Below are 144,179 nucleotides of genomic sequence, written 5' to 3'. Positions count from 1 at the left end.
ATATGGGGACTTCCATTTGCCATACTTGTCCTTCCATTTTCTGTCTCTCTACCTACTCTAAGAATCTGTAGCTTCTTAACATTAAAAGGAAGAGGGAGGGCAATGGGAGGAAAGTTTGCTCCTCTGGGTTTTCAACCTTATTTCTTTCATTTGGTCAGTAATAGGGCTTGAACTCTGGGCCTGGGCGCTGTCCCTGTGCTCTTCAGCTCAAAGTGAGCACTCTACCACTTGAGCCACAGCACCACTTCCAGTTTTGTAGTGGTTTATTGGAGATCAGAGTCTCATGGACTTTCCTGCCCAGGCTGGCTTTGAACGGCAATCCTCAGATCTCAGCCTCCTGAGTAGCTAGGATTACAGGCGTCAGCCACTGGCACCCGGCCCAACTTTATTTCCTATTCTGTTTTACTCTCTGAGTTTGGTCCTTTTAATACCTTTAATTATGTGTGTGTGCATGTGTGCCTATGTGCTGGTGTTTGAACTCAGGATATCACACACTCAGCTTCTTTACTTAAGTCTGGTGCTCTACCACCTGAGCTATACTCTACTTCCAGCTTTTGCATGTGTGTGTGTGTGTGTGTGTGTGTGTGTGTGTGTGTGTGTGTGTGTGTGCCTGTCTATCTGTCTGTCTGGGCACTATCGCTGAGCTTCTTTTTGCTCAAGGCTGGGGCTCTTCCAGTTTGAGCCACAGCTCCTCTTTTCTAGCTGTTTTGGTGCTTAATTGGAGATAAGAGTCTCATGAACTGAGATCCTCAGATCTCAGCATGAGCCATTATAGGCATTATAGTGCCCAGCAATTTTTATCTTTCCTGTTGCCTCATCTGTCTGTGCTAGACTTGAAGAATCTTCTCAGCACTGGAGGAAATCTGCAAGCAACCTTACTCCATTAGTTTGCTCCCCTGGTGGTGGGGGGAGGGGGTTGGGGAAGGGAGATCCTTTTTCTAATTTTTTTTTTTTTAAGAATAAGGAACATTTTCCCAGGAGTCCTGGAGTACATGTCCCTTTATATTTCATTGACCAGAACACTCTGTCACATGTTCATTCTGAAATGAATTACTGATAAAAAAAAAAAAAAAACAGGCTTCCTCCTACCCCTTGTAGGCAATTGGACCATTCTCTCCTGGGCCTCATAACCTCTGGATACTGAACAGTAGCACAACTGCTTCTCCACAAAGGAGAAAGACAACTAAGAGTGACACTTCAAAAGTTATTTTCAGGGGAGAAAGTTGCTCAGGTTACACATATGGTGCCCAAGACCCTCAGAAGACCCAACAGCTGCTTCCTCTCAGGCCAGGACTGCTTGCTGTCTGCATGCTTTAGCTCTGCCTCTCCTCTCTCTCTGCAAAGGAAGCAGGTCCTAGCTGAGCTTTTGCTGTGAATCATCAAGGTTAAATGAGGCCTTAGGAATATACAACCATCTGCCAAAAAAAAAAAAAAAAAACCCACTTACGAGTACTGACTCAAGCTCTATGAAGGAAACAAGTTTTTATTTCTCTGCTTGTTTTAGCCTTTCTCTGACATATTATCCTAAAATTTCAGAGCTCCAGAAGCCCTTAGAGTAATAAGAATGGTAATTGCAATGGCGAATTATTTATAATGTTCATTTATTGAGCATTTACTAGATTCTAGGCACTTTGTCCATAGAATCACAAGTAATCCTCAAGCCATCTAGACAAGGTAGGTAGGTATTATGGTGTCTGTCTAATAGGACTGAAAATGGGGCAAAGAGTGAGTTGTTCCAGGTAGATGCTAACACCAGGATTTGAACTGAGGATGTATAAAGATTCCAAAGTGTGTCCTCCCAAAATAACTAATGCCCAACACCTTTCATTCTACCACGGCTTGAATATGAGTCCCCAAAGCTCACATTTGATGTTGGAAACTTAATCTCTCAATTCACTTTAATGGTACTTGCAGGCAGGGCCTTTAGGAAGGAATTGGGATTAGATGAGGTCTTGAGAATCAGGATCTCAGATGGCATTCATTGCTTTATTTAAAAAAAAAAAAAGCAAGAAAGGGTAAAACTGGCACGCATAGCTCCCAGGCTACAGTACATCATGGAGGTCCTCATCAAAAGCCAAGTAGAAGCTGGCAGTGTGCTTTTGGAGCTTGCAACTTCCAGCACTGTGAATTCAATAAAACTCTATTCTTCAGAAATTACTGTGTCTCTGGTATGATGTTATAGTCACAGAAGATAGATTCATAGCAGGAATGACAACACGAGTTGGGGTAAAGTGGCAGGTGAAGTGTATAAGCATCTTCTTAGTTCCATGACAAGAGTCAATTTCCATCCATTAGCGACTCCTTCCCTGTGGTGCAGGAAATCACTCACATTAGCTCTTCTCTTTCCTTCACAGGAAGCAAAGCATTTCAAATTCCCTTACAACTGATACCAGAAAGTCATTTGCCATTTTTTAATCACAGCAATGGATACTTCTCTCCTTGTGACTATTCCCATTTATCCCCCCATCACTGGGGAAGAAAAAACAAATAAACAAGAATAGAAATTATAACACGAAGAATTCTCTATAGTTTATAGAGCACATTCAAGTATCTCTTGTGTGATTCTTGCAACAGCTCTGAGAAACAGAAAATATAATTATCTCACATCAGAGATGAAGAAACCAAGACCCAAAGAGGGTTACATTTTGAGATGCCAAAGGCTATAAAACAAGAGAGACAGAATTAAAACCTGAGGAAGAAGTTTGTTGGTCATGAGAGCCCAACATCCAAGGACAGTGACTATTCCTATGAATTTTAGGCTTCTATTTTCAACTGAAAAAATATATATATATAGTCAGGTGCCAGTGGCTCAGGCCTGTAATCCTAGCTACTCAGAAGCTGAGATCTGAGGATCACAGTTCAAAGCCAGCCGGGGCAGGAAACTCTGTGACACTCTTATTTCCAAAAAAACCACCAGAAAACCAGAAGTGGCGCTGTGTCTTAAGTAGTAGAGTGCTCACCTTAAGCTAAAGAGCTGAGGGACATAACCCAGGCCCAGAGTTCAAGGCCCACAACTGACCAAAAAAAAAAATCTAATATTTTGATGACCCAAGGTTTTGTTTTTATTTGTTTATTCAACTGCGATTTCTTTACTGAGTCAATTCATTTAGGGAGAAATGAAATTCTAATGAAGGTAATAAATCTCAAGTCTTTACATCTTCCATCTTTTATGCCACCAAAGAGAATTTGATAGAGTTTTTTCGTTTGTTTGTTTGTCTGTGTTTGTTACTGAAGAACGTTTTCATGGCCTTTTCTCAGGGGAGGAAGAGGTTCCCCAATCTCTTCCTGAACCCAGGGCCTTGCACATTCTAGATGCATGCTCTACCACAGGGTTAGAACCCCAGCTCAAGCCTTTGAATTTCATGCTGAGTTTATCCCCTTTATAAATTGCCTTTGCAGCTGTGCAAAGTAGAACAAAAACAAAAGGTTCTCTTTTTCCTACTTGGTTTATGTGTCTTATTATTATGATCATTTCTAGTTAGTAGCTTGATACTTGGTGCCCTTGCCTCTGGTTTCTAGGAGCTTTTCTGTTGATTCTCTTCCATTTTCAAGATAGAATGATAGCATCTGCAAATATTTAGAAGAGCAATGTGAAGCCAGCTCTCCTGATTCCCACCATGAATACTCCTTTTAACCACAAGATTGCATTTTTCCCCCTCACAATGCTGCATTTTCCAGATGGCTAAATAATTCCTTTACGAGTGCCATATTTGGAGACGTAGCTGCTTCTGGCTGGGATTCTTAGATATGTAGCCAAGACCTCTGCTTTGTCCTATACAACATCTCCTTCTCCCTACTTTTTCCTCTTCTTCCTCTCCTCCTCCTCCTATTCCTCCTCCTTCTCCCTCTTCTTTTGTGTGCTGATCCTGGGGCTCGAATTCAAGGCCTGGGTGCTATCCTTTAGCGGTTTTGGCTCAAGGCTAGTACTCTGCCACTTGAGCCACAGCTCCACTTTTAACTCTTTTTTTTTTTTGCTGGTTAATTGGAGATAAGAGCCTCACAAAATTTCTTGCTAGTGTTACATGTCAGGGGTGAGCAGAGCCTGGCCATCATCATTATTATTGTTGTTGTTGTTGTTGTTGTTGTTATTGTACTGGGGCTTAAACTGGGCCACATGCTCTTGCTTGGCCTGCTTCTAATACATTCACATTCTTTGCAGAGCTTTGCTTCTGCTACAAATCACACAGATATTGGCACCTAAGAGCTAGCTGCAGACGACGAGCACTTTCTTACCATCCCCCCACCCCTAAATATGTTAAAGTTCTAACCCCTAGACCTCCATATACGCTCTTACCTGGAATTTTGTAGAGGTAATCTAACATGACTAGTGTCATTAAAAAGGGGGAAATAAAATCTCAGCACTCAGTAGGATAAGGCAGGATGACTGAGTTTGAGACCAGCCTGAGCTACGTAGAAAGACCATGTCACAAACAAACGAATGAGTCAAAACGCTAGGGGTGGGGGATGCAAAGGCGCCTGTGGAGAGAGAGAAATGTGAGACACACGGGGGTAGGGTCATGACAAGACAGAGTCTTTATAAGCCAAAAATACCTTGGGCACCAGAAGCGAGGAGAGAAGCAGGAGAACATTTCCTTCTGTCTGTAGTGTCTTTGGAGAGATTACGGCCCTGCTAACACCTTGATCTCAGATTTCTGGCCTCTACAAGATGACAAATTTCTATTGTCAGCTTGTAGTACTTTTTTTTCTTTTCTTTCTTGCTTTTTTTTTTTTTTTTTTTAGCTCTGGGAAACTCATATAGACTCTCGAGAAAATGAGAGCTATTTGGACCGATTTGGGTAAAGAAAACTCTTCTCCCCCTGTTTTCACCTACAATCACAACTTTAACGAGGCGCATGGTGGCCCATGAGATAGTTGCTCGCCTTCCGATGTTTAGAATGATCATGTAATGGAATTTTCACTGATGGAATGAGGTTAGAATGATATACACCATTTCTGCTTCTGGGTTAAAATAGCCAATAAGACTCCTCTACTTCCTTCTCCCTTTCCACTAACTAGAACCAGATGTGAGGGAGGGTAGCCAGCTCTACACAGAAGAAAACATTGCCCTCAGGGAAGAACAAAGGACTAAGGAGCAAAACTTCTTTGTCTTGTTCTATGCTCACTTAGGGGAAAATAGGCCTTTCCATTGTAGCCGCTTTTCTTTTCCTCTAACTGATATGTGGTTCTGAGCTGAGGCTGGAGCAAGGCATCTAGAATCCTTGTTCTCTTCTAGAATGGGAAGTGTCAGCCTCAGATCACAGGGGGTGAATCACCTCTTAAGTCATTGGAGACTTGAGATAAGCTAAAAGCAAAATATTCTGCAGCCTGCAAAAGTGAGTCAAGAGATGTTGACACCAGTATGTTAGCACTTTCCAAAAGACACTGGTATTTGAAAAGCTCATCTCTCTTTTTCTTTTTTCTTTTCCTCTAGACCTTTATTTTCTATTTTTCAAGTAAGGTCTTGTGATCTTGCCTGGGGCTAGCTTTGGATCAGCTTCCCACACAGCTAGGATTATAGTCAAATGCCACCATGCCTGGCTTATTTGTTGAGAAAGGGTCTTAATAAATTTTTTTTTTGTTTTTGTTTTTTGTCAGTCATGGAGCTTGAACTCAGGGCCTGGGCGCTGTCCCTCAGCTCTTCAGCTCAAGGCAAGCGCTCTACCATTTGAGCTACAGCACCACTTCTGGTTTTTTAGTGTTTTATTGGAGATAGGAGTCTCACAGTCTTTCCTGCCCAGGCTGGCTTTGAACCTCGATCCTCAGATCTCAGCCTCCTGAGTAGCTAGGATTACAGGTGTGAGCCACTGGCGCCCGGCCTTTGATAAAGTTTTGTCTGGGCTAACCTCAAATTTCTATCCTTCTGTTCTTCACTGCAACAGTATCTGGGATTATAGACATGAGTCACCATGTCTGGACCTATGGGAATACTTTGTTTTCTTTTGCAATGTTGGAGATGGAAACCAGGGCATTGTACGAACTTTGTATGCAAACATTCTACCACTGATCTATCTTCTCAGTCTTGAGATATTTGCCATTAAGGTAACAGACTGAAGCTCAAGACTTTTCTGCTTGCAAGTAAAAAGTTTTATCACAGACATTAAGATTGCTGACGCCAAACTTAGATCCGAAATGTTGCTGAATTTCGATATCAGCTAGCTACATCACTTAACCAAGCTTCTTTTCTGGATGGATGGCATTATCTGGAGGTTGCCCAGGACTTGAAAACCCCCTACACATTGACTCACCTCAGTGGGCAGGTATTCTATGCACCTGCTCTCCGGAGAAGGAAACTAACACTTTCTCCCGACCCACCCTTCTCCACTGCTTAGCTGCTCACTAGCTCCACCTGGAGGGAGTATATGGTATCACAGCAACCTCCAGTCCTGATGCTCCAGTTGGATTTGCTTTCCCTGCCCACCCATGGCACCCAAAAGCCCATAGGCTTACAGAAAGCTTTTGACCTGGTCACGGTATGTCATATAGCATTGCTTTTTATTAAAGAATTTACTTTACAACATAAGTGGCCTAATGCTCATAGGTGTCATTGTTGGCCTGATGGGTTCCTCCTGTGATCCAGGAACAGCTGGTCTGATAAGAGTAGAATTAGGATGGACATTGATGAGTGAAGTGGTTCAAAGAATATCACACACGTGCACGTGCATGCACACACGTGCACGCACACACACACACACACACATAAACACACACAGAGAACATAGTGAAACACACCAAACGCTGTTTGAAAAAGCTAGTCGGAGGAAGGAGGATATAGGAATATAATACAGAAGTGAACTTGGTCAAAATACACTGTATGCATTTTTGGAATTACCACAGTGAAATTCCCTCATGCCAGAAGCTGGTGGCTCAAGCTTGGTAATCCTAGCTACTCAGAAGGCTGAGATCTGAAGATCATGGTTTGATGCCAGCCCAAGCAGAAAATTCTGTGAGACTCTTATCTCCAGTGAACCACCAAAAAGGAAGAAATAGAGCTACCGCTCAAGTGGTACAGTGCTAGCCTTCAGTGAAAAATCCAAGGCCACAGCACCAAATCTCAGATTTCAAGCCCCAATATTGGCACACAACAACAAACAAAAGACCACCTTGTTCCTGTTCTGTAATAAAAAGCATTAACCTCTCTGGAATTTATCCTGGGATCAAGACTAAGCTAGTGGCTGGGACAGAATGAGGTAAGGGGTGACATTGTCCAAAAAGAAATGCACTATTTACCTGACTTATATAACTGTAACCCCTCTGTATACCACCTTTATAACAACAATTTAAAAAAAAGTGAGCTAGTGGTCAGCCAGGCCACACACCTGTGACTTGGCACTGTTTAACTATGCATACCTGCTGTTAGAAAACTGAGTCATGCAGGTATTAGAATAAAGAAAGCGCAGAAAATGACCTCAGTAGACCAGATCAACTTTAATGGACAGTTAAGGAGAGAATGCCATAGTGACCCGAGGAGAGTCAGGAGACAGGAGATATGGTGTAATGCAGGCTGGGATGGAGGGACTTAAGTAGGGTCATGGGTTGGGGTGGGGGAGAAGGGTCACATGTAGCTGGAGAGTTGCAAGGAATTTGGGGACATGCCTTGAGAGTTGGGGATGTGCTTCGTGGTAATGGCCTGAAATGGCCTACTTCTGGGAGCCTATAGGTTACTAGCTTGGCCAAGTGTAGCCTATACAGAGGACTCGAGTGCCAAACACCTGAGTTGGGGGGAGTGGGATTTCACATTTAGGTTAAGATTCTGGGCTGGAGAATAGGCTGGGGAATTTCAGGAAGGTCCCCCAGGGTGGGGTTGGTGATGGTCAGTGGGCTATGCCAGGGGAACAACATTGAGTTATGGGAATAGAGCAGATTCTCATTGCCTTTCTTACCTTCTGCCCCCAATTCTCTCTATTTAACCTGAAGCCAATGACTGGACCTCTGAAGGCTGGAGGTGTTCATTTGAGCTCATCCAGGCAATTTGGGCTTACTGGAATGCTGTATTCCCACGGCTGCCAGGTAATAAATCTCCTTTCTCTACCTTCACCACACCTCTATGGGGATGAGTAGCTGAACCTAACTTGGGACTCCTGGCCTTTGGGCTTGGGGTCTAAAAACATATCTTCAGTACTCTCTTCTTCTTCTTCTTCTTCTTCTTAATTTACTTTATTATTATAGAGCTGATATTCAGAGGGACTACAATTACATGAGTTAGTTAATGAATATATCCTTTTTTTTCTTTTTTTGCTGGACGTGGGGTCTGAACTCTGGGCCTAGGCATTCTTCATCTCAAGGCTAGCGCTCTACCACTTGAGCCACAGCACCACTTCCAGATTTTTCTGCTTATGTGGTGCTGAGGAATCGAACTCAAGGCCTCATGCATGCAAGGCAAGCACTCTACCACTGAGCCACCTTCCCAGCCCCCCAAACATTTCCTTTTGTATAGTGACTACTGCTCCCTCCTTCTCTCCCAGTCCCTCCCCCCATCTCCACCCACAAGTTGTATAGTTCATTTAATCTGTGTCCAGTGAGCTCCGTTGCTGTACTTTTTCACTCTTTTTCCCTCAAGTTCTGTACCCTTCCCCCAACCTTCCAAGATATTCACTTGACTAAACCATATATAAGGTGAGGAAGACAGAATAAAAAAAAAACACCCTAAAGGGGCTGGGAAGGTGGCTCAGTGGTAGAGTGCTTGCCTTGCATGCATGAGCCCTGGGTTCAATTCCTTAGCACCACATAAGCAGAAAAAGCCAGAAGTGGCACTGTGGCTCAAGTGGTAGAGTGCTAGCCTTGAGCTGAAGAGCTGAGGGACAGCGCCCAGATCGAGTTCAAGCCCAGGACTGGCAAAAAAAACAAAAACAAACAAAAAAAAACAACCCTAAAAACTAAAAAAAAAAGAGAAGTCTCTTGTTCCCATATCTTAGAGTTCATTTCAATATGCATGTTAATTTACACAAATATGAAGAGGCACTTAGGCATTGAGCCTTTGTGTTTCTCTCCTAAGAATATCCTTCTTTTGGTTTCACTAAGTGTGAATATCTAGAATCTTGTACAATTCATCATATCCCAGTGTATTTTAGATCTAATTTCCATATATCAGAGAGAACATGCACTTTGTCTCTTTGACCTTGGCTTAGCTCACTTAACATGATTTGTTCTAATTCCATCTATTTCCCTGTAAATGACTGTGCAAAATTCCATTGTGTATAAGTACCACTTTTTGGATCCACTCATCTTTTGTGGGGCATCTGAGCAGTATCGTTTCTTGGCTATTGTGAATAGTGTGGCAATGAATATGGGTGTGCTGGTGTCTTTATCATAGCCTGGCTCCTGGTGTTCAGGGTATATGCTCAGGAGTGGTATATCTGGTCTATGCTTGTTTTTGTTTTGTTTTGTTTTGGAGAAACCTCCAGACTGCTGTCTAGAGTGGTAGTAGTAGTTTACATTCCCATCAGGATTATTAAGGCCTAATACTCTATTGGGCCTTTACTAAACTGTCCTTGCAAAGTGGCTATCATTTAATGGCATTAGGGGGAAAACTAGCTGTTTTTTGTTCTCGTTGTTTGGGGAAAAACAAGGTCAGGATTCTTGTATGTAAAGGGATATGGAAATATCCCCCCCCCCCCCCATGGAGCTGTTTTGAACAATTAAAGCTGCACAAAGGAAAAGCTGAGCTTGTGGTGTTTGTTAACTGGCTTTTCTTAGAGCTGGAGCTTGGCTGGGCCTGCGGGGGTGGGCTCTTCTTAGGGCCCCTGCCAGAACTGAGGAGACCTCTGAAAAGGCCAGACAAGGATTCTGGCAGTCTTCAGTTCCTCTTTATTACATGCAGTGTCCCCAGCCTCACAAATTTTCCATTGCGATGAACTAATCACATTCTTTTGTATTTAATACTTTTCTGCACATCTGTTCACTTTTAGCAGCAAATGCATTTTCAAAGTGCATTTATATGACTAGGTCAATGTTTTTCAATTGGAAAAAAATCTTTTTAAAAAAAAAATGGAAATCAACACAATTTCCATAAAAAACAAACATAAAGAAAACCTAAGGATGTGATCACATTTTAGCTGGAAAAAGCTGCTCTGGCCTGCTTTGCCTTTGTTGGAAAAGGGGGTTAGGATGGTGTCAGAATTTTCAAAGGCCGATTAGAAACAAAGTCTTTCTTTGATTTAATCAGGAAGAATGAAAGACAACTAAAAATGGAATGATTATCTCATCAGGTGGCTCCATTACTTAAGGCCTTTGTGGGAATCAGCTAAAATTAGCTGCCATTTAAGTGATAATAGCCAAACTTTGAAAGAGTTTAAACAGGATCTGTTCTCCTACTTGTTGGCTGAGCCCTGGGGAAAGGTCCTCAACCACTCTGAGTCTCAGATCTCTACCTGCAAAATGAACTCATTAATAGAAATCTACCACCTAGTTTCGGGTGGGTGCAGTGTATTTACCATGTGCTATGTTTTTTCTTCTTTTTCTTTTTTCTTTCCTTTTTCTTTTTTGGCCAGGCATGGGGCTTGAACTCAGGTCCTGGGCACTGTCCCTGAGCTTCTTTTGCTCAAGGCTAGCTAGCACCATACCACTTGAGCCATAGCACCGCTTCCGGCTTTTAGAACAATTAATATGTTGAAAGAGTTCATGAAATTTCAAAAATGTCAAAATTTTAGCCAGGTCTGGTAACACACATCTGTAATCCCAGCAATGGAAACGTGGAGGCAGGGGGATCATAGGTGTGAGGCACAACCTGAAATACCTAGTAAAGCATCATCTCAAACAAAAACAGAAGAATAGACAGGAGCTGGTGGCTCCCTCCTGTAATCCTATTCAGGAGGCTGAGATTGGAGGATCACAGTTCAAAGCCAAACTGGGCAGAAAAGTCCATGAGACTCTTATCTCTAATCACCAAAAAAAAAAAAAAAAAAAAAAAGCCGGAAGTGGAGCTATGGCTCCAATGGTAGAGTGCTAGCCTTGAGCAAAAAAGCTCAAGGACAGTGCCCAGGCCCTGAATTTAAACTCCAAGATTGCCAAATATGACACTAGGCTATAAATTCGGTGGATGCTGGTGGCTCAAGCCTCCAACTCAGGAGGCTGAGATCTGAGAATCATGGTTGGTTCAAAGCCAGTCTGGGCATAAAAGTCTGTGAGACTGTTACCTCCAATTAACCAGCAGAAAGCCAGATGTGGAGCTATGGTCCAAGTGGTAGAACACCAGTTTTGAGCAAAAAAGCCAAGTGAGAGCAGCAAGGTTCTGAGTGTACTGGCAGGCAGGCAGATATATACACACACAGGCAGACACACACACACACACACACACACACACACACACACACACACACACACATGATCACACAGAAGCAGGATGGGCCCTTAAGTATCCAAATATGCCACACAGGAGAGCCACAGACATAGGGGAAGAGTGGCCATGTGAGATGACAGAGGCAGACACACTAGCCATGTAGCTGCAAGCCATTCCTGCAAGAGGCAGGAATGACAGCTAGGAGAGGCAGACTCAAATGGAGCTTGGTCCTGCTAATAGCCCATTTTGGACTTCCAGCCTGCAGAACCTTGGGAGAACATGGTCCTGTGTTTTCAGGCCACTCAGTTGTGATGCTTTGCCACAACAGCCCTAGGAGAAGAAATCTATAGTCTCTCCTAGCAACAATAAGGAATGCAGCAAAGGCACCCTCTGGGACCAGTTTCTAGCTCTTTCCTCCTGAGGTGCGAATGCTGTCATATGGGTGTCACCTGATGTAATTGCTGAGGGGTGAGAGACTAAGAATTCCTGGGGACTGAACCCTGGGTTGGCTGCTGAGACTTTAGCCAGGAGAGTAGTAGGGGCTAGGAAACTAAAGAAATCCTGTGTGTTGTTAGCAGATACTAATCTGCTAGGACTTTGGAATTGGTAGGAATGCAGGTTTAGCCTTCTTTGTCCTGTAGCAATTATCATTCCTTCACTGGTTGCTGGTCACTCATACCTAATCCTAGCTACTCAGGAGTCTGAAACCTGAGGATTGCCATTCAAAGTCAGCCCAGGCAGGAAAGTCTATGTGTCTCTTAACTCCAATTAAACCACCAGAAAACCTGAAGTGGCACTGTGACTCAAAGTGGTAGAGCACTAGCCTTGAGCAAAAAAGCTGGGGGACAGTGCCCAGGCCCTGAGTTCAAGCCCCACAACCATAGACAAAAAAAAAGAAACAAAAAGAAAAAGAAGAAGAAAGGATCATTCCCTACTTCATGAAAGAGAATAAGTTAACATTTATTATTTCTTGTCTTTGGTAACATTACTAAGAAGCAGGTCCTGTTCTGAGAGCTTATGTTTTATTTAATCCTCTCCACAACCCTAGGAGAAAGCCTCCTTCATGGATGAGAATGCAGAAGTTCAGAAAGCCTATGTGACCTAGCCTTGCAGAAGCAATGTTTATTCATCATTGAGGTGCCAGGCGCTGGGCCTGGCATCAGCAGCATACACTCCACACTCTCACAACACCCTCTGCTGTGGGTACTATATTTATCTCTACCTTGTGCTCCCCATGATTTCAATGAGGAAACTCAGGGGGGCAAGAGGCGAAGTAACCGTTGCCAAGTGAGAAACCGCTAAAGTCAGAGGGTGAATGCAACTCTTGGTAGCTTTCTCTGGATCCAAAGTGTTAGGTTTTTAAAAAGAGGTAGCCGAGTAAGAACAGCACCACGCACGTGGTATTCAGGTAAGGGGTAGGTTTATTCATCGTTCCGGCTGGCACCAGGCCATGTTGGCCCTCCATGTGGCGGGGAAAGGCCTGGGAAAGAGAGCTGGGAGAGCTGGGAAAGAGAGAGAGCTGGGAAAGAGCTAGAAAAGAGCTAGAAAAAGAGCGCATCTGGGCCTGGGCTAGGCCTTATCTAGGGCATGGGCGGAGAAAGGTGTGGCCACATCAAATTCAGATGTGACCTCATCGGATGCAGATGTGACCTCTTCCAGGTGTGTCAGTTGCCTAGGTAACGCAGGTACTGGGTGGAGACTTTGCTGCAAGGAGGGTGGAGTCTGCTTTTCATCCAGGAGCGGACCTTACACAAAGTCCTCACTCTAAAAGAAGTTTGTTGATTACATGGACTTAAAAAATACTTCCATTCACATATTTTGTTGGCGATTGAACTTTGTTTCTGTTGGAGAGTAGAGCCAGGTGCTAGTGGCTCAGGTCTATAATCCTAGCTACTCAGGAGGCTGAGATTTGGAGGACTGTAGCTTGAGGCTGGCCTGAGGAGAAAAGTTTTCTAGATTCCATCTCCAGAATAACCAGAAAAAAAAACCAGGGCTGGTGGCATGACTCAAGTAATAGAGCAACAGCTGAGCAAGCAAGCATGAGGCTCTGAGTTCAAACCTTTGTTTTGAAAAGAGAGGGAGGAGGTGGGGAGGAGAGATGGGGAAGGAGGAGGAAGGAAGGAAAATGGGGGGAGGGAGGAGAAGGAAGAGGGAAGAGATAAGAGGAGAGAAAGAGGGGATAGGGGAAGGAGGAAGAGAGAGGGAGAGAAGAAAGGAGGGAGGGAGGAAGAAAGAGAGGAAGGGATGTAAACAAAGAGGGAGGAATGAAGAGAGAGAGGGAGAGGGGGAGGAAAGGAGAGAGAGAGAGAGAAAGGGAGGGAGGGAGGTAGCTCACATACAGGATAGTAACTAAGAGAATACTGACCCAAGTGCTGTGAGAGAAATAGAGAAATGGACTTAATGAGTTTATGGCTTAGCTTAGGTCTCAGGGTCCTCGTCTATAAAGAAAGGCTTTACGTGCTGATCTAGAAGGTTCCTTTGTGTCAAGTGTCAATAATTCTGTGATCCTCAGACATCACCAATTATTAATGCAACAGTTCAGAAAGCTAGCTTTTTTTGTCAAGATCTTAGCACATGGCAGAGCCAGGATTTGAATCCAAGTCCACCTGACTCCATTGCGTGTCCATGTCCTCCTGAGCTAACCAAGAGGCTGAGGAATCGCTGCTGCCAGCCTGGAGTGCATGTGCAACACGGCTGGGTCCAGCGAACCCAGGCCTAGCTGGCTGGCCAGCAATCCTGCACGAATCGGCTGCCCCCTCTTGTGGAGTGTGTCTGAAATCGTTGTGCCCAAAACGCACTGGACTCTCGGTGTGGATATCAGAAAAGACACAGGAAAAGTGTGAGCCACATGAATGATTTCTCCACAAAGCCGTTACCCTGGGTTCAGTTACCATGAAACGAGGATGTGCTTGCATCATAGTTCATACTTCTAGGAGGTATAAAGCAGCAGCGAACCCACAAGAACTATCATGCTTCTTCTTTTGCTTAGGATGGGGAGATCAGCCCTTCAATCTGAAATAAATTCACAGGCAAGAAGAAATTTGCTTCTTTCGTGCTCTTCTTCTTCATTTTCTCAGCCGTCACTGGAGGGAGGGGAAGGGGAGGGGGAATCTTTGACAAGATCCAGGATTCAGAGAGGAAGACATTTTAAGTATAATAATTCACTAAAATCAGATCTATCTGCCTTCAAGTGTCAATTGTCACCGTACCACAGGCAGCGTATTCTGGATCTTCTAATGTCATTGAAGTCCTGAACTGGACTGAGTCAATGCTGGGACTGAACCTTGCAGGCTGCTTCGTGTGTCTCCTTAGGGAGGCCCTGGCTCTCTGGCAGGGAGAGCCAGAGAGAGGAAAATAGGAAGCTAGGACTACAAAGCAGGAAATGCATGTACGTATTGGCCCAAGTTGCAGTACTGCCAAGCTGCTGAATGGAATCTTACATCTTGAGAAGGCAATAAATCAGGACTCTAAAATCTGACATGTAGTCCAAATTTTGAAAACACACATGAAAATACTGCATGCTCTGGGCAGGTCAGTCCTATCTGGATCCTCTGTTTTCCTGTCTGCATAATGGGAGCCTAGTTATAAAGGCTTCTGTGGTCTCTTCTTGGGTCAGCCAGATATAAAGGCCTGAGCAGAAAAAAAACAGGAAGGGGGACCCCGCTGCTTGGGAGGACAGAAGAAGACAATAGTCCAAGTCCGAAGTTAAGCATTAACCCACGGGGGAAATGCTCTGTCAACTCACGGCCCTATCAGCAGAACAGCACTGGACATCTGGGACCTCAGACATTCCCAGATCTGGCTGCTTTAAAAACATTTTTCTAAACAGATCAAACCATAAAATCTGTCAACAAGTAGCTTGCTGTGAGGTTTTGTGGGAGCAATGTTAGGAGGGGAAGGAAGGGATGGATTCCTCAGGCTGAGGCACTTTGAGCTGGTTTGCTCTGAGATAATCTCTCCACATTCCACAGGGAAAAATGAGGCCCAGGTAGGGGAAGCAACCTAACCAAGTCTCAGCTCTCAGCTCTGGTCTCAGCAGAGTTCATCTCTACCGTCAGTCCTTATGCAGGTTCTCCTTTTCTTTTTGTTTGGTGCTTTATGCAGTTCATCTCCCCTCCCTCCCCCCCCAAACAGGCAACACTTATACCTGGAAACCACATTTACACCTGAAAGTATTAATCAGCACAATTGTTTTTATATTAAATTGCCATTGGAGACTTTTGCAGTAGCTAAAGGATCTGTGAGGTAAACAAAGTCACACAAAGTTTGAAGACATTTTTAGTCTTTTCCACCCCTTTTTTACTTTTGTGTGTGTGTGTTGTGTGTGTGTTGTGTGTGTGTGTGTGTGTGTGTGTGTGTGTGTGTGCTGGTACTGGGGCTTGAACTCAGGATTTCACATTTCTGCTCAAGATGGGAGCTCTACCACTTGAGCCACACCTTTACTTTCAGCTTTTTGCTGATTACTTGGAGATAAGAGTTGCAAGGACAGGGCTGGGAAGTTGGCTCAGTGGTAGAGCGCTTGCCTTGCATGACTGAGGCCCTGGGTTCCATTCCTCAGCACCACATAAGCAAAAAAGAAAAAACCCGGAAGTGGCGCTGTGACTCAAGTGGTAGAGCGCTAGCCTTGAGCTAAAGAGCTGAGGGACAGCACCCAGGCCCAGAGTTCAGGCCCCACAACTGGACCCCCCCCCAAAAAAAAAAGAGTTGTAAGGACGGGCTGGGAAGGTGGCTCAGTGGTAGAGTGCTTGCCTTGCATGCATGAGGCCCTGGGTTCAGTTCCTCAGCACCACATAAGCAAAAAGAAAAAAGCCGGAAGTGGCACTGTGGCTCAAGTGGTAGGGCGCTAGCCTTGAGCTGAAGAGCTGAGGGACAGTACCCAGGCCCAGAGTTCAAGCCCCAGGACGGACAAAAAATAAAAAGGGCTAAATAATACCTCACGGTATACCCAGAACATGTTTTGTTTTTCTGATCATCCAGACATAGATGATCCTATAGGTTGTTTCCACACCTGAGATGTAACCTGCCTAGTCATATACTGTTAAAAACTGAGGCAGGTAGGGTGCTCATCACAACACCTGGCATATACCTGGTATATACTGGTATGGTTAACATACCATTCCTGTGTGCAGAGAAAGAGTGTGGTATTTTATAAAGAGACTATTATCTCTCCCCATACACTCGTACTGAGGGGAAAATTCACTCATGGGAGTGTAGGACTTGTCAGTTGGCAAACCACAGTCCTATCTGTGATCTCATGTCAGTTCCCCTTCCCTCTTTTGAAGGTTCACAGGACAGGTACAGCTGTCTTTATTTCAGAGAGGATAGCTCTCAAAAGCCATCAGTCTCTCCCACTTTTGGGGTATGTTTAAATAGAGACTAGAATACAGTCCACCTATAGCCACCACCCTATGGGAGAATTAACCACTCCCATCTGATCTGTAGGCTGTAAGATCTGCTCCTCAAGCATTAGCTTGAAGACTCAGTGTGTTCAATCAGAGTCCCTTTTCTCTCTACCATGAAGGCTGCCATGATTTAGAGACCGAGAGACAGAGCATGCTCTACGAGCCTGGGTTCTGGAGTAAAGATGACATGGCACAATGAAGCAGATGACACATAGTCAGGGCCGAACAAGAAGCAAATCTCTGTAGTTCATATAAGTGATGGAGGTTTGTGGGGGGAGGGGAGAGGAGGGGTGCATTTATCCTACAGCCAAACCTAGCCTCTACTGATTAATCTATAAATGCAATATCCTATCCTGAGACAGGCAGTTGTAATATTGGACTCAGGATCAATCTGCACTGGTCTATGGCTTTGTGTGAGAGGGTATACGAGTGTGTGTATGTATGCACATGTGTTTGCGGTGGCACAGGAGATATGGGGGGGGGGGGGGTTAGAGGAGGTGGGGGGAGGGAAACAGGACAAAAACAAGCCTAGATTGTTTTGAATGCTAGCCAACCTCTTAAAACAGCCCAGCCTACAGAGACCTATTTCCCATTCTTTCCCTCTTCCCTATTTCTTCCCAATTATTTTTATTGCTCTTCAGAAACCTTTCTGATCTCAGTTGAATTCCATGAGAGTAGATGAAAGCTTTCTTCTTTCCTAGTTTATATGGAGAAACTGCTTCATGAGCTGTTGATTGGCTCTCAGAAATTAATAATAATAATAGCCCCTTCTGTTTCCTGGGTGTTTATTTTCTCCAGGCACCAAGCTAGAGCCTTTCACGTGTTACCTTATGTGAGCTTTGTGACCACTGTGAGAATTGAATGCAGCTACATCCCCATTTTATAGACAAGGAAATGAAGACTTAGGGATCTTCCTCAAGGAACTTACCCCCAACCTCCTAACTACTAAGAGGCAAGGCTGGGCTCCAATCCAACTACAGTGTTGAGTAATTTCTGATTTTGCTGTTTGGGTTCTTCTTAATGTTTGGAATCTGTTTTACCCGCTTGGTCTGCTATTTCTAACATCTATACTTTGCTCACGATGGTAGAGGGGAACTTTTCTTCCCTAATCTTGCTTTCAGTGAGGAAGGAATTTTTTTCTAAACTTTTCATGCTCTACCTCATTTTTGTTCCTGTCTCTGCTTCACTCATTTCCTAACAACATGCATGACTGATCTACTCAGTAAATTGGAGAATACATAGTCTTGCTCACTTCCGCATGGTTCTTTTTTTTTTTTTTAACAGGAAGGGAGCTGCTCCTAGGGCTCTGGTCCCCCTCAGTAAGGGTCCCTGCTCTAAGTCTAAGGTTTATAACTAACTTGTGTCTTTTGGCTACCAGCTCTAAAATTCTTCTCCCATCAGACTATATTAGTAATAAAGGGGACACTCTGACTTCCCTCTGCTTCTTCCTCCTTCAGAACTCAAACAAGGCCAATGTTCTCCCCTAACATTCCCCCACCCCCCTGCCCTGGCTCAGTCACACAGAGGGCACAGAGCAGGGATCCTGAAGGAATTAACTGGTGGGAAACATTTCAAGTCCTGCTGCTCATCCCAGTCCTCATCCTGGTGGCCTAAAGGTTTGACTCCAGCTCCCTGGTTCTAATGCCTGACATCCCTTTAGCAAAAGAAGTACAGTATAGCAGAAATAGCTACCCAATTGTTTGCCCTTTCATTAGTAATAATCCCCCTCCAGGATAAAGACCAAATTTCCCAGTGTCCCTTAAAGTTAGGCATGACCAAGTGATTCATAAATGGGATATGAGCAGAAATGATGTGTATAATTTCTGGGGTCTATACTTAAAGGCCCATGCCGTACACTTCTTTTTCTCCTCTCTCTTGGTAGCAGCTAGATTAAATATTTTGAGCTACGAGATGTGAACATGCGGTTGGGTGGCAATGTAACAACCAAGGCAACTTCAAGCTTGTCTGTCAGCCCTGGGCCATCTACTTATACTTCTATGTGAACATGGAATAAATTCTGTCTCATGAAAGCCATGATCATTTTCAAGTCTCTTAGTTATAACATCTGGACCCATATGGCTTTGGTAATGCAATTAGGAACCCAGGAAATTGCTCCCCAATTTTTTTTTTTTTTTGGCTGGTCATGGGGCTTGAACTCTGGGCTTGGGCACTGTCCCTGCGCTCTTCAGCTCAAGGTGAGTGCTCTACCACTTGAGCCACAACGCTACTTCCGGTTTTCTAGTGCTCATTGGAGATAAGAGTCTCACAGACTTTCCTGCCCGGGCTGGCTTTGAACTGTGATCCTCAGATCTCCTGAGTAGCTAGGGTTACAGGCGTGAGCCACCGGCGCCCAGCTGCTCCCCAATTTAAGGAAGGGAGTCTAGGGCTCTGTCAGGGTCCCAAATGTGTACCTGATTTACATATATGAAAAAAAATCTGTTGAGGAAGGAAAGATAAAGGGTTTGGCTATGTGGAGCACCAGTGGCTCACCCCTGCAATCCTAGCTACTCAGAAGGTTGAGATATGAGAACTGCAGCTCAAAGCCAGCCGGGCAGGAAATCCTGTGAGTCTCTTATCTCCAATTAACCACCAAAAAGGTAGAAGTGCAGCTGGGGCTCAACTGATAGGCACTCTATTCTTGAGTGAAAAAGGTCAGGGCCAGTGCTCAGGCCCTGAGTACAAGCCCCATGTTTTCTCTCAATCCAGGGCTCTTCTAAAACACCATGTGTACATGCGCTCATTCACATCGCTGCCCATGGGACCTGGGCACATGGGAAACAGGCAATTACGATGATGCCCACTCTGCTTGCTATGATGTAAAGAATGAAGTCCTATGTCTCGGAACCAGAAGTCTTTCATCTTCTGCCTGTACAGGAAAACTCCAGCAGGCTCACTTGGCTTGTAAAGAGTGGAAAGTCTCACTTTGACAGCACCTGCCAACTTTTATTGTGAGAGTCACTGTCAATTTAATACTGTTGTGTCACATCACACATGTTTTATCATATACATGATTTATATATCGCATACACACACACACACACACATATAATTTTCTCCTTCTTTGTGGTGAACTCCAGGGCCTCACACAGGCTAGGTAAATCCTCTACCATTAGGCTTTAACCTACCTTTTCAACTAAGCATATGAGGTCAAACAAAGCAATGAAGAAATAAATACTAAAAACTGCAATCCTTACTTACTAAGTAAGTACCTGCCATGGAGTAAGAACATAGTGAAAGGGTAGGGTCTGTTTTTTTCAGCAGATCTGTTTCCATGTGAATCTCTTGAGGTGGTCATTTTTCCACACTGCATGAGACTCTAGACATAAAAGAGACACATTGCTTGTGTGTGTATGTGTGTGTGTGTGTGTGTGTGTGTTTGTGTGTGTGTGTGTTTCCCCTCCATGAAACATGGGCTCTAAATGGAAATCGTTCATGTCTTTGAGTGGTTAGCTAAGCATATGGCCATTAGATCCAACACTGAAGGAAAACAAAGATAATAGTCTCCAGGGTTTTTCCTCAAAAAAGTATCAAGTGTACTTTGTACTTTATGGGACTTTGCTGTTTGTTAGGGGACAACTTTAGATTGTCACTCCCTCATAAATCCCACCAGCTTGTGTTTGGAAGTGTTAGTATCTAAGTGTATGAGGATGTAAGGCACTGTTTTTAATGGACACGTTTTTTCTTTTTAACTTTTATTAGCATATGTTAGCTATACAAAAGAGGATTCATTGTGATATTTCCACATATGTATTAATATATTCCAATAAGTTTCCCCCTCTGTCACTCTCCTCTATCCCCCTTCCTAATAAAATTAAAGATGTTTCATTGTTCTATTCTCATTCTTACTGACAATCTATTTCAACAGTATCTCTCATTCCACTTTAGATTAGCCAGGCTTCTTCTTCCCAGAATGTACTCATGCCATTTCTTTTATGACTGAATATAGTAGTTGAATATAATAGTTGTATCCACATGTAAGTGTACTAGAACACTTCTCGAGTAATAGTTTGTCTCTAATCATTTGCTCTTACAGTGTTCCAATTAATATTGTGTGTTTACCTCTCCACATAGAAACAGTTTTTTTTTTAAGTTAGCTAGAAATGTTGACAGGTGTTTAGCACCTAATGTATGCTCCTTAATTATGCTGCAATTGGTGACACAGTTTCTCAACTTAAAAAATTCTGAGGCTTGTTTTAATAATTATTTCTGCTCTCAGTAATTGCATTACTTAGGATGTGTCCAGCACTCTGCATTCATATTTCCTTTCAAACCTGCCCCAAAATGATGTCTTCGGTGGTAATTTGGGATGTACATTGAAGTTGGCTGTGGTGCTGTAAGTGCAAATAAGAGAGAAAGGATCAGAGTAGTGTTTAGGAATGTGACTCAAGTCACAATTGGTCAGATTCAAGTCCCAGAACCGCCAACTTCCATGGCTTTAGACTTGGATGACACTCTGTTTTTCCATTAATGAAATAGGTAACAGTGATGTCTTCATAATGATATTGAAAGGACTATATAAGAAAATATACATGGATTGCTCTTGGCACCTAATAAAAATTATCCAATCAACACTAGTAACAAGGAAAGGTTTCAAGTCAAGTAACAACTGGATACATAATAACTTTCTAGCCCATCTTAAATTCATACTGAATGAGTAACGGCAATTGGCTCACAGCTCTTACCTCCCTCCTTCCTCCTCCTTCTTCCTCTCTTTTTCTCTCCCTTCTTTCTTCCTTTACCTGGTGCATGTTAGGCATGTGTCCTACTACTATGCTATATTCCCAGTCTCGAAAACGTACTGATTTCTAGAATGTTAAAAAATGTAACAACAAAATAGTTAACAAATATGTACTTCCGAGGCATAGGCTTGAGTTGGAAGAGATTTGGATCTATTACCATATAATATCCATTCCTATTTGACTTTTTATTATATTCCAGGCATTGTGCATACATTGTCTCATTTAATTTTCATAAGGACCCAAGTGAGTTAGATAATAATATTCCCATTATTTCTGCAGAAAAGATTAAGGATCTGGGAAATCAAGTGACACATGCTATGCCATCCTATTAGTAGGCTGCAGAAAAATGATCTGTACTCAAGTTCTTCTGAAAATAAGAGATTTGTAAATGACCATACATTTTCCCCAATGAACTCTCACTTTTCCACTTATGAAAGTTCTTAAATGCCAGCAGTAAGTTTAAACTTGCAGGACCTCCTTACACACTAGTCACTCACTGAAGATAAATGCTTAGGGTCTAAAACACTCGTAAGGATTCACAAAGAATATTTTAAGCTCTTTTAAATCAAGAGGAGGAAAAAGAACTTTTGTGTCAAAGAAAATGCCTTGCTGTAGGTCATTTTAAAATCTATCAATGCAGTTATAAAATTTAACATGCAAAAAGGCAAAAATAAATTCACATCCACAGCCAACAAGGTGAAAGTGTCCTACGCCCAAGAAAGTCAAACCAAAGTCAACCCACCAAGGTGGCTTAACTTCGTGGGGCAGTGCTAATAATAGAGGCCACGTTGGAAGATAACAGGTGGTGGACAAGTTGCGAAAACATTAGTTCCCTCTTCTCTTAAAAGGCACCCCTAAAGCGAGGTGAGAAGGGGCAGCGGTGACACACAGGGCAAAAATGGTCACTTCCTGGCTGCAACGTGTTGGACAAGTGACTGGGTCAACGTGGGCCAGTTTTGCCACTGGGAGAATGAGGCTTGCTCCTCCCCACGGATGCGAGCGATCAGTTCATACATGTTGAACGCATGCCAGTACACGATGAAAGCCCACTAAGAAGCAGTTGCTGACATTCAACATAGTTTAAGTCTCCAACAGCAGCAACCCTACACCAGACGCACCCTCACCAGGATCTGCACGAACCTGCGCAGTAACACCTCCTGGCCCGCGAGGACACGCGATTGCGCACGCGCCCGGCGCTTTCCCCGCCCCTTTGGGCGCCAGCGCCAAAGTGGGCGGGTCTCGGCGGCGGCGCGCAGGGACCAGAGGGGGGGGGAGGACCGAGGAAGGGGCGTGGCCACCAGGCCGGCCTCCGCCACCCTCTTCCGGGCTCCGTCAGCTGCGCACGCATCCTCCCCCCCTTCTTTTGTGGTCCGGCCCATTGCGAGGGTGACAGGAAACCCTGTGCAGGGAGCGCCGCCATCTTGGACCAGCCCGAGGAAGATCCTGAGGGAACCGCAGGAGCTTTCGCCGCCGTCACCGCTCCTGCCGCCGCTGGCGCCGTCTGCACCTCCGGGCTAGTCCGCCTCCCTGCCGGGGCCTCGGCCGACCGCCCCCCTTCCCTCTCCCGGCGCATCCGCACTCGTCTTCCTCGTCCTGAAGCCCCCCTCCCTCCCGGAAAGCTGCCCAGCCACCAGCAACCCCCCAGGTAACCCGGGCCTTCCGCAGTGTCCGACCGGCCCGGGTCCCGGCCCCGGCCCCGGCCCCGGCGTCCGGCCTCGCCGGCGGGCCGCGCTGGCGCGCCTGGAGGCAAGCGGGCGGCGCCCCGGGCCAGGCCACGCAGGCCGCGGCGCCGAGCCCGGGGGTCGGTGGGCCTGACAGGACGTCGTGCCGGGGGCTCCTGGGTCCCTCCCCTGCACCTTCCCGGCGGCCCCCTCGTGCACCCGGGCCGGCGGAGGGCCCCGAGGCTGCGGGAAGGGTGTGTTCCGGCCTCGCCTTCCCCGCCTCTCCGGCGCGGCCTCCACAGGCCCCTTGCCGCCGCCGCCGCCGCCCGGGCCCGCGCCGGCAGACCACCCCCGCAGTGTTTACCCACGCGTGCCGCACCGTCTGCTCACCCGGGAGCCCCCGACGTGGCGTTGCCACCCCGCAAAGCCGCATCGGTCCCCGAATACAAAAAGGCAGCAGTTAGCACCTCGCAGCTTCGCCGGCATCTTGGACTAGCCCCGGTGCCCTTGCCCTTGTCGCTGTGGGTAGTCAGTCCGTGGACACCCCCTCCTTCGCCCCCCTTCTTGGGGACAGGGTCGGTGGGTCCATGCTTGTGAGCTTCTGGTGTTAGTGAGTTCCCCCTGTGATCACCCTTGAAGGCCCAGAAACTACATAACGTGTAGAGATAATAAAGAGGAAAAAAAAAAAAGTTTGGGCGTTTCTAGAATGTAAGAAGAGATGCCACACGAATGTTTGGAGGGTTTGCACTGTACCGTGGTGCCAGGAACGGTGTCCTCACACATGAATGCTTTGCCTCATGTAGCCGTAGGAGAGAAGTTTATGTTATCCTCATATTATAAGGGGACGGGGATGAGAAGCTGAGGCCTGAAGTTGTAATGTAGCAGGCTAAGGATGCTATAAACAAGCCTCTCTCACATGGTGGCTGGTGCATTCCATACTACACTCACATTCAAACTGGGGTTACAGACTGGCTCTGTATATAGTGGCAACTTAATTCCTTTTTTCCTGTTTGCATGGGTTGACCACTAATTGCGCTTTTATGACCTAAGGTCTTCTCATGTCAGCCATCATACAGCCAAATCTTTATCCTCACAACTTCAGAGGTAGTGTTTCCATTTTATATGTGAAGAAACAGGTATGCAGAGGGCAGGTGTTTTCCTATTGGTCCACCAGCAAGAAAGTGTCAGAACCCAGAGGTAAACTCTTGCAGTTTACTATTTTTTGCTTTACTCAAGTTGGCTAATAGTTGCATTATTGTAGTAGTTCTAGCTACTTTTAGATGTAGTTATTGAGGATAGATTTGACCTTGCAATAATCTTAACTCATTTTTATTTCCCTGCAAGCCTTTCCACTAAAGTTTTCCTTCTAAGTTCAGCTTAGATGGGTTTACTTGGTTCTTGCCTTGAGGTATGGAGTTGGTTAGGTTGTGGAGTCTTGTGGCCTAGGATTCCCTGTCCAGTACTACTACTTGTCAGTTAAGTGACTCTAAACAATTCCCTAACTTCTCAGACCCAAAGCCCTTTAAAGGACTATAAAAGGAATAATTGTGCCTACATTTTAAAGAGTTGTTTCAGGGATTCAGTGAGGTTTAAAGAAAGCACTTGACACATTGCTTTGGCATATAGTTATTGTCCCAGTGCTTATAACGTTGCTAAGGTACACTTAAAGGGTAGTTGATAGCTTTTGGATGCATGAGAGGAACATGGCTTTTGAGCCCTGTAGTTAGTTATTCCTGGACCTTTTTCTTATCTCTCCACTGAGTAGTATACAACATATAACATGAATAAGTCACTTGTCTGACCTGGTTTCTTCATTTCTAAAATACTTTCGTAGGATTAGAGATGGTGTGAAATAGTGGGTCTATACAATAGGCACTTTGTAAAGATGTGAAGGCTTAGATTCTAGCAGCTGTTTTAAAAAGTTCTTGCAATTAAATTTACATTTAAAAAGCTACTCTTTTATTTACAACTGTTGCATGGTTCAACTTTGCAACAGAATTTAGAATGTTTTTTAGAATGATGTTAATAGCTATCAAGTTCTTAGAGTTTAATAATGTATGTAAGAAAGTGTTAAAATTACAGCTAGTAAGAGTTTTCCTTTTTTCAAAAAGTCGGAACCATTTTTGTATGGTTAAAAATTAGAGGCAGCAGGAGACAACTTAAAAACATTGATACTAGAAACACTGTGTTTTATTTTTAAAAATCTTTTTTATTCCAGACAATTTAAAACACACACAGAAGCTGGGTGTCAGTGGCTCATGCCTGTAATCCTAGTTTCTCGAGTTTGAGATCCGTGGATTGTGGTTTGAGGCCAGCCTGTGCAGGAAAGTCTAAGACTTATCTCCAATTAACCACCAAAACAGCTGGAAATGGAACTGTGGCTCAAGTAGTAGAGTGCCAGCCATGAGCAAAAGTTCCGGGACAGCTCCTGGACCCCAAGTTCAAGCCCCAAGGAGTGGCAGAACCCCGAAAAACAAAACATATAACACAAAATAAAGTATATACTGAGTATTCATACAACTTTCAGCCAGCCATCAACAATGATCAGCTTGTTGGGTCAGTCTTTATACGTTTTTCTTCTCTACACTAAATTCTATTAAAGCAGTCTTGACAGTAAAATTTTCACTAATTCGGTTCAGTAGTAGTAGGTGGAAGTTTTTGTGTTTTAGTTGTTATGTACTGTGAACAAAGGTAGGTTTTGGAGTACTTTTATTTCCTGCTCCTAGCATCCCACCATAACTAGCTGGAAGAATTTTCCTTTCATTTTGACACACTAATCAAATCCAGCTCTGTTTTTCTTGCCTGCATTAGATGACATAAAAATGTGACATTAAATGTCTTTCAAAAAGTGAGGTGTTTCTTGTTTTGTTTTTTTCTTTTTGTTTGTCTTCAATGTGGATGAGTGCATTTCAGAGGTTATAGTACTGTTATGGAAAGGAAATTGACTACTCAATTTGATTAAGTTATTAGATTAACTGTAGAAATTTTGTATTCATCTGACTGATAAATCAAGTAGCATTTTTTCCTTTCCTGTAAGCACAGAATGTTTCTATTCTTGAGTTATGTGGAGGCAAGAGACTGTTGTCTTATCACTTCAGTACTATCAAAGCTTATAATACTTTAGATGACCAAGAATATTTAGTGGGTTGCTTTTTTCCTGTTGTCCTGAATCAGTTATGTAAAAATTACCCAGTGTCCTAAGGAATAGAATAAAATAGTTTTCTAACAGACACAGTAGGGAATTGAACTCCGAAAAACACTGAAAAAATGCCCTCTATTATTGGGTGTTGGTTATTTTGAAGCCATTTGTATGGTTGGCTTCATAGCCATATTGTCAGTGAATGCAGAAACAATGTCAGAAATGCTATGAACTTTTGTTTCTATGATGGTATTGGTACTTGAAAGCAGGGCCTTGAGCTCTGGCTTAGAGCAGAAGCTCCACCACTTGAGCCACACCTACAGTTCCTACTTTTTACTGGTTAATTAGAGATGAAAGTCTCTTAGATTTGTCTGCCTGGATTGGACCCCAAATCCAGTAGTCTCAACCTGAATGGCCAGGATTACAAGTGTTAGTCTCCTGCACTTGGCTAATGAGTAGTTTTTCTTTTTGGTTATTTTAAAACTGATTTATTAAAATTATATGTAAAACTTTACATAGATAATAATAGTATATTTACAATAGTTTGTGTATTTTAGAATATATTGCCAAATACTACATGCACATTATAAGTTACTGCAGAGCTAAGTAAAGAAATTAACTAATTTCCTTTTCTACTTAGTTTGTTTTCCTTTTCTACTTATACATTTTTCACAGGTTGTTGTTGTGTGTTTTTTCCCATAGTTTGTATATACAGGGTTTAAGTGTGTGTTTAAAAATGAGATATACTAGGGCAAGGAATGTGGCTTAGTGGTAGAGTGTTTGCCTAGAATGTGTAAGGCTCTGGGTTCAGTTCCTTGGTACCACATAAACACAAAAAATAAAGAATAAAAAAAATGAGATATGCCATCTCACAAAACTACAACATGATTTATTTTTCACTTAACAAGATTCTGGATATATTTCCACGTCAATGTCTATAGATTTACTTTTTAAAAAGAACTGCATACATATTAGTTCATAGTTCATTATCCAAAAAGGTTCACTTTATTCAGTCATTTCTTTGTTGATGGAAGTAGAGGCTATTTCTAGTCTTATGCTATCAAAAATAGTGTTTTGAATGCGCCTTACCCTGTTCTTTGGTCTGAAGCTTTGGTTTCTGTTGGTAACTATTTCTGATCCAGTAGATGATTTGGAAAATTATGATTGTTGTGGGACTGGGGATGAAACCTAGGTCCTCACACTAGGTTATTTTTAAGATGTTTAAATAATACCCATAAGGTTCCCAAAATGTGGCATTATAGCAATGTATATGGAAGTGTCTTTTGGTATCCTTCAAAACTAATCATTTATATGTTTGTATAATCTTTTTTTTTTTTAATTTTATTTTATTTGTGAACATACTGTACAGAGGGGTTACAATTACATGGGCAGGATAATGCGTACATTTCTTACCAAGCATTGCAGCCTCCTCCTTTGTTTACCCTTCACATCCCTTCCCAGCCTCCCCCCATGTTTGTATAAACTTATTTGGGGTGATGTCTGATTGACTAAGTAGAGACCAGGTATTCATTTCTTGGCATAATAGGATTTAATGCATGTTTAGTAATAACCATTTACAGTTAACTGTACTGAGGTAGAAACATGTCCATAAATTTGTTAGGTAAAAGCAACATGTTTCATGTTTTTTGCATTGGCATATTCCATCATTAAATATATTTCTCACCTTTTCAGTAGTTTCATGTTAGGAGATACAGTTGAGAAATCCTTGGTTCAACCAGTATTAAACACAGTATTTAGAAGAACTACCATTTGAATATAGAATACAGTTGTTGGTTCTTAGGCATTGTTTTTTTTTCTTTTGGCACTGGGAAATTTGTTAGTCTCTGAATATGCCTTTGGTAAGCTGCCTTAGGTAGGGAAAATCACGGAATCAGGTCTTTGGGTCAAGTTATTGCTCTACCACTTACTAATTTTGTAACACTAAACAAATTAGTGAATTTTTTCAAATCTCAGTGATGACTTTACAGAGTTGTGAGAATTAAGAACTATATAAGATGGGGTGAACACCAGTAGTTCATGCCTGTAATTCTAGCTATTTAGGAGACCAAGGTCTGAAGATTGTGGTTCAAAGCCAGCCTGGGCAGGAAAGCTCTTGAGACTTACCTCCAAAAAGCTATCTTTGAGCAAAAAAGTTTAGGGACAGTGTCTAGGCCCTGAGTTTAAGCCCTAGAATTGCATGTGCGCACACGCGTGCGCGTGCGCGCACACACACACACACATTATGTAAGATAACATAGGAAAAAGTAGTACAGATAGTTACATGGTTTATTCTTAAATGTTCCTTCTCCTAAGAAACTTCCATTAATTAATGATAAATTATAAATCACTGTTATTGTTATATTATTGTTCTGTACATAGTTTTATTTATTTATTTTTAATTTTTTTGGGTCAGTCTTGGGGCATGAACTCTGTCCCTGAGCTTTTTGCACTTAAGGCTAGCACTGTACCATTCTACAGCACCACTTTAGTTTCCTGGTACTTCATTGGAGATAATAGTCTCATGCAAAAAAAAAAAAAAAAATAGTCTCATGCACTTTCCTGTCTGAGTTGGCTTAGCACCGTGATCTTCAGGTCTCAGCCTCCTGAGTAGCTAGGATCATAGACATGAACTATCAGCATGTGTCCATAGACCATTTCTTAACTAATTTTTGGGCATTTGATTTCCCAGAATCCTGTAAATAATAATTTTTTTTTCTCCTAAAGTTAGACAACATTATATTTCTCTCTTTGAAATTGAGGTTTCATGCTCAGGAAATAAGGTTGAAAAATCCTTTGTTAGCAATATTAAGCATAATTATAGTTCCACTTTGTATACACAATTTTGGCTGAGTATATGAACAATGAGAATATATTTAATTAGAAAAACGGTTTTCTCTAGTTCTGCTTTAGGGTTTATCTCAGAAGATATTCAATTAATGAATGTTTTATGTGGTAATTAGTAAGTGTATGTTAGTACAACTAAAATTGGATTATAATTTCATGATTACTGTTTTTTTGGAAGGGGACGAGCTGGCCACTGTCCCTGAGCTCTTTGCTCAAGGTTAGCACTCTGCCACTTTGAGCCACAGCTCCACTTTTGGTGGTTAATTAGAGATAAGACCATGGGCTTTCCTGCCCTAGCTGGCTTTGAACTGTGATCCTCAGATCTCAGCCTCCTGAATTGCTAAGATTATAGGTGTGAGCCACCAACAACTGGCATGATTATTCTTTAGAGCATTTAAAGTTGAATTTTGGGACTTTTAGAATCCATAATTGGTATGTGTGTTTGTGTATGTATGTATGTAGATATATACACACATGTGTATGCATATGTATATATACACACACCTATACACACACACACACACACACATATGTACACATGCTTGAGCTGGAGCTTGAACCCAGAACACTGTGCCATACTCTACCACTGTGCCAAGCCAAAATAGAAGGAAGTAATGTGTGTATACAGTTCAGTGTCAGTTACAAAAGGAAAGAAAATAGGAAAATCAAGGGGAAAAACAGCAGAGAAACTAATTAGAAGATATCTGATTACTTTGACCTTGAATAGGGAGAGAAGAGTTTTAGGAATTAAAAGTTAAATAGTCTTCACCATTTTCACGCAGAAAAGAAGTTAATGCAGGTGAAGAAGTTAATAACCCTTGAGAACTGGTTGTGTGTGTGTGTGTATGTGTGTGTATGTGTGTGTGTTTAGTGGTACTGGGGTTTTAAACATAGTCTTTGGCTTGCTAGACCAGTGAACCATGCCCCAGCCTTTATGCTTTAGTTATTTTTCAATTAGTGTCTCAGTGTATTATACCTGGGCCAGCTTGGACTGTGTTTTTCCTACTTACACTTTCTACATGGCTGGTCTTACAGGTGTGTGCCACCAGCCTCAGTTATTTTTTTGAGATGGGAGTCTTTTGCCCTAGAGAACCTTAAACTTGGGTCATCCTTATCTCTGCCTTCCAAGTAGCTACGATTACAGGTGTGAGCCACCATGTTTGACACTTTAAGAAACATTTTTGATCAAAGATTAAAACAATTTTTTTCCTTATATTTAGCTTTTGGTTTGGCATCTGAGATGTTAAGACCGGATTCATCTTAAAAGTATTTTTGTTGTTATTCTTTTGGAAAGATTAGGGGCTTGAACTTGTTCAGTTTGTTTGCTTGGCCAGTGCTCTGCCAGTTGAACCACACATCCAGCCTAGCTTTTTGCTAGTTTTTTTGGAGATGGTGTCTCTTAGACTTCTCTTCCTGGGCTTAGAATTGTGATCCTCCAGGTCTTAACCTCCTGAATAGCTAGGACTACACCTGGCATCTATCTCTTAAAAGTTTTGATTCCCTACTAATGTTTGGAAAAGAGGTAAAAGTTAGGTGTTTAGAATTGGTCTAACCAGAAAAACTCCTCAAAAAAAAACAAAACTGGTTAAGGGAGTTCTTCATGATGTAGGAGACTGGTTGTGTGTTACAACATGTCAAGCTGCATTGTGGAGCAAGACTTGTACTGAATGCAATGTAGAGTGAAATGTGAAGTGACAAAGGTTTTCTTGCACACACTTGTTATTCTAACTGTTAGGGGGCTGAGGCAGAAGAATCACAAATTTGGTGCCAGCATGGGCCTAAGACTTGGTCTCAAAAAAATAATTCCTGGGGCTGGGAAAGTGGCTCAGTGGTAGAGCGCTTGCCTTGCATGCATGAGGCCCTGGGTTCGATTCCTCAGCACCACATAAGCAAAAAGAAAAAAAGCCGGAAGTGGCGCTGTGGCTCAAGTGGTAGAGCGCTAGCCTTGAGCTGAAGAGCTGAGGGACAGCGCCCAGGCCCAGAGTTCAGGCCCCACGACCGGACCCCCTTCCCCCCCCCCAAAAAAAAAAATTTGTCTTCCTTGATAATTTTATAAATATCCTTCCTGCTAGCCTGCCCTAAAGAGTAATCATGAAATTATAGCCCACTTCTTTTTTTTTTCAAATTCTTTATTGTGATTAAGTGATTACATAATTTCCCAATTTCACAGTATTATGGGATAGTGATGCTTAGTTAAAGTCACAAACACAGCCGGGCGCTGGTGGCTCACGCCTGTAATCCTAGCTACTCAGGAGGCTGAGATCTGAGTCGCGGTTCAAAGCCAGCCCGGGCAGGAGAGACTGTGAGACTCCTATCTCCAACAAACCACCAGAAAACCAGAAGTGGCGCTGTAGCTCAAGTGGTAGAGCGCTCGCCTTGAGCTGAAGAGCTGAGGGCAGCGCCCAGGCCCAGAGTTCAAGCCCCACGACCGACAAAAAAAAAAAAAAAAGTCACAAACACATTCTAGCTTTCATGGGGTAAATTGTCTATCATGATCTATAACATTTATGAGTTCTGTGAGCTTTGCAGTACAGTTATTTCTTTAACATTGGGTGATATGTACATCTCTTTTGTTTTGCATAGCACCAGCTGTTCCCTCTTTCTATAGCCCACTTCTAATAAATTTTATTATATATATTATATATAATAAATTATATATTTGAGATATGGTGCATAATTAGGTGTTAATTTCACTAAAGGAATTTTTTGTGCTGGGGTTGGGGCTTCAAATCCAGGCCTGGGCATTATCCCTGTGCTCTTTTATTCAAAGCTAGCATTCCATAACTTTAAGCCACAGCACTACTTCTGGTTTTCTGGTGGTTAACTAGAGAGAAAAGAGTCTCATGGACTGTTCTGTCCATGTCTGGCTTTGAACCCAGATCCTCATATCTCAGCCTCCTGAGTAGCGAGGATTACAGATGTAAGCAATTGGTGCCAGGCTTATTAAAGAATTTTTTCTATTATATCAAATATCTAGCTTGTGTATAATCCAGTTGTTCTTTTTTTTGGGGGGGGGGTCCAGTCGTGGGGCCTTAACTCTGGGCCTGGGCACTGTCCCTCAGCTCTTCAGCTCAAGGCTAGCACTCTACCACTTGAGCCACAGCGCCACTTCCGGCTTTTTTCTTTTTGCTTATGTGGTGCTGAGGAATCGAACCCAGGGCCTCATGCATGCAAGGCATGCACTCTACCACTGAGCCACCTTCCCAGCCCCTATAATCCAGTCTTTAAAAAATATTGTAAACTAAAATTTAAAGTCTTGATATAATAAAAGAAATGAATATTGTTTTCATAAAGACTGAGCAAAACAAACTATTAGCAGTATTGTTTTTCTGCTACCCAACACTGTGTCTGATGTATTCAGAGCCCTCATGGATTACTTGGAGAGATTTTTGACTTTTTGAGACTGTTTCCTGAATGTAAGCAGTCTTTCTGCCTCTATCTCCAGAGTAGTTGGGACTATATGCGTATTTAGAATTAGAAACATACACCTTACAATTTTTTAAAATTTGTTAAAATAGAGGATTGAGATTGGTTTTTGATTAGCATACATTTGTAGTATGGTTTGACTGCTCTGTGATATTTCCATACATACACATAGTACATTTTGAACAGATTCACCTATTCTACCATATTTTCATTCCTCCCTACCCAGAAATGAGAATTCTTTTGGTCAGGTGTGCTCAATTATAAGAAATGAGTTGTGATCTTTTGGCATATCTTTTATAAACTTACAAGTTTTGCAGTTAAAAAAAGTACATTTTAGCTAGCACCAGTGGCTCACCCCTGTAATTCTACCTACTTAGGAGGCTGAGAGCTGATGATTGTGGTCCAAAGCCAGCTCAGGCAGAAAAAGTCCACGTGTGACCCTTATCTCCAATTAACTACTCAAAAACTGGAAGTAGCACTGTGACTCAAGTGGTAGAGCACAATTGATCATTTAATGGAAAAGGAAAAGGACCTTAAAGGAAAAGAAAGTATAATGTTTAATTTACATTTACAAAGATTTGCATTTATAAAGATTTCTTTTGAAAGAAAGGCACTGGTGGCTCATACCTGTAATCCTAGCTACTCAGGAAGCTGAGATCTGAGAGTCAGTTTGAAGGGGGGGGGTCCATGAAACTTTTCAGAATGACATTTCTTTTTGGATTTTTTTTTCTTTTGCGATTTTTTTATAAAGTGAAGCATTAGAGTTATTTGTACATTTAAAATTCTGTGGATAGTGTATGAGAATATTGAAACATTGATTCAAGAGAATATGTGTTTTGATCAATTTAGAAATGTGACTTTACTTCCTTACCAGCATTGTATTTGAACTCTATGTGCTTCACGTTTCATCTTTACATTCCCTCTCTTTTTCTTTCTTTCTTTCTTTCTTTCTTTCTTTCTTTCTTTCTTTCTTTCTTTCTTTCTTTCTTTCTTTCTTTCTTTCTTTCTTTCTTTCTTTCTTTCTCTTTCTTTCTCTCTCTCTCTCTCCTTCCCTCCCTCCCTTCCTTCTCTCTCTTTCTTCCTTTTCTTTCTTTTTCTGTCTGTCTGTCTGTCTGTATGTCTGTATTGGGGCTTGAACTCAGGGCCTGGGTGCTATCCCTAAACTCTTTTGCTCAAGGCTGGTGCTCTATCAATTGAAGTCACAGCACCACTTCTGGTAGTTAATTGGAGATAAGAGTCTGTCAGACTTTCCTGCCCAGGCTGGCTTTTGAGATCCTCAGATCTCAGCCTCCTGAGTAGCTAGAATTACCAGCTTATGCCACCAGCATCTGGCTTTATCTTTACATCTTCTTTGAATGTATAGTGATGGTCAGTTTAGATAATTTGCGTGGGTTTTTGAAATTGCTGAAGTAACATCATTTTCTTTGTTTCTAGTGCCACCATGGCAACTGCACCATACAACTACTCTTACATCTTTAAATATATTATTATTGGTAAGTTCATTAAACTTACACTTTTGTTGACATATAAAACATTTACTTTTAATACTTAAATATACCAGTCCTGTAGAAGTGAGTAATTTTCTCATTTCAGAACTTAAAGCTCCTTTAATAAAGTACCTTTTGCATTGTAGCTTTGGGTACTTTTGTGCTATAGTGCTAAGTACTAGTGAAGTGATATTGGTTGTTCTTGAAGACTTCTGGAAAACTTGTTAATTCTGGGAATAAGATTAATGTCCTACTAGTGCTGAAATATTCCAAAAATAACATGAAAAAACAACATGAAAATTCTTTCAGGTCCCAGTAGATTCCAAGAATTGGTAGAGTTTTGTGTGATTCAGAGAGTAAGTTGTACATAAAGTATAATATTAGTGCTTTCCCTTTAAATTTCAAGATTTTGTTCCCATTAAATCTTAATGCTGCTTGTCCATACGTAATTGTGAGAATGCAGTTGAAAGCCCACTTGCTCTTCAGTGAGTTCTTGAAGTTAGAACATTGTTCTAATGTTGACTTCATGTAACTTTGTTATACTTCTTTACCATGGGTTACAGTTGTTTCAGCAGAGTCAGAGAAGACATCTATTCTGTTACAGTTTCCATAATATAGTTTTTCCTCTTTTGGAATTCTACAAGAAATAGCTACAACAGGGAACCTAGTGAGTCAAGCTTCCAAAATTGAACTTGTTATTTTTGCTTGCTAAATATATTCTACCTCATTTGTTACACTTTTGCTTCTGAAATAGTTCCAAGGGAGTGGGGTTAAGGCAAGCTTGAAATAACTTAAAGTAAAAAAATATTATTGTAATAATTTTTCTGTTACTGAGCACTTTTCAGTTGGTAACATAATTCATAACCAATTTCTATCACTGGGAAAAGTTAGGAACGGTCAGTTGGTATGTATTTAGTGAAAATTGATCTATCTTTTGAATTCATTATAAGGGAAATAAAAGTTTTCTAACTGCCCCAGAAACTTGTGATGTGGTATGGTAAGTATTTGGCAATCATTACATTGGGTTATAAGAATATAAAATTGAGAAAAAAATGTAATTGCCACCTGAACCTTTTTTTTTTCCTTAAACAGGGGATATGGGAGTAGGAAAATCTTGCTTGCTTCATCAGTTTACAGAAAAAAAATGTAAGTTCAATATGTGACGTGAAACATTATTGTTACACTTCTTTTTAACAAGTGCTTTCTTCAGCATATTTTATGTATTTGATTATGACTGTTGCCAGTATTTGCGTTGATATCTTCAGATGCAGATTTTTAAAATAGGTACAGGTAGAATGGAATATTATTGCCAATATGTATATATATTGATTTGTATATGTGAGACATAATCCGATTTACTTAAGAATATTTTTTAATAAAGTGATTTTTTAAATGCATAAGATAAAGTCAGATTTAAATAATCTCTTTTGTTCTTCATTATAGATATATAGATTAGACATTTTCTGCATAGTCCATATCAACTAATTAGTAGATGTGAAATACTTAAAATGAAATTCTTTTTATATTTATAGCTAGTTGGTAAAGATTCAGAGATAACTCTTGGGCGATAGGGGAAAGGGGCCAATTTGTTGTAACTGAACAGTGAGATTTTATATCACCTAATTAAGAGGAAAGGACTACTTCTTTTTTTTTTTTTTTTAAGGACTACTTATTCTATGGCTTATCAGTATATGAATAACATTAAATGTGGTGATTTTCTTTGAGACATTGATAATAGTTTTGACTAACGATTCCTAGCATCTCAGGACCATTGTTTATTGTAATAGTTAAGGATTGCCAGAAGGTTTAAATAGTGTAATGGAATTGTGATGAATTTATTCAATTCTTAAGAGTGTTACTTAGAAAATTTTTAATTCAGTGGCAAGTAAACTGGCCAGTTGTCAAAATCTAGTCACTTCTTGTTTTGTAAGTAACATTTATTGGAACACAGCCATGCTTATTTTATTTGTTGTTTAAAACTGCTTTTATGCCTCAGGCTGGTTTGAGTAGTTGTGACTGATACCATTTGGCCTACAGAATTTAATGTTTACTGTTTCTAGTCTAGTTACATTTCTTGTTGATCTTTGCTGTCTCTCCTCTTCCCTCCCCCTACAAATATTAAAGTCATGGATTATTCAGTGAATTTTCTCCCACTAGTCTTTGGAATTTTCTGAACATTGGGATATTATTTTTACCCTTAACAGTTATGGCTGATTGTCCTCACACAATTGGTGTTGAATTTGGTACAAGAATAATTGAAGTTAGTGGCCAAAAAATCAAACTGCAGATTTGGGATACAGCAGGACAGGAGCGATTTAGAGCTGTTACACGAAGCTACTACAGAGGAGCTGCGGGTGCACTTATGGTGTATGATATTACTAGGTAAGAGGCAAATAACTTTTCAACCTTCATACTTAGGAGTAGAAATCTACTTTGGACAATGAGGGTTTTTAAATAAATTGATTTAGGTATTCTTTAGTTTGTAGTTAGATAATTGTAAATAAATTTATTTGGGGATGTATGGTTTCTCTAAATTCCTGTATAAAACTTGACTTTCATTTCTGAAGTTGATGTGATGGAAGAAAAGCTTTAGGAGATGGTGGGTAGAATTCTGAATACCAAATGTGTCTGAGGCATTCTGTCTTCAGTCTTTAGTGTTAAAATTTCTGGAAATAGTCAACCAGAGAGGTCACTATGAAGTTTTGCTAGTTTAGTATGATGGGCTATAAAAGTTCTTATGCTTTGTTTTCAGGCTAAAAGTGTTATTTTTTTATATATCTAAGATTTTTGTTAGGTGATGATTTATATCTAATACTTGAGTAATTATTAATTTATTTAAGTTCTTTTTTGCCCTAACACATATTGAAGTGACTTAAAATACTATGCAGCAGGATTAAATTTAGTCAACAAGTACCTGGCACTAGTGAATTCCTGTAATTCTAGCTACATAGGAGGTTGAGATTGGAAGATTGAGGTTCAAAGCCAGCACAGGCAAGAAAACTTGCGAGACTCTTACCTCCAATTAACCACCAAAAACCTGCAACTGGAGGTGTGGCTCAAATGATAGAGTGTCAGTATTGAGTGAAAAAGCTAAGGGACAGTGCCCTAAGTACCAGCAGTGCCCTCACCCCCAATACACAAAAAAATATCAACATGATTATTTCTGGAAACTCAAAGCATTTGATATAACATACATGGTGGTCATGCCTGGCAGCCTGGCCACTTGGTAGGCAGAATGGGGAAGACTGGGTTGAAAGCAGCCTGGCCAAAAAGAGCCTCTGTAAACAAATTGGGAGTGGTGATGAAGTCTGTGTGTCAGTTATTTTGGAGGTCATAAGTAGGGAGATGGCTAGCCCCTGACAGAAATTTGAGACCCAACTTGAAAAACAACTAAAGCAATAAAAGGGCTGCAGAAATGGTAGAGCAACCACCTGCTTACAAAGCTCAGGTCCTGAGCCTAAAACCAGTATTATTCCCCCAAAAGATGAAAGAAAAAAAGGTTTGACTGGAGAACATGGACATATGTGCCCCTTGTACCCTGTGATTGTTCAATGAGCTAGAAAATGAACTGGATCACCTTTCATGTTGATGGGAAGCACCAGTCAAAAGTAGTGTGACTCTCTAGCGAGGGGAGCCATGTTTATTACTACTTTGAAGTATATTTTTGTTTGGTAAATTCTTTACATTATTTTCTCCTTAAGAGTCACAGGGTGGGCTGGGAAGTTGGCTCAGTGGTAGAGTGCTTGCCTTGCATGCCTGAGGCCCTGGGTTCGATTCCTCAGCACCACATAAGCAAAAAGAAAAAAGCCGGACGTGGCGCTGTGGCTCAAGTGGTAGAGCGCTAGCCTTGAGCTGAAGAGCTGAGGGACAGTGTCCAGGCCCAGAGTTCAGGCCCCACAACCGGACCCCCCCCCCCCCCCAAAAAAAAAGTCATAGGGCATATTGGTATATTATGACTATTTCTATAGTAAAGAAATTTACTGGGCTGGGAAGGTGGCTCAATGGTAGAGTGCTTGCCTAGCATGCATAAGGCCCTAGGTTCTATTCCTCAGCACCACATAAATAGAAAAAGCTGGAAGTGGGGCTGTGGCTCAAGTAGTAGAGCGTTACTACTAAGGGACAGTGCCCAAGCCCAGAGTTCAAGCCCCACCACCGACAAAAAATAAAAAAAGAAATTTACTATTTAACTTTAATTTGGCAGTTTCCTAAGATTTTTTATTGAGGAAGCCACTTTCAGTAAAGAATAAAGATCAGGGGCTGTGAAGTTGAGTGGTAGAGTGCTTGCCTTGCATGCATGAGGCCCTGGGTTCGATTCCTCAGCACCACATAAACAGAAAAAGCCAGAAGTGGCACTGTGGCTCTAGTGGTAGAGTGCTAGCCTTGAGCAGAAGAGCTGAGGGACAGCGTCCAGGCCCAGAGTTCAACCCCCACAACCAACAACAACAACAACAAAAAGAATAAAGATCAGTGGTTGACTATAATTACAGTATATAAAGCTTCAGCATATTTGTATAACTGGATGGCCTTGGGTGAAACAAGTGTTAATGCTCTTCATGGCAGTGGGTCATTGGTGACAGGGTCAGTCAGTGGCATTGTGATTGTTGAAGAATCTGGCCATCTATACTGAGCTGTCTCATTTTATAGGTTCTATGTTCCTGAAGATTTAATGTCGTTAAAAGCTCTGTGCATTAAATTTAAATGTGATAATCTGTGCTTACAATGTAATTGGCTTTTGATTTTAAACATACCCTTTAAGCATAGTAGTACTATGGTAAAATTTGTGTCTATTTAAGTCTTCAAAAGTACTTTGGATGCAAAATGTTAGGTGATAAGACAAAATTAACTGGACTTAAGAAACAAAGAACTTCCACTCATCTGGTCGAACCACTACTAAATATCCCCATGCTGCTGATAACATGTATGGTGTATATGTGTACACGGTTATATATTAGAGACCGTGATAGACAATTTGCTCCAGGAAAGTTAGAATGAGCTTGTGACTTTAAATGAGCATCATTATTCCACAATACTGTGAAATTTGGGAAATTATGTAATCACTTAATCACAATTAAAAAAAAAGTACTTTGGATGGAAATAGTTGATAGGAATGTCCATAATCTGATGAACAGTGGAGTATATCCCTATGATGAAATATTTTTTTGCTATAAAAAGGAATGAAGTAGAATGATATACATGATATAGATAGATTGAGAAATTATGCTGAATTAAAGAAACCAGGCATCAAGGGCCACATAACATGATTCTGGTTATGACATAACATATACAGAATAAGCAAATCTATGGTGGACAGAATTGCAACACACGAGGAGTTAATGGGTTCAGAATTTGTGTCTTTGTGGTCCTGTAAATGTTCTAGAATTCGATAGTGATGATCAGCTCCCAGCTTTGTGAGTATAATACAACAGCTAAATTATATACTTTAAAATGGTAATATTGTGTATTCATCATGTGTCAATATAACTTGTTGAAAAGAAAGGTATTTCATGCTTTATAAACATGCTTTAATTCTGGCACTTTATAGTGACAATTGATATTGGAGTTAAGACCCTCTCCCTCATTTTTTTCCATTATTAATCCTTGACATTTTGCAAACTTTAAAATTCTTGCTTTAATAAAACTTCCCAGTGGGCTGGGAAGGTGGCTCAGTGGTAGAGTGCTTGCCTTGCATGCCTGAGGCCCTGGGTTCAATTCCTCAGCACCACATAAGCAAAAAGAAAAAAGCCGGAAGTAGCGCTGTGGCTCAAGTGGTAGAGCGCTAGCCTTGAGCTGAAGAGCTGAGGGACAGCGCCCAGGCCCAGAGTTCAGGCCCCATGACCGGACCCCCCCAAAAAATAAAATAAAACTTCCCATTCAACTGCAGTCATTACAGTGCTCCTCTTCTCTCCTCCCTTTCCCTTCCTCCTCTACTTTTCTTTTCCCCTTGCTTCCTACTGCCATTTTCACATGTGTACATCGAATAGTATGTCTTGAATTGCCCCCTTATCCTCTATTTGTCTGCCTCCTCCCCTAAAGCCTCAGTCCACCAGATCAGGTGCACATTTCAGCTTCCTGGTATTCATTTTGTTAAGCTGTTTCTTGTTCAAAAGGGTTTACACTATGAGAATCCACCTCTGCATATACTATTCTTTAGTCCATTTGTTCATGCATATATGCCTATGGCCCTGGATGTGTTTTCATATATGATTGTATTTTAGGTCTAACCTCCACATAGAAAGAAAACATGCACCCTTTGTCTCTCTGAGCCTGACTTAAAAACTTTTCTAGGTTTATCCATTCCAAGGGCACTTTTCTAAAATGACAGCAAAGGTTTTAACAATTGTTTGGTTGAGTCACTTTAATCTGATCTACCAACCCAAAGTTGGTAGCCATTTTTTTAAAGCATTAACACTGCAAATTAGTGAATAATGGAATGATACTATATATTATAATGATTTTTTTGGGGGGGGGTTGTGGGGCTTGAACTCAGGGCCTTGAACTCTTTTGCTCAAGGCTAGTGCCCTACCACTTTGCATCACAGGCCACTTGTGGTTTTCTGGTGGATAATTGGAGATAAGAGTCTCATGGACTTTACTGCCTAGGCTGGCTTTGAACCATGATCCTCAGATCTCAGCCTCCTGAGTAGCTAGTGAGCCATCAGTACCTGGCCAGCTTTGCCCTTTTAAATTTTATCAAAATCAATATGTTTGGACTTAGCTAATTATTGTGCAAGAAGTAAAACATGTTTGTACTTGTATTAACAAGGCATGCCAGTACTACAGATTTGGACAGTGAATCATGGGAGTTATAGCTTGTACTTTTGCTGGGTTTGGGGTGGAGGAGTATTGAGATTTGAATTCAATACCTTTGAGCTAGGCAGGCACTCTACCACTTGAGCTAGCCCTTTTTTTGCTTTAGCTATTTTTTGTGGAAAGGATCTGATAGGTTTTGCGTAGAGTCAGTCATGGACCTCAGTCTTCCTTCTCAAGACTCTATAGTTGGGGTTTATATGCACATTATGTGCTTGTTGCTTGAGGGGGAAGATTGCTAACATTTTGCCTCATTTGGCCTATGACCATGACTTTTTAAATTTTCACCTGTATAGCTGGGATTCAAGGAATGAGCCCTGGGCCCAGCCTGTGGACTCTCCTCTCACCCCAATCCCCATCCTTACCCCTCACACTGGGTTTTGAATTCAGGGCCTTGTTCTAGCTTAGAAAGCACTTTATCACCTGAGCCATACTTCAGTAATATTCATGTGTTTATGGGCATCTGCTTATTTTAGACACTTATTAAGTGAGGAAGATATACATAATGCTCTGTGAATATGTAAAGTAGAAATATTTTTATCTTTAAAAACTTTATCCCTTTGGTTGATTTTATTTTGTATAATACTGTGTATTACAGGTATTCCTCAGTTGGAGGATGAGTTTTACATTCTAATTAAGCCTATCAAAAGTCAAAGATATTATTAATCAGAAATGCAGTTATTAATACCCCAGTAAATCCCGTGTTAAGTAAAAACACTTGAAAGATTAACTGTTATAAATTATTTACATTTGGATTTGATGTCTTTGGGCTGACTTGACTAGTGCAGATGACAAGTGTGTAACATCTGGAGTAGAGAAATTAGAGATTGCATAGTCTCAGTCTCCAAATAATTTAACTGTGAGGTAAATGAGAGTGCCAGGTTAGTATAAACTTCCTTTCTGAATTTCCAGTGATATTATTTACTTTTCATGCTGAGTGTACTTTTTATTATTAAGCTGAGTGTAGTAACATACACCTGTAATTCCAGCACTTGGAATACTGGGACAGGAGAATCATGAGTTTAAGGCCAGCCTGGGTTTCATAGTAAGAAAAAGAAAAAATAACTTTAATCTTGATTTTTAATGAAGTTTAAGATCTTGATTTCTGGTTAAAATTAAAATTTGAAGGCAGAAGCAAACATGTTTCTCATTGAGTGTATCATTGGCTTAGCAACTTAATATACTTTGTCTCCATTTTGTGGTTGAAAATCTGGATGATTTCAAAATACTGCTAATTTCAACTCTGAGATTGAAAATCTTGATTTAGATTTTTTTTTCCGTGCTGGTTCTGGGGCTTTGAACATGAGGCCTGGGCACTATCTCTGAGCTTTATTTTTTGCTCAAGGCTAGAGTTTTACCATTTGAGCCACAGCTTTACTTCCAGCTTTTGGAGGCTTAATTGGAGATAATAATCTAATGGACTTTCCTGACCTGGCTGGCTTCAAACTGCAATCCTCATATCTCAGATTCCTGAGTAGCCAGTATTGTAAGTGTGACCTGTTGGCGCCTGGCTCTGATTTAGACTTTTTAAAGTCAGTTCTATGTTCCTAGCTTACTTACTGATCTGTTTATATGTAAACAGCTTACTTTAAACATGTCATTCACATAGTTGTTGAATACTGTGTTACTTAAAAAATGAGTTTGAGGCCAGATGTGGTGTGGTGTGTAATTGTAATTTCAGCACTTGGAATAATTGAGATTTGAAGCCAGCCCAGGCCTCATGGCACTGCAAAGCTAGACTGTGTCTAAAAGAAAACATTTTCTCAAAATTTTGAAGTTTCACGTTTCCTTCAGAGAAACTAGTCAAAATAAAAATAATACACTTAAGATCTGTTGAATAATGTATAAGACTATGTGTGTATATATGTGCATTTTGTTTTAGACAGGGTCTTATGTAGCCACTTGTTAGATATAGCTTCAAACTTAGCCATCTTCCTGCCTTAACTTCCCACTTGCTGGGATTACAAGTGCATGCCACCTTGCCTGGCCATATTGTAACTTTTATTTTTTCTGTTTTAATGGTAATTATATGTAGAAGTCAACAGATTTAAAATTTGATTTTTACAGAAGAAGTACATATAACCACTTAAGCAGCTGGTTGACAGATGCAAGGAATCTCACCAATCCAAATACTGTAAGTTAAATGACATCTTACTATACAAAAACTCAGACAGCACAGTCTCCTCCTTGTGAGATTTGAGTATTTGAGTGTTATGGATGAGATACTATATCTTTAGTTTTTATTTTTATATTTTCTGTAGTGCTGGGGATGGAACCTATGGCTTTATGCATTATAGACAGTCTACTAATGAGCTATGTCCCCATTCCCAGTTACCTTGATTTTATTCTTATATTAACTGATGAAAACACATTTTTCAATTCTTGTTTCAAGTTTATCATTTTACTGTTTTTGATTTTTATTATATTTGTGGTTTAAAATGAAATCATTTATGAATGGGGTGATAATCTCATATTAAGTGGAGATTGTAGTCTTATAAGAATTCTGCAGTCGTTTTATGAATTGTTAGTGTCAGAGAGAACTGGGGAAAACACATCTGTTAGTTCTTTAACTTCATGTGAATTTGTAATTAACTCAATTTCAACTGCATGTGAATTTATATTTAATAAAATTTCAATTAAAAATAAAAGGTATTTTGCATGCTTTAAAAAATAAACTTCTTAACTAAGAAGACATATTGAGATTTTAATGATCTTGCTACCACACTAGACTTTGCAGTACACAAAGATGAACTCATGTCCTTAGTCCCTGAGAGGTTATAGTTGATGAGGGAGAGAAAGAACCAGCAAGTGTACAGATAACTGTGCTGCAAAGCAGACTGAAAATGAGTTAACGTGGAGTACACTAAGCACAGGGTGAGCAGGGTCGGCTGGAGAAGTCAGTTTTACAGGCTGGTGGAATATTAGTCTGAAGTTGGAGCAAGCTTCCATTAGGTAATTGGAGGGTATTCCAGGAACAGTGGGGAACCACCACTGAGCTGTGGCTGACTGGGCTTTTTTAAGAACAAGCCTAGTATGTCCCAGAGCCTAGCAGAAGCCAAGTTGACATACAGTCAGTGGTAAGATTTGCTTTACTAGGGAACAGCAGTCTAATCATAATTAAAATTTAGTTAACAGTATACACCAGCAGCATTGCCTGGAACTCTGCTTCCATTTTTATACTAAACCCACTTTTGTACAATAACCTGTGGATGAATAGCCTAATGCTGAAAGCAGTCCAGCTGGCCATGGGCAGGTGCAAGTGAAGTAATGTATGCCTCTATACCCTGGAAAACGGGTAGTCACACACATTCTGATGAACTGTAGACACACGCAACAACTTAGACACATCGAAGGCATTATGCTGAGTTAAAGAAAATTGCAGATTGTATGATTATAAACTAGGTGGGCCAGAGCAGTTCCTTGTAATGATGGTGGTGCCAGATAACTATGCTGGTGACAAAACTTTTAGAACTACCCTTTTGCAAGTCTCACACATGAGAGCTGCTATAGATTATACCTGTTTCCTGGTTTTGCAATTATATTGCAGTTAGGTAAGTTGTTATCTTTGGACATGCTTAAAGGTACATCAGACCTGTCATAGTTTCTGCAGAATTTATATATAAGTAAGACATTAAATAATATTCATTGTAGAAGGCCCATGGAAAACTGTTGTAAAAATATTAGTTCTGTCACTCCTGCCTCATTTTATACTCTGAAATATACCAGCTCTTCAGAAGAAAAAAAATTTTGAGGTCCAGCGCAAATATCTCTATAGTTACCTTTGGTTTCTCATTTTCTTCCTATACATTGAACCTATCTTTTATACTATGCTATGCCACATTATCTCTCACCTCTGAAGGAAGTGGGAAACTTGGTTTGGAAATTTGTAAGGAATTGGGATTTTAGTCTTGGGGTGGGATGTTCTGGGACTTGAACCCAAGACTTTGTGCCTCCTAGGCAGCATGCTCTACCACTGAGCTACCCCTTGCCCCAGGAGGCAGTATTTCTTCTTTTGAGTACCTGTTTTATAATGGTCCTTTACTAGGCCTTTGTCATTTAAGTGTCATTATTTTCTTCTTTAATAAACTGTATAGGAGTAACTCTTTCCCTTTTCAGTGGGTACTGGATCATACTGATTGAAGAATGCTCACTTGTGTTATACTACTTAACATATTCTTTCAAAAGATTTATATTCAGGTCACATGATTATTTAGTTCACTAGTGCTATAAATTTATAGACACAAAAATTTGATGGTAGAAGCACCTTTGAATTAAAGCAATCCATTTCTATCTGGAAGAACAAGATAGAAACCAGCTATATCTGGTTGGAAGGAAGAAGGGTAAGGGTAGGTTGTGCAGAGATAACACACAAACACATAAACAGTTTATCCATACATCTTCCCTTCTCCTAAGTAAAGGCCAAATACTTTGTGATTTTCCAAGGGTACTTCCTTTTTTCTTAAAAAAAATATAACACTCTTTAATTTTGGTATAATTTACATAGATGATTCCAAAGCAGCTACACACACACACACACACACACACACACACACACACACACACACACACACACACACACACACACACACACACACACACACACACACACACACACACACACACACACACACACACACACACACACACACACACACACTATTATGCCCATAATTTACATAGATGATTCCAAAGCAGCTACACACACACACACACAATATTATGCCCTGAGTTTGAATCCGTTGAAGATTTGCTCTCATCCCACATTCCCAGTTCTCCCCTTCCCCAGTGAAAGTACATAGTGTGTTGCTATAAGCTTATTCCTGCTTGGGATATTGTAGGGTAGATACTTCTTTCTTTGTAGGTCAGTTTGGATTTCCTCCCTGGGTTCTAATGTACTTGTACCACTGACTCTCCCTGAGTTACCTTGGCAAGTCTGTTTGTCTTTTGAGCTTTAATTTCTTTGCCTGTAGCCTGAAGGAGTTGAGTTAGTGTTTGCTTTAATGTCCTAAGGGTCCCAAGTTGACCTTTTAGATGAAAGCCCTGAAATGTCTTCCCCAGTAGTGTTCATGTTTATATAATTCAGGCTTAATTGTAGGCTTTTTATGGATTCCCTTAGCTAATCTCACTCAGATATTCTTTGCCCTAGACCATTTGTATAATAACTACAATCTGGGCAGTATTTAACCCATAGTCTGCTTTTTAATGATTTGCAAAACCAAGAATGTTTTTACATTTTTTTTCTTTTTTTTTTTTGTCGGTCATGGGGCTTGAACCCTGGGCTTGGGTGCTGTCCCTGCACTCTTCAGCGCAAAGTGAGCGCTCTACCGCTTGAGCCACAGTGCCACTTCCAATTTTCTAGTGGTTTATTGGAGATAAGAGTCTCACGGACTTTCCTGCCTGGGCTGGCTTTGAACCATGATCCTCAGATCCCAGCCTCCTGCATAGCTAGGATTACAGGTGTGAGCCTCCAGTTCATTTTTAAGGGAATATAAAAGCAACAGCAAAAATTGCCAATAGAGACCATATGGGGATCACTCACTAGAAAAAAATGACCATTCTTTACTCAAAGATTGTCATTGCTATGTCATTGCTAAGGTGCCTTTATGCTTCTGTAGTTCCAGATAATGCTAATTCTTTGATTCCTTTTTGAACTCAGTTGTGCTTTTGTTTGGTCAGTAGTTTTGAATCTGAGAATTTACATGTTTAAAATGGTTCCTTGTTTTAAAGTATCTTTCTTTTGATCACAAACTAGGTAATAATTCTCATAGGAAATAAAGCAGATTTGGAGGCACAGAGAGATGTTACATATGAAGAAGCCAAACAGTTTGCTGAAGAAAACGGTGGGTTTCTTTTAATGGTCATACTTGGGAGGGTTTCTGAGAAAAGGTAGGATTTCAATACTACAGATTATTTGACAATTAAAAATATATAAATTAAAAAATTCCAGTATTGGAGGGATGAAATATGTTTATGAGACTCAGGAAGAATATAATTATATCATGAGAGGTCCTATACTTCAGAATTACATGCTTTTATAAATACCGTGGTAGGGGCACTGACAGCTTGTAGATAGTTCTAAGGGAATGTTCTTGTGAATTATTCTGAAATGTTCTAATTATAGTTTGGATTTTATTTTTAGGCTTACTGTTCCTCGAGGCAAGTGCAAAAACGTAAGTTTGCTGGACTGCATGTTTTAGTTATATTGTTTCTAAAAGTAGAGCTATACATATATACATATGGGTATACATATATATAGCATGTTATATATATAAAACATGTCTGTGTTACATGTATATGTGTTATATATACTTTATCTTATGTACATATATAATACTTAGGAAGAATAATCAGACATCTCTTCCTATTCTTGTTTCAAAATAATGTGATTTGTTTTTGTTACTTAAAAATTATACATTGAAGCCAGGCGCCGGTGGCTCATGCCTGTAATCCTAGCTAGTCAGGAGGCTGGGATCTGAGGATCATGATTCAAAGTCAGCCCAGGCAGGAAAGTCCGTGAGACTCTTTATCTCCAATAAACCACTAGAAAACGAGAAGTGGCACTGTGGCTTAAGCAGTAGAGCGTTCGCCTTGAGCTGAAGAGCACAGGGACAGAGCCCAAGCCCAAAGTTCAAGCCCCACAACTGACTCCCCCCCTCCCCCCCCAAAAAAAATTATACATTGATTTCATCTGTTGGTAACTCAGGTTAATAAAATTGTTTTAAAAATGTTTCACTTTTGTAACTGTAGTTGAATTTGGCATCTAAGACCAACTGTCGTTTGGCCAGCCTGTTCATATAATAATAATATTTGGTATCACCTTAAAAAGCATAACTTACACTAGGCACCAAAGGATCATATCTGTAATCATTGTTACTCAGGAGGCTAAGATTTGAGGATCGCAAGCCTGAGACTCTTTATCTCCAGTTAACCACCAAACAGCCAAGTGGATCTGTGGCTCAAGTGGTAGAGCACTAACTAGCCTTTAGTGAAAAAGCTCAGGGCAGTGCATAGGCCCTGAGTTCAAGCCCCAGGACTGGTATTAAGAAAAAAACCAAAAGAGGCTGGGAAGGTGGCTCAGTGGTAGAGCGCTTGCCTTGCATGCATGAGGCCCTGGGTTTGATTCCTCAGTACCACATAAGCAAAAAGAAAAAAGCCGGAAGTGGCGCTATGGCTCAATTGGTAGAGCGCTAGCCTTGAGCTGAAGAGCTGAGGGACAGCACCCAGGCCCAGAGTTCAGGCCCCACGACCGGACCCCCCTCCCCCCCCAAAAAAGAAAAAACCAAAAAGCCTAACTTAGAAATAGTGTCTAATTAGAAACATAATTAGTATTTTTTAGTGGTATTTCCAAGTCCATTATTGAGCTCTCTCACTCCTGGTCCCAAGCCAGCCTATCATTTATTGTTACCCTTGCAGTGGCAAGGAGTGCTAACCTGTTTCTATGAAGTCTTAGGTTTGCTGTTAGTCTCAGTAGAACTGAACTGAAGGGTGAACATGGCTAAGCATGACTGTGTCATGCCACATTATAGAAGCAGCAGTTTATATGTGGTTTCTCAAGTGATACAAATCCCAGAGTCCTGTTCCACATGTTTGGAGAACCTACCTGTCACAGAAACTGCCAAATTATGTATGTGTTAACATGTAGCATTTTAGTGATTAGAACAAGTAGGGTGTTTAGTACTGCTATGCTTTCACAGGAAACATTTCCATGTTATTCGCTTAGCCCAGTGTTTTGATAATCTCTTACTAGATGACAGTGGCTAAGTTGAAGACATCATGACATTTGACTAGAGGTTAACAAAAGGTCAGTGTATAATGTCTTATGTTTGTAGAAATCTGTGGTCCTGGAATAAAATTGTCCATTGCTTCTTAGGGGAGAGAATGTAGAAGATGCTTTCCTTGAGGCTGCCAAGAAAATCTATCAGAACATTCAGGATGGGAGCCTGGATCTGAATGCTGCCGAGTCTGGTGTACAACATAAACCCTCAGCCCCGCAAGGAGGACGGCTAACCAGTGAACCCCAACCCCAGAGAGAAGGCTGTGGCTGCTAGTGACCTCTTTGCCATGGCCCCTCATTTGACCTTTCACCTCTGTCTGTTGGAAGCAGTACTTTTTACTGCCTGTTGTCTTCTGTACATCTTACTGGGTTTAATTAAAAAAGAAAAAACAACTCTATTGTAAAAAACAGTTTAACACAATACTAAACTGCTAAACAACTAGATGTAATCAAGTTATCAAAGGCAAGTAGAGTAATAAATCTCTCCTGCATGGTAAATCTAGACTTTTTTTTCCCCCTCAATCGTCCTCGTGATAGGTATATGTCACCAATCTATGATTTAAACTGAGCACTGATGCTGGACTTGATGATTTTTACCCTCCCTTTTTGGCAAGGCTTTGTCTCACTGTATGGTTTAATTTGTTATCTTCAGCCTTTCTCCTGTCTTTAACTTAACTGTTCAAGTGTGGCTGTTGTAACCAGTAGTTCATTGCTAAGAAACGACTTCCGGTGGTAGAGAAGGGGTTCTATAACTGCTTTGGTTTTGTTTTTGTTGGATCAAATCCCTACTGTAGGGGCAGCATTTTTCTCAGTTTGCTTCTGTCTTGGCCTTGCACAGGAAAAATACTTATCTTTTCTCTTGTGCTTAATAGCTTTATCTTTTTTTTCCACGCCATTTTGTCCTTCTCTCTTTAACAGAAAGTAAATATGTATAAAATTTGAAGGAACCGAACTAACTACATTCTGTGTATATTATTTTAATGAAGAAAATAAATTGATTACTGGCATTGGAACAGTATAAAATACCAGTTTGTACAGTATGACCTATATGTGACCATGTACTCCCTTCCATTTCACACAAGACGTTCACAAGTAGTACTGGCTCCGCTCCTTGGTGCTGGCAGTGTTTGGGGACATGCTGGAGAAAGCTCCTAGCATCAGCGGATTAACACTAGCAGATTCTATTCCATCTTTGCACTGTGGCTCACCTGCTGATTTTAATTGTTCTTGTGCAATCAACAATGTGCTAACCTGCTTTTCTCTTTTTGTAAACGTTTTACATTACAGGCTGCATTCTTGCCTTACTGTATAGAAAAAGAAAAAAGGCTGGGTTTATTATTGCACATTTTAAGCTTTTATACCTTTATCTTCTTGGAATGGTCAGATTCTGAACCAGATGGTCAGAACCACAGGTCTGCTGTTATGGGATTTTTAATTGTGCATTTTTAACACTACAATGAAATAATTGGAGATTATCCCTTGTGTTTATAGTATGGGGCTATTTAACGTAATGTTGGAGTTAGTTGTTTTGTAAAAGGGAAAAGTGTTTCTAAAGGTGGTTCAGTGTTTGTGCTGTTAGAAAGTAAGTACAAGTAACCACCTTTGCCAAGTGATTTGGCTGCTGAAGGAACACCTTGTAAGAGAAACAATCTTACTATTTTAGACAGCAAACTTAAGTTCTACTAAGTTCTTCACTTCTGTTAAGTAATTTCTAGTTTTTATGGTTTGGTGGCTGGGAATTGACAAGTTATTTGAAGTGTAGGATAGGTAAGCGTGAAATGATTATATAAAATGCACTTGACTGAACTGCTGTTTAAAATACACATTTTAAATCCCTCTTTACAGACAGTAAAACGCGAAGTTACATCTTTCTGGGTTATAAACAGTGGTAGTTCCAGAGTATTGTATAGTCCATGTTAAATAAAAGCCCAAACTGGAATGTGCAGAAAATAGGATTGGGTTTATTTGTGGATTCATCTTTTTTTTTTTTTTTTGTCTCCGTTGAACTTTTCAAAAAAACAAGATTCCTGGAGTAGATTGATTGGTTTATTCTGTTCAGGACCTGCAGTGATCCATTTTGCTTACGCTGTTGCATCACAAGGGATTCACCCTGGGACCATGACCTGCTGGTGTGTATATATTTACAAAAACAAAGCAAACAAACCACGGATTGGGATATACAAACTAAAGACTGAGGCTTGTTTAGGTGCAATACCGATTCCCAAAGTTAGTTACAATGGGTCTTAATTGTTTTTTGTGACAGAAGGATTTATTCAGACTGCTGTATTCTTCATTTGATGTAACAAAATGCTATTAATCTAAATATTTGTAAATAAAGTACCTGTATCTAGATTAAAATTGGTCGCATTTTTTTCTGAACTATAGTAGAGCCTGTTTTCTTCAGGTGAACTCTTGGTGTACATTGTCAGTTTTTATTGCAGAGCTGTGCTTATTTGTTGTATAAAGAGAAGTCTACTTCTGTAGCATATGCAACCACATCACTAACTGAACTAGTTTTATTCTTGTATTTGCATCCCCTTTGCAATGTTTTCAGTCATCTTTTAGTCCGAGGCCAGCACATTTGTTGGCTAATAGTGTTCACCGTGACTGTACTTGGGGCCAAATTCTATTACTTGCATGTGTAATCCTCTATAATAAACTTGGGTGCTTAAAAATAGAGGAGCAAATTGTCATATTGTAATATGTGTGCCAGACACTGGGCAGTACTGGAGAGAAAGTCATTTAATTTTTAAACCATCAGTTTTTACTGTTTGTTCAGGTCACCTGATGTTCTGGGTTACTCATTGCCCTCTGGTTGTGACTGGTGCTTAGAACTATTTGTGTGACATTCCATGAGTGTTTTCATCAGCAATAAAGTGGTCTAGTGATTGTGATGTGGGGGTAGGGAATGACGGTGGTGTACACATCCTAGAGGTAAATTTCTTTGGAAACATTTCTTTGAAACATGAAAGATATCTTTAGAAACCAAGCTGTTTGTCTTCATATATTCATTACCTCACTTTGGTTTCTGCAAGCCTTTTTGTCCATATATTTAAAAAATGTGACTTAAAAAAAGTATGAAGGCAGAGCCAGCTTATGCCTGTAATCCTAGCTACCTACTCAGGAGCCTGAGATCTGAGGATCGCGGTTCAAAGCCAGCCCAGGCAGGACAGTCCATGGGATTTTTATCTCTAGTTAATCACTGAAAACTGGAAGTGGTGCTGTGCTCAAGTCAAAGTGTTCACCTTGAGTGAGTGCTCAGGCCGCGAGTTTAAGCCCCACAACTGGCCAACAACAAAAAAAAGCAATCAGAAACTGAATGGTTCAGTTTACATACCTTAAACAGAAGACCAAATACCTTCTCTTCCTGTCCATGTGGGAGTTTTATGGAGGAGTCTATCAATAACTTAATAGAACAAGCTTTTAAGCATTTTCCTGAACCAAGAAAGTGAAAGAATATGAATACAAAAGCCAATTTTGTCTGGAAAGTTTTCTAGGCTAGTGTGTCAGTAAATTGTATGTCATTTCCATTTGTTGTCTTATATGTATCTTGTATCTTAATTGTACAGTGGTAGCCAAGCAGTATTTCAGGAATCTTAAGTAACTATTCAGTGGTGAGGTACAGTGCTGACATGATACATCGCTGGTTATGGCTCCAGAGCTGTCTCGTAGCTTAGATGGTTCTTAGGAATGTCTGTTGCAAGGTGACTGATTCTATTGGTCTTAGGTGTATCGATTAAGGAGTTGAGCTGTTTTAGGAGTTCAAGTATTTAAGTCTGAATATATAATGTGAACTTAGCACTGAGTCTCCGAAGTACAGTTTTTCTAATTTTCCATAAAAGACTTGAGATAAAAGTATTTGAAATGAAGTTAATGGTTTTAAAATATTTGATTCAGAAATGTTGAGTATGACTTCAGCCTCCAAGTAAAGCATGGAAACCATCTGGAATATTATTGTTTTCTTGGAATTAAGGTACCAACTTGATAGCTTTGCCCAGAATCTATGAAATGTAAAGTCAGATGACAGAGCCAAGTTGACTTTTATTTTCATATAAAAATAGACTTTAAGCAGAATCAAAAAATACTATATAAATGAAGAGGCATTAAGTACATTCTTTTAAACTACATTTACCAGTGGATGAATTCAAATAATGCAGTAAAATCCATTGGCTTTGTAAAAATACAGTTCAAAATTTTAAAAAGTCAGCAAACTGGAACCCCAGTTTAAAATGTACAGTTATTCCCATGTGTACAAGTGACTTATGCCTTGGCATTACTGGTACAAGCATGGTAAATTACAGTGGAGTTTCAGCATTCAATCTAGATAGAAACCAAATGGCATTCCGATTAGGAAGTTGAGGTAGTGGAAAAGGTATTTCCTCAGATACTGATGCAAAGCAGTCTGTCATCTTGTTTGAGCACTCCTACAGGAAGACAAAATAGAATTACATTCTTGAAACCGGGGCTGGGAAGGTGGCTCAGTGGTAGAGTGCTTGCCTCGCATGCATGAGAACTTGGATTCAATTCCTCAGCACCACATAAGCAGAAAAAGCTGGAAGTGGCGCTGTGGCTCAAGTGATAGAGTGCTAGCCTTGAGCTGAAGAGCTGAGGGACAGCCCAGGCCCAGAGCTCAGGCCCTGGGATTTTCTTTCAGGAGAGGCACTGAACTCAGGGCCTTGTTCATGTTAGGCAAGCACCTTACTATTGAGCTACAGCCCCCAGCCTTAACGCTTAAGATTAATTAACCCCTACAAAATCTATGAGAAAAAGTTAGGCCTAGTGTCAGTGGTTCTTGACTATAATCGAAGCTACTCAGCTAAGATCTGGAGCTCTTGGTTCAAAGCTAGCTAGATAAATAATCCATGAGATTTATCTCCATTAACCAGTTAAAAATCTCCAAGTGGCTCATGCCTATTATCTTAGCTACTCAGGAGTCTGAGAAGGATACTGGTGTAAAGCCAGCCAGGGCAAGAAAGTCCACTCTCATATCCAATTTACCACCAGAAAATCGGAAGTAGAGCTGTGTCTCAAAGTGGTAGAGTGTCAGTCTTGAGCACAAAAGCTCAAGGACAGCGCCCAGGCCCTGAGTTCAAGCCCTACGACCAACAACAACAAAAAAGCCTAGTGAGATTATGAAGCCCTGAATTCAAGAGTGCTAGAGTAACATGATTTACTGATTGAAAGTGCTAGCTGCAGGGTCTCTGTAACATACCCTTGTGAGGAAGCAGACAATGGCCTCCGTGTCAGTAGCTGGCTCGTTCTGATGAGCCTTGCGCAACCTGGAAGGAGATCTGAAAAGGAAATAAACATTAGGCCCAGAAACCACTCCACCACTCCAGTTTCAACCTAGTTTGCAGCTTTAGCCTGCATAGCCTAACCTTTAAACAATTCTAACACCCTTTCTCTTGGGCCTCCAGTGTCTTGTTAACTTCCTGTCTTTGGTGTGCCTGAACCTTGCCAGCTGCTATCTTGGGCTGAATAATCTGATTCCTAAATCTCCTGTGCTCTCAATCACGGAAGCCCACCCACATCCCTAGTGCCCAGTGCCTCTTTAACTCCTTCTCTGTGGGGTCATGATGTTTTGAGCCTTAAGTTTGACTTTGGTCCCCACCACAACAGTTATGGTAATCATATTCAAATTAAACTAAGCTCCCAATTACATGCCCTACATAGCTTTCTCCCATTTGGGGTTTTCAACAAACACACTGCTCTATGGTAAAGGTGGGTTAGTCCCTAAATCCTGATTTTGTCCTTTGCTACATCTAACACCCAAGTCATTTTTATCTTTTAATAGTTTCTTTACCTACATAAAGGGATAATTTCTATCTCTCAGATGTAAAGATTAAATGGGCTATTATATATAAAGTGTTTAGTAGGTACATAGACACTTAAAAAAATAGAAAGCTCTTCTGTCAGTAGTAATATGGCTAGTTCTACAAATCTATGTAATGTTCCCCTCCCAAATGATTACTGAACTTTTTTTTTTTTTGGGTCCAGTCGTGGGCCTAAACTCTGGGCCTGGGCGCTGTCCCTTAGCTCTTCAGCTCAAGGCTAGTGCTCTACCATTTGAGCCACAGCACCACTTCTGGCTTTTTTTTTTGTTTGTTTGTTAATGTGGTGCTGAGGAATCGAATCCAGGGCCTCATGCATGCAAGACAAGTGCTCTACCACTGAGCCACCTTCCCAGCCCGATTACTGAACTTTTTATATAGACCCTGGGTTAAAAGGTCTACATTCAAATTTCATTGCAAATAGGCATCTGCAGTCATTTTTCCCCAAGACACAGGGATCCCACACAAGTGAACTAGAGCACAGTACTCGCTTCTTCATTCTGACCAGGTGGGGGAAAAGAGGATACAAGTGGAGGGCCTGAAGAGTATGACTGACGACATTACCCTATCTCTAGCTCTAGTCTATTTCCTAAAGCTATCAGCTTATCTCCTTTTTCTATATGTTAGGAGATTTGAATTTTCTCAGCAACCCCCCAAACAAGTTTTCCAAAGATGAGATGGCATTTAGATGCCGGCTCTTCCCTGGATCATGTTCTCCGAAGCTTTCATGCACTTCCGTGTGACATTCTCAACCCTTCAGGACTTCCTCTTACCTGATTCTGTCCAGGCTGTGTGTCCACCACAAGGGAAGACTCCACCGGGGACACACCGGGTGATGATGTTGAATCCACGGAGGTGCTGGTCACCAGTTCCCCTAAAGCATCGACTTGTCTCCTCAAACTGTGTAAAGTGCCTTCTGTCTGCCGCTTCCCTTTGATCAGTACTTCTGCTTGCTTAGACATACAGTGTCGTAGCTGGGCCTGAAAAGTGTTAGGGTAACATTTAGAGTTTTAAACAGAGGAAATGTACCAAAACTATGACTCAGCTTCCACATACTTAACATCTGATAGTCTGTTGTGTAGTACCAGTGGCTGTTTGCAGCTGCACAACTCCTTTAGAAGTTGAAGGAGGTACTAAATATCATCCATGTGTGTGCATAATGCCCATTAATTAATATTTGCATCGCCATTAACCTGGCCTTTTACTCAGCCTGGATTTTTTCCCTTTTGCAGTACTGAGACTCTGTCCTGCAATAATGCTTAGTATCTCTGAGCCCTCTGCCTCCATTGTAAATTGTCACCTCATCTCTTTCTTCATCTACCAAGAACTTAAATCTGTTCTCTCAAAGCCTGTGGCAGTGCAGTCCACAAGAACTTTCTGCGATGAAGGGAATGTTCTCTACTTGATACAGCAGCGTCTAAACATATATACAACAGAAGAAATGGGGCAACTCAGACAACGAATGAGTGGATCTAGAAAATGTGGTACCTATACACAATAGAATTTTACATAGCCATTAGAAAGCATAACATGTCATGTGCAGGAAAATGGATGACCTAGAACAAAGCAGGTTAAGCGAGGTAAGCCAAACTCAGAGAGACAGGGCATGTTTTCTCTCACATGTATAAGCAAGATCTAAAATACACTGGGACATAAGTCATACAAGTCTCTAGGCATTTATACATGTTGAGATCAAAAGATACTCTTAGGAGAGGAACAGAAAGGCACAATGCCTATGTGCATCTGATCATACAAAATAATATTTAACAAAATGAATTCTAGGATATGAAAATGAGTTTTTTTCTATTTTTGCAGTTTTTGTCTTTCCTTTTTGTTATATTTATATGTCTTTGGGAGTATTAAGGTTGGCACAGAAATGAAGAGACAAAAGGGTGAATAAACGCAGTAATGGCACTTACTGGACACTGTTGAAAATGAACTATACAACTTGTGGGTGGGAACGGGAGGGAAAAGCAGAGAGGTTAAGGGAAGGGGTGATATTGTCTAAAAAGAAATGTGCTCTTTTGTAAATGTAACTCCTCTGTACATCACCTTTACAATAACAATAAATTTTTTTTAAATGAGACAACTTAGAAGCTGAATTTGTGTGTGTGCGCGTGCTGGTCCTGGAGTTTGAACTCAGGATCTGGATGCTGTCTCTAAGCTTGTTTTTGTTCAAGACTAGTGCTCTACCACTTTGAGCCACAGTACCCAGTTTTTTGGTAGTTTGCTAGCTTTGAACTGCAATCCTCAGATCTCAGCCTCCTGAGTAGCTAGGCTTACAGGGGTGAGCCACCGGCACCCAGCAGGCGCTGAATCTTTAACTTGGCTTTACCACACAGCTGATTATAGAGTAGCCATACGTAGCTGCAGTTTCACTGGATGTAAGAGGGCTCTAGTCAGCACTGCTATCTGCTATCTGTGGAGGTCACCAGTCCCCAAAGATGGTCCTTTCTTTTCTCATTCTGCTTCACTCTCTTGACTCCACATATACTCTCAACCTCTAATTCTTGAGCCACAGCGCCACTACCGGCTTTTTTTTTTCTTTTTGCTTATGTGGTGCTGAGGAATTGAACCCAGGGCCTAGGCATGCAAGGCAAGCGCTTACTACTGAGCCATCTTCCCAGCCCCCGTTTTGCTTTCTGATACAGGGTTTCTGGCCCATGGTGCTGGCTGGCTTTGAACTCACAATCCTCTGCCTTGGTCTTTTGAGTGCTGGGATTGTAGGTGTGCCTCATCATCTATGGCTTTAACTCTGAAATCCTGAGATTAACACTGACCACCAAATCACACTCATGTTTTGCAACTAACACCCATATCTGGGTATCTCACAGGACCTTCAAAACTTGGTATATTCTGAGTCAAACTATCCTATCTGCCACTCAGACTTATGTATGTTTCTACTATTCCCAATCTTTTCCCCAGGCACTGGTTCATGATGTCTGCACAGTTTAAGATTGTATCTGTATTTCTTTTTTTGTTTTTTTTGGGTCCGGTCCTGGGGCCTGCACTCTGGGCCTGGGCGCTGTCCCTCAGCTCTTCAGCTCAAGGCTAGCCCTCTACCACTTGAGCCACAGCGCCACTTCCAGCTTTTTTCTTTGTGCTTATGTGGTGCTGAGGAATCAAACCCAGGGCCTCATGCATGCAAAGCAAGCGCTCTACCACTGAGCCACCTTCCCAGCCCCATGTATCTGTATTTCTTTCTTTCTTTTTTTTTTTGGGTCCAGTTGTGGGGCCTGAACTCTGGGCCTGGGCGCTGTCCCTCAGCTCTTTAGCTCAAGGCTAGCACTCTACCACTTGAGCCACAGCGCCACTTCCAGCTTTTTTCTTTTTGCTTATGTGGTGCTGGGGAATCGAACCCAGGGCCTCATGCATTGCAACGCAAGCGCTCTACCACTGAGCCCACCTTCTCAGCCCGTATCTGTATTTCTTATCCTAGATACTTGGCTCTAGCTAAGGCAAAGCAGCAAAGAACACAGATTTAATACCAATTTTTTTTTTTTTTTTTTACTAACTGTGACGTCAGCTTTCAATGCTGCTTCTGTGTGGTCTATACAGTTGCACAGTGCTGCAAGAGAGTGGATATGAGAATTTCCCCCAGCTCCCAAAGTGCCAAGGATCTTATATATGTTTTTTAAAGGGCAACCTTGAGTCGGTCTTCATGGTGACGGAGTCTCTCTCGAAGTGCTTCACCACGCCAGTGCTCATCCTTTTTCAGGAGGAAAAGAGAAAAACATCAAAAAGTCACCTCTTCCTCCAGTACCCCAAATCTCCCCTCCCTTTCGTTGCTGCAGTACTGAGTTTGAGCTTCAGCTCTCACGACAGCCAGGCAGGTGTTCTAATCCCAAGCCCCAGCCCTGGATTCTGCAGGGTGTTTTCAGTTTCTGCCTGGCTGCACGGACCCTCCCATGGCCAGGCATTTTTTGGAGTCTGGGATAACAAGTGCAAGCCCTGGCATTTGGCTCGTCATTGAGAAAAGGGGTCTTGTCAACTTCTCTGCCCAGATGGCTTTGAACTACCATCCCAACAATCTTAGCCTCCCAACTGGCTAAGATTACAGGTGAGAGTCACCAGTGCTCTGCTCCCAAATCTGTTTTTAGCTTAACTGGAGAGTTGGGAACCAAACTCTCCTGGTCCAGGGATAGCAAAGTAAACTAAACCTTACCATTACGTGAACTTGAGAAAAGTTCAGCCTGTCTTCAAAAAGTCTCTCATTCATGGAGAATGGTACGTTTTCTTTCAAACTTTCCCACTCTCCCTGTAAGTGTTCATTTCTCTCCAAAATATCGGCTAGATCTGCTGGTAGATCTGCTGGAAGAAACTGGTTGAGATTCTTCAGGCTGGCTCTTATTTCATCTTTAACTTCAGACTTAAGTGTCCTCATTGCATCACTGATTTCCATTTGTCTCCTCTCCAAGTCTTTTTGGTTTGCTATCTAAACAGTGAGTTAGAGTCAAATATCATTGGGTAAGGTTTGGAACTTACTTAGAATTACTTCTTGTATTTAAAGATCTATTCTTAGCATCTACAGTGAACATCTACCTCACTTATGGTTCAGCTTGTGATTTTTGACTTTATTATGGTAGGTAAAAGCAATATACATCCAGTAGAAAGGATACTTTTATATTTTAATCTTTTCCTGGGTTAGTAATATGCCTACTCTCTCTTGATGCTGGGTTCCGTCAGCAAGCCACAACTTTAGCTACTCTGTCATTAGGGTAAACAATCAATCCTCCACATTGTACTGTGTTATGATGTATGGTAGGTAAGATATATTAAATATGTTTTCAACATATGATATTTTCAACTTGGAATGGATATACTGGCCCTCTGTACCGAGATTATTCAAACTGTTAAAAAGTTATACTTTTTTTTTTTTTTAATTTAATTTTATTTTATTTGAGAACATACTGTACAGAGGGGTAAAAGTTATACTTTTTAAGACACTCAATTATCTACAAACCACCAAGTAAATAATTTTATCAGCATTTTGACTGGAGCAACTTTCCTTCAATGTTTCTTGAAAACAATTAGTCTACAGAAGTCAGTCTCTCTGGAGTTAGAGGTGGATTCCAGTCTTGGACCAGCAAACATTACTAATATGACTTAAGGGCAAGTTAGCTGTCTTCTGATCTCAGGAATACCTTCTGCTGAGACATGAGGACTAAGTGGGAATTTACATGAAGCATTTTAGTGGTACCTAACTGGAAACAGTAATAATAAAAGTCTAAATGAGAAAAACATCCCTTAGTGAAACAAATCCTAAGTGATCTGGATTATAAATGTGAATGCTTACAGGGTCTTAGAATCTGGTGGGTTGGGAGCCTAAGGCTTTGCCTAAGTGTTACACACTGTGTTCACTACTCAAGACTACTTGGTATGGCTCTCCTCGTACCTGCTGTAGCACTAATGCTCATCAAGTTTGCAGAGGCATGTACAATCAACAGGACTTGTGGCCTTCCAATAATTTCAAAAAGGCATTTAAAAAATATGTGTGTGTGTGAGAGAGAGAGACAGAGAGAGAAAGAGAGAGAGAGAGAGGGAGAGAGGAAGAGATAGAGAAAATGAGAGCACTGACAGCACAGATGAAAATGGCCTTGCCCCTTAAGAGTTATCTAAGGAACAAAGTACAACAAGGCCGATCAAGTGGTGTAACAGTTTCCCCAGCAATGGCCCAGGTGGTGATACTGGCTAAGGAGTTAGAGATCACCAGTGTAAACTTGTACAGTCTTACACTTTTTACTTGGCAAATATATTACATGATATCAAAGGTTTCTCCTGGACCACTTTGACTTGCCTGGGGGTTTGGCTTTCTTCTAGCATAAAATCTAATATAGTTCTTTAGTATACAATAAAATTTTATATTACAGAATCACTACTTTCCCTTCAAGGACATAAGAGCTTATTGAACTTATTTTTTTTGGCAAGTCTGGGGCTTTGAACTCAGGGCCTGGGTGCTGACCCTGAACCTCTTTGTGATCTAGGCTAGCACTCTACTACTTGAGCCATAGTGCCACTATGGCTTTTTCTGGGTAGTTTATTGGAGATAAGAATCTCACAGACTTTTCTGCCTAGGCTGGCTTTGAACTACAATCCTCAGATCTAAGTATTCTGAGTAGCTAGGATTATAAGCGTGAGCCACTGGTACCCAGCTCTTAAATTTTTTTTTTTGGGTCCGGTCAAGGGGCCTGAACTCTGGGCCTGGGTGCTGTCCCTCAGCTCTTCAGCTCAAGGCTAGCCCTCTACCACTTGAGCCACAGCGCCACTTCCGGCTTTTTTCTTTTTGCTTATGTGGTGCTGAGGAATCGAACCCAGAGCCTCATGCATGCAAGGCAAGCACTCTACCACTAAGCCACCTTCCCAGTCCTTAAAGCTATGGGGCTTGAACTCAGGGCCTAGGTGCTGTCCCTGAACTCTACTCAAGGCTAGCACTCTACCACTTTGAGCCACAGTGCCACTTCTGGTTTTCTGGTGGTTAATTGAAGATAAGAGTTTCAAACAGACTTTTCTGCCTGGCCTGGTTCTGCCCTCAGGCCTCAGCCTCCTGAGTATCTAGGATTATAGGCATGAGCTATCAAGCACTGGGCTAAAACACATTTTTTTTTTTAAACAAATATTTCTTTTCCTTGGGTATTTTTAAGTTTTAAAGGCTGAAGGACTCAGCTTGAAATACTTTCTTACAATCAGCTTTCCACAATTTACATGAAGAAATGTTACTCTTTTTTTTTGGGTAGGTCGTGGGGCTTGGGCACTGTCACTGCACCAAGGCGAGGGCTCTACAACTTGAGCCACAGCGCCACTTCCGCCACTTCCGGTTTCCCAGTGGTTTATTGATAAGAGTCTCACAGACTTTCCTGCCCGGGCTGGCTTTGAACCACGATCCTCAGATCTTAGCCTCCTGAGTAGCTAGGATTACAGGCGGGAGCCACTGGTGCCCAGCAGAAATGTTACTCTTAAGAGAGAGATTAACTCTACAGCCTGCCTAAGCCCTGGAGGAATGTATGTTTTCTGAAGTCCCGTGTCCCTAGCTGGCCAGCAGGGGTTCCTGAGTACACACCTGTTTTTTGAGCTCTAGGTATTCATGCTGCATCTGGTTGAGCTCCTTCATCAGGCGCCTGGCCCGCTCATGGTTGTCTTGGGCTACTAGTTCAATTGTTGCCATTTCCTTCTGCATACAGCTCTTCTCCTGCTTTTGCTCCTAGAAGAGGAGAAAAAGATGACACTAAGGTCCAGCATATGGAAGTGTGCTTGCTGGCTCACACACTCAATTCTGTAACTTCACTTCCCATCTGCACCTCAGCTTTCCTGAGATGTTTGAGATACTTTTGGGTGTTACCTCCAAGTCTGAATCCTAGATCTGTGGCATTATCTTTGAGGAAAATCACCTTCCTTTTCTGAGCTTCCAGTACAATCAAATACTCATCACCATGGGATTACTGGGAGGGTGACACTTTAGCCACCCATTTTCCTCCATCTTTACAAGCCTTGTGGCTAGTCACTAGTTTACCTCTAGGAAATGCATATGTTGTGAAAGTTCCTTTCACACAGCAGGACTGCACTAGTCCCACAGCAGGCATTGGGAAGCCCACTGTGCTCACTTGCCTCCCATCATAAATGCTCCTCAATAATACAATTGTCACTTTCCCAGTTTATTTCAGACATAGAAGCATGGAGGACTGAGCTTCTTGGCTTGTGGAGAATAATTAAAGTTGATGTTCTCTGAAAAGAACTCAAGCACTGGATGCTGCTGTATAAAACTGTCTATCAAGCCTTTTCATGCATCCTAGTGATGGCTATAGCAGAGCTTGTAGCAGAAAGCATACTGTACACTGGATGGTCTCCCAGCCAGCTGCCAGAGCTGCTCTGAGGCTGAGGTCCAGCCCAGGCACAACTTAGCAAATCTTCAAGAACAAAGTAAATCTAAGTATACCAATAACAACAGCCAGGTTAGGGGCTCAGTTAATGGGTAATTTATCTTCCCCACGTTAAAAAAAAAAGTTCTATTTTAATTACTTTTTTGTGGTAGTACTGGGGTTTGAACTCAAGAGCCTTACACTTGCTAGACAGGCATTCTACCATTCGAGCCACACCTCCAAACCCTAAACGTTTAAATGCAAGGGCAGCAGATACTCACAAGGAGGTTTTTCTCTAGCTGGCTCCGCTGGACCTTAAGTGCTTCCTTCAGGCTGGCTACCTGCTTCTCAGCCTTCTTCCTTTCTGTCAAGAACTGGTTCCGCAGGAGGCTGAAGTCTGCCCTCATAGTGTCTGTCTCTTTCTGGAGGGCCAGCAGCTCACTTGACTTTTCCATTAACTGCTGCTCCAGTTCTGCAAGCTGCCGTTCTGAAATCAGTACCACGTTAGGTCTGTCACAGCTTCCATCCCTCAGGTGTAGACTACTCAACAGTGACATGCTATGTACTCTGGCACTTAGCACTAATACTGTCTCAAGTGTCATGTCTGCCTGACTCTGGACTCCAAAGGCCCAAAAATGTGTGTGTGTGTACTGGGGCTCAGGCAAACACAATACCAGGAGGGTCATATCCCCAAGTCTTTTTTACTATCTGTCTGTTTTTCAGATGGGATACCAAGCATTTATTAGGGCTGGCCTTGGACCACAATGATCGCATCTCCAAGTCTTGCAGCTGAGATTACAGGCATATACCATACTATGCCTGGCTTGTTTTAGAAAGAGGGTCATGCTAACTTTTGGCTTGGGCCAGCCTTGAACTGTGGATCCTTTAACTTCTGCTTCCTGAATAGCTAGGATTACAGATGTTTCCTACAAAGGCTGGTAAGGGTCCTCTTGAAGAAACTGGTTCCTGGAGGACCATTCCCAAAGTGATAGACAGCAACTACTTTCCCTTTGAGTCTTCAAGACCAATGAGAGGAATAAATTCAGTCCCTGAAGTGTTGAAACAATAGAACAGACTGTGGAAATGATGTCGTTTCTTAACTCCTGAGAGAGAACCTCAGTACTTTCTCCCTCGTAGGAGGTGGTACACCTACTGGAAAGAGCACAGGGTTTGGAATTGGTTCCATGTTGGCAAACAGCCCCGTTTTAAGGTGAAGAACACATTTCCTGGTATTCAGTTGGAATTGTGTATGTGGACCCTGGGATAGTGAGTACTTAATAAAAATGCTTCTACCTAAAAGTGACATTTACAAGGTTTTTCTTATCACACTTATTAGGTAGCACCCTGCCCAGATTCTCATTTTTAGAACTTGGGATGTTTGTTTGGCTCTGTTCTTGCTATGAAGTGATCCAGTCTGGATATCCCATAGGCTTCTAGAGGAAAAGGAGTATTAAGCCTTTCAGACCCAAGTTCACAACACCTCAGTGCTATTAAACCCTGAAGCCTAAGAAAGAGAAATAATGCTTACTGGTGGATCATTTGCCCCTAGATTTTCATATCAACATTATATTTATTTTATTGATCGACTGACTGATTGGAATGGAGGTCTTACTATGTTGCCCAGGCTGGGTGCAATCACCTGAGCTTAAGTCACCCTTTCTGCCTCAGCTTCCCAAGGCTTGGACTATAGTCACACGCTACCATGCCTGTCTTAGACTTTATTTATTTGATTTAAGAGAGAGCAAATGGACTCAAAGCCAATTATCTATATTCTGGTACCATTTGCTATGTCAATGGAAGATAGAAGTAGAATTGTTTATATTGTTTTCTTGATTAGTTGAGGCAAAACAGGTCATTATTCTATTGTCCTTTAGAGTATCTTCTGGTACTTCTCTGCCATAATGTTCCACTTCTGTGAGAACTTTTGTGTGTGTGTGTGTTGGTTCTGGGGCTTGAACTCAAGGCCTGGATGCTGTCCCTAAGCTCCTTTTGCTCAAGGCTAGAGTTCTACCACATGGGCCACAGTACCACTTCCTGCTTTTTTGAGAGGGGAGGGGGGAAGTTAGTTCACTGGAGCTAAGAATCTCAAGGCCTTTTCTGCCCAGGGTGGCTTCCAATCACAATCCTCAGATCTCAGCCTCCAGAGTAGTTAGGATTACAGGTATGAGCCACCTGCACCCAGAGATAGAACATTCTTGAAGAAGGCAATATAGTAACAACCAAACAACAAAAACAAACTTGCTGGTCAGCCTAGCAAGAATCAATCTCTTCTCAATAAAGATACAATTCTCTTCCTTCTAAGCCTGTCTCCTTATCTCTTCTACGCCCCCTCATCTGCTGCTTCTGCCTCCTTTCCAAGTTCTGGCTCCAGCCTAGGTATCCTTTATACTTTATAATCAGTCAGCACAGACAGCACTCCCCACTCTGCCCTGCTTTGAAGTGCTGTTTCCGAGTACATACTGGCCTGGGAGAGCGTCTTTTCCAGTGTCTCATTCCTCTGCTCCTGTTCCTGCAGTGTCCTACCGCGCTCTTCTGCCATCATCATCTCTGTGATGACTTGGTCCAGTTTATTTTTCTGGTCTGTTAACTCCTTTTCCAGCTGCTCCTGCTGCTCCTTCAGTGTTACTTTACTGGCTTCTATTTTTTTTTCTTCACTTTCTCTCTCTTGTTGGAGAGTTTGAAACATCTTAATAGAGAACAATAGTTAGTTACAAAATGAAGAATGCTAGGTGTTCCAGATGAACATGAAGATAGATTCCATCTCAACTGAAAGAAGTAAACAGCCTGCAGCATAGTGTCAGAAAAGCCACTTTGCCAGTATGAGGGGAGTGTCCGGACACAGGCAGCAAATAGTATGTGGCCACTAAGATTCTTTTTTGTTTTTGTTTTTATTGGTCGGTCGTGGGGCTTGAACTCTGGGCTTGGGTGCTGTCCCTGTGCTCTTCAGCTCAAGGCGAGCACTCTACTGCTTGAGCCACAGCGCCACTTCTGATTTTCTAGTGGTTTATTAGAGATAAAAAGTCTCACGGACTTTCCTGCCCGGGCTGGCTTTGAACCGCAATCCTCAGATCTTAGCCTCCTGAGTAGCTAGGATTACAGGCTTGAGCCACCGGCGCCACTACGATTCTTTACATAACCAATGCCCTGAAATTTAAGGGTCTACAACTTGTATTAATCCCAAAATGTAAGATTACATGAGGCATTTAAAGACATATGGTTGAGCTGGGGATGTAGTTCAGTTGGTTGAAAGCTTGCCTATCAAGGAGAAAGGAGAGAAAAGAGAGGAGACGAGACAGAAGGGAGGGAGAGAAGGAGGGAGAAGAAGAGGGAGAAAAGATAAAGTCTTGAAGAGTCTACTGCTCAGCTTTCTGCCATAGTGGAAAGGCTCAGAGAAACAAAGCAGTTCCTTTTCTATAAAATTGTAACTGTGTAGTACCTTTTCCTGCTGGTCTAGCTTGAGCTGGTTTTCTTTGATCTCACTCTGAAGTGCTTGAAGTTGCTGTTGTTTTGCTTCTGCTTCTTTCTGGCTATTTTCAAGCCTCACCTTCCATTCACTGATATTCTGCTGGAGCTGTGTCTGCTCACTCTGCAGTGCATCCTGATGCTTGGTGGTGAGAAGCAGCTCCTTTAGGTGGAAGAATACATCAAAACTACTCACAAAGTCATCTACACAGAGGGTGCCTGGTGCCAACCCAGATTCTACAGGTTATGGGAAGCATAAACTTCCCTATCCTTTATTGTTTCCACACATTTACAAAAAGGAATCCATGATTGAATTATTGGGTTTTCCTCATTTTACTGCCTAAAAAATAAGATGGCAAAAGATGGCAAAGTCTCACAAAACCCTCAGATCCTCTTAGCATTAGCTGCCTTGTGACTTGAGATGGGGATAAACAATGTTCTGGCAACAAATGACTAAATGTTTAGAAAATTAAGAAAAATTATGAACATGGCTCAATCCTTGTTGAAAACAAACCTAAAGTTATCTGAAATACCTGCATAGGTTCAAAACCTCAGAAATAAAAGAATCTAAAAAGTACAAGGAAACGAAATTAGATGTTTAATTTTTAATTCACATAACAGAAACTGAAGCCCACAATTTGCTGCTTGTTTTTCTCTGAAATCTAAATTATACTATTCTCACAGGACTATATGGAATTACCTTTAGGATGATCATCAGAAGTATAAGGGCCACAAATAGGCTCTATTAAATGTTGGACAAGATGATAGTTCAGAGCAATTCAATGAGCAAATAAATCTAACAGTAGTCTGGAGGCCTTGCCTGTGCCATGGATAAGAGTGTATCTCTCAGGCCTAACACCCCCGAAGAAACTGCTACTGGACTCTGGTCTGGCCATCATACTACTTATCTAGCTTTCAGTAAAGCTTCATGAGCTGGGTGCTGGCAGCTCTCACCTGTAATCCTAGCTATTCAGAAGGCTGAGAAGTCAAAGCTGGACAGCTAGGTCCATAAGACTTTCTGGAAGCGGAGCTGTGGCTCAAGTGGTAGAGTGCCAGCCCTAAGTGAAAAGCTGAGACAACACCAAGGCCCCAGGTTCAAGCCCCAGCACCAGCACAAAAATAACACAAACAGAAAAAGACCTGGGCTGGAATTAGAGTACTAGGGCTAAAAGAAGTTGGAAACTAAGCACCAACATTTTATTGGGGGGTTATGTTATATGAATGGCCCTATGCTAGATGCTGGTATGAAATGGAACAAACCTAATTGGTTTTTTTTACTTTGCTATGTTAAATAATTACCTATGTGCTTTTAACATATTAGTAGGAAGTTACCCTTGTTAGCCTTACTTGCTTTGCCTCATTCAAATGGTCTTGGACATTAGCGAGTTCCTCCTGTATTGAGTTTACCGCTTCTCGTTTTTCTACAGAAAGAGTTTCAAAAAATAAGGATTATCTATATACCTATACATATCAGATTTCTACCAGACAGCCCCATAAAAAATTACATTTAAATGTATTTCTGTTAAATGAATAAGGTTGCCATACTATCCTATTAAAAGAAACTGCATGACGCCTAGCTTTTTTTTAACTTTTTTTTTTTTTTTGGCCGGTCATGGGGCCTGAACTCTGGGTCTGGGCGCTGTCCCTCAGCTCTTCAGCTCAAGGCTAGCGCTCTACCACTGGAGCCACAGCACCACTCCGGCTTTTTCTGTTTATGTGGTGCTGAGGAATCGAACCCAGGGCCTCATGCTTGCAAGGCAAGCGCTCTACCACTGAGCCACCTTCCCAGCCCCTTTTTTAAGACTTTTATATTCTAAAATCTCAAAAAAAAATGTGTCAATAATAAAGTTGGTTAATTGCATGAAGACAATTTGGAGATATTATTTTATATCTGTATTGGCTTGGTGGACTACTGCCTGTGTGACTCAGAGCAAGTGACGTTTTCCTTAGCTGTAAACAGGTAAAAACAATAGTTTTTGTCTTTTATTTGAAGTGTATGATTCAAAAGCTTAGTATATTCAGAGTGATACAGCTATTAACACAATCTAATTTGAGAAATTCCCAAGCTCTTTTGCATGACTTCTGTACTAAGATCAAGCAAGCAATTAACCCATGTAACAAAGGCAGAGGAAAGCCACGTCTTTGCTGTACCTTGGAGCTGCTGCTGCAGTGCAGCGATGCCAGCGTGCAGCGAGAGCTTGTCTTGGTTCAGCTGGTCTACTTCCTGTTGGAGCTTCCTTGCATTTGATTCCAATCTCTCTAAGTTTGACTGTTCTAGTTTGCTATTTTCTTCTGTAGTTGCTAAAACCCTGCCACACAGAATAAATGAGACTGTAAAATATAGAATATTTACACACACAGCTGACACGACTGGAAAACAGTGTTACCCTTTCGTGACACAGTTATAGAAAGTCTGATTATAAATCTTACAATTGAAGATTTATCTCAGTTTCCAAAGTTTTCTAGATAGATTTTTTTAAAGGTGACTAAGTTGAAATTTTATTAAAAATCATGGATAATATTCAGAATTCCTAAAATTTGAATGAGAAAAAGGTACCATTAAATCATGATAAAAGAAAAAAAGCAGCTGGGGCTGGGAAGGTGGTAGAGTGCTTGCCTTGCATGCATGAGGCCCTGGGTTCGATTCCTCAGAACCACATAAGCAAAAAGAAAAAAGCCGGAAGTGGCGCTGTGGCTCAAGTGGTAGAGCGCTAGCCTTGAGCTGAAGAGCTGAGGGACAGTGCCCAGGCCCAGAGTTCAGGCCCCACGACCCGAACCCCTCAAAAAAGAAAAAAGCAGCTGTATGTACAATCTGTCTATACCATAGATATCACCTTGAAGATACAAGCAGTATGGCATACTATGTGAACTTGTTTGTGTCTGGCTTTTTCTTTCTTTCTTTCTTTCTTTCTTTTTTTGCCAGTTGTGAGGCTTAAACTCAGGGCCTGGGCATTATCCTTGAGTTTTGTTTTTTTTTTCTTCAATTTTCCAATAAATGTTTTATTAAAAGGAATGGATGGTTTTCTTTCTTTTTTGGGGGGGAGAGGGGTCTGGTTGTGGGGCCTGAACTCTGGGCCTGGGCCCTGTCCCTCAGCTCTTCAGCTCAAGGCTAGCACTCTACTACTTGAGCCACAATGCCACTTCCGGCTTTTTTTTTTTCTGCTTATGTGGTGCTGAGGAAGTGAACCCAGGGCCTCAAGCATGCAAGGCAAGCGCTCTACCACTGAGCCACCTTCCCAGCCCTCTTACTTTTTTTTTTTTTGTGTGTGAAAATACCGTACAGAGGGGTTACAATTACATAGGCAAGGTAATGAGTACATTTCTTATCAAACATTGTTGTCTCCTCCTTTGTTTCCCTTTCCCATCCCTTCTCGTCTCCCTCCCTCCCATTCCTTGAGCTTTTTTGTTCAAGGCTAGTGCTCTACCACTTTGAGCCACAAATCCACCTCTGGTTTTATGGTGGTTAATTGGAGATGAGACTCACGGACTTTCTTGCATGGGCTGGCTTTGAACCACAATCCTCAGATCTCAGCCCGTGAGTAGCTAGGATTACAGGTGTAAGCCACCAATACCTAGCTCAGCTTCTTTTCACTCAGCACAGTTACCTTGACATTTACCCATGTTAATGTATATATCAATCCTTCATTCCCTTTTTACTGCTAAGTCTTATTGCACAGTATAGACATATTTTGTTCATCCATTTACCAGGTTACAAACATTAATTTACAAACAAAGCTGCTGTGAACATTAATGTACATTCTGTTTAGATCTATCTAATCTGTTGTACTGATAAAAGTCTATGCTAAACCAGAATTTTGACTAGTATGAAATCTAAATAATCTATATAGCATAGAGTTAGCCTTAAACTTCTATTATTTTTTAAAACTTATTTTTGTATAAATTCTATTTATACCAAATTCTAAATTCTATTTTAGGTCCTTTTTATTTCCACATGAATTTTAAAATGAACATGTCACTGTCTACCAAAAAAAGCCTATTTTGATTTTGACTATAATTGATTTATTTCTACCATGTATTATTTCATTTAAAAATCACAACAGAGCTAGGCACCAATGGCTCATGCCTGTAATCTTAGCTCTTCAGGAGGCTAAGATCTGAGGACTGTGGTTTGAAGCCAGCCCAAGGCAGGAAAGTTTATAAGACTCTTATTGCTAATTAGCCACCAAAAAAAGGCAGAGCTTTGGCTCAAGTGGTAAAGCACTAGCCTTGAACAAAAAAGCTCAGGGACAGTGCCCAGGACTGGAACACACACACACAAAGAACACAAAAACAGAAATAGGTTAAAAAATTTTGAGGGGGAACTAAGCAGGAAACACCAAAAATATTCCTTAGAGAATTATGATGCCAATTTCTTTCCTATGTTGTAAATTCTAAAGTGATACTGTAAGTTATTTTTGTTCTTGCTCTAACCTTTTGGTTTGAGACAACTTCTTTTCCCAGCTGTCATATTTCTCTTGGAGATCTTCCTTTTCTTTGCTCAAACAGTCAACACATGACTGTAATGCCTGGATCTCAGCAGTCATTCTTTCTGTTTCCCACCTGTCCCGCTCAAGCAACTGTTTCTGCCACTCTATTTCCTCTTTCTGTTGTTGGGCAGTCTGCTGCAAATTCTCCAACTCCAGCTTCTCCTAAATCAGATAAAAGAGTGCTTAAATACCCCAAAGAGAAAAATCTGTCATTCACTAAGAGGACAATGCCTCTAGTCATTACCTCCAGCACTTCAACCTGGATCTTCTCCAACTCCAACACCTTTTGGTCATGTTGTAACTTCAAACTTTGCACCTCATTGTTTTCAAGTTGCAGTATATCTAGAATATTATTTAGTTCTATTAAAACAGAAACAAACAAAACATAGTCAGCACTATGAAATGAACTTAGAAACATTTACAAAAGGGACCAGAAAATAACATTGTTAATAGATACAGAAACAAAAGATAATCAAAAATTTTGTGGGCTGAATAAGTGGTGTTGATTCTATTTTAACGGGAAAAAACTCTGTAAAAGTTTTGTTAAATGTTGGGTGCCGATGGCTCACATCTATAGTGGTAGCTACTCAGGAGGCTGAGATCTCAGGATTGCAGTTCAAAGCCAGCCCAGGTAGGAAGATCTATGAAAAAGTCTTATCTCTCACCACCAAAAAGCCGAAGTGGAGCTGTGGCTCAGGTGATAGAGCATGGGCATTAAACAAAAATGCTCAGGATAGTACTCAGGCCCTGAGTCAAGCTCCAGGACTGGCATACACATACACATACACAGACACATAGACACAGACACACAGACACACACACAACACAGTATTGTTAAAACCTATTTCAACAAAAATATTCAGCAGGATTTAACAAAAGCATTGACTTCCACATAAAAGAATGAACCAGCTGGGCACTAGTGGCTCACACCTGTAATCCTAGCTACTCAGGAGGCTGAGAGCTGAGAATTGTGGTTCAAAGCCAGCCTGGGAAGGAAAGTCCACGAGACTTATCTCCAATTAACCACCAGAAAACCGGAAGTGGTGCTGTGGCTCAAGTGGTAGAGTGCTTGCCTTGAGCTGAAGAACTCAGGGACAGCTCCCAGACCCAGGGTTCAAACCCCACGACCAACACAAAAGAAAAGAATAAGACAAAAGAAAAGAATAGAACCAAACACTTTTTATATAAATAAAAATTCATTAAGTTAGAAAGAAGTTTTAAAATATAGACTGAGATATATATAAAACAGTATTTTTCTCTTTGAAATTCAGATATATAAGTATGAAGTTTCTTCTGATTATAAAAGTATTTGCTCCCTTGTAGAAAATCCTGGAAATACAAAAAATGTGCAAGATGGAAGAAATGAAAATGCATCATCACCCCAACAGCCAAAGGTGACGATTACTGCAACAGCAGTGAAGTGCTTCCTTTCAACAGTGCACATGTACACACTATAAAATAACTAGACTGCACTCCATATTCAATTTGCATCTATTTTTTTCAGCTTTCACATGAGTATTTTTGCATGTCATTAAAGGTTAAACATAAGGCTTTTACACTGGTCCTGTTTTGCAATCTTGTAAATACAAATCTTACATAAAGTTTTGCCCTATCTGGTTAAGTAGAGATGGGCTTTCTGGGTCAGCAGGTGTGAATTTTATTTTATTATTTTTATTTTATTTATTTATTTATTTTGGGTCTGGTCATGGGGCCTTGAACTCTGAGCCTGGGCACTGTCCCTCAGCTCTTCAGCTCAAGGCTAGCGCTCTACCAGTTGAACCACAGCACCACTTCCGGCATTTTCCTCTTTGCTTATGTGGTGCTGAGGAATCAAACCTAGGGCCTCATGCATGCAAGGCAAGCACTCTAACACTGAGCCACTTTCCCAGCCCAGCAGGTGTGAATTTTAAGAATCCTGAAATTGTTCTAATTTTAAATTCAACCCATAAATGCCCCTGCATCGGCATACTTTGGGCCAGCCAGGACTATGATTGTTTTGCTTTAAAATAAACCTTGTCAAACTGAATGGCAGGAAATATTAGAAAGTGGCACTGTAGCTCAAGTGGTAGAGCGCTCGCCTTGAGTTGAAGAGCTGAGGGACAACGCCCAGGCCCAGAGTTCAAGCCCTACAACCGACAAAAAAAAAAAAAAAAAAAAAAAAATATATATATATATATATATATAGGAAATATTAGATTCATTTTATAATCTTCCTTTTCCTTGCTTACTACTGTTTAGGTTAAATTTTAAAAGAAGGTCATTTGGTCATTTGTTTTTTGCTGTAAATTGTATTTAATTATTTCCAACCTTTAACCTTTCTACAGTTTTTTTCATTTAAACTTACCAGTTTTATGTTTAGACATCTGCCGTAAAATTCCCTGAAGATTTTGTTCCTCTTTTTCAATTTCCTGCTTTATAAGTGCAAGCTGAGCTTTTTTTTCACTGATGTGGACATTCAGTTCTCCTTTCTGGAAACTCAGTTCTTCCAAAAGCGATTTTACTTCCTGTGTTTAAAAGTCATTCTCATGAAATTATGAATAGAAATTCCTTTAAAATCAGATATTATTGCTTTGTTTCATAAAAATCATAGTTTAGAAACAAGATCATTTTTTTGCCTTTTATGTCAAGAATACTACTGTACTTTGTATTAGTATACAAAAAAGAAAATAATAGCTTAATTTAAATGTACAGATAACATATACCACATGCAAAAGCAATGTGTGGCAGAACCAATGAGGATGCTTCAGACATGGCTGCTGACCTCAAGGTGTTTAGTACTTTCTGTAAGGCAGGGAACATAAACACAATCATGAAAGATTAAGATGCTAAGGAACATGTCAAGAGCTATGAAACTCAGGGAGACTCCCTTCAGAGCAATGAAGGCTTTAGGGAAGTCTTATTAGAGGAGGTGACCTATAGCTAGGTCATTAAAAACAGGTGGATCTGTTTGGTGACAGGGCAGAAAGGGAATTCTTGAACAACAAATAGAATGAAAAAGGCAAAACACAGGGGAACCGTGGGCCTATCAAGAAAAAGCATGGAAGGAGCTCCTCATGACAGTCTCAGCATTACATAACACAGACCACAAGGGTGTTAAAGATGGGGTAAGCCAGGCACCGGTGGCTAATGTCTGTAATCCTAGCTACTCAGGAGGCTGAGATCTGAGGATCACAATTCAAAGCCAGCCCGGGCAGGAAAGTCCGTGAAACTCTTATCTCCAATTAACCACCAGAAAACCGGAAGTGGCGCTGTAGCTCAAGTGGTAGAGCGCTCGCCTTGAGCTGAAGAGCTGAGGGACAGTGCTCAGGCCCAGAGTTCAAAAAAAAGAAAAAAGAAAAAAAAAGATGAGGTAAGATTTCAGGAATTTTTATTTTACTTGGGGAGAACAAATGAAAATGTCTCAAAATAAATCCAGAGCACTATTGTAGGACTCTCAAGAAAATCTACTGAAAAACATACCCTAATATGATCACACTTTTCAGCTACTTCAGTTTCTCCTAGACTCAGGGCTTCCTGGAGGTCAGTTTTTGCTTGGACTAGGCTTTCTTGGAGTAGTATCAGCTCCTCCTTCTTATGCCCTAACTGCCTGTCCAAGACAGTCATTTCTTGCTGCTGACTTGCCACCTGAAAATGGAAAGATGAAAGTGACCAGGGCCTCATTTAGTCTTTATCATTTTTATTTTCCAATCTTTTCTACAATCAAATATATATTACTTTTATAGTCACAAAACTTAAAAGAAGGTTTTAAAGCTGTATGAACTGTCTTTTCCCGGAGTCTACTGCCATACCTGGCTTTTCAGATTCTCCAGCTCAGCTCTCTTGCTCTGAAGGAGTAGCTCAGATTCCTTAAGGACCTGCAGGTGTTCATCTTCATTGCGTTCTGCTTCCTCAATGTCTCTTTGCAGGTTCTGAAGCCTACAAAGCACCAGTGGTGGGGCTGGGAAGGTGGCTTGGTGGTAGAGTGCTTGCCTTGCATACATGAGGCCCTGGGTTCGATTCCTCAGCACCACATAAGCAGAAAAAGCCGGAAGTGGGGCTGACGCTCCAGGGGTAGAGTGCTAGCCTTGAGCTGAAGAGCTGAGGGACAGCGCCCAGACCCAGAGTTCAGGCCCCACAACTGACCAAAAAACAAACCCCAAAAAACAAAGCACCAGTGGTATTTGAGCCATCCGTAAGGTAGATGGAACCCCATAGCTACCCTCCAGCATGAGCCCTGTGGAGCCTGACAAAGGCCATACTTACTCTTCTGTCAGTTTTTCCCTCTTCTCATTTAAACACTGGAAGTCTTCATCTTTTTCTGCTACTACTTTGTTTATTTCTTTCAAAATTTCTTCTTGTTTGATTTTGTGCTGTTCCAAATTCATGGTATCAGCCTGGAGCAACCTAAAACATATCACATTATTTCCCCCTGTCCCCTTACAGTTAACACACAGTATTTATCATAAAGCATCCATTTTCCTCAGAGGGACAAAGCTCTCATTCATCTCACCACACACACCTCCCCCTGTGCCTTATGGATTCCACCCACCTTAGCTGTTGATCCGCTTTCACAAGGTTCACGGCAGTTTCCTGAGCTCGCCTTTCTAACTCCTCAGCATCAGACTCAGTTTGTAGTAATTTTCTTTTGGCATCAGTGAACTTTTCAACAGCATTTTTTGTCTGGAAAAGAATCAAAGGAAAAGCAATTCTCATAGCTACTGGAATCTATAAACAACTCCTTGAAACAATAAGACAATATTCAAAGACATAGAAATCAATGTATGGATATTCATTTTGACTCCCCAAAGCTTAGAATGTAATTCAAAATCTAAGAACTAATATATAAATATGTACTGAAATAGCTTGAACCCTGAAAAACAAAAAGATTAAATCGACGGTAGTACATTAACACAACAGAATACAGTCTAACTTTTAAAGTAAGATGACAGGCCAGGACCCAGTGGCTCTCGCCTGTAATCCTAGCTACTTAGGAGGCTGAGATCTGAGGATCGTGGTTCAAAGCCAGCCTGGGAAGGCAAGTCCATGACACTTTTATCTCCAATTAACCTCCAAAAATCCAGAAGTGGTGCTGTGGCTCAAGTGGTAGAATGCTAGCCTTGAGCTGAAGAGCTGAGGGACAGCACCCAGGCCCAGAGTTCGAGCCCCACGACCAACAAAAAAAGAAAAAAAAAAGATGACAACACAGAAACATGCAAAAAGTTTTATATATTATGTTTAGTTAAGCAAAATAAATTTAAAATGGTATAAGCACTGCGGAAACAACTATAAAACATGTCAACTAAGACAGAACACCTAAGTCAACTGCCAAGCTGGGTGCTGGCGGTTCATGCTTATAATCCTATCTATTCAGGAGGCTGAACTATGAGAATTAGAGTTTGAAGCCAGTCTGAGCAGAAAACTCTTATCTCCAATTACCAGCAAAAAGCTGGAAGTGGAGCTGTGGCTGAAGTGGTAGAATGCTAGCCTTGAACAAGAAAAAAAAATGCCAAGTGAGAGTGTGAGTCTCTGAGTTCAAGCCTCAGTCTCAGCACAAACAAAACAAAATGAAACATCCTAACCCAAAACTCTAATCATTTAGATGATGAAACTGTAGATGATCTTTTCGTTTTGAGAAAATTTATAGTACTGTTATTTGATTGCACCAGGACTACTAATTTAGTGACCATGACATGATTTTACCAAGCTTCTGTCTATACAGAGATCTTGCTATATTCTATATACTGTCAGGTTAAGTGAAAACTCATGTGATTTAATTAAGGTAAAGAAATGCAAATATGATGGGGCTGGGAAGGTAGCTCAGTGGTAGAGTGCTTGCCTTGTATGCATGAGGCCCTGGGTTCGATTTCTCAGCACCACATAAGCAGAAAAAAACAGAAGTGGCGCTGTGGCTCAAGTGGTAGGCACTAGCTTTGAGCTGAAGAGCTGAGGGATAGTGCCCAGACCCAGAGTTCAGGCCCCACAACCAGCAAAAAAAAAAAAAAAAAAAGAAATGCAAATATGAAATGCCTTTCACATATTTAAAAGTCTTCTTATACAATATTTGGCAAAAAACTACTTAAAAATCATCCTGGTTTCTTTTTCTGGCTATAATAAGAGACTTATAACAATATCATGAAGTCTGAAAACAGAACTTGATTTGCACTTGTTTGGGCACTGACTCATCTTCAGCCACAAAACTGAAGCAAGCTCTGCAGTTCTACCAAAGAGGTGTCCGCATGTTAAATCTGCCTACTGAATATCTCTTGGACACAAGAAGCTGGCAAGTCTGGAGCTAGCACTTTACTTCATGTCTTCCCTCTTCAAATAGCTGGCTTCCATCAGTTCATCAGTAAGCAATAGACAAACTCACTACATACACCAGAGGGCCATAACACTAAGTAACTTTTAGTCTTTATCAGGCTTTAACATGTCTGGCACATTCCTTACCAAGTGCAGCTACTTCCTCTCCTCCTTACCAAGCTGTCTTCTGAGTCATTTTGGGAGGCTGAAGGGAAGGATGAAGCCTTGGTTTACTTACTACCTTAGTCTGGTTACCAGTCATCTTACTGCCTTTTAGCTACCAGTAATAAATTTTTTCTCTAGTTCTAACAACACCTATTTTCTGTCACAGAATCTAACATGTGACCTAATGGGACTGTTCATCTGGAAAAGAGATGAAGACTTTTTCTATTAGTAAAGCCATCGTTCACAGATTAAAAAAAAATAACTGAAAGCACTCAATTTCAATTCTTTAAAAATAACTGAGCAGGGCTGGGAAGGTGGCTCAGTGGTAGAGTGCTTGCCTTGCATGCATGAGGCCCTGGGTTCGATTCCTCAGCACCACATAACAGAAAAAAAAAAACCCGCAAGTGGCACTGAGGTTCAAGTGGAGAGTGCTAGCCTTGAGCTGAAGAGCCAAGGGACAGCGCCCAGGACCAGAGTTCAGGCCATGACTGACCAAAATAAATAAGTAAATAAATAACTGAGCAATCAATTTCTATTAAAGTAGATCCAAGTTGAAATAAAAATGTAAAAATAGAAGTTCCTGGGAATTCTAGTTTCATCCTGGAGTTCTTGCCTAACTGAAAAAGCTTTTAGAGAGGTAGAACTTCAGTTGCATAAGTCTAGACACACAGCTAATGAGCTTCTCTGAGCTACATTTATAAACTGAGGTACAGGATTACCACAAAGGTTAAATAAAATGGTATTTATAAAGGAACAACAGTAGGAGCTCTGTAAAGGGAGGCTCCTTTTCCTCCCTAATTTCCTTTTGTGTTATGGTCTAAAGAATGTACAATTACTTAGTATTAAAAAAAATGCTATCTCAGTATTCCATGCAAGTAACAGACCTATATGAAAGCCGGGTACTGGTGGCTCACAACTGTAATCCTAGCTACTCAGGAGGCTGCGATCTGAGGACTGCAGTTCAAAGCCAGCCTGGGCAGAAAAGTCTTTGAGACTCTTATCTCTAATAAATTATTCAGAAAAAGCCAGAAGTATCACTGCAGCTCAAGTGGTAGAGTGCTAGCCTTGAGGACAAAGAGGCTTAGAGACAGTACCCAGGCCCAGAGTTCAAGCCCCAGGTCTAACAAAAAGAAGTCCCACCTGAAATTCCTTAAAAATTCCTATTTCTTTTTTATCATTTCAACTTGCATATATTTAAACTAACAGAAATCCACTACCCAGGAACTAAAAATATTTTGTCATTATCTCCATCTCTAATTTGAAGAAAAGCATTATTTATGAGTTCTACTCAACATTTCCACCAATGAAGTCCCCAAAATTTATGTAATGTTTATTACATAAACATTAATAAAAGATTTTAAATGTAGACAGTATACACATTTGTAGCCTAACAACTAAAAGATGCAGAGTGATTTCCTAATTTTATTTTTATACCTTTATAAGAGTCTGTTTATAAGACACAGTTTTCAGAAAAGCATTGGTGGCTAATGCTTATACTCTTAGCTACTCGGGAGGCTGAGATCTAAGGATCACAGTTCAAAGTCAGCCTGGGCAAGAAAATCCATGAGACCCTTATCCTCAAATAACCACCAAAAAGCCAGAAGTGGAGCTGTGGCTCAAATGGTAGATCTCAGGGCCAGTACCCAATCCCTGAATTGAAGACCAGCATGCATGTGTACAACACTAACACACTCGTGTATGCGTAAAATTTCAAAAAAAAAGATTGCAGAGTCCCTCCCTCCAAAATAATTTTAAAAAGTATGGACTCAAGGATAAGGAATTGGGATATGCTAGAAATAAATTAACTCAGAAGCTTTAGACATACTATTCTACTTACTTTATGTTGAACCACCTATATATCCCTTGCCTGAAGTTATAAGGAGAGCAACGCCTGATGCCTTAAGTCACTTTCCCAAATTCTCACAGGGTTTAACTACCAGAGTCCAGCCTAAAACCCAGCAGGTCTGATGAACAGGTGTGATTTTATCACCTGTTCTCTTTGGAGACCTTCAACAATGCTGTGTCACAACGAACTCATGCCCAAACCCACAAAAGGACACACCTTCTCTTTCATGCATGAAAGTTCACTCTCAGCCTCTTCCAGGAGATGGTCAGCCTCCCTGAGTTCTGCACGACGCTTCAGAAGGGTCTTCTCTAAACACTCAATTTCATCTACAATATCTTCATGGTGTTTGAGTGATTTTTCTATTTCTAGATCAGTTATAAGACTCTCAATATTTCCATCAATGAAGTCCCTAAAAAGTTACAGAAACATTGAAAGATTTTAAATGTATAGTATGCACACTTGTAGCCTAACAACTTAGACGATGCACGACAATTTCCTAATTTTATTTGAGATGAGACAAGAGAGGCAGCTACCTAAGGTTAAATGTGAAGTCTAAGTTGACCTTTTTACTAAATACAGAATACTACTGGCAACAAACTCTTAGCAGTAAAATATATGATGGAGTTGTTTCTCCTTTTAAATGTAACAACAAATGATATGGGTACCTGAGAAGAAAAAGGTTTGGTGTAAAAGATATCCCTCACCTTTGTTTTGACAGTTAAGGAGGAGTTATGCAGGGAATGGGGCAGGCATTTCAGCTAGAAGCACAATTTTAGGCCAACATATACAAGGGGCAATGTGCTCAGGGAGACTACAGGAAAGCAAGTGGCTCAGACCATGCACAGTGGGGAAAGGAGCTAATAAAGGCAGGCAGGGTTAAGAATATGGAAGGGCTGTATATTTATATTTTGCTGAGTCCCAATGTGTGACAACAGAGAGGAGAGAAAGCAGTAAGTCATGGGAGGACAGTATGGAAACCACGACAGTGATCTAGAATGCAACTGATGAAAGGCAGCAGCACTGGAAATGACTGAAAGGGACCCATGGAGAGCTCTTTGCATGCACAGTCAAAGGAGGTCAAATGGATGCCTGGGAGAGTGAGGTTGAAAGCCCTGCCCTATTTTCTGCTAGGGTAGCTAGTGAGGGGGACTATGTTAATCTCTGCGTAGGACTACAGGAGCTGATATGAATTACTTCCTGAGAGGATTTAAGACTTGAACTGCCCAAAATGATAGTCACCATGTGGCTACTAAATTAATTTAAATTCTGTTCCTGAGTTGCAATAGCAGCCACATTTCAAGTGCTCCATAGTCACACATGACTAGCAGCTACTGTTTTGAGCAGTTCAGATCTAAAACATTTCTATTACCTCAAAGACTATCTTAATTAATGAATAAAAATGTAAGTTACAGAATTATATGATTTATAAAAGCATAATTACTTTCGCTGTTGATGTTTTGGGATGGTTCCATGCAATTCTTCTACTTCAAGTTCTAACTCTTTCTTCTCTTGCAAAAGATCATTAATATTATGATGCAGCTCCTCCTCTTCTTTCTCAGACTGATGCTTAGATGCTCGAAGCCACTCTTCTTCTCCTTGCTCTGAGTTTAAACGCTCCATTATATCTTCTAATCTAGAAACCTCATTTTCCTGAAGGAAAAAACCAAACCAAAACAAAACAGTAATGTAGTACTGAAACATGAGAGACTATCTCCCCTTTCCTGACAAAGGAATTTCAAGTAACTGGTTAAAGTGGTGTAAATGATCTTAAAAACTGGTGGTAGAATGATCTAAAAAACTGGTGGTAGATTTTAAGATTTCTATATGAAGAAAAATTAAATCAATTAAAGAAAAATCAAGTCAAGTCTAGTTTTTCACACACCTTAGATGTGAACTAACAAAACTTCACAGTTCCATTAGTGCAACTGGCTCCATTTACCAAGCCCTTTGTATTAGATAATCCATCTCCAAGAATTCAGTGTCTTAGTGAAGAGACAAGCTGAGGACTCTTCCTCCTCTGGGTACTTGAGAGTTAGTTGTCTGAGATGGCTGCCCAGGCAGTTTGCCTGGGCAATGAAGAATGAATGGGCCCCAGGCTCAAAAAAATAGTATGTGCAAAATGCAGGGAGATATAAAAGCATAGCCGGAAAACTATATAAAAGCAGTGTGCAATTTAGGAGAGTAAAAGAACCACTTTAAAGATATTATCAATAGATGTTGAACAGATATACTGCTAGGAATTACAATGTACATCGAAAACCTACAAGGAGGCAGGGTGTCAGCTTACACCTGTAATTCTAGCTTCTTGGGAGGCTGAGCGAAGGATTATGGTTTGAGACCATCCTGGGCAGAAAAATTCATAAGATCTAAAAAAAATTAGGGTTAGAGGTATAGCTCAAGTGGTAGCTTCACAAGCACAGGGCCCTGAGTAAAAACATTAGCAATGCCCCCCCCCAAAGAAAACATTAAAAGACCCACAAAAGAATACGAATGACCTCTGATAATAATGTAAATACATTCATGCCTTTTGAAATTTTTAGTCTGACCTATTAAAACAACACAATGATGTGATCAACTACAGTATCTAAGCCTTTATCTTTCCCTCAATATGCTTAGGGAGGGGAGGAAAAACAAAGACTCTTGGAGTTCAGAGTCTGAAAGAAGCATTTGGAATGTACTTTTATTGCTTGAGGCAAAAAGTTAGAAATCTATCTGGTGACTGGGTTGCAATAATTTCTTGGATCTAGCCCACAAAAAGGTATCAAACGGTACAAATTTATACATAAATACAGGACCTACAAATAAAAGTTTTATAGTTATGTTTGTATAACCATGAAGGTATGCTTGCAACATTAATTAGGAAAACAACTCAAAATGGTGTGTACAACAATAACTATGAAAATAAACTGATAGTAATCAATAGATCCCACTATCCAAAGATAATTTCCAGCAAAACTTGCTGAACATTGTTTATATTTGTGTACAGATATGCATGTATATATGTGTGAATAGCTATATATGTGTATACATTATAGGTACATGAATATATGTATACATTAATACTTGTCAATAGAAAAACACAAAAAATGGTTAATATCTAGATTGCAAGCATTATTGTTAAGAATCACTTTTGTGATATAACCCATTCATAAATAGTCAAGTCATTACCATACCCCCTTCTCTGGCACCCTTGGAAGCAGTGTGGACAGAGATATTGTTTTACTTACTAAGTTATGGTGCTCCGGGACATTGCAATGCAGCACGCTCATGGGGATGAGGGGGATAGAGAAGTTTGGGGGAGGAGGTCCATATACAATGGGGGCCCCTGCTGGAGGCGGGCCATAAACAACAGTTCCAGGAGTGAGAGGCTGGCTGTTGTTTGGCAAGGGAGGAGGCGGTGCATACAGAGCTATCCCCTGAGGAACAGGAGACCCATCAGGAAGCACAGTATATATCATGTATCCAGGAGGAGGCACAAATGGGGGCACCTTTTGGTCATCCAGCCCACTCTCTTCCTGGCTATCTCCTTCACAGTCAGCATCTTCAAAGACATAGAACAGGTAAACAGACTTGGAAGGAAACAACAGCTGTTGAGAATAAAATCAATAAAGGTCAAAAGCAGCTTTAACATGCAGATCACAACACAGATTTGTGCCTGGTGCATTGGCTTAAACCTGTATCTCAGAGAGCCAGAGATAGACTAGTCCAGGAATAAAGAAATTTGTGAAACTCCATTTCAACCAATGACCAAAATGGTCAGTGGTTGCATCCCTGCAATACAGGGAAACACAAATAGAAGGAACACACTCCAGACTGGCCTGGACATAAACTGAGATCTTAATCTCAAAAATAACCAATGCAAAAAGAGCTGGAAGAGTTGCTCAAGTGGTAGAGTGCCTGTCTAAAAAGTCTGAGGTCCTGACTTCAAACTCAAATACCACCAAAAAGAAAAAAAAGATATTGATTCAAATACTTTCAGCAACCAGCATTTGAGTTTTTCTTATGCCCATTAATTCATACAATCTTCCTAGCTATCTTGTATATAGTATGATTACATGATGAGGGTGCTTGCTTCATATTACACAGACGATCACCAGAGACATGCAATGAGACCAAACAGGCTCAGCACTTAACTGCATGGATGTGTAACAACACTCTTCCATGTGACGTTTTGTTACTTATCTCCCCTAAAAGCAGGAACTATGTTTATCACTAACAACAAAAAAGCAAGCACACAGCACATGATCAGTAAACAGTTTCTATCTTTTGTAGTTTTGAGGATTAAATCTAGGGTCTTAAACACACTAGAAAACCGAACTCTATTGTCACCATATCCCCATTCCAATAAATAGTTGTTGAACAAATGATAGTATGCTCATTTATATATCAACAGTCTCAGAGCAGCAAAAATAATTTGCCTATAATCATACAGTTACACTAACGCTTTGAAAGACAGACTTTGATAACTGTCTTCGAGGCACAAATCAATGACATAATACAAGGATGCAAAATCCCAGGCTCCAAGATTACAAACAAAGCTGTTGCTCAGCTGACTTGAAGGAAGCAGGATGAAAAAAAGTTCCAGAAAAGGAGTGCTATTTGACAACCTGGGTTTTATTAAAGGATGGATAGCAATTGGTTTGAAACAAGGAGGAGGGAAAAGATATTCCAGACAGTGGTCTGGAGCTGAGTATATCATCTCAGTGATAAACAGCTAACTTGATGAGCATGCATGAGGCTTTGGGTTCAATCCCCAACAATGAGGGAGGAAAATAGCCAAGAGTTGAGGAATCTGGCACACTGTAATAATCTTATGTTGTCAGGTATGATATGGGATATAAGACAGAGGTCATTGGCCAAGATGGGATCAGAGAGAATATTATTACAGAGCAAGCTAAGGAGTTTGGACTATGTCTATGGATCTTAGGGTACCAATAAAAGTTTATTAAACAGACAAGAGAAATGCAACTTCTCTTACGTGATATGACTTACCTCTGTTTGAAAATGATTTATACAATTTACTTCTGATGGGTGAATACACCCAGAACCCTGCAGCAGGAGGAGGCCCACTGCTGTCGTTCCCCTCTGGTGGGCCAGCCCATGGTTTCTTAAGAGGAGTCGAGGCTGTGTACTTTAGGCCCACACCAGAGTCCTTGGTGGCCTGGGAACCGTGGCTGGAAACCTAAAAGAAACGATAGAGAGACCATACACTATTGTGGATGCTCTCCTACCTGAGCCACTCCCCCAGCCCTTTTTCATTTTAGTTATTTTCAGGTAGGGACACATGTTTTTTTGCCAGGGGCTAGCCTTGGACTGCAATCTGCAACTTATGGCCTCCCAAGTTGTTGGGACCATCCAACACCACATTCAGCTTCCTGACTGAGATGGAGTCTTACTAATATTTCAGCCTAAAATCTTGATCCTTTCAATCTCCTCCACCTCTTTAGTAGCTGGGATGAAAGGCATGTATTACCAAGCTTATTTTTTACTAAAGTGAGAAAGGATTACAGAGTTCCATACACACGGCTCAGTTAATTCACATCTCTTTGATCTGTGAAAGTGAAGGGCTAAAAGTGTGGTAAAAGCAACCAAACTGATCTATTTATTTCTAGAAATTATTTAAGAATGTCCATCTCCTATTCTGTCTCTTAGTACAGTTTTCTAGGAAAAGCAAGTCCTTGACCACAACAAAATGTTGACTGGGATAATTTTATGCCACAATACTCCATGAGAGAGATGAAACAAATTTTTCTTAAGAGGTCATATTCCTGGGTATCAGTCTTTCTTCTTTTTGTATTCACCTTCACTAGTAGTTTTCTGCCTTTCCTTAACCCAGAAACTGAGACCAACAAAACCCCAATAAATATTCCAGGGAAACGGAGACATTAACTTCCTGCTGTCCTGGGAGCCTGGCAAGGTTTTAAAGTTCACTCTGCTATTTTCTCAACTTCCCAGCCTGGAGGTCTATCCTTCAAGCCTACACCCAGCTCAAGATTGTAATGCTTTGCTCTAATTTACATCACTTTCACCTCCAGACTGGCTGTACACAGGATATTGGCTTCTTTCAGATTTCTAGGAGAATCTGTCTCTGCTCTTCAGGTTCTAGTTAAGTCTAGGTCCCTGGGATCTAGTGTGTCTAAACTGCTTCTCCCTGACTCCCTGTTCTCCAGCTGAGTACTGAAATGTTACCCAGAACCTCCGCTTTAGATGCATATTGCTCAAACTCCAATCCTCACTTCTCACATCAGGCACCAAAATCTGACCATTTTGTCTCCCTTCACCAACTTTTTTTTTTTTTTTTTTTGCCTCAACTTGGGGTCTGGGTGCTGTCCCTGAGTTCTTTTGCTCAAAGCTAATGCTCTACCACTGTGAGCCACCGTACTCCTTCCAGTTTTCTGGTGGTTAATTGGACATAAAGAGTCTTACAGACTTTCCTATCTGGGCCAGCTCTGAACTATGATCTTTAGATCTCAGCTTCCTGAGTAGCTAGGATTACAGGTATGAGCTACCAGCACCCAGCTTTTGTCTCCTTTTGATCCTTCAGTCCTACCTCTTTCCTTCTAGCTCTGCTGATCTGGGTCTGGCTTCTTCTATCCTTCATTTGAATGAGTTTAAACAGTAACACAAAAAGTCCATCTTGTTACAAGCCTAGCTTCCATACTCAGCTAGAATATTCTTCTAAACTCTGATCATAAATACCCCCTCCCCTTTCCTGTTTCCTCAGACATAAGTAATTGAAAAGGATTTTATGGTCCTTTTGAAAGAAGCATGATCCCAATCTATTTTCAAGCTTTTTATTTTTCATAGTTCCCAACAAACCCTCTAGCCCTACAAGTTTCCTTGCCATAGCTAAACCTATCCCCCTCTTCTACACAAGTTGTTTCCTTCCTGTCTGCTTGCTAAGTGCTGACCTCACCCTCCTACTCCTACACATGAAGCTTTCCTCAGCCTTTTTTTTTTTTTTGCTGGTCCTGGGCCCTGAACTCAGGGCCTGAATGCTACCCCTGAACCTCTTTGTGCTCAAGACAGCACTCTACCACTTGAGCCACAGTGCCACTACTGGCTTTTTCTGTGATTAATGGAGCTAAGAGGCTCATGGGCTTTTCTGGCTTCAAACTGCCATCCTCAGATCTCAGCCTCCTGAGTAGTTAGGATTACAAGTATGAGTCACCGGTGCCTGGCAAGCTTTCCTTCTTAAGCTTCCTCTCGAGATGAAACCCTAACACCTCTCAGAACTTAGATCTACAAGTCACATGTATGTGACTGTTGAGGAATTACACTGGCATGGCCCATGAGTTCTTTGAGAGGAGGGGCTGTATATTTATGATGGTACTGCCCAGAACCTGGCCTGAACTTTAGTAAATACTGTTAAAAAGAAATGAAAGCTTGGTACCTATTTTTCTGTCTGAGCCTTCAAATAACACATTTCTACCTGCTCTCTGGGCTCTTATATAGCAGCCTCTGTCAGAGAACCCCACAACAGACTAGCTGACCATGAAAAAAACAATTACCATCATCCACGAGAAGACCCTCTTTTCATGTCAATGGTAAAAACAATGAAAAACCTCGCATGGCTTAGTGTAGAAATGTTCTCAGCACCTGTTCCCAAATTTAAGGAAGGGGGTAATATCACATTGTTTTCAATTGTATACAATTACAGAACCACAGACAGAATTCCTACTTTTGATGATGATGGTGGTGGCAGCATATAATACCAATAGCCTCGTCTTTTGAAAGGATCTGCTATGCTGCTGATGTAATCATTCTGAAAAGAAACTTCCTGTCGGAGTTGAGCGATTTCTTCTAAAATATTTTCAAAGCCTCCTTTGTTATCTGTAAGGAAAGCCATCCCATAAAATTGGCATGAAATCATGTACTTTCTCTCAACAAACAAGAACTAGTGAGTTTTGTCAGTTTATCAATGGTGACTTTCAGCCTGCCTGTGGCTAACTGGATTTTGCTAACACTAAGAGGACAAACACATTCTTCAGTCCACAAACTACAAAGTGGTTTAGAGAAAGCAAACATCTGTAAGCATCCCCTCTAAAATTAATTCACAATCTGTCTCTCTGTAATCAAATCTCTCAATATTATACTTAACCAAAATGTCTTCTAAATTTCCTTTAATTTGTTAAGTAATTACTCAGCTATCCAAGCCAGGAATGATGTTAATTTTATAACTACAAAAACACAAAATCAAAGCTTAATACTTTACCAGCTCCAGTAAGGTCTAGTAAGTTCCGAAGCCTTGTGATCTCTACCCTTTGCCTTTCCATTGTCTCATTCAACTTCTTGATTTCTAGCACTTGTAAGTTTGATCTTCTAGTACCTACATCTGCTTTCTCCATCTCAATCTGAAACTATTAAAAAATACAAAGTTTTCAATGAGTGAATTACTTCCCAGATATATTTATCCTTGCAAGCTAATTATAATTCTTTAATTTTTATTTACTTTTACCAATGAGGAAGCTACCTTACTTCTTATATTTATACTGTACTGTATCTGACATACAGTGGAGGATGAAGTACTGATAATTGCTCTTCACTGCACAATGAAATATCACTTTCAGTATTTTAGTATTTTAGTCACAGAGGAGGACCCAGTAGAGACAAGAGGTTTCAGATACCAATACTGACCTGCTCCTCTCTCTCCCTGAGAAGATTCTGCAGGAGCTCAATTTCTGCTTCTGCTCGGGTCAGGTCCTCAGCCGCTTGTGCTGCCTTCCTGCTGAATTTCTCTGCTTCCTGGAACTCCTACTGGGACAGAGTATGAGAAGGGCACAATGACATCTCAGGTGGTTATCTTTATTCTTCCTGATTCTCCTGCTTTTGTCAGACTGCCAGCCTGTCTGTCCCAGGCACATATGGTGCCAAGCTCCATCTAACTTATATGGTCCTCAATGCTGGCCAGCCTGTCCTGTTCCAACAGGGACAAAAGGGCAGGGACTGCATCAAAAGGAACAAGAGCTTTTTCTTTACTGCTCTATAGCCATCTATGATTGATGTTTCTTTGGCCTCTCATCATTTTATTTATATATATATATATATGTATATATATATATATATATGTATATATAATTTTTTTCCTTCTATGATCCACTATCTTAATCTCAGTACCCAAGCCCTATAAAGCACCATAACAAACATGACCTTAGTTAGCACTATGTGGTAACATTTTTATTTAACTGCACAATGAATACTTTGAGGTTAAGAGGGATTATATATCAAGCCTCAACACTTCTGTTCAAGTAAATATTGACAGTAATCTCCCTAAGAAGACCCCCTACACTGTAAAATAGGGATAAGGGTTTCATTTGATGGTTCCTTTCAGGACTCCATAGAGTCAGAGGGCCATAGCTGCACAAAGTAAATTCTTTGGAGTTTCAATAAGGAAAAAAAAATCATCATGTCTTAACAAGAACACAACTTACAGTGACATAAAATAACAACAGACCAACAGGTACAATTTGCTGTATTTTTTTCACCTCAGCACTGTTGGAAACATGTTCTGATCACATGGACTAACCTCTACACGCTCCTGGTTTATTTTCATAACAGTTCCATGCAGGGACTTGAGCTGGTCTTTGGCAATGGTGAGCTCAGCTGTAGCTAGTTTATCAGAAGCAGCCACAGCTTTCTTCAGATTCTTCAATTCATTATCTAAACCAAGAAACTGCTCCTGAGATTTGGCATCTTCATATTTCTTCTAAAATAAAAGAACCAATCCTTAAGTTGATAAACTATTTGGTAGCAATTTGAATTAAGAAGTTCCAAGTATATTTTAGATATGAGACCCTTGTCTGATGTACAGCTAGTGAAGTTCATCTCCCAATCTGTGGGCTTTCTATTTATCCTGTTAGCTATGTCCTTTGCCATGTAGACACTCTGCAGTTTAATGCAAGCCCATTTATCTAGCCTTCCTTTGATTTGTTGTTTTTCTGGATCTTTACTTAGGAAGTAAAATTAAGCAAAATTAAGCCAGACCCAAAGAACATAGGCTGCATGGTTTCCCTCATTTGTAGTAACTAAAAAATTATCTAGGGTATTCTTAGTAGAGGATCACAATGGCTCAATAGCTATGTGAATATGACTATATATAATGATGCTTATCAAAAAAATGGAAATGGAAATGCAAGAAATGGAAATGAGGTTTTTTTTTTATTGTACTGTTTACAGATATTTATTCTCCCCCCCCTTTGGTTTACTCCCTGTTACTGTTGTTTATTTCTGTACCCTTTGTCTTGTATATACATTTATCTGACTTGGGGAAGAGAAGGGGAATCACAGAAATGGTGGGACAAAGAGTGAACCAATGTAACAGTGAAACTCATCAGACACGATGTTGGAAATGAACTTTACAACTTAGGGGGGAGGAAATGGGGGGGAAGTGGGTGAAAATGAAGGAAGGGGGTAACACTGATCAAAAAGAAATATACTCATTACCTTACTTATGTAACTATAACCCCTCTGTATATCACCTTTACAATAAAAATTTAAATTAAAAAAAGTAAGCTCCAGAAGGGCAGGGATTCTGTTTATGACTGCAGACCCCATGTCTAGAACTAAATCTGACACATAGTAGGTGCTTCATAAATATCCACTGAAAAAATAATCTCAAAAACTAGGATACATTTTCTTATTCAAAAATTTAAATGGTCATAAATTCATCCAGTCATTAAAAATATTTCTTAGTATCATCAATAATCAATGGATATATGAATCTTCAAGATCATTGAAAATCAAACCTAGGGTGTATGTGGTAAAGAAAAAGCATGGCATTTTGGGGGACTGAAAAGAACATTGTGAGGAGTGAGTGAAATAGGCAGATCATGCAGGGTCTTACAGGCTTAAAGATTTCATTCTGTAAGAAAATGAAGACTCTGAGGAGAGGAGGGATTGATAATAGCCAATTGATAATAGGAGGTCATGAATAGAATGGGGAGGTCTTTCAGGTGACCACCAGTTTTTCTAGAAGAGAGATGGCTAGACAAGGGTGATAGTATCAGAGAAGGAAAATGTACGTATATTCCAATTATACCCTGGGAGTGAACTTAACAAGTCTTGGTAACTGATGGATTCTTGGTGAAATGTGTAACAAATCACTCACTGAGATTGGGAGAAGGCAGATGTGAGCAATGAGAAGGTAGACATGACAAAGTGACTTTACTGATGAAAAGATGTTACCCATATGTGCTTGGTGATCAGGAGATTATAGTGCTATCCTGGTTGGATGTCACACACACACACACACACACACACACACACACACACACACACACACACACACACACACACACGGGCGCACGCGATGCACGTGTGCATTTTTTTCCTCCTCCAGGAATATCTAGCATGGGTTCAGACTCAAGGAAAGTAAGTAACTTCATAGTGCTATCCTGGTTGGATGTCACACACACACACACACACACACACACACACACACACACACACACACACACACACACACACACACACACACACACACACACACACACACACACACACACACACACACACGGGCGCACGCGATGCGCGCGTGCATTTTTTTCCTCCTCCAGGAATATCTAGCATGGGTTCAGACTCAAGGAAAGTAAGTAACTTCAGTTTGTCAGGGAAGACAGTATAAAGGATTGAGAATATTTGTCAAAAAGAGTTCAGTGGCATACAACAGAATTTAAGTTGGACAAGAAGGAAATAAAGAAAGGAAGGGTTTAACAGAATGAGTGAAGAGTGAACTAATGAACTGGACACTAATAAGGTTGAGAAATGGTTAGTACAGTGGTAGGTAGGCAGAGGTTATTGTCAGAATGTCACTTTGTAATTTTAGAAGAAGTAAAGGAATTTAACAAGATCCAGGATGTGTCCATGGAGGTTGAGGGGATAGTGATAGGAGATAGAAAGGCTAGGCAGAATAAAAGATGGAGAGTTTAAAGGAAGTTTTTCATAGATCCAAATGAGGCAAGGAATTTCAAAAGAGCAAACTCATCCTATTATCAATTTAAGTATCATCTAATTGACTCTGATGTCAACCCTTAATTTGCCAATTCTTGGTGACATCTATCATTGACACTCTGGTCTCAGGACCTTGACTAAATGACAAGCATCCATGTCTCTTTGAGGTCAGAGTCAGCTCAGTGCCAGCATGCAAAGAAGTGAATGTGGACCACACCTCTCAACTAACACAACTGCAACCACTGGGAATGACATGCCTACCTTTTTCTCTAACTCGTGGAGATGAGCCAGAATTCTCTCCTTCTCTTCATCAGCTTCCTGAAGTTGGAGATCTGTGAGGCCTTGGATTTCTTCCATGTTCTTTAGATTTTCTTGCAAATAATGAATTTCATTTTCCAATTGCCTGATTTTTGCATCATGTTGTCTTTTATCAAAATTAATCTGTAAAAATATAAAATTTCAAGGATTTATTTATGAGACAGATTCTCAATTTATAGCTCAGGATGGCTACAAAAGAACTTGTTACAGAATTCTCTTTTATTTAACTATAGGTTGTAATACAATTTTGTACTAGGAAGTTATAGGGAACCATTTTATTTTTTAAGGGGTAGTGGTAGAATGGGCCTTGTGCTTGCTAGGCAGGTTCTCTACCATTTGTGCCAAATTTCCAATCCTTTTCGCTCTGATTATTTATTTATTTATTTTTGTCGGTCGGTTGTGGGGCTTGAACTCTGGGCCTGGGTGCTGTCCCTGTGCTCTTCAGCTCAAGGTGAGCGCTCTACCGCTTGAGCCACAGCGCCACTTCTGGTTTTCTAGTGGTTTTTATTGGAGATAAGAGTCTCACGGACTTTCCTGCCTGGGCTGGCTTTGAACCGTGAGCCTCAGATCTCCATAAACCACCAGAAAACTGAAAGTGGTGCTATAGCTCAAGTGGTAGAGTGCTCGCCTTGAGCTGAAGAGCTGAGGGACAGAGCCCAGGCCCAGAGTTTTTTGTTGCTTTTGTTTCTTGTCAGTCATGTGGCTTGAACTCTGGGCCAAGGTACTGTCCCTGAGCTCTTCAGCTAAAGGCTAGCACTCTACCACTTGAGCCACAGTGCCACTTCTGGTTTTCTGGTAGTTAATTGGAGATAAGAGTCTCACAGACTTTCCTGCCAGGGCTGGCTTTGAACCACAATCCTTGGATCTCAGCTTCATGAGTAGCTAGGATTACAGCTGTGAGCCAATGGCGCCCAGGGCAGGCCCAGAGTTTAAACACCAAGACCAACAAAAAAAATAAAATAAAGGATTCTGGCACCACATTATACTGAATTAAATGAATTTTTTTATCAGCCTATGAATTATTTATCAGCCTATATATCATGCTTCCACAAAGGAAACTGTTACAAATAGGCTTCACTTTGTGTCATCAACAACCACAATCAGGGTTGGATTGTAATCATACCCTGCTAGACTTGTTATGAGTGAAAATAACAACAATTATTGCTGAATTTACATGAGAAAGAAAGCATAATAATTTGCTCAAAACCATTAGTATTTGCTAAGAGCTGCTTCCAGTAGCCTTTTGCTCTTTTCTTACTCTAGCTTCCAGGGCTCTTTCGCAGGCCTGCCTGAACTCTTCTTGTCCATTTGCCAGTTTCTCTTGCTGCAGAACCATTTCTTCCTGGAGTTTCCTTTCTCTCACTTGTGCTTCTTCTCTTTCCCACTGGGAGCGTGCAAGGATTTCATTGAATTGTTTCTGTAAGTCAGCAAGACTTTTCCCTAAGACATCAGAAGGATTCTGGATCCTGGTAAGAAAAAAAAAAGAAGGTGTTATAAATGTGACATTTTACTTTTGATGCTCAATGCAAAGGAGCTGTTAACATTAATACAACTAGTAAAAAGAGATGTGCAGAAGGACTGGTGTCAACCTTAGCAAATCATTAAGTACAATCCTAAGTACAAATCTGTGTTTCAGCAAATGAAATACACCATCTGACAGCACAGGCTCCTATAAGGCTTGAATAACCTGTTTTCTTTTGATATGTGTTCTCTGTTTAAAATGGATAATGTGACCCTACTTCTTTTTTTTTTTTTTTTTGGGTCCGGTCGTGAGGCCTGAACTCTGGGCCTGGGCACTGTCCCTTAGCTCTTCAGCTCAAGGTTAGCGCTCTACCACTTGAGCCACAGCGTCACTTCCGGATTTTTTTCTTTTTGCTTATGTGGTGCTAGGGAATCGAACCCACGGCCTCATGCATGCAAGGCAACCGCTCTACCACTGAGCCACCTTCCCAGCCCTGTGACCCTACCTTCGTGACCATATATAATGAACATTCAAGAAAGATTTTGAAATACATTTTTCAAATAGTATCAAAAAGTATAAAAGATGTAAAGTGGCCAGGCACCTGTAGCTCATGCCTATAATCCTAGCTACTCAGGAGGCTGAGATCTGAGGATCACAGTTCAAAGCCAGCCTGGGCAGGAAAGTCCGTAAGACTCTTATCTCCAATTAACCACGAGAAAACCAGAAGCAGCACTGTGGCTCAAGTGGTAGAGCACTAGCCTAGAGCTGAAGAGCTGAGGGGCAGTGGCCAGGCCCAAAGTTCAAGCCCCATGACTGACAAAAAAACAAACAAAAAAAGATGCAAAGTAAAATAAAAATAAAGCTGGATGCTCACACCTATAATCCTAGCTACTGAGGAGGCTGAGATCTGAGGATTGTGGTTGGAAGCCAGCCTAGAAAGGAAGTCTGTAAAATTTTCAATTAACCACCAAAAAGCCAAAAGTGTTGAGCAATACTCAAATAGTAGAGTGCTAATTTTAAAGTAAAAATAAAGTACTAATGACAATTTGAATTACATGATCTTGTATCAGAACCTTTTGGAAACATCATAAGGAAAACTTTCCAAAAGAAATCAGCCCTATGTAATTTGTGGGCAGGGATGGAAGGGAGAAACTGGGAGAAAGTGAAGGAAGGGGTAACATTGTCCAAAAATAGAAATGTACTCATTACCTAACTTATGAAATGGTAATCCCTCTGTATACCATCTTAATAATAACAATAAAATTATATTTGAGTAAATAAAGGGAAAAAAAATCAGCCATTGCTAGAACTTAGGAAGGCAGTTCACCATGGACCTTCATACTTAACAAGTCTGGGGTTGTGAAACACTCTATGCACAGAGTTCTTGATTTTCCCTTACCTCATTTCCCCAGCTCCTAATTTCAGTTTTCTCCGGAGCTCATCCACACGAGCTGCCACTTCTTCAGGGCGAATCAAACCATCAACTACATGGTTAAGATGATTTTGGAAATCTTTGAGTTGCTGTTTTAACAGGTTATTATCATCCTATGGAGGAGGTAACATGGAGAGAATCTGTTATTTGTGTGCAAATGTTCAGTGTTAACAAATGAATGAACACTGTCTGAAGCACAGAGGATAATTCAGACAATGTCAAATAAAATTCAAATAAAAGTCACTAAAATTTCCCCTAAGTTTGATAGAAATGATTCAACATCCTAAGCTACTGATTATATTCTCCTGAATACCTGTATTATTTGAATGGCTAATCTACTTCAAACTCAGTGTGATACTGTTGAGCACTATGGAGAATAGAACTGCAATTAACATGTTATTAAGTATCTTCACCATCTGGAATCCTTTCATCTGTGTTCCTACCCATTACTGAGCTAGCTTTTTCTATATTACAGACGGTTCCCTCATTACAGTTATTTTGAATTTTTTTCCCAGGGCTGGTGCTATGTGTTATATTTCCCATGAAGGTGGGCAGTGAAAAGCCTCAGCTCCCAGTAAGCCAGATCATCAGGATGGTGAAACATGATTCTGTGTATGTGTGTGTGCGCTGGTACTGAGCCTTGAACTCAGGGCCTGATCACCATCTTTGCTTTTTCGCTCAAAGTTGGCACTCTACCACTTTTGAGCCACAGCTCTATTTTTAACTTTTTGATGGTTAGAGACAAGAGTTTCATGGACTTTCCTGCCTGGGCTGTTTTTATACTGTGTTACTTAGTTCTCAGCCTCCTGAATAGATAGGATTACAGGTGTGAGTTACCAGCACCAGCTACCAGCATCCACAAAAATGCATTTTTGTCTCTCATTATATTTCCAATAAATTACACAAGCTATTCACATTTTATTATAAAATATGATTTGTGTTCTAAGCACATTTGTAAGCTAGGTTACACTATAATGTTCAGTAGGTTAGGAATATTAAATGCATTTAATTTCCTATATTTTCAATTTAAGGTAGGCTTATCAGGATGCAATCCCATCATAAATTGAGGAACATCTGTACTATCTAATCCTGGAACTTAAAAGATTTTCCATCTTAGGACTGGTCCATGATGAACTGAACACAATATTCAGAGAACTAGGAAAGGAGAAATGAAAGAGCCATGTAGCCTCTAAAAGACCGGTAGAGTGATTCTGGTTTCTAGCAAGCTATTTCTTTTTTTGAGCTAATACCCTGAGGTTTTGTTTCCTTTTATCAAAATGATTTCTACAAAATATAAATGTAGAGTGGGTATAACCTGTATTCTTGCTGAGGGAACCAGCTTCATAGAAAGCTGAGTGTGGTTTCTACCTTTGAGAGGATATCTCCTGAAGATTATATTTTAGTTTTTTTTTTTTTTGCTGTAAAAGAAAGTTCACTGAAGATTTACAAATGAAATAAAGATATATGAGGTTTTCTCTAAAATATTACAATCAGAAAAAAAGGCAGATGTAATGAAATGTTGACAACTGTTAAAACTTGATAATGGAAAAATAAAAGGGCATAGACTCATCTTTTTGTGATTGGAGAATTTCCACAGTGAAATTAAAATCTAGAAGACCCAAATATATACACATAAATGCATCCTACCTTTTCTGACACAAGAACACATGTACATCCTTTTTTGCTTCACAAGTGGAACTAATAGCAGTCAAATTTAAATCTTAGGTTATCAGATTTTTAAAAAAAACTTTCTGAAAAAATATGTTAAGAATATTTGGAAAAGGGTCTACCTGAATGACCTTTTGGAGGCCTTCACCCAATCCTTATCAATTTTTCTTCTTTATTTCTGGTCATACCAGCTCTACTTTACCCCCCAATCCTTATCAATTTTTCCCCTTTATTTCTGGTAATACCAGCTCCACTTCACCCAGACAAGCAGTCCCTGACCACATAAAACAGGGAGATCTGAGTGCTGGTTCATGTATGTGTTATATATTTGTTTTGAGGGAGTTATCTGGAATAGCCTGCCCAACTACTTCTATGACTTTTGAGAACAGCTATAAAAACACTCTGTTAGGAGCTAGGAAGGTGGCTTAGTGGTAGAGGGCTTGCCTTGCATGCATAAGGCCCTGGGTTCGATTCCTCAGCACCGTATAAGCAGAAAAACCCCTGAAGTGGCGCTTTGGCTCAAGTGGTGGAGTGCTAGCCGTAAGCTGAAGAGCTGAGGGACAGGGTTCAGGCCCAGAGTTCAGGCCCCACGACCGACAAAAACAAAACAAAACAAAACATTCTGTTGTACTTTCTCAACAATTACAAAATGACTGCCTTTTAAATAACATCATCTCTGAGAGGAAAATTGTGAAACCATTTATGATTGGTGACCACCATAGTTAAATTCATAGGTAATTACAAAGATAATTCAGTGGAAGAAGGATATACCAATAGAATAATTTTAGCTGAGTCTGGTGACAAATCTGTTTCTAGGAGAAATACAAAGGGTTACTTTCATCTGTGAATTTACGCAGCATACTGTTCACTATGACACTGCCTCCATTTCCTGTACCATCATGTTATAGGAGAATACAGGTAATGGTAGCACCCCACCCAGACTTCTCTGTTTCTAATAATACAAGTTGTTAATACATGTTAGAACAGGAGACTAAATGCTTGATTGAAGTCATCACCATTTTTGATTGTCCGTATCTGAATTATACTCAGAACAAGTCATACCTGTAGCTGTTTAAGTTGTGCGCGGAGCTCACTGTTTTCTTGTTCCTTTTCTTCTGAGAACTGGGCTTTTCCAAGGGCATTCTTGAGGGATTTTCTTTCCTTCTCAAGTTCTGCTTGAAGTGCTGAATGTTCAAACTATTGTCAGAAGAAGAAATAATAGAAAAGTATAAAACATCAGAAATTTGGGATCCTAACAGGCATTAGTATGTTTATATATATGCATAAACCTGTAGTTTTATCTTTATACTTTTGAAAAATAAAAAGTTCAGGATCATTTCCCCACATATTCAGCCCTTAAACTACTAACGTAAAACTTGAGGAGTGAGCAACAGAATCTGCTCAGCCAAATCAGAATCTTCCAAGGGAGCCCTAAACATCTATATTTAAAAGCAAATAGTGGTCCTAAAATAATCATATCAAAATCACTTGGCATGTCTGTTAAAAAGGTAGAGGCATCTGGGTGTAGTGGCACATGTCCATAATCTCAGCATCTGGGAGACTGAGGCAGAGGGTGGAGATTTCAATGACAGGCTGAACTATACAGCGAGAGACCCAAGCAGCTGGAAAGGCTCAATCTCAAACTTATGGGTCAGAATCTCTTGTTTAGGGACCAGTGAATTAATATTGTTGCAGTGTACTAATCAGATTTACAGATCTGTAGATCAGGCGGAAAAGATCTTTTATGCTCAATATTCTCAATGTATAGTTTGAAGACCAATCCTTACGGTCTCAGTATTAAGGGGTGGAAAATCTCTTTCAGTAACAAGTCAGACAGTAAAAAGGCATACACACACACACACACACACACACACACAAATATATATAAAAGACATATGCACACAAATTTAGTGGAAGTACAAATGACAAATACATCATCCAAACTAATAAGGGCCCACTTGAAAAAGAGAGGAGAATTTATAAGGAAATGCCATTTAGAAACCATATTTATTGGGGGCTGGGAAGGTGGCTCAGTGGTAGAGCGCTTGCCTTGCATGCATGAAGCCCTGGGTTTGATTCCTCAGCACCACATAAGCAAAAAGAAAAAAAGCTGGAAGTGGCTCTGTAGCTCAAGTGGTAGAGCACTAGCCTTGAGCTGAAGAGCTGAGGGACAGCGCTCAGGCCCAGAGTTCAGGCCCCACGACCAGACCCCCCCCCCCAAAAAAAAAGAAACCATAATTACTATTATTTGAAAATAGGTCTTTTCTTGTACTTTGTTTTCCCCAACTTCCTGTTTTCTATGCTGATCTTGCCAACTATAGTTTTGTAAAACATGGTACCTGAGAGATATAACTGATTCTTGTCAAGTTACTGGTATTTGATAAGTAGTGGATTACAGTAGCAAAATTACTATAAAATATAGACATTTTTAGTTCCTTTCAAAATCAAATGAGTGTTCTTTCACATGCACTTCTGAGATTCAAACTATCTGATTAGCTAAATGTGGTGAATATATCTATCATTCTCGCACTCAGGAGTAAAGAAAGGAAAATCACAAGTTTGACACTACCTAGGGCAACACAGTAAAACCCTATCTCGAAAAGCAAACCAAACAAAAAAAATCTTATTTCACTTCATATGAACACATATTGATAGTTCCCATGCACCAGGAACTGAAAAAGAGAAACAAGCAGACAGTGTGGTTATTCACTGAGCTCTGAGTCTGGTTAGAATGGTAGGGAGCCACATAAAGATATTATCGTGCAAGTGCAAAATGCCTAACTGAGCAAAGGTTACAGGAAAACCTAAGTAGAGTCCTGGAGCCAGCTTTTCACCAGACATATAAAAGCTAGTAGCAGGGCTTCCTACAGAAAGGTAAAGCCATTTGAATAACAATCTAAAAAAAACTGTGTGTCAATGATGGAAATGAACTATACAATTTGGGCAGAGGGAAGTCAGGAGGGGAAAAACTGGAGAATGAGGGAGGGGTTGACACTGTACAAAAGGAAATGCATTACCTGACCTATGTAACTCCTCTGTACATCACCTTTACAATAAAATTTTAAAATAATAAATAAATGATTTTCTCAACAAGTGAACTGTAAAGTTAGAGATAATCAATAAAAACTGGTACATCTAAAATAATTGTGTATACATATATATGTTAACATATATGTATGTGCATATTTGTGCATATACATAATACACATTTTTTTTTTTCTTTCTTCAGAGTACTCAGTCTGGGACTTAAACGCAGGGCTTGGGCACTGTCCCTAAGCTTTTGTGCTCAAGGTTAGTACACTACCACCTGAGCCACAGCACCACTTCGCGCTTTCAATAGTTAATGGGAGTTAAGAGTCTCATGGTCTTTTCTGCTTGGGCTTGGCTTCAAATGACAATCCTCAGATCTTAGCCTCCTCAGTATCTACGATTAAGGTACAAGCCACTGGAGCTTAGTAAAAAATGTATTTTAAATTTGATAAAGAGTATATTATAGCTAGCCTCTACTTTTTGCCTTTACATCTCACCCTGTTTTCTTACTCTTCTCTGTTTATGCCTCTAATTCTGGAGACATACTGTTAGCACTTTAATATTTTGCTCTTTCTCTCCTATTCTTCTGTTTAGATCACTCAATCCTTCCTGACACTACCCTGTTCATCCTTCAAGCCTTAGCTGAAAACCTAATTTCTTTTTTTTAGGCTGGTTCTAAAGTTTTACTAAGGGCCTTGTCCTTGTTAGGCAAGTACTCTTATCACTTGAATGATGTCTTTAGTCTTTTTGCTTTATTTATAGAAACATGTTTTGGCTAGGTCTGTAGGATGGTCTTCTCTAACTATCTCCCTTCCTTTGCTATAGTATTCTGTCTCTTTCTTCTTCACCTGTATCCTGTGGTTTGTTAGCCCACAGGCAGTGATTATGCCTGTTTGGTCCCTACAGCATTCACAGTCAACAAGCCAACAACCAATAACCAATCAATGATATTTATCGAATGGATATTTTCCTTGAATTTACAAGTATAATGAACTAGTAGATCTTTTAACTAACCATAAAAGGAAACAAAAATGAAGTTTAACATCAACTTAAAAGAAGTCTCTTAAAGCTATTCTGGGAAAGGAAAGCTGACTAGGTGTTCTTATCCTTGTCTTTCACAGAAGGATAGGCTGGGAGACTCAAGAGCCATAAAGTGATTTGCCCATGTACTCACAGAGATAGTATCTGAACTCAGGATGTTTGATTCCAAAAACGTGTCTTTCCCTACACTCCAAATATGTTATATTGAAAAGTACTTAATATTAAATTGAAATATGATTTTTAGCATGTATTAGTTGTATAAAGGGGTTTTATCATATATTTCTGTACATGCATATAATGTACTTTGATGATATTCACTTCCTCTCGTCCAGAAGTAAGGTATCTTGAGCACAGGCTTCATCGTTTCTAGTTGGTGTATGGTCCTACTTACCTGAGTAAGACTTGTGAGTTTTTCCAACTCTTCCTTGAGCTTGTTGCTTTCAGCATCCCTTAACCTTAGCTGAGCCTCTAGCTCAGCCTCATAGGCATTGAGATCTCCTTGAGTCTGCTGCAGGGATGCATTTACTTCATGTTGCTCTTGGAGGGCACTTTCTAGCTCTGCCAGCTCCTGGAAGAAGACCAGAAAGTTTACTGCACATTGTTGCTTAAACATCTGTAAGTCGTTGTAAGTAACTTGAGCACAGTAAACCCAGTGCTGATGCCTGGCACAGAAAATTTTAATTTGCAACCTGATGAAATCTCAGGCTATGCTCATACTAGCTGGAAAATAAAATCCTAACCCAATATAATCAGAAAGGTCAGTAAGCTATCAACATGTTGCTTTCTAAAGTAATCAGTTATATGATTATTTTTTTTAAAAAAACAAGGAAGACAGGAGACACAAAGCCTCAAATTTAAGGCCTACTTTCGATTAGATACTGGACTAAATGTTTTTATTAGTTTCCAGAATAATGAATTCCTACAAGTCAAAGAAAAGCCAAGGCAATAAAACAGAAAATAAGAATATAGAATTCACTGAAGAGGAAATATGAATGGAAAATAAAGAAAAAGAAGTCTGTTCAGGGCTGGGAAGGTGGCTCAGTGGTAAAGCGCTTGCCTTGCATGCCTGAGGCCCTGGGTTCGATTCCTCAGCACCACATAAGCAAAAAGAAAAAAGCCGGAAGTGGCACTGTGGCTCAAGTGGTAGAGCACTAGCCTTGAGCTGAAGAGCTGAGGGACAGCGCCCAGGCCCAGAGTTCAGGCCCCACGACTGGACACCCCCCCAAAAAAAGAAGTCTCTTCAGCTAAATAAAATACTCCTGTATATGGAATATCAAGGAACAAATTAAAATAACCATAAGGAAATAATTAGGAACATTTAGAATGTGGGACAAACCGGGCTGGGAAGGTGGCTCAGTGGTAGAGCGCTTGCCTTGCATGCCTGAGGCCCTGGGTTCGATTCCTCAGCACCACATAAGCAAAAAAAAAAGCCAGAAGTGGCGCTGTGGCTCAAGTGGTAGAGTGCTAGCCTTGAGCTGAAAAGCTGAGGGACAGTACCCAGGCCCAGAGTTCAGGCCCCACAACTAGACCCCCCCCCAAAAAAAATGTGGGACAAACCACAGCATTAGCAGCCTGGGTTCTACATTCACTCTTTCTCACTATATGAGAGGCTTCTTGGGAAAATGTGAACATGGTTCAGATGAAGGGATGATGCTATGATGCCTGTAACTAATGAGCATGACAGAAAACTATGGATCTATGGACAAACACAGCAAAATATTAAGTCTAAGAGGGCTCATAGTCATTGAACTATTCTTTCAATTTTTCTGTTAAAAGCAAAAATTTTTATAATGCAAAGACAGGGGAAAAGATGCCATTTAGAATATAACATAGCTATGCATTGGTGGCTCACACTTGAAATCCCAGCTACTCAGGAGGCTGAGACCTGAGGATCATAGTTTGAAGCCAGTCTAGGCAGCAAAGTCCATGAGACTCTTATCTCCAATTAATCACCAGAAAACTGGAAGTAGCACTGTGGCTCAAAGTGGTAGAGAGCTATCCTGCGGCAACATGGCTCAAGAGACAGTGCCAGGCCCTGAGTTCAAGCCCCATGACTGAGCAAAAAAAAAAGAAAAAAATGCAGCAGATTGGCAAACATGAAGCCTGACCTATTACTGCATTTCTTGTCAGATGTGGTAGCACACTTCTGCAATCCCACTACCAAGAGGCAGATGCAGAAGGATTCTGACTATAAAGGATAGCCTGAGCCAATAGTAAACAAAAATAAATAAATTTAAATTTAAGTATTACATTTCCTGAGTCTGATCATTCTTCTATATTTACTCCAGAAAATGTCTTTATTCTGAGAAATCATACTGAAATCTATAGGGGCAAAGATGCATGACATCTGTAACTAATTCTCAAATGGCTCAGGAAAAAAGTCTACTTAAGCCGGGTGCTGATGGCTAACACTTGTAATCCTAGCTATTCATGAGGCTGAAATCTGAGGATTGCAGTTCAAAACCAGCCAGGACGGGGGCAGAAAAGTCTTTTGTGAAACTCTTATCTCCGATAAAGCACCAGAAAGCTGGAAGTGGCACTGTGGCTCAAGTGGTAGAGCACTTGCTTTGTGCTCAAGAGCTGAGGGACAGTGCCCAGACCCAGAGTTCAAGCACCACGACCGACAAAAAATAAATCAAATCAAATCAAATAGGTGCAGTGTTTCATGCCTGTTATCCTAAAGTATGTGGGAGGCTGAGACTAGGAGTATAGTACCAGGTCAGCCTGGGCAGAAAAATACATGAGAAGTCATCTCTAAGGAAGGAAGCTAGATATGGTGGTCCACACACTTATGATACCAGCAACACTGGATGGGAAGCCTAAAAGTAGGTGCTCCAGTGCAAGGCAGCAGGTGAGACCCTATCCTAAAAACAATCAGTTAAAAGCAGGGCTAGAGACATGGTTCAGGATATCATAACAGTTTAGCAAACGTGTAAGGCCCTGAATTTAAACTCTACATAGCCCTTCCACCAGAAAAAGCATATAAATCAAGTAAAAATTAGGTATGAGAGAAAAAGTGAATTGGTGACTGAGCAAAGCAAAATGTGAATTAAATAAATTAAGTACTTAAAAAATAAAAGCAAGGTGTTGGCAACAACGTGGTAAAATTTAAGTGCTCAGATTGCTGGTGGGAATAGAATCTGATAGAATCACTATGGACAATAATTTGACAAGATTTTATGAAGAGAATTAAGGATACACATACTCTCTGGCTTGCAATTCTACTTCTGATCATAGTCCCCTGTGTTAGTTAGCTTTCTGTTGCTGTGACAAAATACCTGAGACAACCAAGTTAAAAGGAAGAAGATTTATTTTGCCATGGTTTCAGTCCATGGTCACTTTTGGCCCCACTGCTTTAGGCTAGTGATGGCACATTAGATCATGGAAGAGGCCTACTCACCTCACGGCAGTGAGGCAGCAAAGAAAAAGAAAAAGGAGAGTCTGAGGTCCCAATATCTCCTTCAATGTCCTAAACTTCCTTCCACTAGGCATCACCTCTTAAAGGTTCTGCTGTTTTCCCGTAATGCCACAGGCTGAGGACCAAGCCTTTAATATGTGCCTTTTAAGCCATTTATGCTAAGTACACAGTCTGCAAGCTCAAGATGCACACAGAATGTTACATTCAGAATAGTGAGTAATAGCAGAAGATTATAAACAACCCAAGTGTCATCCAAAAGGAGAATGAATAAATAATAACTTTGTGGAATGTACATACAATGGGATGTTACATACATCAATAAGAATAAGATGGAGCCCCATGTCTCAATGTGTATAAATTCTCAACAAGCAAATATGAAGGAAGAAAAGAAGCAACAATGAATATGTACACTGTAACACCTTGGAGCACCAATTGCTTATGGAACATATAAAAACACATGCATATGTGTCCATGCATGTATGTATATAAAATAAAAGAACAGAGAAGCAGGAAAATAACTATATTCAGGGTTGTATTACGTTTGGGAAAGGAGTTCACAGAGATTTATATATATATATATATATATATATGTGTGTGTGTGTGTGTGTGTGTGTATATATGCAATATATTTGCAATGCCTTATTTCTTAAGCTGCATTGTAAGAATACAAAGTTAAATGTATTTCTGATACTTTTTATATGCCTGAGGGTTTTTATATTAAAAAATATGAATTACAGCCAGACTCTGGTGGCTCACACCTATAATCCTAGCTACTCAAGAGGCTGTGATCTGAGGATGGTGGTGGTTCAAAGCCAGCCGGGGCAGGAAAGTCCATGAGACTCTCACCTCCAATTAACCCCCAGAAAACCAGAAGTGGTGCTGTGGCGCAAGTGGCAGAGTGCTAGCCTTGAGCTGAAGAGCTGAGGGACAGCGCTCAAGCCCATAGCTCAAGCCTACAACTGACACTGAAAAAAATATAATTTTATTTATATTTATATATATATATATAAATATTATATATATATAATGCAATTTCCGGAAAGCAGCTCTTATGAACATGAAATTTGGGGATACCTTTAGTAACAACAATATCTACTAAAAACCTAAAACAGAATAAGTGAAATTTCCTAATGAGTAGACAACAAATTAGAAAAGCGTAATTTACAGCAATGCCTGTCTTCATGTAGAATACCAAAATTAATATTGCCTCTATTATAAAGTAATAACAATAAAATAGGCTACAATGTGCTTTATAATTAATTCTTCTGCAAATAATAAAAATACAAGCTTTCATATGGTATTTTGGTTAGATAAAGTAGGATTGTCTTTACAGTTATTATCAACAATACCTTTCAGGGACAGAAATAGAGTCAAAATAATCTTCCCTTTCTTAGCAAAGGAAAAATAATGATTCCAAGTGTTTCACAGTTAAAGAAAAATCCCACCAATTAAAAAAAAAAAGTACCCAATAGCCACTATTTCTTTTTGTCACTTATTTCTAACTCTTTCAAATGTCTTAATTTGGATATCTACTACTGAAGCTAAGGAAAATGGAAGGAACAAATCCTACCTTCCGCATGTTTTCTGCATCTATGGCAACTATCTCCAGTTCATCCCTCTCCTGCTGGACATCAGACAGTCTTTGCAGCAGCGTCTCTCTCTCATCCTGTAGCTGCCTACACTCATTCTGGGCCTGAGCTGCTTGGTCTTTGATGGTCCCGAGGTATTCCTGCAGCCCACTGATGACACCTTCTAAATCCTTCTTCAGAGCTTCATTTGCTGCTATCTGGCCTAAATCAGATGGAAAGAATAATAATGTATATTTTAAAAGTATTGTTTTGTCTCCTTAGCAATTAGTTACTAAGCGAAATTATAAGCTTATAATTATATCCTATCATAGTTTTCTGTTTCAAGATATAATGGTAATTTTCTTCTATTATATGTAGTATAGGAATATTAATCAGGTAAAATATACAAACAGTATTTGGAATATATTCATAGAATGCTTAAAAAGTTCATGCTGTAAAATGTTTACATTATTTCTAAATGAAAAAACAAAAAATGTGTAGCAGAACTGTGAATTCTTGTTGCTGAGTACACAAAGCAAAAGTACTCAAAAATGAAGATGAATCCAAGACAGGCATCATAAACATGTAACCTGAAAACTTAAACCAAAACCAAACATGTTTGTTGCCAAATACTTTGTAAACACTTCTTTTCAATCCTCCAAACTGATCAAGATAGAAATAACCTGTTCAAGGTGACACAGTGACAATGGCCAAGCAGGGACTTGGTCTTTTTCACTGATCTTAGCTTTTACTTCTCAGTCTTCTATTTCCCTCTGCCACTGTTATAGAAATCTTGAAAGAAAAATTTTTTTTTTCTGGCCCTAGGGCTTGAACTAGGACATAGGCACTATCCTTGAGGTTTTGTTTTGTTTTTGTTTTGCTCAGGCTAGTGTTCTACCACTTGAGTTACAGCTCCATTTCTGGCTTTTTTGTAGTTAATTGAAGATAAGAATCTCAGACTTTCTTGCCCAGGCTGGCTTTGAACCACAATCCTCAGATTTCAGCCTTTTGAGTAGCTAGGATTATATGTGTGAGCCAATGGCCACACTGTTCTATTTTTACTTTTCAAAAATCATATTTTTTATGCTTTTTGATACTATCTTTAAAAGACATTTGAGTCTTTCTTGAGTGTTCATCATATATAAAATGTCAAAATTTAAACTTGCCTTTCTGAAGTGGGAAATAAATTTCTTAATATACTGTTAAGATACTGGATTTCCTAGTGCTAACAGAATTTGTTTTGCATTTTATACATTGGAGACAATTGTGGCAGAGCTTATCATCATGCACTGACTTCATTCTTGCCTACTCAGTAGAATGACCTGACTCAGTAGGCATCAATCCAGCAAAATATCATTAAAAAGAAAACATTTTTTAGTTTTCAACATAGTTTGGGGGCTGGGCGCCAGTGGGCTACGCCTGTAATCCTGCTACTCAGGAGGCTGAGATCTGAGGATCCCAGCTTGAAGCCAGCCCTGGCAGGAAAGTCCATGAGACTCTTATCTCCAATAAACCATCAGAAAACAGGAAGTGGCACAGGTGGTTCAAGTGGTAGAGTGCTAGCCTGAGCTGAAGAGATGAGGGACAGCGCCTAGGCCCAGAGTTAAAGCCCTGCAACCACCACCACCACCAACAACAAAAATAATTTTGGGTATTTTGCAAACACTTTTATATCAAAGCACTAACTGGTGAACCATACATATCTGTTTGGGTATCATTTTTTTTTTGTTACCTAAAATCAAATTAAATTCTCACCATCTGTAAGTTGTTGTTCAAGATCCTTAATCTCCTCAGTCTCCTTAGCAATTCTAGAAAGTATATCATCCAAACGGCTTTCCAGTTGTTTGTATTGCTTGTTCATAGTGTCAAGCTGTTGTTCTTTACCCCTTTTTTGTGCCTTCACATGAGACTGAAATGAAAAAAAAAAAAACAAGCCCAAGTTACTTATATTTTATAATAATCCTTAACAATAGGGCCTTGTACATTCTAGGCAAGTACTCTACCACTTGAGTTATGTCCAGAACTCCTAAACAACATTTTGTTGTTGGTGGTGGTGGCAGTGGCGGTGAAGATGGCATTGTCTGTTTTTGCTAAACATTTTTAAATGAAGAATACAAAATAGAACCAATTACCAACTACCCTTTCATTTTATAAATGAGCAAACCCAATGTAAGGTTCATCAAATGACTTGCCCAAGTCTCCTTAGGTAACTGTTGATATGGATACAAAATAATTCCCCAGAGAACTTCTGCCCTCCCACTCCCCCAAACCCATGACTAAAATTGCCCCCACAGGATCAGAGGACTAGAACTAAAAATAAAACCATCAGGAAAGAGAACTGTATCTGAACCACAAAGGAGTACATTTTTTAATATTAGATGTCTGCTTTCCCCAAATACTAGGAAAAAGTCTCTTCATTATTAATGAACTAATGAGTAGCACTTTGATAAAAAGACTTTTATTTTACCAGTAAACTTGATGAGATTTTCAAATCTTGTCTTTTCTCTATACTCCTAAAATACCCAGCTGACATCTTTCTGAAATCAATCTGTTTAAAGAAATCTTTTATGTTCTGAAACCTAAGAACTGCAGTTAACAGCTTGTACAGTAAATAAACTTCGACCATTTATGGCTAAAGAAAGATTTTTTTTTTAAAAAAAACGATTTTAATCTAAATCAATAAATCCTTAAAATTCACTGCTAAAAAATCCATTAAAACCTCTTTATTTGCAGGTCAAAATTTGATTCAAGTGCTAGTGGCATACAATAAATACACTAGAACAACAAGATTCAGCTATTTTCACTATTGTGGTTCACACAAAAGAGTTATTGTAAAAACAGGAACTTAAATCTGACTCCTCCTCCCCCTAAGTCCTTTGTACAAAGAGAAAACCACCATACCTTAACTTAGAATCTGTCCTGTTAAAACAACCATGAAGAAAAGAGAAATTGTGGGCTGAATGCTCTACCGCTGTCTTCAAATTCACATGGACTTTCCTCTCTGACAGCCACATTTTTGCAAGCACCTCCAAATCTGTAATTTCCCAGAGTTCAAACCACGTTCCCAACCATGAGTGAGCGGCAGCCCAGCCTCCAGTCACCGATAGCCTCTGCTGGCAGGCCCCTCCCTCCCCTCTTTAAATCTAAACAGAGGAAGCTCCCAAAGGCCAATCACACCAAAAGCTGCAAGCAGCTCTACTGGCTAATCCCCTAGAGAACTGCTCACTCCTTGCTCTCATTGGGCGGTTCCCGATAGAAGAGAGCGACACAGAGCTCCTTTATTATGTTTGCTTCCAGGGTATTTGTACTTCTAGCTATTAACAACTTAATAACGAAAATGGAGCTTCAGAGTCAAATAGTACCTTTTCCTTTTGAAACCTAGCAAAATGCTTTTACATTTTGAAAACTCAACTAGGCTTGATTCTGAGTTAATTTTAAAATGATTTCTTTTGACCTTTAATCTTTTTATGATGAGATCATTAAAGTAGCTTAAGCAAGGGCTCTGACCCTTCCTAAAAGGGTGATTAGTGCAAATCACTTATTTTTCTTTTTATTTCTTTTTCCACTAAGAAATATTTTTTATTGTTATTATAAAGGTGATATACAAAGGGGTTACAGTTATATAATTCTTTTGTTTTGGTCAGTTGTGAACTCTGGGCCTGGGAGCTGTCCCTCAGCTCTTCAGCTCAAGGCTAGCACTCTACCACTTGAGCCACCTCACCACTTCGGTTTTCTGGTGGTAAATTGGAGCAAAGAGCCTCACAGACTTTGCTGCCCAGGCTGGCTTCGAACCATGATCCTCAGATCTCAGCTTCCTGAGTAGCTAGGATTACAGGCATGAGCCACCAGCTCCTGGCCACTCCCCAAATTTTTTAGTAGTTCTAACAAAAAAGAAACAAGGTTTGTAATGGTATGCTCCCATTAGTACACAGTAATTCTAGCTACCTTCAAAATAGACACCATTCCAATGTATCATAAAAATTGTATTATAAAAATACAGCGAGGGGCTGGGAAGGTGGCTCAGTGGTAGAGCACATGCCTTGCATGCCAGAGGCCCTGGGTTCGATTCCTCAGCACCACATAAGCAAAAAGAAAAAAAGCCATAAGTGGCGCTGTAGCTCAAGTGGTAGAGCGCTAGCCTTGAACTGAAGAGCTGAGGGACAGCACCCAGGCCCCGAGTTCAGGCCCCTCGACCGGACCCCCTCCCCCCCACCAAAAAAAACAGTGAAATTTAAACTCCCTATCTACCCAGAATGTCACAGTAGTTCGTTGAAGGTTCTAATTACACTCACGTCAGAGAAATGGAAGAAGTAGCACTTGAGCTTTGGGTAGGGCCTGCAAGCTCTTTCCTTCCTACCTCTAGGACTTAAGCATGCATCAACAAAGGGCTAGCCCCAAGAGACACAGACATTAGTGCCATATACAACTATTATCCTCAGGGATCTTACATAGATCAGGCTCTGAACAAATAAATACAATAAAATAAGGTAATATTGACTCCATAACACAATTATAGAACCTAAAACCTCCCATTTTTCACCTAAAATTTTTTCTTAAAATAATCAAAACTACTCTTGGTTTCAATGTTAATATTATATCTTAAGCTTCTGTTCTAGCTTTTGTCTATGATGATAAAATTATCCCTTATCAGAATTAGATGGTATATATTTTATTAAAATGTTTAATTAATCAAATATTTACAGCAATTTATAGCACTGTCTTTATCATGTTTAATCTTATGATTTCTGTTAATACAGAGTAAAGTTTTTTTAAAAGATAATGCTGACTCACCTAAAGAGACAAGATCCTGACCCATCTGACCACAGCTGGTCATATCTAAAAAGACTCACTTCAGCCAGGTGCCCACTGGCTCAGGCCTGTAACTAGCTACTCAGGAGGCTGAGATCTGAGGATCATGGTTCAAAGCTAGCCCAGGCAGCTAAGTCTGTGAGACTCTTACCTCCAATAAACTAGTCAGAAAACCAGAAGTGGCACTGTGGCTCAAGTGGTAGAGCACTATACTTGAGCTAAAGAGCTGAGAGACAGCTCCCAGGCCCAGAGTTCAAGCCCTACCACCAACAAAAAGACACACTTCAGAGAAATGTTTCATTTTTAAGGATAAAACAATATGAAACAGAAAATAGCTTTAGTGGAATATTTGCATAAATGATTAAAAAAGAGGTAGAAAAAGGTATTAACCTCCTTTAGCTAGCACTTTACCATTTGAGCCACAGCTCCCCTTCTGGTTTATTTGGTAGTTAGTTGGAGATAATAGTCTCATGAACCTTCTTGCCCAAGCTGGCTTCAAAACAGATCTCAGCCTCCTGAGTATTTAGGATCTAAAGTATGAGCCACTGATGCCCAGCCTCTTTCTGCTTTTAAGAGAAGAAGGCAAGGAAGGAGAAAAAGTAAGAAGTCTACAGAGCATCTTTAAGCAAGTTTCTCTTACTCTGAAATACAATGAAACTTAAGCACTTAAAAAAAAAAAGTATACCATGAAGCCATTGTTTAGTGAAAGCTATTTCCTTGAAGCCCTAGGTTATTTCATATATATATATTTCATATATACGTGTATATATATGTATATAATATACAAACATGCTCTTTGACTATATATACATTATATTAAAAAACAAATCTGTTCATCAAACTAAGAGATTTCCAGAAAGAACTCTTGAGTGAAAGCGATAAGACATTTTATCAAAATAGGATAATATTCTCGTCTCTATAGAAGTCAAAAGTCCTTAGTTTACTTACATGCTTAGGGTCTTTGGGATCCAGGCTCTCTATAGTTGTTTGTATATCTTTGATCTCCTTCTGCTTTTCAGCCATTTCTTGCCTTTGCTTTTTCATCTGCATTTCTAGATCCAGAGCTTCCTGGCGTAATTTATTCAACAGTTGTATTCTACCACTCAATTGCTTGAAAAGAAGGTCTTTTTCTGTTTCTGAAATCTAAGCCACCCACACGGCAACCACACAAAATTAACAAAGAACAGCAACAAAAATGTGTACAGACAGCTACAATTTTAAAAAGTATCCTATGTTCTATCAATTTGTTTTTTTTGTTTTTGTTTTTTTTGGTTACGGTCATGGGGCCTGAACTCTGGGCCTGGGCGCTGTCCCTCAGCTCTTCAGCTCAAGGCTAGCGCTCTACCACTTGAGCCACAGCGCCACTTCCAGCTTTTTTCTTTTTGCTTATGTGGTGCTGAGGAATCGAACCCAGGGCCTCTGGCATGCAAGGCATGCGCTCTACCACTGAGCCACCTTCCCAGCCCTCTCAATTTGTTTTTAAAATAAAATGTGGGGCGTAACCTAGGCACTCTATGTATACCTTATGCTTTTAATGCTAGTTATATGCAGAAAATCTTATTTTACAAGTTTATGAAAATTAATAATTTAGTAACAGGCACAAGTAAAAGCTGTCATTTTACTTAGTACAAGACTGTAAAATACTAAATAAAACTACAATAGTAAAGATAAATGAGTTTATAATGTGCCAGGCATTGTTCTAAATTGTAATTTGCTTTAAATTTTAACTAATTCACTCTAAATTTGAACCAGTCTAATTTTAAATCTGACTTATTTAGGTGACCCTGGGGTCTGAACTCAGGGCTGTGCACCTATTAGACAGGGGCTTTACTACTAAACCATGCTTCTAGTATTGGTTAGCACTTCCTGCCAGCTTGGATTGTATACCTGAACTGCAATCTACCTATGTTTCACTTCCTACTCTAGCTGGGATGAAAGGTATATACACCATGTCCAGCTTCCTTCACTAAGATGTAATCTCAAGGACTTTTCTGCCTACCCTTGCCTGCAACCTTGATCCTTCTGATCTCAGCTTCCCAAGTAGCTAGGATTACAACAAGGAATAAGCCACTGGTACTCAATTTACTTCCATCTCCAAAACATACATGGGCATGGTGGTTACTGCCTGTAATCCTGCTATGAAAGTACTTTTGCCTCAGCAAAAGTAAAGGACCCTATATAAAAAACAAAGAAAGGAAAAAAGAAAAGAAAGGAGACACAAAAAGCAAAAGGCTAATGGCATGTAGAATGTTTGCCTCATGTAAACATGAGGCCCTTAGTTTAAAACTAGTATCACCCAAAAGTACATTTATCCAAGTTATACAGGTCAAGAAGCTTATAATACTCTATCTGCTACTTTGAACAATTTTTAGCACAGAAATTTACGTAAGTGTAGAAATGTTTCTCAAAAATCTGTTATTAAAGTATAAAATAAGATGAAAATAAAAGTATGGAAGGAGCTCTTCAGCTTTTGTTCGCCATTGTGGTTACTGTGCCTTCCAGAGCTTCTCATCATGTCTTCTCCAAGACTTTCAGAATCAAGTGGTTTCTGGCCAAGAAACAAAAGCAAAATCGCCCCATTCCCCAGTGGATTCGGATGAAAACTGGTAACAAAATCAGGTACAACTCCAAGAGAAGACACTGGAGGAGAACCAAGCTGGGTCTTTAAGGAATTGCTTCAGATGCCCACATATTTATGCTCTACCATGAACCAGTCAAGCTGAAACATCAGTACTGCCTGGACTGACAGTTGGGCATTTTTTAAATTGATTTTTCTTTGGTTATTTTAATAATGGGCACAGTAATAAACATGTAATAAACATTACATTTGAAAAAAAAGTATGGAAGGAAATGAGACAAAAATATTGATGATTATGCAATTCCCCATGATCATAATATTTTTTTAATCAGGAAAAAAATTTAAGAATTCCCTGTTATGGCTGGGAAGGTGGTTCAGTGGTAGAGCGCTTGCCTCGCATGCATGAGGCCCTGGGTTCAATTCCTCAGCACCACGTAAACAGAAAAAGCCAGAAGTGGCACTGTGGGCTCAAGCTGTCCAGTGCTCGCCTAGAGCTCAAGAGCTGAGGGGCAGCGCCTAGGCCCAGAGTTCAGGTCCACGACCCGCAAAAAAAAAAAGAATTCCCTGTTACCTGGTAAAGTCATGTCATATTATATTGTAAATTACAAAAAATAAAATAAAAAATAAAAAAAAATTTTTTGGGGGGTCCGGTGGTGGGGCCTGAACTCTGGGCCTGGGCGCTGTCCCTCAGCTCTTCAGCTCAAGGCTAGCGCTCTACCACTTGAGCCACAGCACCACTTCCGGCATTTTTTTTCCTTTTTGCTTATGTGGTGCTGAGGAATTGAACCCAGGGCCTCATGCATGCAAGGCAAGCATTCTCCCACTGAGCCACCTTCCCAGCCCATACAAAAAATGTTTATTGAGATTTTTTTTTAGTTTACTGATAAGAACTAGGCTGAAATTTAAATTTGTCAGTAGTATAAGAAAATATAATATCTAGGCTATTTTCCTTATTAAAATTTTTCTTAGAAAAATTTTATTTAAAATATTTATTTAAAAAGTACATATATTGTTTACATTTATCAATCTGTCTTTTTTTTTTTTTTTCTCAGTCGTGGGGCCTGAACTCTGGGCCTGGGCGCTGTCCCTCAGTTCTTTAGCTCAAGGCTAGTGTTCTACCACTTGAACCATAGCTCCACTTCTGGCTTTTTTTCTGCTTATGTGGTGCTGAGGAATGGAACCCAGGGCCTCATGCATGCAAGGCAAGCACTCTACCACTGAGCCGCCTTCCCAGCCCCCAATTGTTAGCTTTGGCCAGTGCTATTACAAAACATGATGCCTTGAGCCTGGTGTTGGTGGCTCACACCTATATCCTAGGTACTCAGCAGGCTGTGATCTGAGAATTGTAGTTCGAAGTCAACCCAAGGCAGAAAGTCTGAGACTTTTATCTTCACTTAACCAGTGGCTGGCACTGCAGCTCAAAGTGGTAAAGCGTTAGCATTGAGCAGGGGAAGAAAGTAAGGAAAGTTCTTGACAGCTTCCTTCATATCTAGAGCCTCCTTCATCTCAAGAGCCATTTTCAATTCATCTGAAGTCTTTGTTAATTCTCCTGCTAATCTGACCCGGAATTGGTTCTCTCCATGGCCACTCTTGCCTTTCCTGGTCTACCCAAGCTATTTTTATCAATCGTCTGGACTGAATGCCAGCCTCCTAACAGATACACTCTTTTTCTCTCTCACTCATTTCACTCTTATGCAACAAAGTGATCTTATATAAAGATAAATAGGATAAAAAAATTTAAACACTTTAAAAATGGCCTAAAAATCATGGCATAATCCTTAATTTCAGGATTCTTTAGCTTCAGCTTCTACTACTTTCCCTTATTCTGCAGAAAAATCAAGAATTTAGAACACACTGTCACCTTGCTTGGAATACTCTCCCAACTCTGCCTTACTGGCTCCCCAGCTTTTGTTTCAGCATAAATGTCATCTTCTTAAAAGTTCTTCATCCACACAATCTAAATTATATCCTTTTATTGTCTTTCCTAATTCTATGTTTTTCCTCTATTAGTATGTTGTTTTGCTAAATATAAACAAGTTTTTCATACAAGTCTGTTTCTTACAAAGGGATACATGTTTGTCTGTACTTCATTAAGGACACAGTCCTGACAACAACTGGCATGCATATACTGTGTCTAATAAGTTTTAGATTAACCTATAAATAGGTCTTTTTAAAGAATCTGAACTCTTTACACTTTACATTCTTGTTCTATCCATTATGGCATGGGTGCAGTTGTCATTACAATTGTGAAATACTGATTTTTATAGGTTATAAATTTACTCATTTAAAAATGGTGACAAAAAATAAAAATAATGTCGAGCTCAAGTGGTAGAGTGTTTGACTTGCAAGCAAAGTTCTGAGTCCAAACCCTAGTGTGGAAGGGAGGAAGGAAGGCAGGAAGGCAGGAAGGAAGGCAAAGAAAAAGAAAAACTCAAAAGCTCTGTTTTAAACTTTTTCCCCTATGAAATTTATCATACATTTGAAATGTTTATTTCTTCATGACACACTGGTTTCTGAGAGTATATTACTTTCATCATCTTTTTTTCCCCTTCTTTTTCTTCTTGTGTTTAATGATGTTCATGCTACAGAAAAGATGTCTTCTGGTTAGTAATTTAGGTCCCATAATGTTAAAGGTGGAGGGTGCTTAATTAAGTTAGAAGAGATAGAACAAAAAGCAACATCCTTGTCTAAAGGAACTATTTTCATAACTTAGAAGTCTGAATACATCTTTTCACATAAAGCATACTTGACTCTGGAATTATACCACAGTTAATTAGATAATAATGACCTAAAAATAATTTTGTATAATTATAAAAGAAAAGCACATTATATCTTTTTCATTTGCTCTTGGCAAAGCTGCTCTACTTTTACATACTTTTTTCCGTTGTATAGCTTCTTCCAGTTGTTTAAATTCTTCGGTAGCTCTTAAAACTTTTTGTTCTGCCTTTTCTATTTCATCATGTAGTTCTGACAGCTGAATTTTTGCTGCAAATTTTTAAAAAAATGCTCATATACACACAAGAAAAAAATCTGAATTCTGCAAACTTCCTTCTCCCTTAAATTCTGTTAATAGCCACAGAAAAGGTAAAAGGCAATTACACTGGCTTTCATTTCTATAATCCCAAAGGATAAATTGTTAATGATATGCTATAAAACTATAAGTGACCCTTTTACTTATAAAATTCTAAATGTAAAAGTTGGGTACAACTTGGTTTTTTCCCCAACACAACTGAATTCTTTTAAAAGCATACAGATTTAAAAGCATACAAATTAAGCATTTAATATGTCGCAAAGTCCTATTACGTTCATGGTAGTTTAAAAAAATCCTGTGTTTGACTGAGTGCTGGCCTAGTACCTATAACCCTAGCTGCTTAGAAGGTTGAGATCTGGAGGACCATTGTTTGAAGCCAGAGTGAGCAGATAAGTTTTCAAGAGTCTACATTTAATTAAGCAGCAACAAACTGGTCTGGAAATGTGGCAGCACATTTGCTTTTGGCAAGAAAGCTGAGCAAGCATGAGGCTTCAAGTTCAAATCCTAGAACTAGCTAAAAAAATTTTTTTACTCCTGTGTTGAGGCAAATATTATATATGATGGGTCTTAATATCAAGAAATTTACTTTATCTGGTCCTGGGTGGAGGTGATATCAAATCAATTACTTCCTACCTCAAATTTCAGATTTTTCTTACCTTTTCTCACTCTCAGATTCCAACAAAGCTATAAGCCTCTGAGCTGAGGCTGCACTCATCTATTTTTGCCTTCCACTTCAAAGGCCTTGGTTATGGTGGATATCAAAAAAACCTGTTTATTCTCTACTCTTGCCAGGTCAACTTCTACTGGGATTTCCATGTCTTCTATTTAACTATCAGTCAAGGGATGATAAGCTGTTGATCCAAATTTAAAAGGTAATTGTAAGTAGTGGGATGTATAAACTCAGGTTGGAGTTCTTTTTGTATACCCATACGCATACAGCTGAGTTGGTAAGTGGATATAGAGTTTGACACTGGCAGGGTCTCTAAAGAATCTCTCAATTTAACTTCTTCCTCTGTGTGACTTGCCAGAAGCGGTTAGATCCCTTGAATTGGTTTGGGAATGGAATAATGGTTGGAGAGATCGAGTGGGTATGGGGCATATCAAAAAGAGTCAGAGGCCAGCCTTTGGCACGAAGATAAGGGAAAAGTGATCTATTCCAACCTATCTTAAGCACCATTTCAGGTTTGGATAACATATATAATAAGCAATAAAAATGTTTCTTTACTTTCTTCAACTATTATTGATTAGGCCTTTAAATGCCTAGAGGCAGAATGAGATTCATAAACTCTTAGATCAATCGTCTGATATGATGCCATTCAATTACTGTCAGAAACCCAAATCTCAATTCTCCAAATCTCAATTCTTAGTATGAATCATAAACAATATGCTCTGTATATCACCTTTGTAATAAAAAATTTAAAAACATATCATCCATATGCTCTATCACCAGTGGCTCACACCTGTAATCTTACCTACTCAGGAGGCTGAGATCTGAGAATCGAGGTTCAAAGCCACTCCAAGCAGATTAAGTCCATGAAACTCTTATTTCCAACCACCAAAAAGGGGGCACTGGAGCTGTGGCTCAAGTGGTAGAGCACAAGTCTTGAGCAAAGAAGCTCAGGGATAGTGCCCAGGCCCTGAGTTCACACCCCAGGACTAGAACCAAAAAATAACAATATGCCCAAGCAAACACCACTTTTGTTTTAGATTTTTCATGTAAACAATAATACCATCAACTTGTTTCATTAAAAATTATAAAACAGCCAGATGCCAGTAGTTCATGACTGTAATCCTAGCTACTCAGGAGGCTTAGAGCTAAGAATCACAGTTTGAAGCTGGGCTGGGCAGAAGCTGGCCTGGGCAGAAAAGTCTTATCTCAATTAACCACTCAAAAACCAGAAGTAGTGCTGTGACTCATGTGGTAAAGCATTAGCCTGGAATACAAAAGGGCTCAGAGACAGCGCCTAGACCCTGAGTTCAAGCCCACAACTGACCAAAAATAATTATGAAACAAAACTGGGGTGCAAAGCCTCCCTTCTTTCCTTCCTCCTATTTTTGCAGTGCTAGGGATCAAATCCAGAGCCTTATATTTTTAATAAGTTTAAAAAGCAGTTTTGTTTAACCTGCACTTATTTTCTTTTCTTTATCTTCCAGTTGTATGTCCAGTAGCTCATGTTCTCTCAAGTTCACATGTTCAGCATTTCTATGCTGTTCTCCATCTGGCCCCATCTTTTTGATCTGTATGGTCTGGGCATCATTGGCAATGTAACTCTCAGTGGCAAACATATTTCTCTTGTATCTGGATTTACCAATGTAAGGGCTCTCATCTGGGGCTTTATCAATTTCATCACACTAAAAGCAATGTAAATAAACAACTTCCAGTCAACTGACATTATTCATTTTATTAGTGGCAAACATGTTACAGAATCACCTAAATTTATATTAATCTTATATGCTTAAGGAGCTGAAAAATGTACTTTCACATCTTATGCTTAATATATCAAAAGGGAATTCCAATTAAAAATGGTCTTTCTCTTACCAAGGAGTGAACACTTGGATTCACTGATTAATGAAGGGCCTACAATTCTGTGATTTTGAATCTCTTAGTCTTTCAGAAGCCTGAGTGTATTCTGGTTTTGTGACTGATATCAGTAAAATTTCAACATAATAAAATTTAACAACTGAACTTAAAAAAATTTAACAGTATTGTTGGAATCACTGGGTCTTAGAAGCTAGGCTATTGCCTTGTTTTGGTGGCATTTGTGACAATCGTTCTAATAATAGGTAACAAACACTGAATCTAGTGAGTAACTGAACAAATCATATTGGGAGTTATTTACACAATGGTCCTGAAGCACTTCCTTCAAAAGTTCACATTTAATCAACCCATATTCTCAAGCAAGGTGACTTAAGGTTAAGACATTTGCTTTGGATATGGACATGGCTATAGGAAAAAATCTGGAGGCATTCACCTCTTCATGACACTATTCTTATTCCTGAGCCAAGTAATTAGCAGATTTAACCAAAACCCAGTTTACTTTGATGATTCCCTCAGAAGAAAAAAAATGATAATGGTTAGTGCATGTCCCTACCATATCCTCCCACTTTTCCCTAGCCTGACATTAGTCACCTAGGCATTAATTTTGGATTACTAAAAAATTAAAATAACTTACCTCTAGTGGATAATAATTTAGTGGCTCAAATTTGGCATCAATTTTATAAAAAGCCAGCTCTTGTTCCAGCTCATATTGCTTCTGACATGCTCGTGTTAGTTCCATGGTCTTCTGTTTTAGCTATCAGTTCAACATAATGACATAACATATAATATCAGCACATTAGGATAAAGTTACAATGATATGGGAAGTTCTTATCATAACCAATAATTTTTCAAAATTCTATAGCAAATATCACAACACAGAGAAGGCTGTATCTTAATCTTATCAAAACTGAACGTATCATTTCAGAAGAGATCACATAAAAGACCTTTGTAGTTTGTATGCTATTTCAGGATATAATATGTTTAAAAGTCATTTAAATTTGTTTTTTGTAAACATGAAATAACTTCATATCAACCATTTTCAAGTAATTGGACTACCAAGTTCCTGCTTCCTGATTTCCTCATAAGTAGCACTAATTTATTTTACTTTCATTTACATTTTATTTAATTAATGACAGATTCAAATCATGTGGAGAAGTGATATTTTATAATAACTACAGAGGAGTGAAAAGGAGAAAAATAGAATTTGGTTTAAATTATACTATGTTGTTATATTATTGGTGACTAATGGCAGGTTTTGAGTGTACAGAACATCATCTGTTTTTTTGTTTTGTTTTTGTTTTTGTTTTGAGACAGGCTCTCCCTATATACACCAGACTTTCTTTAAATAATGATGCTTCTGAGTTAGCCTCCTGAATGCTGGGATTAGAGATGCCCCTAACATGCTGGGCTAGAATATCATTACTTGTAATAGCGAGTGAAATGTAAATAAGTTTTTTTTTTATTAAAAATAAATAAATGGCCAGGCACCAGTGGCTCATGCCTGTAATCCTAGCTACTTAGGAAGCTGAGATCTGAAGATCATGGTTCAAAGCAAGCCTGGGCAGGAAAGTCTGTGAGACTCTTATCTCCAATTAACCACTAGAAAACTGGAAGTGGTACTGTGGCTCAAATGGTAAGAGTGCTCACCTTGAGCTGAAGAGCTCAGGGACAGTGCCAAAAATTCAAGCCTCACAACCAACAAAACAAAAATAATAAATAAATAAATAAACAAATGTAAATAAGCTCATCAGATCAAAATATGTAATATTAATTTTTTAAAAAGCAATTCTACTATATAACTTAAACTTAGAAATTTTTGAAGGAGGAGGAGGAGAATGATACAATTGTGTTTTCTAAATTTATAAATAAGGAAACGGAGTCACAAATTAGTGAAATAACTTGTCCAAAAGTTACATATTAGATTTGTAGCAGAACTTAGTAATTTCATTAACTATGTACCATTACTATAAAACCAGTCCTTTGAGTGTATTTCAAAGGTCCACTAAGTGATTTTTCAGTACCTAATAATAGAGATAAAAGAACATGCAGGAGTATTTCATTAATATAAAAATGCAAGCTGAAGAGAAGAAAACAAAACACAAACATTTTACAAGACTAGAAAATCAAAGCCGTGCATGACTTTGCTTACAGTCATCTCCTGAGCATCCTTTAAAATGGAAGTAGCATTGATCTGAGTTCTAATGTGCCAGATGTTGTGCTACATGATTTACATATGCTACCTCACTGTATCTTCACAACTGCACTATGAGATGATAAAAGTTGACAGAGAAGCTTAATGACTTGCCCAATTGTGCAGCTGGAGGAAGAAGGTGGCGTTCAATTCCAAGTTGCCTATTTGGAACTCTAATACTATCCCATGGGACAGCCTGTTGTTTCATGTTGCCTTCAATGTTCTGCAGTAGGGTTAGTGTATTACCCACATTGATATTTTCACTGAATGCACATAGGGATCTGAGTCTCAAGGAAACGTAACTCACAATCAACAGTACTGATTATGTCAATTTATCTTGGGCTTCTTTCCTCAAAGTTCATTGATAATAGAGCAAAACAAAAGGCAAACAAGACTGAAACCAACAGATCAATGAACTACTTTCTAGAATAAATAGTTTATATATTTCAAAGCATTTTTGTGCTTTTTCATAGCCTTAAGCCTAGCATACAGTAAGTATTAAATAAGTATCTGTTGACGAATGCATAAATGAGAACAAACTAAAAGTCAAATTTATCATTTGGAACTAGATTTCTAGGAAGTAAGCTAGTAATAGTATTGGCTGTGGACAATCAAGAGATGACTGCATATTTATCAATAGGAAAAACGATACAAATTATTTCCCATACATTCAAATTTGTTCTTATGTATACATCCATTAAAAATAAGTACACACACAAACACATTTCCCAAGGAGGCAAGCCATTTTAAAACATAAAGGGTAAACAAGCATATTAATACAAAGTTATCATGCAAGCCACAAAAAACATAGTGTGCAGTTCAACTCTGCAGAACTACCTTTAAAGAAGAATAAAGAATCAGCAGAAAAGGACCTGCAAGAAACCAGCACAAGGGCTAAAAGAAGAAAGAAGCAAACAGGTATTGTCACCTGGAGAGCTCTAGAGCTAGGCTATAATACTACAGGTTGATCTTTGTTGACAACTAACTGTATAGGAAGATATGGTTATTAGTAATTGTTTCCGTCTCTCATGAACATATCATTCTATCACCTTCCATTTACTTAGCTTGATTCATTTTAAATTATTTTCACATTTATCACCTCATTAAATTCTTACAAATCTATAAGGTTGGCAGGACAAGCAAATCATTTCATTTTAAAAATAAGAAAATGAAGGATCGAAATTAAACAACTTGTTTTAGGACAAAGAGCAAGATCCTATTTGTAGCTTGTGGATCAAGGGACAACTACAGTTTAACTAGCCACCAAAAGACTTACTTCAGTGCTACTTTTTTTTCATAACGGAAATGGTTTAATGCTTGAGCAATTACTATATAACACTGGAAATCATTGCATAATTATAGATGATAATGTCATCAGATATTTTGTAAAAGATAATGAAAATGTTTTTCAAATGTTAAGCCCTCAGAATACAATCTAAAATTCTGTTTTTAAATTTAATAGTCTTTTGGCTGAATAGAATATAGACAAACACACTTAATTTGAAAAATACAAAATAATAAACAAAATAAAAAATACATGAATAATATTCAACCTTCCAACAAGTATAAAAGTAGAAAATTAAAACAACAGGATTTCATTTGTTCTATCATATTTGTATGTTCAAAATAACAAAATCTGATTAGAAATAGAGCCTTCTACTGACTACTCTTGATCAGTCACCTCAAATTATGCCATCCAGTTTGTCTATCTGTTTTGATATTTTTCCTTGTTTCCATCATAAAGTCAAACTATATAAAATTTAGACAACATATACACACACATATGTACAGGTCAGTCTGAAAGTGTTCTATAATTCCACTTTTCAGAAATGACCACTATTGGGAATTTAGTACAAATGCTGTTGTTTTTCTCAAATATAATCTCACATATTTTTACATATAGCATTTATACTATATAATCATACTGTCTACAACTTGTTTTTTTTTCCCACATAGTGGAAGGTGCCAGACCTTCCATGTCAGGGTAGATTACCCCATTTCACTAACAACAATTTATTATTCTTCCAGATGGATGTCCACTAAGGGACATTTTAGTTATTTGCAACATTGCTAATATGAACAACGCTGTAATGAGTATTTTGGTATGTGTGTATTTTTATCTTTACACATTCATGCTACAGAATATATTATTGGATATAATCTCTGTACCATACGGTATGACGGTTTAAAATTTGAGTAACTTTGCCATATGGCCTTCTAAAAATGTTTGCCAATGTACATACAGTCTAGCCCACATTTCCAGTTTAAGAATACATTAGGTGCAATCTGATATCTCCTCACATTGCCAGCACCTCTTGCCCCTTTGTGCTATACCATACACCTTAGTCTCCTGGGCAGTTTTACCACACAGTCAACACAATTGTAAAGCTTTTTGCACATATTTCTGTTAATCCTGTCTTTCCCATTCTTTTGTCAGAAGTTGTATTCTTTGAACTCAAGGGCAAAGAATTCTAAAGCTCTAATGTATACAAGCCAAACCTGTAAATTGAACTCACCAATTCATTTTTCATGTTAAGGTCACTTTCTAGCTCTTCACAGTTCTGCTTTTGTAACATAGCCTTTTCTTTCAGTGATTTGTTTAGTTTATCTTGAGCTTTTATTTCCTCAAGGATCTTTGTTTGTTTGCTCTTAAGCTCTTCAGTTTCCATTGTCTTTTTTTCCAGGTCTCTTTCCAGTCTTTCTACCTCTTCTGTAAATAAAAAGGCAAGGAATACTTCTCACAACAATAGTAACGGAGTCTAAGGATAGTGTAAATACAATTCTGCTTATAAAATTATCCCTAGTCTGGGGAAAATAAAAGGCCATCTTGAGCTTAATTCAGGTCTATATTAAGAGATAAGAAGGCACTATTATTTGGACAACAATTTAAAAAGACTTTATTTGCACTAAATGTTCAAGATTTTTTGTCTCAATCTCCCTTATAAAACATAGTATTTATTTACTTATTTAGTCAGTTGTCAGTTTTGAATTCAGGGTAATATTTAGTATATATATAATACTAATCTGGTCCTAGGGCTTGAACCAAGGGTCTGGGTGCTCTCCATGAGCTTTTTTGCTCAAAGCTAGCACTCTACTACTTGAACCACAACTCCACTTCTGGTTTTCTGGTGGTTAAATGGAGGTAAGAGTCTTACGGACTTTCCTGCCTGGGCTGGCTTCAAACCATGATCCTCAGATCTCAGCTTCCTGAGTAGCTAGGATTACAGGCATGAGCCACCAGTAGATGGCAGTATTTTATATTAATTATACTTACAATACTACAAACATGTTTGAAAAACATTACCTCATCTTAAAATCTTCACAGTCTCCCTATTACTATTAGGACAAGTTCTAAAAGCCTTACACAAAAAGCCAAAAAGCTCTTCATAATTCAGTCTCAGTGCCCCTCTTCAGCCTATCTTCAAGTATACCTCAATGCAGCTTTCCTGAACTGCCTTTGGCTCTTTAGATCTGATGTCTCTTTTACCTGCAGGCTTTATATATGCTCTTTGCTAGAACTGTCTTCCTCTATCTCCTATTTTACAACCTCTATGGATAAACCAAATGAAGTTACCATTTTTAGCTGAACATGGTGGCTCATGCTATAATCTCAACTATTCAAGAAGTGGCATAAATTAGCAGGAGCATGGCTCCAAGCCAGCCAGGGTAAAAGAGCTAACAAGAGTCCTCTTCTCAACCAAGAAGTAGGCATATTAGCATATGCCTAATCATCCAAGTAAGTGGGAAGCTATAGGTAGGAGGATTATAGTCTGAGGCTGGCACAGGCAAAAGCAAGACTATCTAAAAAATAACCCCAAAGCATTAAAGACTTGAGGTTTGGCTCAATTAGTACAAGCACTTGTCTAACAAGCACAAGGCCTTGAATTCAAACCCTATTATTGCCAAAACAACAAAAAAAGTGCCGTTTTTATAGATCAACAAAGGACTGATGCCAGTTTAAAATGGCTTCAACATACAGGCAACATTACCCTCTAAAATGGTTATTTCATATTTCTTTCTCCTGAAACCTCCCATATGACCTCTAGTGTCTTTCTCAGTTGACTTCACACTTCATTAAGAAAATAAGACAACACCAGTGGAAACTCCCTTATTTTCCTACCACTAAGGCAACAAAACTACCCACATCTTCACTTTGATAGAAAACATGGCCTTCCTGCCAGGAGATGATCTCCCCTTTTTCTCTAATCTCATTGTCTTATATTTTATTTTTTAATTATATTTTTGTTATCTCTAGTTGTACAAAGGGGTTATAACTTAATGAATCAATTTATGAGCACAATGTATCTTGACTATTATCATTCCTTGTCTTCTATATATTTTTTTGATATTTCTTTTTTTTGGGGGGTGGAGTCCGGTCGTGGGGCCTGAACTCTGGGTCTGGGTGCTGCCTCTCAGCTCTTCAGCTCAAGGCTAGCGCTCTACCACTTGAGCCACAGTGCCACTTCCAGCTTTTTTCCTTTTTGCTTAGGTAGTGCTGAAGAATCGAACCCAGGGCCTCATGTATGCAAGGCAAACACTCTACCACTGAGCCACCTTCCCAGCCCCGTCTTCTATATTTTTAAGAATCAAAAACACCTGAGGCACAATTTGTCTTTCTATTCTGCTCATGTCTTTTTTTAAAAGTAGCTTTGCAGTTAGCTGAATTTTGTTTCAGCTCATTTCCTGGTCTGGAAGCTATTGGTGAATGTTTAGTTTAGCTTTATCTTTAAAACTTAAAAAAAAAGCTCATTACAGGAGAAAAATTATTGGAGATTTCAAATCAGACACTCTCCCTCCCATTCTTCAATCCATCTGAATCTAGCATTTGTCTTCATCCCTCCTCCCTTAAGAGCATCATCTGACACTGTCAGCATAAAGCCTTTCTCTATGCACATTTTACTGCATGTCTCAGCAGTGATCAGCATGGCTCACCACTTCCTCTCATGAAATCTTTTGAAAACCACTATTTTCTGGTTTCTTCAACCTTGCTTGCCTACGTTTGTCAATTTCCTTAGCAGGCTGGCTGTCTTCCTCTTCTCACACCTTAAACACATAGACTGAACTAATTTTTTTTAAATAAGCAAAAAAGAATAAGACTTTTATTGCCCACTTCTAAGTCCTGTAGAGGATTTCCGGTTGGGTGCGACTGAACTAATTTTATACAGCATTCTTTTTTTTTTTTTTTTTTTTTTGCCGGTCATGGGTCCTGAACTCTGGGTCTGGGCGCTGTCCCTCAGCTCTTCAGCTCAAGGCTAGCGCTCTACCACTGGAGCCACAGCGCCACTTCCGGCTTTTTCTGTTTATGTGGTGCTGAGGAATCGAACCCAGGGCCTCATGCTTGCAAGGCATGCATTCTACCGCTGAGCTACCTTCCCAGCCTTATACAGCATTCTTAATGTACCTGTGTTTTCACTGTGACCTACCACTTTAAGGTTAGGTGAGGAATTTTTCCACTTGTAACATCACTCAGAAATTTAAGATTTTGGAGCATTTTATTTGTTGAATATTTAATTATTTATTGTTCTTTTAGAAGTGATATACAGCGGGGTTACTTTTACATATATCAGGTAATAAGTACATTGCCTTCCTTTTGTTCCCTCATTCTCTCCCATTCCCTCTCTCCCATCTCCATCTACCAGTTACATGGTTCATGTTCATCAATATCCCGTGCAGCCAGTGGGCTCTGCTGCTGCACTTTTCACCCATTTTCCACTGATTCTATGCCCTCCCCGCAACTTCCCTCAGATGTGTATGTGTATACATGTGTATATAGGTCAAGAATACAGAGTCATCAGAAAATGAAAGAACAGGTCCTTTGTTTATCTTTGGAGTTTCCTTCAGAGTGTGTGTGTGTGTGTGTGTGTGTGTGTGTGTGTGTGTGTGTGTGTGTGTGTGTGTGTGTGTGTGTGTGTGTGTGTGTGTGTGTGTGTGTGTGTGTGTGTGTGTATACATATCTATGAGAAAGGTGCTTGGGTATTACAACTTGGTGATTTTCTCCTAAGACTATCCTCTTTTGGTCTTACTGTATGTGTCTAGAATTCTGTATAATTTGTCATATCTTGTGTTTTAAATCTAACTTACACATATCAGGAAGAACATGTGCCATTTGTCTTCTGATAATGGCTTAACTTTGGAGCATTTTAGACTTTAGATTTTTACACTAGGGATGCTCAATTGTATCTTTAGCCCAGGTTTATCTAAAATACAAATGCATTTCTGACTCTATATGGTTTTCTCACAGGTATTTCTAACTCATTAAGTCCCATACAAAACAGAATTCTTCCATTTTTAGAAGTGATAACATCATCTACCCACTTATATCAGAAGCTTGAGAATTATCTAATCCAACAAAAATGTTACAGATTCTATCTTCACAAGTGATCTTTTCATTTTCACATCTGCCACCTAAGCACAGATCACCAACTCTTCTAGCCTCTATTACTTTAATAGCCACCTAACAGACCCCTTCATCTCCATATTGCTCCATCTCATTTGCTACCCTGCTTCAAAAAAGATCTCCTTAATGTATTAACCAGATTATTTCCCTCAAAGCTGTATGACAGACACACTTCAGTGCATCAAGAGTTTATTGGTTGAAATTGGATCCCATGAACTTTTTGCACAGGCTGGGCTAGAACTATGATCCTGACAATCTTAGCACCCAAGTAGCTAGTATTATAGGTATAAGCCACCAATCTCAGCTTCCATGGAAATTTTAAAGCATTGTGAAGTTCATAATATAATATTTTTCTGAAATAACTTTTGAGAATAAATTCCTCTTCCATATAAGTTTATTTTTTCCAAGTGTATTCTTACCTAAACTGAATCTTTCAAAAGCCTCTTGTCTATCCTGAGAGGTTACTGGCTGACCTTCCAAACTCTCCAGTGAACGAAGGTGAAAGGTTGTAAACTGGATGTAATGAGGAAGGGTCACAACTGGATTTTCGTCTAAGATCAGAGAGGTCAAATCTTGAAGTGGTTTCAACTTACTTATATCCTGGAGCTGAAATGATATAACAGTAGTATTGGAATCATTTACTGCAAGCATCCCAAATGTAACTGAAGAAGGCAATAAATCAAAGAAGTCACTCTTAAAATGGCAAGAAATCTATTCATGAAGCCCCTTATCCAAAAGTAATGGTGTTAGGAAAGGCACAGGAAGAGAGTACAGAGTATATAGTGTACCAGGACAGTACTGGGTTTTTTATATTAACCACTTCCTTGTGTGACTCCATATATATATACATATATATATATATATATATACATACATACATACATATATATGCATATATATACACACATATATGTGTGTATAGCTATACATACATATATAACTATAGATACATATAATTTAAATATCATTTAAATTTTATAGATGAAGAAACAGGTATTAAGAATTAAGTGACTTGACTATATAAAGCTCAGAGCTTTAAAAAAGTGAATCAAACAGGATCTGAATTCAAGTCTATGTAACTCTAACCCTATTGTCTGTTTATTAATCAAACAAACTGGAAATGAATGACTATAAAAATATTTTGGTAAATTTTCAGATAATTGAATTACAATTGATAGTTGAAAGACATAAGGCTATATAGAAATGCCCATAATTTTTTCTTTTGCTGTGCTATGGATCAAACCCAGGGCCTTACATTCTCCTAACCCACACTACCCAACCCTATATATACATTCTTTGAAGATTCTTATGTTTACTCAGAGGGATTTAAGGTTGACAAAGACCATGCCAAAGAGCTGAGCCAAATACATATTTTCTCCCATGAATATACTTCATTCTTATTAATACCAATGTCAAAATAATAAACTGGGGTGAGAATATATCATGTAAAATTAGTAATAAGTATTAACTGAATGATTTTCCTATTACTGTGCTGATACTGGGTTCTACCTAAGAAGCAACTATGCTGTAAAATATTTGTGGCATATTTTAGATTTATGGCTACTGCTTCCCATCATCCTGTAAACTTCATGAGATCCAAAGTAATTCTGTCCAACATGATGTGGGACCTCAGCTCGGAGGCTCTTAGGATTTGGTGGTTATATGGCTGAGTTTCCTTATCACATCTTTATAAAGACGAAGTTAAAAAACCATAAATTGTAGATAACACAGCATTAGTGTTGCTTATTATTATTATTAGTAGTAGTAGTAGTATTGGTCTCCACAGCTGAAAGCTTAAGAACACAGCCTTAACAGCCTTAGAATTATTTAATGATCGCAAAGCCCGGCACCAGTGGCTCATGCCTGTAATCCTAGCTACTCTGGAGGCTGAGATCTGAGGATCACGGTTCAAAGCCAGCTCGGGCAGAAAAGTCTATGAGACTCTAGAAAACTGGAAGTGGTGCTGTGGCTCAAGTGGTAGAGTGCTCGCCTTGAGCTGAACAGTGCAGAGACAGCGCCCAAGCCCAGAGTTCAAGCCCCACAACCAACCCAAAAAAAAAAAAAGAATTATTTAATGATCGCAAGTTTTTTCACATCTATCTTTATCTGATCCCCATGATGCTCCTGCATAGTAGACAGTACAAGAATTATTTTCTCCAACTTAAACAAGGACTTAAAAGGACATTTAAGGCTACAGAAGGAAAATCTGGGCCCATAGTTGAAGTTACATCTTCCATTTTCTATGACCAATGTTCTTTAAATTTTATCATAGTTTTCCCAATTTTAATATACATTTAAGTAATGTTTTTTTCACTTAGAAAGTGTTTACTGAAAACCAAGCTATGAACACTGAAAGAAAATAATAAATTATACTCCAGAGGAAATAAGTACATCTTTATCTAATTAATAAACTACGCTAATCAAGTTATTCTATAACAAACTAGTAATCAATATCTAATGAAGCCTACCACTACAATTAAGATTAATCCCTAAATTAAGAAACTTTATTATAAGATAGTATTGTAGAATACAGTAGTTTAGATTCTGGTACAAGCTGTAACTTTGGATAAAGAACTTGCCCTCTTTGAGACTACTTGTAAAATAAGAATAAGGCTGTACTAACTCAACTGGTAGTATTACAAAATAATTATCACTGTGTCTCCATAACAAGATTGCTATGGAGTACAAATGATCAATGTGAAAACACTATGAGATCAATTCTTACCACTAAACCTATGCAAAATTAGAACTGCCTGTTTTCAATTACTTTAGAGAATACTACGTCCTATATGAATTTGGTGTTCAGACATGGCTTAAGAGTGTTAAAAAGAAATTCAATTTTGTAAAAGAAACTTTTTTTACAAGTCCAAAAATTTGAAAAAAAATTCTTCCTATTTTAACAACTTACCGATGATATCTTGTTGCCTTTCAGATTGAGCACTTGCAAAGATTTCAACTTCTTCCCAAACCATACTGGTATATGCTCAATTTCATTTCCTGCAAGGTTTAGCTTTTGCAGATTACACATATGTTGTATTCCTTCAATTTTGCTGAAAATCAAAGGGCAAAACTAAACTTATACTAAGTGCAATGATAATCCGAAATTTTAGAATAAGCAGCTTTGAGTACATGTGAAGTTATTTTCCACAGTTTTAATTTATTAACTCTTTCCACAAATGAGAATAAAGTTGCTAAAATTAAATTCATTAAAGCAGCTGAACCACTCACCTTTTATTACTGTACCCAGCAATACTACCCCTCTCCCTCTCAGATGTTAAGAACCTATCAAACAGGAAAAAAAGAGGAAGACTAGGGTCCTCTCATTGACTACTGTGATGACTATGAGTAGAGAGGGAATCAGGAGAGATCTAGAAACCCAACAGCACTCACTTCTGTGTGTACCATCCTGCCCAAGAGAAGTCCCTAATTACTACATTAAGTCACCACAAAATGATAGGCTGCACCAGGAAATAGAAGCCCCTAAAATAACAGTATGTTATAAACACAGTTGTTTTAATCATAGTATTTGAATAAAACATTTATTACCCATGTTGATAAATTTTTTTGGGGGGGTCTGGTCATGGGGCCTGAACTCTGGGCCTGGGCACTGTCCCTCAGCTCTTCAGCTAGCGCTCTACCACTTGAGCCACAGCGCCACTTCTGGCTTTTTTCTTTTTGCTTCTGTGGTGCTGAGGAATCAAACCCAGGGCCTCAGGCATGCAAGGCAAGCTCTCTACCATTGAGCCACCTTCCCAGCCCCGCATGTTGATAAATTTTTATTGATAAAAATTTTCCCAAATTGTTTGCAAATAAATTGTTGGTTTTAATCTTTTGGTCAATTTTCTATACTGGACAAATATTTTTAAATTTCTCTATCACCATTCTTATTTTGCTGAAATTATTTTCATGAGGTTCAATTCTATTTATATTGATTTTATCAGTTTTTTTCCATTTCTTTTCTTTTTTTTTTGGGTCCAGTCATGGGGCCTGAACTCTGGGCCTGGGCGCTGTCCCTCAGCTCTTCAGCTCAAGGCTAGCGCTCTACCACTTGAGCCACAGTGCCACTTCCAGCTTTTTTCTTTTTGCTTATGTGGTGCTGAGGAATCAAACCCAGGGCCTCATGCATGCAAGGCAAGTGCTCTACCACTGAGCTACCTTCCCAGCCCTTCTTTCTTTTCTTTCCTACCAGTTCTGGGGCTTGACCTCTGGACTTAGGTGCTGTCCTTGAGCATCATTTTGCTCAAGGAAAGCCTTTTGCCCTACTACTTGAGCCATAGACCACTTCTAGCTTTTTCTGTGATTAATTGGAGATAACACTCTCATGAACTTTCCTGCCTGAGATGATTTGGAACCATGATCCTCAGATCTCAGCCTCATGAGTAGCTAGGATACAGGCATGAGCCACTAGCACCTGGTTCCATTTCTTAGAACTGCCACTATTACTTGTTTTGATTTGTTGGCTATTATATTTAAAGAAGTCTAACGGGGTAAAATTGTTAAAGATTTTCAAAATTTGGCTCTCACATTATTTTTGTGCAGAACAAGCTTTCTATATGTAATTTTAGCCAATTTCAGGTTTTTTCACATTTATTTCTCACAGTAATATGTACTTTAATAAGAAAAAAGATTTGAAAGTTTTTCTTATAGCAATGAACAAAGAATATCAGGATAAATACACAGGATCAAATGATTTGGAATATTTTAAAGATCAAAATGGCAGGGTTAAAATATTCTTTTCATGCCAACATTCTTTTTTTTTTATCAGTCGTGGGCCAGAACTCAGGGCTTGGGCGTTGTCCCTCGGCTCTTCAGCTCAAGGCTAGCACCATACCACTTGAGCCACAGCGCCACTTCCAACTTTTTTCTACTTATGTGGTCCTGAGGAATTGAACCCAGGGTCTCAAGCATGCAAGGCAAGCACTCTACCACTGAGCCACCTTCCCAGCCCATGCGAACATTCTTTATGTAATAAAAGCAGTGTAAGGATAACATTTGTGAAAAGCCCATGATAAAAACTGAATTAAGATAAAGTCTGCCACTCAAAAACAAATGTATGTGCTTCCTTGTTTATGCTAGGTAAGGTATTATCCTGAACTTAATAAATACAGAAATATAAAGACCATTTTATACAAAGGGTTAGAATATCAATAAATAAGAATCAAAATACTTGCTATATCAAAAAATTCATTCAGTAATGGATAGCATTAATCTAAGATTGCAATGCTACCTAACTGAAGAGGGAGATACTCACCTGATTTTGTTATATGATAAATTTAGTTCACGTAATTTTAATAGCTTGTCCATCTTCTCAATCTTCTCCACTAGATTATAGCTGAGATTAAGTACTTCAAGTTTAACACATTTTTCCAAATTTTCAATGTACTAATTGGAAACAAATGAATAAAGACTTTACAGGATACATGCTCTAACAAAAACATTCAATATATAAAACTTATTTGATTAGTCATCATAAAACACTAAATTCTTACTGTTCTACATGGTCCTTGGTACAACTTCCCTTGACCGTAAGTAGCAACTGTCCTCTAGTTGTCAAACTTCCCTTTTAATGTTTCCTATGTAATAAGGGGCTTAAACTGTCCAACTCCCAACTCCTTCTCTCTCTTCACGCCTTTCCTTCTTCTCTTCCTTTCTCCTATCTCCTTAAAAAAACTTGGTACTATACTACTGAATTAAGTGTTATCCTTTCCCATTCCCCAAAACCTTGCATATACTGCATATTCAACCTCCTTCTTTCTTCTGGTTTTTGCCTCAGGCTTAAAAGAAGTCATTTTACAGTAGATACACATTAACACTGCACACAAAGTATGATATCAGGCACTAGAGCTATAGTTACTGAACTTTTTTTTTTTAAGTCCTGGAGCTTGACTTCAGGCCTGGGGCTGTCATTTTGCTTTTTCCACTCAAGACTGACATTCTTCCCACTAGAGCCATAGGTCTAGATCTCAGCTTCCTGAGTAGCTAGTATTACAGGAAACAGCCACCAGTGCCCAGGTTGTGAACTGATTTTTATCTACTGCATAGAGCTCCTAATTACTATGCTCATGTTTCTTTTATAGAGAGTAGACTGCATTTCATTGAACCTGTTTTCCCATCAAGACCTATCACTTTCTTATTTCATAAGATTATCTCATTATCTCCTTTACTTGCCACTATTCAGTCCTTCTGCCTTCCATTTACTGATATAAGATTTTTTCTTTTCTCCATTCACTGCTATAAGATTAAAAAAAATTAGTTTTTAATATTCTTTCCTAATGCTTTTTTTTCCGTTCCTAACACTTTTTTTTTTTCTTTTTTTTTCTGTCAGTCCTGGTGCTTAAACTCAGGGACTGGGCATTGTCCCTCAGCTCTTCAGCTCAAGGCTAGCACTCTACCACTTGAGCCATGGTACCACTTCCAGTTTTGTAGTGGTTTATTGGAGATAAGAGTCTCACGGACTTTGCTGTCCAGGCTGGCTTTGAACCATGATCCCCAGATCTAAGTCTCCTGAGTAGCTAGGATTACAGGCATGTGCCACCACCACCCCGGCTTCCTACCTAACACTTTTAAAGCACTATTTTTATTGTTGTTTGGTTTGGTTTCACTTGGTTCTGTGCCTTTTTGAAATAATTTTTGAAGTAACATGGTAGAATCTAAATTCCATTTTTTCTAATTAAAAAATTAAGTTGTCATGGGGCGGCAGTGGCTCACGCCTGTAATCCTAGCTACTCAGGAGGCTGAAATCTGAGGATCACGGGTTCAAAGCCAGGCCAGCAGGAAAGTCTGTGAGACTCTTTTCTCCAATAAACCACTACAAAACGGGAAGTGGCACTGAGGTTCAAGAGGTAGAGTACTCACCTTGAGCTGAAGAGCTGGAGGACAGTGCCCAGGCCCATAGTTCAAGCCTCATGACCAACCGAAAAATAAAACATTAACTTGTCTATTATAATATATTCATGTTTTCTATTTTTAAGAACAAAGTGGTAAACAACTCTATAGTAAGGATATCTATAGTAGCAAACTTCTGTAGAAGGCCAAATGATAAGTACTTTTAGCTTTCCAGTTAGGTCTTTTATTATATTGCAAAAATAACTATAGACAATATGTGAGCAAATTAGAGAGGCCATGAAACTTAATAAAAGAGGACAGTTTGCTGGCTGCAAGTTGCTGTTTGCCAATACCTTTTATAGAGAAAGGGAAGGCAATGTATAGAATATTGAGTAATAGGCATTGATAATTTTTTGGCAGGTTTTAAGGTGCAAGAAAATGAAAGTGGTGTCTATATTTAGAAATTGTTGGTAACTTACCCTAAATTTCTTGCCACCATCCTTAGACAGTGAAAGATTCAAAGATTTTACCAATGCCAAATTGTCCTGTTTAGTGAGTTTTTTAATGAGTGCCTCTGTAATATATCGGACTCCTACATAAGACTCAGATCCTGAAATTACAGAAACAAGTCATTATCAGTAAAGGGACACAAAAATATTCCACAAATTAAATCAGCTATATAAGAAGAGAAATTTTAATCCATGCAAATCTAAATAATAAACTAGTTCTAAGCATAATGACTAATAATATTTTAATCTACATTATTTCTTCTCTTTTTTTGTTGGTAGTTTTGGAGTTTAAACTCATGGTCTTGCACTTGCTAGACAGGCACTCTACCACTGAGTCACACCTCTAGCCCATTTTATATCATTTCTTAAAAATAATAGTAATTGCTGTACAATATATATGTTGGCTATTCACTAAAATCTGTTACATGTTTCATTTTTTTTTTCTGGCTCACCTGCAGTTTCTTTTAAAATTTCTTTATTGAGATTAAGTGTTTACATAAATTGCACAATATTGTGGGATAGTGATACTTAAAGTCACACATTTTAACCATCACAATAAATGTTTCACTTTTAAACTGTTTAATCTATATAGTAACCTTTTCGATAGAAATTATTAACTTCTCATTTATTACGAAATTATTTGTTCAAGATCTTGCAACCAGTAAGGTGCAAATCCAGGATTTAAACCAAAACAGAAGAGACCAAATTCAAGTTTGTTTCTAGGTAATATTTTCAAGTTATTATTTCCAGTATTATTTAGGTTTTTGTTTTTGCTTGTTTTTTTTTGTGCTAGTCCTAGAACTTGACAGGGCCTAGGTGCTGTCCCTGAGCTTTTTTGCTCAAGGCTAACACCCTGCCATTTGAGCCACAGCTCCATTTCTGGCTTTTTGTTGGTTAGCTTTCCTGCTTGGGCTGTTTTCAAACTGTAAGCCTCATATCTCAGCCTCCCAAGTAGCTAGAATCTCAAGCATGAGCCACTGATGCTGCCTACTTGTGCATTTTTAATGCCTGTCTAAAGTTTAGAAACACTGAAATCTTTAAAATCCTATTACATTTTTACAGAAAAAGCATCTAAATTTATTCTTTTTTTAACAAAACATTCTTTATAAAGACAATAATATTGATAATAGAACATCTTATATAGCACTCCTAGATAGCACTCCTAGATACTGCTATCAAACATTGTTTAAGGCATATTACATTTTATACAAGTAACTATAAAAAAGAAAATTTTCTCTTCGCACTAACTTTATGAATCAGAAAAAAATTAATCTTGAGCATAGTTCCAGGCTGTAGAATAAAGGTTTCCTATGATGGTTTTCAAGCAGAGGCATTTTGGAACACAGACTTCCAAACAGAATACTTTAAAGAAAAACAGTAAAAATGCTGGTGGTACATAGACATGTTTTCTTAAGTAGAAATCAGTTCACTACTAAACAAACACTTGGTTTAAGAATAAGCAGACTGGCATAGCCCAAGTGTGACTACTATTTCATAATGGAACTTTTACAGAGGGCACTTTACAACTCCCTAATCAAGATGACAAATTTAACATAGGAGCTTTAAAGCCCTCTCTTTGCAAAGGAACTATAACTTCCTCTTACTAAAAACTCCTCTCCTCTAATCCTCTCAGACACTATAATCTTCCCTCAAAAACCTTAGTTTTTCTCATTGTCCTTACACACTTCTATCAATAAAAACAAGTCCAAGTTCAGGATAGGTTTTATATTTGGATCAAAAATACAATCTGGTATTCTCTATCTGTACTTACACAAGTAGTCAAATTCTTTATATTGAAAGTGATACCTTTATGATCTTGGCAGTCCGATAGTACACTGTTTTCACCTAAAAATTCGACTTCCTCATACCACTTCTCTCCAGAATGAACAGGCAAAGTCTCAGACCCGATTAAAGGTGAAAGTGACCTGGATCTCATACTGGACAGAAGAGATGATGGAGCAGGAGGAGACTGAGAGGATGGTGGCTTCTTTGCTTTGGTGTGTCTTTTCTGAGGACCTTTCTTCATTGTAAAAGTAGAGTCAGGTAACCATCAAAATCTGGAAGAGTTTTCAATATATTCAATAACTTAATTTTTCTACAGCTGTCAAAATTATTATCTCTAGAGCTGTTAAGACTAAAGCTATAACCTCAGACTCTATAAATATTCCAAAGTGATGGAGCAGATACTATTTCAAATATTGCTGACCATTTATTAAGGAGCAAAGACCTCCATGAACTGTAGTATGAACTCATGTTCCAAGGAGAAGTGTCTCTTGACAAGTCTTTTGAGTTTATGGGACTGAACTAGTCACCAAGTCTTGTCTACACACATAAAGGGTCCAGGCTCAAGCTGGGAATAATGGTAACCAGAAGTCTTTAACATTGATGGGATCTTTTTCCTTCCATACCTGTGGCTCCTGACACCACATTCTCTCAGTGCTCACTTGCCTCACTAGCCATGCCATGGATACCTTTGCCGGCTAATTTTCCTCTATTTAGTCTTAATTCAAATGTCAGTACTCCTCAAAATTTTCTTCTAATTCTTCTTTAATCTCATTTTGTTCAATATAAACACAACCATGACTCCCAATGCTGGTATTTATGTTTGATCTGACCTGTCTCTAAGATCTTTCCAACTGGTTGATATTTCATTGGCATCATATGTATAACATTCTAATCTCAATACAAATAATTTACCATTTGGATTCTTCCCTCAGTCTCTCCTTTCCTGTTCTCCCTGCAATGCTCTAACCAATGTTCATGGAAACAAGCCAGAAACCTGGGAGTCACTCTTAACACCTCTCTCTTCCTTATTTACACACTCAATCATAAATCCTAAATATCTCTATTTCTGTTGATCTCTAGTCTTGTCTACTCCATTTTGGTCTAATTACTAAAAGCTTCTAATTTATCTGTCTATAAACTCTCATATCTTCCCCTTTCATCACTACATGATAGACAGAGAGCCAGAATGATCTGTTTAATAAATAGGATATAGGGCTGGGAAGGTGGCTCAGTGGTAGAGCGCTTGCCTTACATGCCAGAGGCCCTGGGTTCGATTCCTCAGCACCACATAAGCAGAAAGAAAAAAGCCGGAAGTGGCGCTGGGGCTCAAGTGGTAGAGTGCTAGCCTTAAGCTGAAGAGCTGAGGGACAGCGCCCAGGCCCAGAGTTCAGGCTCACGACTGGACCCCCCCCCCCCCAAAAAAAAAAAAAAGTAGGATATACTATTGGAGAGATACTTCAGTCAATAGAGCTTTGGGATTTACAATGTTAGAGAATGGCTGATAATATGTCAAACACTACAGTCTTGAGGTAGTAAATCTTAAATAGCAATTTAAAAAGTGGAAATGTAGTTTAGGATATACAAAGACCAAGCAATGGCAACGAGAAGATAGTTGAGAATGAATGAAGAAACAAAAGAGACAGAAAACAAGCATAAGAGCTGGAGATACATTTTAAAGACCCCAAAGATGGTCTACAGAGCAACTAGAAAGCACAGGAATACTGTGATAATCCAAATCCTTCATATAACCTGGCAATAAAATTCTAGATATCTACAGACCCAAATAACCTGATCTAAAAGCCCCACTCATCACAGACAGTAAGGGGGAAAATTCTACCTTTATCTAACCTTTCCTAATTCCTAGTTTTCTATCTTCCTCTCTGATCTTCAAATGTGGCAGATCTTGATACCCCCAAATCTTCCATCTCTCCTTACTGACCACCTCTGTATACCTTCATATCCCTACCACACTTCCTTTATAGTCTTTAACCACATCTCAGTACTTTCCTTGATTTTTCATTCCATAACCTTTGCTTATTTAAAAACCCTTACCTTTAATTTTCTGTAGTCTTATCTTCAAACCCATTCCCATAGCTCTTAAATTTATCTAACCAACACATTGCAACTAAAGCCATCTCATCTTTCTGTGCTGACTACTTGGGCCTCTTTCCCCACCTTCCTCTCATTCTGATTGCCAAGTTTCCAGTTTTGGTCCCAGTTCCCTTATACCATAGTAGTCACTCCCATTTCTGATTCTTCCTAGTACCCCCTTCCCATAACCTCTGTATCGGCCCTGTCTTCCCAAATTGCTTCCTCTCAGCAAATATTCTGATATCCTGATCTATTCCAACACACTGACCCACGCACTACTCAGTCACCCATTCCTTTTCATCCCAACTCACTGTCTACCTATACCTTTCCACAGCAACACACGAGTCCATATGTCCTTCTCTATCAATTCCGAATTCCCTCTCCCATCTCACTCACTGTACTAAGATTCCCCACATCCAAGCTTTTCATTTAATGTATCTAATTTTATTGAGCAACTTTTATGTGTGAAGACTTGTGTTAGACTCTTAAGAATACAGGGTTTCTACAGTCAAGAGTTGCAGGAGTATATCTCCCTATTTAACATGTTCCCTGAGCTAAGTGGGGGTCTCTTCTATTAAACAATTTTACTCTTGGAGTTAAACGTTTGCAAAAGTACCAAGTCTTTTTCTTCTAGATTATAACTTACCAGAGATCAAGCTGTCTGTGATAGAAGGGAGCTTGAAAACTCAGCGCTCTCTCTTAGCTTTTGAGTTACATCTCCAGTTCCCACGCTGCCCTAAGTTCAATCCTCACAGACATACCATACAAGAGCAGAATCACATACAAGCGGCGGTGTATCGTCAGCAATCAAGGCCTCGGATTCTGAGTTCAAGTTCTATTTTGTCATCCGCGGTGAGACATTAGACGCCCTACTTCACTTTTTCCGTGTTCCGTGCAATCACTTTTTAAACGCTCTGCTCACCTCCCTCCCGTCATCTTTCTCTACGCCGGGCTTCCCCTGGGTACCACTCCCGGGATGCCCCGCGCATCGTTATCCCTGTCACTCATTCACCTGACACCCGCCCCCCCCGCCCCCGCCCACACGCCTCCGCCCTGCGCGCTCCCCCACCCCCGACCCCCGTCAATCTCCACGCCACGCCTCGGGAAGCCGGGAGCCGTCCCGCGGCCTCTCCGTCCGTCGGGTGCAGACCTGTCCCCGGCGCCCCCGCCGGCCCGGCCCGGCCCTCCCCGCCGTCCGGTCCCCACCCCGCCCCATCAGGCCTGCCCGCCTTCGCCGCGCACGCCCCCGCCCCGCAACCCGGTCCCGACACCCGAGGACAGGCTCGTCCGGGCCCGGCACTCACCGCCCGAGGACCGAACAGGGAAACGCCGCGGAACACAGCGACGGGACGCGGAGGTGCGCAAGCGCTTCGCCTCATCTCCTCAGGCACCGCGGCGGCGCAGCGGCCATTTTGTTGTGTGGTGCCGGTTGCCGAGAAGCCGCGCGCGCGTGGTGGGCGTGGCCTGGCCTGGCCACGCCTCCGGCCGACCGCACCTCCATCCGGGCAGTGGGCGGGGCGTGGGGGGTTTCCCGCCGAGTTTGCCGCCCCGAGGCGCGGCGCGCGGAGTGCGCGCGGGAGCCCCCGGTCCCCGGCTTCCGGCTTGGCGCCTTCGCCCGGGGTTCAGCGGCTGTGGGCGTCGCGGTGCGTGGTGGGCGGGAGGCGCATCTTCGCCAGCTGCCATGCCAGTCTGCCCCCTGAGGCGGAGCTGCCTGGCGCTGAGCACGGGCTGCGGGACCCGCCTCCCGCTGTCCCCGCCTTCCCTCCTCAGGTTTGTTGTTGTTTCTGGGACTTGAACGCAGGGCCTGGGCGCTTCCCTTTCGCTTTTTCCCTCAAGGCTAGCGCGACTTCTGGGCGATTCCGTCACCCAAAGCTAGAGCATTTGTCTCGGAAATAGCCAGCAAGCCGGGCGCCGGTGGCTCCCGCCTGTCATCCTAGCTACTCAGGAGGCCGAGATCTGAGGATCAAGGTTCAAAGCCAGCCCCGGCAGGAAAGTCCGTGAGACTCTTAGCTCCAATGAACCACCAGCAAGCCGGAAGTGGCGCTGTGGCTCAAAGGGGTAGAGTGCTAGCCTTGAGCAAAAAAGTTCAGGGACAATACCTGGGCCCTGAGTTTGAGTCCCACGACTGACAAAAGAAAAAAAATAGCCAGCAAAAATAAGAAGCGAAATGTAAAAAAATGCAAGAACAGTGGTGTACAGTATCCCAAGTACACTAGCCGCCAGCGGCACCCCTGTAATCCCAGCTATTCTGGAGGCTGAGACCTGAGGATTGAGGTTCGAAGCCAGCCCAGGAAAGTCCACGAGACGGACTCTAAAATTATTCATAAATACCCTGTAGGGATTGTTAAATCGTTTCTCTATTAACGTTTTTTTTGGGATATGGATGTCAACAAAATTCTGATTAAAAACAACATAAGGGAAGAATTATCTATTTTGGATCACAGTTTTAGAGTTTTCAGTCCATAGTCCTTGGCTTTGTTGATTCCAGGCCAATGGTAAGGCATAATATCATGAAAGCCAGTGTTTAGAGAAGAAGGCTATTTACCTTCTGGTAAACAGGAAGCAGAGAGTGAATACAGGAAGGGAACAAACAAGTTATTACCTCCAAGGACATGCCTCCACAGACCAAATTCCTCCAAACAGGCCCCATCTCCTGCTTCTCAGATTATGAATCCAGGGATTCCTAATCAATTAATTAAGTCAGAATCAGCTTCAGAAAGGCTTTCACACATCTCCTAGAGTATTGCTTTACTAATTTCCTAGGTATTTCTCAATCTGTTCAAGTTGATAAGTAGGTCTAACCATCACAATTGCATTCTAAAACTGTATGTTCTAAGGAAGAAAGTCCCATGGTATAATTTATATGTTACCGTAGCTATTCTGTGGAACAGAAGCAACACATATCAGTTATGATCTTAGGTATAGCCAGCAGACACCTGCTGAGTAGATTCTAGGTTTTTCACAGAGTCACTGAGAGTGCTAGGAAACCAGACTTAGAAAAGGACCAGAAACAATAGTGTCAGCCAGAACCAACAAACACAACACATACAACATTTATTGACAGAACTAACAGTGAACCCAAGTACTCTATTAGTTCCCTGGTACTGCTTCTTTGCAGCAGATTAAAAGTCAGGCCAATCCTAGATCAGATATCTCATACCATCATTACAGAAAATATGAGCTGGGGAAAATCTAGGATTTTAGCATTGAGATTGGAAATTAAATGCTAGCTTAAATGCTTTACAGACCCTCCACCAGGGCTCATAAACTGAGAATCAATTTGGAAGGAGATCCAGATACTGGTCAGTCAGAATTGAAAACTTTCCACAAGAAGAGAATAGGAGTCTATTGCAGAAGTCCATATGAGAGATAAAGGTTAGAGTTAGGATACTGGAGATAAAGACAGAAATAAAAGATGATTAGAATTTGGAATATTCAGTTGACAGAACTTAGTGGTGGACTGGATGTGATGTGTTTAAAAGATAGGGTAGTCACCTGTGCTAAATGGAGAGTTCAAGGAAGATGGGGCATAGAAGTTTCTAAATTTAATGGACTTAGCAACTTTAAATTTGCTGGTGACATGGACATAAGTAGTTTCAGTAACACAGTGGGAATAGAAATTCAGCTTGTGTAGATTTTAGAATGAAAGGAAGATGAGTAAGTACAATTAATTTGTGTGAAAAGTTTTGCAGTGACAGAAAGTAAGGAAATTATGACATTTCTGGAAGGAAGATATGGAGTCCAGGGAAGGTTTTCTTTCCAGAAGAGACTGGAAGAGACTGACGGGGGCCAAAGAAGAAAGGGAACAAGGAGAAGCTATATAGAGCAGGACCCCAGTGGCTTACACCTATAATCCTAGCTACTCAGGAGGCTGAGATCTGAGGATCGTAGTTCAAAGCCAGCCCAGGCAGAAAAATCTGAGACAGTTAATTTCCAATTAACCACTTAAAAACTAGAAGTAGAGCTGTGGCTCAAAGTGGTAGCATGTTAGCCTTGAGCAAAAACAGCTCAAGGATAGCACCATGGCCTGACAAATCTCAGGACACACATATTCTCTCTCTCTCTCTCCCTCCCCCCCCCCTCTCTCTCTCACACACATGCATATATAGAATAAAGGAAGGTATGGTAGGTAATATGTGTGACTAGAGCTGAGCAATGGAGGTACTCCTTTTGTAGCCTCTTTTATCAATGTGGAAGTCACAAAGGTAACCATCAGAGGGGAAAATGATTAAGATGATTGTGGGGAAAGGGAACAGAGAGAATGATCATCTTGCAAGTTGTTATGTAAACTGCTTTTCTCCCTGCCTCGGGAGAAACAGCAGCCACTACAATATTCTACTTCTTGTCAACCTCTCCAGGAGAAAAAAAAAATCATGCTTAAGAATTCCAAAACTCACGCAAGGCACTGGGTTAGGTTTTCAGCCCTGGAAAAAAAAAAAAAAAAGAATTCCAAGACTCAGCTCTCACCATCTCCCCTGTAAACTTGAAGTCATCCATTGCATTAGCCCACAGGTTCTTTAAGGCTCAGCTTTGCTTCACCATATCCAGAATATGGTTGAGCCCTAGCCAGATTCTGGAAGTTAGACAATGAATGAATGATCTTGAACCTCTAGAAAGTATACTATTTCTGTTCTCCCTCACAACCTTTCCCTAGAACAATAAAGCAGATAAGCTTTCAAATATAACTAATTTAAGAATTCATAGCCGGGTGCCAGTGGCTCACGCCTGTAATCCTAGCTACTCAAGAGGCTGAGATCTGAGGATCAAGGTTCAAAGCCAGCCCAGGCAGGAAAGTCTGTGAAACAACTATCTCCAATAAACCACCAGAAAACCGGACGTGGTGCTGTGGCTCAAGTGGTAGAGCGCTAGCCTTGAGCTGAAGAGCTTAGGGACAGTGCTCAGGCCCAGAGTTCAAGCCCCACAACTGACCAAAAAAAAAAAAAGAATTCATGATTGAGAAAAATTATTAGTGACTTAATTGTTCTAATCAGGTTGATATTTTTTTCTCATAGTTATCTCCTCTTTCTAACCTCTTACCTCATATGGAATTATTGCATGTTACTTAATATTATTCAATAACATTTAAGTGATAATATCTAATTAACATCCACTAATGATTAATAATTATAATTAAACTAATTACTATTAATAATTATCATTGATAATAATTTAAATAATATTTAAATGTTATCCAGTGATATTCAAAATTATATAAATTTAATATTATTTACTATAATAATTTAAATTATTATACCCTACTAATTTGTCTCTTGGCATTATACTTGATTTTACCCATACTGAATGAAACTGCCAAGTTAATTATTTTTACTAATACTTTGATCATATGCTCCTTTTAAAATTCTTAAGTGATTCTCAATTGCTTGCTGTGTAGTTTGTTCTTATGGTTTCCACAGTCTTTTCTAATATAGCCGTCCTTATTTCCAATCCTTATACTCATCTTACTACTCTTCTATCCTTATTTCTCATTATTTCTAAACACCAATATATTCCCAGATCACATTCATTAAAATAAGACTGACAATAGCCACTGAAAATAAGGCTTTATCCTTCCTGTTCTCCAATAATGTTTGGAAAGTCCTGCTCAGCCCGCCTTTGTTCTTCCCTCTCTACTGTTTTCTAGAGTTTACCAGGCCACAAGCACCTTTCTTGGTTGAATGATTTAATTTACAATGCTGTATGTCCCTTTGGGCATGCGCTATCCCGTTCTCTGAATCATCTCACTTGTGTCTCTTTGATCTGACAGGAACTTAGGCAGGTACTTTCCATCTTCACTCTTTCAATTCTAAGCTGAGAACATCTTAATCTAGTGGTTCTTCAACTAGGACTCACTTTATCCTGTCACCCCCTGCCACAGATATTTCAGTGTCAAAGACATTTTGTTTTTATGACTCAGAAGGTTCTACTGACATCTAGTGGTGGCAGCCAGTTTTGTTGCTTTAAAGCATCTTAACCATTGTAAGGTAGCCAATAACAAAAAATCACCAAATTGTCAATAGGGCTGTGTTTCAGAAAAATTCATACAACCTTATCTGTGCTTTCCCCCCCTCCTATTTGTGATAAAGTGGGGGAAATAACTCTAAAAGTTTCCGTTTTTACTTGCCTTTAAAACTATTTGTGGCCGAACTTAAAACAAGTACTGATAACAGTATCAAATTTGACCTTAATGGTTTGTTTGGCTAATCTTTATCACTGTTGTGCACTTTTTTTCATATGGTTTCGTTTACTGAGAAAATACTTTTTTCTTCATATGGTTTCAGTTACTGAGAAAATTGGCCATAAATTAAAATACACACAGTTATAATGATTTTTATTAGTCATCATGAGGGTATTTCATCATGACAGTATTTCTATCATTGTTGGTCTGAAACTATTGGTCTATATTTATGCCAGATTCATCTAATGTACCAGCTGATCCATAGTTGTTTTTACCGTTTATTATTTTGATTGCATTATTGATTAGTAATTTTCCTAACGTGGTTCCAGCAATATCCCATTTGATTTGGGTCAGAACTCAAACAGTGACTTAAATATTAGCTGCTGGCCAGGGGTGAAGATGTGCATCAATGTCCCAAAAGTTATTACATCAGAAAGTTCAGTTGCTACTCATAAAATTCTATTAGTCAGGCTTTGAAAATATGGGTCAAATCAAATATAAAAATCTAATACTATTCTAGTATCATTTTTTAAAGTGTTATTTGAAATTTACTCGACTATTCTTAGCTGGGCATTGGTCACTCACACCTGTAATCCTAGCTACTCAGGACACTGAGATCAGAGAATTTCAAGTTCAAAGCCAGTCTGGGCAGGCAAGTTCGTGAGATTCTTATCTCCAATTAATTACCTAAAACCCAGAAATGGAGCTGTGGCTCAAAGTGGTAGAGCACTAGCCTTGAGCATAAAAGCTCAGGGACAGTGCCCAGGCCCTGAGCTCCACAACTGGCAAAAAAAAAAAAGAAAAGAAAAGATTTTTACTCATTATTGCTTGCATTTACCTTGGAAAGCAATTCCAATAATACTTTGCATAGATGTCTCTCCATTTGG

General features: G+C 39.8%; 2 protein-coding genes across 6 annotated transcripts; one reads left to right on the top strand and one right to left on the bottom strand.

The window, feature by feature from the left end:
* The first annotated feature begins 22,785 nt into the window (after nt 1-22,785).
* Nucleotides 22,786-50,911, top strand: Rab14 (RAB14, member RAS oncogene family). Its single transcript, XM_042678611.1, has 8 exons — nt 22,786-23,061; nt 33,921-33,979; nt 35,066-35,119; nt 36,178-36,355; nt 42,847-42,913; nt 46,532-46,619; nt 46,919-46,949; nt 48,650-50,911. The coding sequence occupies exons 2-8, from the start codon at nt 33,928-33,930 to the stop codon at nt 48,825-48,827; spliced, it is 648 nt and encodes a 215-aa protein (XP_042534545.1). The 5' UTR covers nt 22,786-23,061; nt 33,921-33,927; the 3' UTR covers nt 48,828-50,911.
* A 1,045-nt stretch (nt 50,912-51,956) lies between these two features.
* Nucleotides 51,957-138,546, bottom strand: Cntrl (centriolin). 5 transcript variants are annotated; one of them, XM_042678599.1, is made up of 44 exons: nt 138,422-138,546; nt 135,048-135,298; nt 133,212-133,342; nt 131,159-131,289; nt 128,816-128,957; nt 126,327-126,513; nt 122,027-122,220; nt 117,954-118,073; nt 116,904-117,132; nt 114,625-114,734; nt 110,120-110,314; nt 106,118-106,271; nt 104,365-104,585; nt 99,768-99,944; nt 96,368-96,502; nt 93,605-93,750; nt 92,002-92,209; nt 90,687-90,866; nt 88,003-88,182; nt 87,114-87,230; nt 86,692-86,836; nt 86,158-86,309; nt 83,469-83,658; nt 81,704-82,017; nt 79,918-80,126; nt 78,693-78,885; nt 74,715-74,845; nt 74,429-74,569; nt 73,975-74,101; nt 73,646-73,810; nt 72,531-72,690; nt 70,431-70,546; nt 70,131-70,348; nt 67,851-68,008; nt 67,047-67,120; nt 65,674-65,862; nt 64,698-64,923; nt 62,519-62,724; nt 61,442-61,582; nt 58,550-58,819; nt 58,031-58,093; nt 55,158-55,364; nt 53,766-53,844; nt 51,957-52,977 (listed from the first exon to the last, which is right to left on the bottom strand). In XM_042678599.1, the coding sequence occupies exons 2-43, from the start codon at nt 135,265-135,267 to the stop codon at nt 53,797-53,799; spliced, it is 7,020 nt and encodes a 2,339-aa protein (XP_042534533.1). In that variant the 5' UTR covers nt 135,268-135,298; nt 138,422-138,546; the 3' UTR covers nt 51,957-52,977; nt 53,766-53,796. The 5 variants fall into 5 exon arrangements, with proteins under 5 accessions (XP_042534533.1, XP_042534534.1, XP_042534535.1 ...); XM_042678600.1 differs by lacking the exon at nt 138,422-138,546 and adding an exon at nt 137,764-138,058; XM_042678601.1 differs by lacking the exon at nt 58,550-58,819.
* Nucleotides 138,547-144,179: the final 5,633 nt, after the last annotated feature.

This window comes from Dipodomys spectabilis, unplaced genomic scaffold (genome assembly GCF_019054845.1).
Source record: "Dipodomys spectabilis isolate Male_0828 unplaced genomic scaffold, ASM1905484v1 ptg000046l, whole genome shotgun sequence".
Lineage (NCBI taxonomy): Eukaryota > Metazoa > Chordata > Mammalia > Rodentia > Heteromyidae > Dipodomys > Dipodomys spectabilis.
Note: the sequence above shows the minus strand (reverse complement) of the source record. Positions and strands in the feature narration are given on the sequence as shown.

What these genes read in the sequence shown, in the direction of transcription:
- Rab14 (XM_042678611.1), top strand. Translation starts at nt 33,928, where the DNA reads ATGGCAACTGCACCATACAACTACTCTTACATCTTTAAATATATTATT. An exon ending in ATCTCACCAATCCAAATACT is followed by an intron (nt 42,914 to 46,531) that starts GTAAGTTAAATG and finishes ATCACAAACTAG; the next exon opens with GTAATAATTCTCATAGGAAA. An exon ending in ACAGTTTGCTGAAGAAAACG is followed by an intron (nt 46,620 to 46,918) that starts GTGGGTTTCTTT and finishes TTTTATTTTTAG; the next exon opens with GCTTACTGTTCCTCGAGGCA.
- Cntrl (XM_042678599.1), bottom strand. Translation starts at nt 135,267, where the DNA reads ATGAAGAAAGGTCCTCAGAAAAGACACACCAAAGCAAAGAAGCCACCA. An exon ending in TTTCTCAAGTTCACGTAATG is followed by an intron (nt 58,094 to 58,549) that starts GTAAGGTTTAGT and finishes CTCCTGAAAAAG; the next exon opens with GATGAGCACTGGCGTGGTGA. An exon ending in ACCATGAAGACCGACTCAAG is followed by an intron (nt 55,365 to 58,030) that starts GTTGCCCTTTAA and finishes AACACTTTTCAG; the next exon opens with GCCCAGCTACGACACTGTAT.